The sequence below is a fragment of the Salmo trutta genome, chromosome 21 (assembly GCF_901001165.1).
Source record: "Salmo trutta chromosome 21, fSalTru1.1, whole genome shotgun sequence".
Lineage (NCBI taxonomy): Eukaryota > Metazoa > Chordata > Actinopteri > Salmoniformes > Salmonidae > Salmo > Salmo trutta.
Window position 1 is genome coordinate 5926363 of NC_042977.1, and position 101756 is coordinate 6028118.

At 42.8% G+C, this 101756-nt stretch overlaps 3 protein-coding genes across 4 annotated transcripts; 1 reads left to right on the forward strand and 2 right to left on the reverse strand.

The window, feature by feature from the left end:
* The first annotated feature begins 1554 nt into the window (after positions 1 to 1554).
* LOC115156566 (chromodomain Y-like protein) lies at positions 1555 to 27835 on the forward strand. The gene is made up of 7 exons (XM_029704025.1): positions 1555 to 1902; positions 13272 to 14070; positions 22198 to 22463; positions 22807 to 22979; positions 25083 to 25293; positions 25596 to 25739; positions 27447 to 27835. The coding sequence occupies exons 1-7, from the start codon at positions 1879 to 1881 to the stop codon at positions 27603 to 27605; spliced, it is 1776 nt and encodes a 591-aa protein (XP_029559885.1). The 5' UTR covers positions 1555 to 1878; the 3' UTR covers positions 27606 to 27835.
* Positions 27836 to 40083: 12248 nt separating this feature from the next.
* nebl (nebulette) lies at positions 40084 to 52720 on the reverse strand. Of its 2 annotated transcripts, none has more exons than XM_029704027.1 (7): positions 52359 to 52720; positions 52139 to 52233; positions 51475 to 51559; positions 45240 to 45347; positions 41356 to 41530; positions 40805 to 40899; positions 40084 to 40340 (listed from the first exon to the last, which is right to left on the reverse strand). In XM_029704027.1, the coding sequence occupies exons 1-7, from the start codon at positions 52425 to 52427 to the stop codon at positions 40164 to 40166; spliced, it is 804 nt and encodes a 267-aa protein (XP_029559887.1). In that variant the 5' UTR covers positions 52428 to 52720; the 3' UTR covers positions 40084 to 40163. The 2 variants fall into 2 exon arrangements, with proteins under 2 accessions (XP_029559887.1, XP_029559888.1); XM_029704028.1 differs by having other exon boundaries at positions 40084 to 40373.
* Positions 52721 to 52896: 176 nt separating this feature from the next.
* On the reverse strand, positions 52897 to 60600 carry LOC115156567 (dnaJ homolog subfamily C member 1). The gene is made up of 12 exons (XM_029704026.1): positions 60276 to 60600; positions 59379 to 59480; positions 58512 to 58558; positions 58058 to 58223; positions 57476 to 57573; positions 57108 to 57201; positions 56809 to 56908; positions 56339 to 56511; positions 55847 to 55966; positions 55613 to 55661; positions 53682 to 54178; positions 52897 to 53392 (listed from the first exon to the last, which is right to left on the reverse strand). The coding sequence occupies exons 1-12, from the start codon at positions 60429 to 60431 to the stop codon at positions 53324 to 53326; spliced, it is 1671 nt and encodes a 556-aa protein (XP_029559886.1). The 5' UTR covers positions 60432 to 60600; the 3' UTR covers positions 52897 to 53323.
* Positions 60601 to 101756: the final 41156 nt, after the last annotated feature.

The following is a 101756-nucleotide window of genomic DNA, read 5'->3' on the forward strand; positions in this document are numbered from 1 at the left end:
CAAAAAGCTCTGACGAAGGCCGTGAGGCCGATACGTAAGCTTATTAAAGATCAGTGATATCAAGAGCAGTGAGCGGTTTCCTTTTTCATTCATCTTGTTCAACTGTTGCCATGCACCTGCAAAATGTTTGCTCAGATGTGCGAGTGCCTTTTGAATTTTAAGATAAATGTTTTAAAATGAAACATGTATGGAAACAGGTGAATTAACACTCCTCAGTTAGCAGGCTCAAGCAAGCTAAAACCCACATGGTAGCAAACACTAACTAGCAGAAATTGTTAACAAGTTAGAAATGATTTAAACACACTTTGCTGTAGGCTACTATTTACTAGTTAACAAGTCATGTATGTCATATAAAATATATTCACCCCACCCAGTATTGTAATCAAAACTTACCAGAAAGCATGTAGTCCTTGGCTCAGACAGTGTAGTAGTGTGGCGTCAATAGCATCTCATTAGTGTGCAAGATCTTGAGAATCAGCTGTACATGTGATGGAAGAGTGCACTGCACATGTGATGGAAGAATGCACTGTGCATGCAGAGGGTTGCAATTCCATTGAATTGGGGATAGTTTAACCAAAATATGCCACAAGACCTAGAATTGCCTTATGTGTGTCTCACAAAAAAAAGGTTCACTGTTATAAGCTAACTTTTTTGATGAATTTTAGCAAAATTACTAAAATTCCAGGGCTTAACTTCCCATTATCTTCCCAAAATTCTGGAAATTTACCGGAAAGTTTCCGACCCTTTGCAACCCTAAGTGCAACTTTAGTAATGATGGTGTTGGGAAACAGATCCTTCTACATTTGTTCAAATTGTAGTTTTATTTGTGAGCTATGTTGAATTTATTACACATCATAGATTTATTTGTGATTTATGGTGGTTTTATCGCAGTCAGATGGAAAAGAGTAAATGGTCATTTTAGGGTCATAGATTTAGCTGGCGGTAACTTCTAGTTTAGAAACTGTGTGGTTCGAGCCCTGAATGCTGATTGGCTGATAGCCGTGGTATATCAGACCGTATACCATGGGTATGATAAAACATCTATTTGTACTGCTCTAATTACGTTGGTAACCAGTTTATAATAGCAATAAGCCACCTCGGAGGTTTGTGGTATATGGCCTATATACCACGGCTATGGGCTGTATCCAGGCACTCAGCGTAGGGTCATGCTTAAGAATAGCCCGTAGCCTTATATTGGCCATATACCACACCACTCCTGCCTTATTGCTTAAATAGACACACCGCTGGAATAAGGTGTTAACCAATCAACATTCAGGATTAGACCCACTCCTTGTATAAATGGTGGATATTTGTGAAATATTTGTACATATTCATGGTTTATGGTTTAATTTGTGAAATATCTTTTTTAATATTTATGTTGATTGTTCTATTTACTAAATATGTCAATATATTCATAGATCATAGTTTTATTTGTGAGTTATGTTGAATATATACGCACGGATCGCGGTACACATATTTACAGAATAAAGAAACAAATCTCACTCCATACTTATCAAACAGTGGATTACTGAAAAAACACTGACTCCATATCAATACAGAAGCGTAAAAAAGACTGACTATGCACCACTGAGCTACCAGCAGTCTGGCTTTCAGTCTAGGGCTAGGCTACAAAACCGCATTCTTATGCGCAAAACATGCGCAGCTGTGAGCGCAAAATAAATAGTTCCGCACACAGACCCAGAGAAAAAAAGTTCTCATGCTGGGCTGGACAGAAAACCACCCCGAGTACCTAGCTAACGTTACGAGGATTGGGAGCACGCCAAAGACAGCTAACGTAAACTGGGCTTCATCAAATCTGGAGGTCCTTTAACCCAATAAGATTTGCTAGCCAAGCGGCGAGAGAAATTGCAACTTATAATGGCCTCGGAAGAGCTTTATGAGGTGAGTTAGCTACTATCTACTGCTAGCTAGCTGAAATGTTTTTTGTTTGTTCGTGTAGCTAGCCAAATTAGCTTCTTAGCCAGCCACCTGGCTTGAAAGACACCTCATATTAGCTTGAGCTTCATAAACATTTCAGCCCAGGAATTTGCCTACTAAATCGAAATCGGGCCACCTTAAAGATAGCTAGCTTGCTGACTGTTCGTTAGCCAACGTTAGTTAGCAGTGATACCGACGATGCATGTCATGTGTACTTGGCTATTTTACCCGACCAACTTGCCTAAGCTAGGCGAGTGAGCTAGCTAGCTAGCTATTGGGTACTACAGTCTCTGCAGCAAGAGGGGTTTGCCTCACCTCTAACTTAGGTCTTGTGGCCAGGTTTTTAAACAAATCAATGTAGCTAACACTGTAGGCGTATGCTTTCACAGAGGTACTATTCTATATGTAATTATGTGAATGCTTTCCAGTTATTAACGTCGTTGTAGTCCAGGCAGATATGTGCCACATTTTAGGTGATGCGAACTTTTTCATAAAAGCATGAAACTTGGTACAATTGTATAGTTTGGGGCCCTGAACATTTTCAGATATAAAACGCCTCCTGGTGGTTGTTGTCCGTTCCGAGGAGTAACAAGTAGAGGTAGACTTACCAATTAGTTTGTTTTTATGGTTAACAATTTTGAGTTATTAAGCGATTAAAATGCATCACTCTGTAACCAAATTGGTAACAGTGACGGAAACATCTGTAACAGAATGACTGCAATTGAATTGGCCACAAGGGGAAATCAGTCACAAACCACAGTTACAGTAGAAAGGGAAGTAGAGTATAGTTCATTACAGTAGAGCACACCAGGGATGTGACAAATGGAAAAATTGTCATAATGTTTAAACAGGAAAAAAAATAAGTTAAAACGATACAAAATAATTATAGACTATAGCTAGCTACATTTCCTAATGTTTTGCTTGAAGTTAATCTTGCATTTTTAACTTGCTACCGGAGGAAAAACCACCCTGGAGGAAAGTACCAGAGAGAAGTAGCCTACACATCAGTCAGCGCTGTCTGGTGATCCAATGACAAGAGCAAAGATACTTCATCTGAGTAGAGATGTGCAACTGAAGCACGAAATTAGGTCTTTTACATTCATGATTTGGAGCGAACCCTGACTGAAGTGGTGCAGAATTTACAAAAGGAAGCCTTTTAGATCTGCGCTTTCAAATCACAGCGAGATATTTTTTCAGCGTTCTCTTTCCTTTTCTGCGTGAAAAATGTGAAATCCTGCGTTAACGCGACCCCTGACTATTAACATCTCTCTGCTTGCCTCTTCCTCCTCCTGCATTGCAGACTGCTTCAGCCTTACCGCTGTCTGCCTCACTACTCTGTTTTAAAAATAGATTTTTTTATATACATGAGAATAATATTAAATTGTCTTTATACTGTATTTCACTCAATTTTATGAATATTTTTTATTTAATTTACAATGACGGCCTACCAAAAGGCCTCCTGCGGGGACTGGCCCTGGGATTAAAAAAATAAATATAGGACAAAACACACATCACAACAAGAGACAACACTACATAAAGAGAGACCTAAGACAACAACAGAGCAAGGCAGCAACACATGACAGCACCCCATGGTAGAGCAACATAACAACAACATGGTAGCAGCACAAAACATGGCACAAACAATATTGGGCACAGACAACAGCACCACAAAGGGCAAGAAGGTAGAGACAACAATACATCACACAAAGCAGCAGCAACTGTCAGTAAGAGTGTCCATGATTTAGTCTTTGAATGAAGAAAAACTGTCCCTTTTGAGTGTTACCAGTCGCTAGCTGCAGCGAATTGAATAGAGGAGCGACCCAGGAATGTGTGTGCTTTGGGGTCCTTTAACAGAATGTGACTGGCAGAATGGGTGTTGGATGTGGGCCGCAGTAAATATCTCAGATGGGGGGAGTGAGGCCTAAGAGGGTTTTATAAATAAGCAACCAGTGGGTCTTGCAACGAGTATACAGAGATGACCAGTTTACAGAGGAGTGTAGAGTGCAGTGATGTGTCCTATAAGGATCTTTGGTGGCAAATCTGATGGCCGAATGGTAAAGAACATCTAGCCGCTCGAGAGCACCCTTACCTGCCGTTCTATAAATTATGTCTCTGTAATCTGGCATGGGTAGGATGGTCATCTGATTCAGGGTTATTTTGGCAGCTGGGGTGAAAGAGGAGCGATTACGATATAGGAAACCAAGTCTAGATTTAACTTTAGCCTACAGCTTTGATATGTGCTGAGAGGACAGTGCACCATCTAGCCGTACTCCTAGGTACTTGTGACTACCTCAAGCTCAAACCCTCAGAGGTAGTAATCACACCTGTGGGAGGAGGGGCATTCTTCTTACTAAACCACATTATCTTTGTTTTGGAGATGCTCAGAACAAGGTTAAGGGTAGAGAAAGCTTGTTGGGACACTAAGAAAGCTTTGTTGTAGAGCATTTAACACATCTGGGGAGGGGCCAGCTGAGTATAGGACTGTATCATCTGCATATAAATGGATGAGAGAGCTTCCTACTGCCTGAGCTATGTTGTTGATCTAAATTGAGAGCGTGGGGCTTAGGATCAAGCCTTGGGGTACTCCCTTGGTGACAGGCAGTGGCTGAGACAGCAGATTTTCTGACTTTATACACTGCACTCTTTGAGAGAGATAGTTAGCAAACCAGCCTAAAGACCCCTCAGACACCAATACTCCTTAGCTGGCCCACAAGAATGGAATGACCTATCGTATCAAAAGCTTTGGCCAAGTCAATAAAAATAGCAGCACAATATTGCTTAGAATCAAGGGCAATGGTGACATCATTGAGGACCTTTAAGGTTGCAGTGACACGTCCATAACCTGAGAGGAATCCAGGTGGATTGCATACCCGAGAGAATACTATAGACATCAAGAAAGCCATTCAGTTGATTATTGACAAGTTTTTCCAACACTTTTGATGAACAGGGCAAAATAGAAATAGGCCTATAACAGTTAGGATCAGCTTGATCTCCCCCTTTTTAAATAAAGGATGAACCGTGGCTGCCTTCCAAGCAATGGTAACCTCCCCATAAAGGAGAGACAGGCTTGGCGATGATAGGGGTAGCAACCTTAAAGAAAGGGTCTAAACCATCTGACCCAGATATTTTTTGGGGGTGAAGTTTAAGGAGCTCCTTTAGCACCTCGGACTCAGTGACTGCCTGCAGGGAGAAACTTTGTAGCGGGGCAGAGGAAGAAGTATCAGGGATAGTCGCATTAGAAGGGGTGGGAGATGAGGAAGTGTTGGAAGGGCAAGGAGGCATGGCTGAGTCAAATAGGAATCCTGACTTAATGAAGTGGTGATTAACCTGTCTGGGATAGGGGACAGTATTTTCACGGCCGGATAAAAAACGTACCCGATTTAAACTGGTTACTACTCTTGCCCAGAAACTAGAATATGCATATAATTATTAGCTTTGGATCGAAAACACTCCAAAGTTTCTAAAATTGTTTGAATGGTGTCTGTGAGTATAACAGAACTCATATGGCAGGCAAAAACCTGAGTGCTGCATTTAGCTGTGGTTTGGGTTTTTATGACATATATGCTTGCTTTGAAAATGGCTGTGTGATTATTTTTGGCTGGGTATTCTCCTGACATAATCTAATGTTTTGCTTTCTCTGTAAAGCCTTTTTGAAATCGGACAATGTGGTTGGATTAACGAGAGTCTTATCTTTCAAATGGTGTAAAATAGTAATACGTTTGAGAAATTGAAGTTATAGCTTGTTTAAGGTTTTTGTATTTCGCGCCACGCTCTACCATTGGATATTGGTGAGGCCTTCCGCTAGCGGAACGTTAGATTAATGTTGATGTGGTTGTTACTGACAAGAAGCACATGGCTGAGCTCTTTAACCTCTCTTGGGTAGGTGGCACCAAATCGTCCCACCTACGTAACAGCCAGTTGAATCCTGTGGCGCGATATTCAAATACCTTAGAAATGCTATTACTTCAATTTCTCAAACATATGACTATTTTACAGCATTTTAAAGACAAGACTCTCGTTAATCTAACCACATTGTCCGATTTCAAAAAGGCTTTACAACAAAAGCAAAACATTAGATTATGTCAGCAGAGTACCCAGCCAGAAATAATCAGACACCCATTTTTCAAGCTAGCATATAATGTCACAAAAACCCAGAAGACAGCTAAATGCAGCACTAACCTTTGATGATCTTCATCAGATGACACACCTAGGACATTATGTTATACAATACATGCATGTTTTGTTCAATCAAGTTCATATTTATATCAAAAACCAGCTTTTTACATTAGCATGTGACGTTCAGAACTAGCATACCCCCCGCAAACTTCCGGCGAATTTACTAACAATTTACTAAATTACTCACGATAAACGTTCACAAAAAGCATAACAATTATTTTAAGAATTATAGATACAGAACTCCTCTATGCACTCGATATGTCCGATTTTAAAATAGCTTTTTGGATGAAGCACATTTTGCAATATTCTAAGTACATAGCCCAGCCATCACGGGCTAGCTATTTAGCCACCCACCCAGTTTAGCCTTCACCAAAATCATATTTCCTATAAGAAAAATGGTCTTACCTTTCCTGTTCTTCGTCAGAATGCACTCCCAGGACTTCTACTTCAATAACAAATGTAGGTTTGGTCCCAAATAATCCATCGTTATGTTCCATCAGCGATGTTTTGTTCGTGAGTTCTAGACACTATCAGAATGGTAAATCACGGTCGAGCGCATGGCGCATAACGTGACAAAATATTTCTAAATATTCCATTACCGTACTTCGAAGCATGTCAACCGCTGTTTAAAATAAATTTTTATGCAATTTATCTCGTAGAAAAGCGATAATATTCCGACCGGGAATCTGCCTGTCTGTAAACAGAGGGAAAAACAGAAAGGCGGGGGCGGGCAGTGCACGCGCCTAAGTCTTTTGTCTGCTGATAGACCACTTAGCAAAATCTCTCGTGTGTTTCAGCCAGGGCTTTGAATTACGTCATTCAGGTTTTTCCCGGGCTCTGAGAGCCCATTGGAGACGTGGGAAGTGTCACGTAACAGCAGAGATCCCTTGTAATAGATAGAGAGAATCAACAAGGGGAAGAAATGGTCAGACAGGGTACTTCCTGAACAGAATCTTCTCAGGTTTTTGCCTGCCAAATGAGTTCTGTTATACTCACAGACACCATTCAAACAGTTTTAGAAACTTTGGAGTGTTTTCTATCCAAAGCTAATAATTATATGCATATTCTAGTTTCTGGGCAGGACTAATAATCAGATTAAATCGGGTACGTTTTTTATCCAGCCGTGAAAATACTGCCCCCTAGCCATAAGAGGTTAAGGGACATGGGCAGCTGTGAGGAGGAGGGTTTGTTCTCTAGGTCTTTAACTGTTTTCCAGAACTTCTTGGGATTAGACCAATGGAGAGAGAACTGTTCCTTAAAGTAACTAACTTTGGCCTTCCGGATATCCTGAGTGCACTTATTTCTCATTTGCCTGAACGATTGCAAGCGTCTATGACAAATCAGGACAGGTCGTTTCACTGAGCAGCCATTACAAACACCGGCTGTAAAACAGTGATCACTAAGGTCATTACAGAAAACACCAGACTGATACCTATCAGGATTATTTATGGGGAATAACATTAAGGGGAGTAGCCTTTTCTGGGTGTTTGGAGTCATACCTTGTGAGATTTGTAATAATCTGAGAAAGATTTAGAGAGTCCCATTGCTTTAGAACTTGGTCAGGTTGTTTAAGCGTGTCCCAGTTTAGGTCACCAGCAGGACAAATTCAGACTTAGTGTAAGGGGCCAGGAGAGAGCTTAGGGTAGGTAGGGTACAGGCTGGTGCAGATGGAGGACGAAAAAGGTTATAACCAGAAAGGTTAATGTCAGTATTCAAAACACTCTTCCTTAACCACGTCTCAGTAATGAACAACACATCTGGATTGGAGCTGTGAACCCACACTTTCAATTGATCCATTTGGGGTAATAAGCTTCTAGTGTTAACGTGTAGAAAACCCAGGCTTTTACGAGAGCAGAAATCAGTGAAGCAGAGTCAGAATTGGCGCTAGCAACAGTAGATGGGCCAGGGTGTACATGCCCATTTCCAGATATCATCAGCAGTAATACAATCAGGGCACGGCAGAGGACAGGAAGAGCTCTGCAGTGCTGATTTATGACATCTGAATGTGCATCAGATGACAACAAGATCATATTGTAACAGCAATTTCATCAGTTACCATGAATACAAAGCCGGCGAGAGGTGGTTAGAATAGGACGGGAGGCCAAAAGTCTGTGTAACCAATAGTCAGAGTCCCGAGTGTGGGAACAAACAGTCTGTCCCACGGTTGGGTAAAGAAAGTTTGTAGTCAACAAAGTATGCAGGAGTAATGGGGCAAAACGCACAACGACTTGGGGCTAGCCATTCTAAGTGCAGAGTAATTCGCCCCAACAGGCTGTCCCAACACATAATGACATGACAGTGCGTTCTAACACTGTAAAAGGCCCTTAGTTGGCTCTAAAATTGTTTATTTTATGACAATTTGAAGAGAAGGAAGTTATTAATGTGTTTGATAAGATTAAAGATTCTCTCATGGGACCCTATTTCAATTTCAGGGGATCCAAGTTTTGGAACCACTGTACTACTAACCTCTCTCTCGGCTTGCTTCCTCTCTGTCTCCTTCACCTCCTGCATTGCAGCCTGCCTCAGCTTCACCACTGTCTGCCTCACCACTGGTACGCAATATAATATTATTTATGTTGATTTGAAAATTGGATTACACTTTTTAAATGTTATATGATGCTTGAAAATGAAGCTCAGGTTAGGGGTAATGCAGAATCAATAATTTCTGCTTTACTGAAAATGTATGAATGGAGTCAGCTTGGTATCAATGGTTAAGGAAGAAGCAACTGCACACTGCTAACCCCAAGAACGACATAAGAAGGATGAAGTCTTTCAGCAGTGGATGTCGCAACAGAATCTGCTGTATCTTCTGGCCGAATAAAATGCACTACAGTAAGCTATACAGGAAGACAAAATGTCGCACAGCATATCACGAGACGGATTCTGATGACTTGGCCACATTCTCAGAATGCCCAGATATAGACTCATTATAGAATTATGTCCACATGGGGATGAAGTGGATTGAAGCATAGTATATTAGATCTTTGTCGGCCTATGTGGACAGCTCTCTGGCTAGAGAGTTGTATACTCTGATCTTCTATGACCCTGTTGGTCATCCATGCCATGAATCCTTGTCCCATACTCTCTTGCCTAAATTGACAATTTGTCTGGCCTAGATGGTCATATGCACTCCAACCTTCTACTTGGTACAGCTGAAGGAGGTTCCTTCCATCTTTTCTTTATTTCCTTTGCTGCTGCTTGGTCTTTGGGAGTCTAGGCCGGGGTGTTGATAATCGTTGTTGTGAAAAGGGCTATATAAAGAACATTAGTATTCATTGAGTTTGAAGTGCTGCACCACTGCATAATTTGTGGGAGGATTTGCTCATTTTCTGTTTTTTCTTCATGAACATTTCAACATGAGCTTGATTGATGTTATCTTGACTGAGTCCATAAAGGAAAATTGTGAATTGCTCCAAAATGGACATGTTCTCTTCTGAAATATAATTTGGCGAGTGGCATTTGGGATCCACAAACACTTGAGGTACATATACTGTATGTGCCCATGAAATCAAAGTCCATGAGTCAAGACAATTTCAAAGGCCCTTCTGTGCTCCATGAATTTACAGTGTAACACAGTAGCCACATTTACAGCCAGGGAAAAGACAACCGCAGAAGACGACTGTTTGGCTCTGTATGTCACAGAAATAATATTCTATTGCATCAGAAACTATTTGAATTTGCTTTCTTACCCTGGCAGTCCATTGTTTTTATATAATAATCTGAACAGTTTGTGATTGTAATCCTTGACCATCGAAACAGAGGTAGATATGACATTTCCCATGTTTGGTACAGGAGATATGGCATATATATATATATATATTACCTTTATTTAACTAGGCAAGTCAGTTAAGAACAAATTCTTATTTTCAATGACGGCATAGGAACAGTGGTTTAACTGCCTTGTTCAGGGGCAGAACAACAGATTTTTACCTTGTCAGCTCGGGGATTCGATCTTGCAACCTTTCGGTTACTAGTCCAACGCTCTAACCACTAGGCTACCTACTGAACAAAATATAAACGCAACGTGAAGTCTTGGTCCCATGTTTCATGAGCTGAAATAAAAGATCCCAGAAATGTTCCAGACGCACAAAAAGCTTATTTCTCAAAAATCTTGTGCACAAATTTGTTAACCTCTCTGGGAAATGTGGGACACACTATTTAACAGCCAGTGAAATAGCAGGGCGCCAAATTCAAAACATCTCATAATTCAAATTTCTCAAACATACAACTATTTTACACCATTTTAAAGATGAACTTCTCATTAATCCAACCACATTGTCCAATTTCAAAAAGGCTTTACGGCGAAAGCATAACATTAGATATGTTAGGACAGCACCTAGACAAGAAAAACCACACAGACATTTTCCAAGCAAGGAGAGGCGTCACAAAAACCAGAAATACAGCTAAAATGAATTGCTAACCTTTGATCTTCATCAGATGGCACTCATAGGACTTCGTTACACAATACATGTATGTTTTGCTCGATAAAGTTCATATTTATATCCAAAAACCCCATTTTACATTGGTGTGTAATGTTCAGAAATGTTTTGCCTCCCAAAACCTCCGGTGAATGAGCACATCAATTTACAGAAATACTCATCATAAATGTTGATTAAAATATTAAACTGTTATTCAAAGAATTATAGATACACTACTCCTTAATGCAACCGCTGTGTCAGATTTCAAAAAAACTTTACAGCGAAAGCACACTTTGCAATAATCTGAGTACAGCACTCAGAGACGAAACCAAACCCGCCATTTTGTGGAGTCAACAAAACTCAGAAATAACATTATAAATATTCACTTACCTTTGATCTTCATCGGAATGCACTCCCAGGAATCCCAGTTCCCCAATAAATGTTCATTTGTTTCGATAAAGTCCATATATATGTCCAAATACCTCCTTTTTGTTCGCACGTTCGGTAGAGTACTCCAAATGCACTGTGCTTGCGCAGTTAAGTTCAGACAAAAAGTCAAAAAAGTTATATTACAGTTCGTAGAAACATGTCAAACGATGTATAGAATCAATCTTTAGGATGTTTTTATCATAAATCTTCCATAATATTCCAACCGGACAATTCCTTTGTCTTCAAAAAAGAAAAAGGAACACAGCTAACTCTCACGGGAGCGCGTGCCACTGAGCTCATGTCATTTTCTCAGTCATCTGACTCCAGGACCTCTTATTCTCTCCCCATTCACAGTAGAAGCATGAAACAATGTTCTAAAGACTGACATCTAGTGGAAGCCTTAGGAAGTGCTAAATGACCCCTCAGACACTGTATTCTGGATAGGGAATCACTTGAAAAACTACAAACCTCAGATTTCCACACTTGCTGGTTGGATTTTTCTCAGGTTTCTGCCTGCCATATGAGTTCTGTTATACTCACAGACATCATTCAAACCGTTTTAGAAACTTCAGTGTTTTCTAACCAAATCTACTAATAATATGCATATCCTACCTTCTGGGCCCGAGTAGCAGGTCGTTTAATTTGGGCACGTTATTCATCTGAATTTCCGAATACTGCCCCGTCACTAAAAAGTTAATATCCCTTTTGGTGAGCATTTCTCCTTTGCCAAGATAATCCAGTCATCTGACAGGTGTGGCAAATTAAATGGCATGATTATTACACAAGTGCACCTTGTGCTGGGGGCAATAAAAGGCCACAAAAATTTGCAGTTTTGTCACACAATGCCACCGATGGTTTGAGGAGCATGGCATGCTGACTGCAGGAATGTCCACCAGGGCTGTTGCCAGAGAATTAAATGTTCATTCTACCATAAGCCACCTCCACCGTCGTTTTAGAGAATTTGGCAGTATGTCCAACCGGCCTCACAACTGCAGACCACGTGTAACCACGCCAGCCCAGGACCTCCACATCCAACTTGTTCACCTGCGGGATCATCTGAGACCAGCCAACCGGACAGCTGATGAAACTGAGGAGTATTTCTGTCTTTTAATAAAGCCATTTTATGGGGGGAAATCATTCTGATTGGCTGGGCCTGGCTCCTAGTGACTGCGCCCCTGCCCAGTCTTGTGATATCCATAGATTAGGGCCTAATGAATTTATTTCAATTGACTGATTTCCTTATAGGAACTGTAACTGCTGCATTTTATATTTTTGTTCAGTATACATTTTTGTAATGGGAAATGGCAGCCATGAGCTGTTTTTGGGATGGCTCCGTGTCTGAAAGTTTTTCATGCTTTTATGAAAAGGTGAACATTAATTTTCACATATGGCCTGGACGATAGGATGGGCTGGCTACTTGTAACAGTTCACCTATCTATACTATATGAGGTAATTGAGTAAAGTTACATTGAACATTTTAGTTTCAAACTCAACATGCTGATGTTGTCTTTTGTTCAAGTTTGCCTTTTACCTGTAGTTAAATTGCCTACATTGACAACCTTACACACAGACAGTTCGGGTTAAACACACAAATAACTACACTAATCAGCAATATATCTATGAAATTAAAGCTTATCGGAGGAATATCATAAAGTAGGCCAATACAAAAAAACTGGCCCAATTTGTAAGTCGCTCTGGATAAGGGCGTCTGCTAAATGACTTAAATGTAAATGTTAAATGTAGCCAAGAAATCTTCTATTCATTAGTCACACTACTGCCTGTGGGTAGAAACAGCCTTTTTGGAGCTGGTGGTCTAGGTCTAATACTATGGCTAGACCATTGGGATGAAAACAGTTCATGACTGATGTGGCTGGGGTCCTTGATTATACAGAGGGCAGCAGTGGTTAATGAAAATGTCCTTGATAGATGGCAACTCTGTTCCTAGGTGCCTCCTAGGCTAGGTCAATATATGTGGGGTTGCTCTACCCCGAGTTAGAAACATCCTACTGGAGATCTGAGGGTGTTAGAAGAAGAATTCATTAGTGTAAACGGATAACAAAAACAAGCATTTCTTATTGGACAAGTTTAGGGAGTCCTGCCCTGTTTGTCCTTTTTCGTCCATTTGGGTGTCTGGTGAATACGACCCTGGAATATCACAGATGATTTCACCATATGGCTGATTGTTTCTCACGACACGTAGCCCATTGTTTGCTATAGCCGTTACGTTTTAGTCTCATGATTTTGTGACTTAGTGACTGCCCTAAATCCAGTCATTGCCACTGCCAACTATTTTTAAAAATTCTGTTTCAGGTTGAGAGAATTGTGGACAAACGGAAGAACAAGAAGGGAAAGATTGAGTACCTGGTGCGCTGGAGGGGCTATGGCTACGAGGGGGACACCTGGGAGCCCGAGACACACCTCTCTGCCTGTGTGGAGTTCATCCACGATTTTAATCGGCAACACGGCGAAAGACAGAGAGACAGTACTTTGCTGCGCTCCACTCGAAGCACTCCCAGCACGACCCACAGCCACAGTTCGAGAAACAATGCCCGAAAACAGATCTGCAGGCCTCAGCCACACAGTGGAGCAGGAAGCCATGCTCTAGTAAAACCCGGGAATGCCTCTTCGCCCACCACAGCAGCTACGGCAATCTCGAAACAGTTGCCACCACTTGACCCTGGCGTGGCACACACTAGAACGAACATGCAGCTTAACTTGAGCCAAAAGTACAGTGTTTCGGCCACCGGTGACATTTGTAGACCTGGCTTCACAAGCGGGCCTGCGGCTTCTCCGGTAGGCACAGTGCGTCGGAGCATGGACCTGGCGAAGTCCGGGATCAAAATCCTGGTACCCAAAAGCCCCATGAGCAGCCGGGCGGACTCTGAGTCTTCACCTAGCGAGGCGGCCCACTGTCTGGAGCAAGGGGGTCAGGAGCAGGACTCTGTGCCCCCAGAGGTGGCCCTTTTGGAAAAGCCTCCAGGGTTGTTGCTGGGGCCTGGGGAAGAAAGAGCGCGCATGGGGACCCGGCCCAGGACTCAAAGCCAAAGCCCATTAATTCCTCAGCAAGTCCCCATAACACCCGCATCCATACGCACACTCAATGGGAAAGGTAAGGCTCTAGGGCGATTCCACGCCAGCGGAAAATAGTTTTGGGTATCTCAGATCTTTCTGGCAATTCTCACTTCACTAGGAGGAAAGATGTTTGAAATGTTTTTTTTTTACATTTATCATGATGAAAGTGGCTATTTTAGGCCCTTTTTAGACCTATACATGCCTCCTATAAGACCCTATGATCTGTAAACTGTACATGATACAGACATCTTAGTGTCATTATACTCCTAATAGTGTGCTCTAACATATGGAGTATGTCTAGATTCTGAAATACAAATTTTCACATTAATTTATTCAACATTAGAACTATTTAATGGATATCAAATCTACCCTTTTTGATTTAGCTTATTTTTAGACATTGTTTGGAACAATATACTCTTCAAATGCATCACATTTCCAGAGTGGGCTCTCTTGGTACTTGTAACGATATGACCCATTTTATATATAGAAATTAACATTATAGGTCATTAACCAATCTCAGCCCTCCTTTAGGATTGCACATTCAGCAAGTCACTAGCAGAGGGCATTCCTTATAATCAATTTACCATTCGCTGTGTTGGTGGTGCCCATAAAATTGATCAGAACTTCAGAATTAGCGGAGAGCCCACTCTGGAAAAGTGATGTACTTGTAGAGTATATCGTTCCAAATGATATGTCTTTAAAATGAACAAAATCAAAAAGGGTAGTTGAGAGATTAATATTTGTAATGTTAAATAAATGAATGTGTATTTCAGAATCGAACATACTCCATATGTTAGAGCACACTATAAGGAGTATATGTACAGTTCACAGATCATAAGGTCTTACAAGAGGCATGTATTCATACGCCCTGACTTATTCCACATTTTGTGTTACAGCCTGAATTCCAAATGGATTAAATAAATACATCTCACCCATCTACACACACAGCCCCATAATGACAAACTGAAAACATGTTTTTAGAAACGTTAGCTAATTTATTGAAAACGAAATACAGAAATATCTAATTTACATAAGAATTCACACCCCCGAGTCATGTTAGAATCACCTTTGGCAGTGATTACAGCTGGGAGTCTTTCTGGGTAAGTCTCTAAGAGCTTTGCACACCTGGATTGTATAATATTTGCACATTATTCTTTAAAAAAAATATTCAAACTCTGTCAAGTTGTTTGTTGATCATTGCTAGACAGACATTTCCAAGTCTTGGCATATTTTTTGTATTTATTATGGATCCCCATTAGCAGCTACTCTTACTGGGGTCCAGCAAAATTAAGGCAGTTTATACAATTTTAAAACATTACAATACATTCACAGATTTCACAACACACTGTGTGCCCTCAGGCCCCTTCTCCACCACTACCACATATCTACAGTACTAAATCCATGTGTATGTACAGTGTGTATGTTATCATGTGTCTATGCATGAGTCTGTGCCAATGTTTGTGTTGCTTCACAGTCTGAGCTGTTCCATAAGGTGTTTTTTTTAAATCTTTTTTTTAATTTAATCTAATTTTACTGCTTGTGTCAGTTACTTGATGTGGAATAGAGTTCCATGTAGTCATGGCTCTATGTAGTACTGTGTGCCTCCCATAGTCTGTTCTGGACTTGGGGACTGTGAAGAGACCTCTGGTGGCATGTCTTGTGGGGTATGCATGGGTGTCTGAGCTGTGTGACAGTAGTTTAGACAGACAGCTCGGTGCATTCACCATGTAAATACCTCACTACACAAGTAGTGATGAAATCAATCTCTCCTCCACTTTCAGCCAGGAGAGATTGACATGCATATTATTAATATTAGCTCTCTGTGTACATCCAAGGCCCAGCCATGCTGCCCTGTTCTGAGCCAATTGCAATTTTCCTAAGTCCTTTTTTGTGGCACCTGACCACACGACTGAACAGTAATCAAATCAAATCAAATTTATTTATATAGCCCTTCGTATATCAGCTGAAATCTCAAAGTGCTGTACAGAAACCCAGCCTAAAACCCCAAACAGCAAGCAATGCATGTGAAAGAGGCACGGTGGCTAGGAAAAACTCCCTAGGAAAAACTCCCTAGAAAGGCCAAAAACCTAGGAAGAAACCTAGAGAGGAACCAGGCTATGAGGGGTGGCCAGTCCTCTTCTGGCTGTGCCGGGTGGATATTATAACAGAACATGGTCAAGATGTTAAAATGTTCATAAATGACCAGCATGGTCAAATAATAATAATCATTGTAGTTGTCGAGGGTGCAACAAGCACGTCCGGTGAACAGGTCAGGGTTCCGTAGCCGCAGGCAGAACAGTTGAAACTGGAGCAGCAGCATGGCCAAGTGGACTGGGGACAGCAAGGAGTCATCATGCCAGGTAGTCCCGAGGCATGGTCCTAGGGCTCAGGTCCTCCGAGAGAAAGAAAGAAAGAGAGAAAGAGAGAATTAGAGAGAGCATATTTAAATTCACACAGGACACCGGATAAGACAAGAGAATACTCCAGATGAAACAGACTGACCCTAGCCCCCCGGCACATAAACTACTGCAGCATAAATACTGGAGGCTGAGACAGGAGGGATCAGAAGACACTGTGGCCCCATCCGATGATACCCCCGGACAGGGGTCAAGGTGTGACAAAACTAGGGCCTGTAGGACCTGCCTTGTTGATAGTGTTGTTTAGAAGGCAGAGCATCGCTTTATTATAGACAGACTTCTCCCCATCCTAGCTACTACTGCATCAATATGTTTTGACAATGACGGTTTACAATCTAGAGTTACTCCAAGCAGTTTAGTCATCTCAACTTGCTCAATTTCCACATTATTTATTACAAGATTTAGTTGAGGTTTAGTGAGTGTTTTGTTCCAAATACAATGCTTTTAGTTTTAGAAATATTTAGGGCTAACTTATTCCTTGCCACCCACTCTGAAACTTACTGCAGCTCTTTGAGTGTTGCAGTCATTTCAGTCGCTGTATATTTTCAAACTGATTTTAAAGGTCAAAACTGTCCACTCATGAACATTCATTGTCCGTAGAGCTCCGAGACAGGATTGCGTCGAGGCACAGATATGGCGAAAAGAACCAAAAAATGTCTGCAGCATTGAAGGTCCCCAAGAACGCATTGGCCTCCATCACTCTTAAATGGAAGAAGTTAGGAGCAACCAAGACTCTTTCTAGAGCTGGCCGCCCGGCCAAACTGAGCAATCGGGGGAGAAGGGCCTTGGTCAGGGAGGTGACCAAGAACCCGATGCCGTCGAGGATATGCTAAGTACAAATGTGATTCACATTTTCAAACAGTCCATTTAGATTTTCCAACGGGGCTATACATTTGGGTGAGTTTTTTTCTCTCTCGCCTGATTAGCCTCATTTCACGGCCAAAAAATTCAACCATCTAGTGTTCAGCGAGATAACAACACATTGTCAAATCCAAGTAGCCTATTCAAATAATTAACATCCAGTCACATTAACCGTTACTCTTGCGGGAATTCCACTAACGGTCCGTATGTAGCCAAATGTAGCTGCTGCTCATTCCTTTTGCTCGAAAATGGACTAATGGTTAAAAGAAAGTAAGGCTGCGTCCATAGACGCATACCAGCTCTACTGGTAGTACTGCTACTACCAGCAGTACTACACCTGCACCTGTCGATGACACAAGTTGTTCTGCTTCCACGAGCACATCCAATTCTAGCATCAGTAATTCTACATTTGTTGTTAGCCCAGCTAGCATGGACACTGACAGTTGTGAAATTGATGCTGCCGAAGAGCTACTGCCCCCCTTACCCGGGAAAGCACCAAACAACAGACAGGGGCGTTGGACCATCAAAGAGTTGCAAATATGATAACTACATTGATTTGGGGTTCACTTATATTGGGAGTAGTGCCTTTCCTCAGCCACAGTGTATTATATGTGCAGAAGTATGATCTCGACTCGATGAAACCTTCACTCTTGCACAGACATTTAGAAACAAAACATGCCACTGGAGTTTTTTCAGTGAGAGTTAAGACTACTTTCGAGTAGTATTTGACCCCCTCTCAATCATAAAGATGTCTGGCTCCCAGGTGTCTTTTATACAGGTAACGAGCTGAGATTAGGAGCACACTCTTAAAGGGAGTGCTCCTAATCTGTTTGTTACCTGTATAAAAGACACCTGTCCACAGAAGCAATCAATCAATCAGATTCCAAACTCTCCACCATGGCCAAGACCAAAGAGCTCTCCAAGGATGTCAGGGACAAGATTGTAGACCTACACAAGGCTGGAATGGGCTACAAGACCATTGCCAAGCAGCTTGGTGAGAAGGTGACAACAGTTGGTGCGATTATTCGCAAATGGAAGAAACACAAAAGAACTGTCAATTTCCCTCGGCCTGGGGCTCCATGCAAGATCTCACCTCGTGGAGTTGCAATGATCATGAGAACGGTGAGGAATCAGCCCAGAACTACACGGGAGGATCTTGTCAATGATCTCAAGGCACCTGGGACCATAGTCACCAAGAAAACAATTGGTAACACACTATGCCGTGAAGGACTGAAATCCTGCAGGGTCCCCCTGCTCAAGAAAGCACAAGTACATGCCCGTCTGAAGTTTGCCAATGAACATCTGAATGATTCAGAGGACAACTGGTGAAAGTGCTGTGGTCAGATGAGACCAAAATGGAGCTCTTTGACATCAACTCAACTCGCCGTGTCTGGGGTAGGAGGAATGCTGCCTATGACCCCAAGAGAACCATCCCCACCGTCAAACATGGAGGTGGAAACATTATGCTTTGGGGGTGTTTTTCTGCTAAGGGGACAGGACAACTTCACCGCATCAAAGGGACGATGGACGGGGCCATGTACCGTCAAATCTTGGGTGAGAACCTCCTTCCCTCAGCCAGGGCATTGAAAATGGGTCGTGGATGGGTATTCTAGCATGACAATGACCCAAAACACACGGCCAAGGCAACAAAGGAGTGGCTCGAGAAGAAGCACATTAAGCTCCTGGAGTGGCCTAGCCAGTCTCCAGACCTTAATCCCATAGAAAATCTGTGGAGGGAGCTGAAGGTTCGAGTTGCCTCTGCAAAGAGGAGTGGGACAAAATCCCTCATGAAATGTGTGCAAACCTGGTGGCCAACTACAAGAAACGTCTGACCTCTGATTGCCAACAAGGGTTTTGCCACCAAGTACTAAGTCATGTTTTGCAGAGGGGGTCAAATACTTATTTCCCTCATTAAAATTCAAATCATTTTATAACATTTTTGACATGTGTTTTTCTGGATGTTTTTGTTGTTATTCTGTCTCTCATTGTTCAAATAAACCTACCATTAAAATTATAGACTGATTTATTTCTTTGTCAGTGGGCAAATGTACAAAATCAGCAGGGGATCAAATACTTTTTTCCCTCACTGTATAAAAGCAACATAACATTAATAAGAAGGGGCTAGAAGCGTTTTATATGGCGAGCTACCGAGTGGCTAATTATTCCTGTTGCCGCGGAAATGGCTGGGACAATGCTGGGGGAAAGGCCAAAAAACTATACAGACAATGACTTCATCAAACGACACTGTTTCACGACGCATCAGTGACATGGCAGGAGATGTTCACAAGCCAGTGAATTATACTCGTTAAAGGTGGATGAGTCAACAGACGTGGCGGGCTTGGCACAGCTCCTGGTATATGTCCGGTACGTTCATGGGGGGGGTCAATTAAAGAAGACATCCTCTTCTGCAAACCACTGGAAACCAGGACAACATGAGAGGATATTTTTAAAGTACTGGACAGCTTTGTGACGTCAAATGGACTTTGGTGGTCAAGATGTGTTGGTGTCTGTACTGATGGCGCAAAAGCCATGACAGGGAGACATAGTGGAGTGGTAACGCGCGTGCAAGCAGTTTCTCCCGACACCACTTGGGTACACTGCAGCATCCACTGAGAGGCTCTTGCTGCCAAAGGAATCCCGGACAGCTTGAAAGACATTTTGGACACTACAGTGAAAACGGCTAACTTCGTTAAAACAAGGCACCTGAACTCTCGTATTTTCTGCACTATGCAATGATATGGGCAGTGACCAGGTAACGCTTTTACAACATACAGAAGTGTGCTGGTTATCAAGGGGAACACAGTTTTTTTTATTGAGAGAAAAGCTTAAAGTTTACTGACCTTAATTTTCACTTGTCTGACCGCTTGCATGATGATGAGTTTCTCACACAACTGTCCTATCTGGGTGATGTTTTTTCTTGCCTGAATGATCTGAATCTAGGTTTACAGTGACTCTCCAACTATGTGCTGGACAAAATTGAGGCTATGATTAAGAAGTTGGGGCTCTTAGCTGTCTGCATTAACAAGGACAACACACAGGTCTTTCTATCATTGTATGATTTTCTTTTGTGTGCAAATGAACTCAAGCTTACGGACAATGTCTAATGTGATATAGCAAAGCACCTGAGTGAGTTGGGTGTGCAATTACGCAGGTACTTTCCCATAACGGATAACACAAAGAACTGGATTCGTTATCCCTTTCATGCCCTGCCTCCAGTCCACTTACGGATATCTGAACAAGAGAGCCTCATTGAAATTGCAACAAGCGGTTCTGTGAAAATTTTATCCGAATTTACTGCCAGATATGGCTGCGCTCAGAGTACCCTGCTTTGGCAAATCTCGCTGTTAAAACACTGATCCCCCTTTGCAACCACGTACCTGTATGATAGTGGATTCTTGGCACTCACTAGCATGAAAATGAAAAACAGGCACAGACTGTGTGGAAAATTATTTAAGTTTAATGTGTGCTTGTTTTTTAAAAATGGTTTAATTGGGCCTCTCTAGTGGCACCACAGTCTAAGGCTCTGCATCGCAGTGCTTGAGGCGTCACCACAAACCCAGTTTTGATCTCGGGCTGTGTCACAACCGGCCGTAACCGGGAGTCCCATAGGGCGGCGCACAATTGGCCCAGCGTCATTTGGGGAGGGTTTGGCCCGGGGGGGCTTTACTTGGCTCATTGCGCTCTAGCAACTCCTTGTGGCGGGCCGGGCGCCTGCAGGCTGGCTTCCGGGTTAAGCAGGCGGTGTTAAGGACCGTGGTTTGGTGGGTCATGACTCGATCTTCACCTCTTCCGAGCCCATTGGGGAGTTGCAGCGACGAGACAAGATCATAATTGAAATTGGATTATTTAAAAAAATATACATAATAATAATTTATGGTTGAATTAATAAACTAGCCAAGAGGACTCGAGGCTGTAATCACTGCCAAAGGTGCTTCAAAGTACTGAGTAAAGGGTCTGAATACTTGTGTAAATGTGATCCTTTTTTTTTTATATATATATATTTTTTTAAAGTGCTTTTTCATTATGGGGTATTGTTTGTAGATTGGGGGGAAAACATTTTAATCCATTTTATTTATATATATATATTTATATTTGCAAACAAATCTAAAAACCTGTTTTTGCTTTGTCATTATGGGGTATTGTTGCCATAAGGGTTTGAATACTTATTGACTCAAGACATTTCAGCATTTCCTTTTTTAGGATTGTTTTACAAATTAATTAAAAACATAATTCCACTTTTGATATTATGGGATATTGTGTGTGTAGGCCAGTGAAAACATGTCAATTGATTCCATTTAGAATTCTGGCTCTAATGCAAGACAATGTGGAAGTCTTGTGTAAATGTGAATACTTTTCTGAAGGCACTGTAGGTCTGGAAAGGGCCTAAAATGGCCACTTTCATCATGATTTCATAGAATAATTTTTTTTACAAAAATGTTAAAAGCATGTGTAACATCCTTCCTCCCAATGAAGTTTCTATGTGAGAATTGCCAGAACAATCTGAGATGCCAAAAGTATTTTCTGCTCCCGCTGGTGTGTAATCGTCCTCTAGGCTTTTTCAATAGACTTCAATAACTGTTGTTGTGATGTATACTGTCTCGGTGAATTAAGATGTTATTTTTTTTTATGTAGCCTACAACTTCTCGCTCTGGTCTAAGTAGACCACAATGCCAGAGGGGAGTGATTGGGGACACTGCCATGCAAACTGAGTTCTTTACAATCTCCACAAACGAATGAGTACACAGTTATGTCAGTTGGTGGACTGTTCATCTGCTGTTGAGTAGAACCTAAGTAAACCATTCAGGCACTACCAAAGATTTAATTTACCTGGTTATTTAAACAGACAATATTACGAAAGGCTGTGTCACCATTTTTTTATCCACCAGGTACGTCAACACTCATGGAGGCTCTGGCGGCCAATGGGACAGCTAGCCTGCAGAGTGCAGTGGCAGGAGTCACTGCAGTCTCCGGGGTGGCGGGGAAACGGCGCTTCGAGGAGCAGCGCTCAGTCTTCGACAAGCGCCTTCGGTTCAGTGTCCGGCAGACTGAGAGTGCCTACCGCTACAGGGACCTTGTCGTCAAGAAGCAGGATGGCTTCACCCACATCCTGCTCTCCACCAAGTCCTCGGAGAACAACTCACTTAACCCCGATGTGAGTCATATGCCTGTCTTGTCTTTGCCCTAACAAAACAATTGTTATACTGCATGACAATTGGCGTGACAGGCCAAAAATAGTAGTACTTCATCGTTTAATTATGCCAACTTTTCCAAACAGTTGGTAGTCAAATATAAATGTAAGCAAAATATCTGAAACAAGTCAAATACTGGTCCTATAAAAATATTGGGTTGGTTTCCTGGATTAAGCCTAGTACTGTACTAAAATGTATTTCCAATGTTAACTCTCCATCTAAAGTGCTTCTTAATCTAAGATTAGGCTTCATCTGTGTCTAGGTAACTGGCCCGTAATAATTGTCTCCCTCTCATGGCTGCCTCAGGTGATGAAGGAGATGCAGAGTGCCATGGCCACGGCGGCGGCAGACGACAGCAAGCTGGTCCTGCTGAGCGCCGTGGGTAGCAGCTTCTGCTTCGGCCTGGACTTCATCTACTTCATTAGACGGCTCACTGACGACCGCAAGAAAGAGAGCATCAAGATGGCTGAGACCATTAGGTAGGCCAGAAGGGTGGACTTTTGGTTTCTATTTTGTATGTGGATTGTTTTCAGAGAGAAAAAACAAATGTTGAAAACAAAAAAAACAAATGTCAGAAAGAAGGCTCACCTTTGTCGATTGTCCAAAAATGTGTCCTCTCCTTCTTGTCCCTCTTACGTCATCTGCACTGATTGGAGAAAACAAAATGGTGGAATGGTTGATTTCATCTCTGGTCAGTTCTTTCAGATCAGTGCAAGTGACAAATTTGTAGACAATTGTCTCGAATCATCGGTTATTTTGAACAGGTGGAACAAATGAGTAGAACGTAAGCTGTGTGTTGTAGTGGCAGTCTTTGTAATGAAAAACATAAGAAGGCACTGTGATGCCGAAAGAAATTACTGTGAGTTTATACAGTTGAAGTCGGAAGTTTACATACACTTAGGTTGCAGTCATTAACTCGTTTTTCAACCACTCCACAAATTTCTTGTAAACAAACTATAGTTTTGGCAAGTCGGTTAGGACTACTTTGTGCATGACACAAGTAATTTTTCCAACAATTGTTTACAGACAGATTATTTCACTTATAATTCACTGTATCACAATTCCAGTGTGTCAGAAGTTTACATGCACTAAGTTGACTGTGTTTTTAAACAGCTTGGCGAATTCCAGAAAATTATGTCATGGCTTTAGAAGCTTCTGATAGGCTAATTGACATCATTTGAGTCAATTGGAGGTGTATCTGTGGATGTATTTCAAGGCCTACCTTCAAACTCAGTGCCTCGTTGCTTGACATCATGGGAAAATCAAAAGAAGTCAGCCAAAAATTGTAGACTTCCACAAGTCTGGTTCATCCTTGGGAGCAATTTCCAAATGCCTGAAGGTACCACGCTCATCTGTACAAACAATAGTACGCAAGTATAAACACCATGGGACCACGCAGCCGTCATACTGCTCAGGAAGGAGATGCGTTCTGTCTCCTAGAGATGAACGTACTTTGGTACGAAAAGTGAAAATCAATCCCAGAACAACAGCAAAGGACCTTGTGAAGATGCTGGAGGAAACGGGTACAAAAGTATCTATATCCACTGTAAAACGAGTCCTATAATGACATAACCTGAAAGGCCGCCCAGCAAGGAAGAAGCCACTGCTCCAAAACCGACATAAAAAAGACAGACTACAGTTTGCAACTGCACATGGGGACAAAGATCGTACTTTTTGGAGAAATGTCCTCTGGTTTGATGAAACAAAAATAGAACTGTTTGGCCATAATGACCATCGTCATGTTTGGAGGAAAAAGGGGGAGGCTTGCAAGCCGAAGAACACCATCCCAACCGTGAAGTACGGGGGTGGCAGCATCATGTTGTGGGGTTGCTTTGCTGCAGGAGGGACTGGTGCACTTCACAAAATAGATGGCATCATGAGGTAGGAAAATTATGTGGATATATTGAAGCAACATCTCAAGACATCAGTAAGGAAGTTAAAGCTTGGTCGCAAATGGGTCTTCCAAATGGACAATGACCACAAGCATACTTCCAAAGTTATGGCAAAATGGCTTAAGGACAACAAAGTCAAGGTATTGGAGTGGCCATCACAAAGCCCTGACCTCAATCCTATAGAAAATTTGTGGGCAGAACTGAAAAAGCGTGTGCGAGAAAGGAGGCCTACAAACCTGACCCAGTTACACCAGCTCTGTCAGGAGGTATGGGCCAAAATTCACCCAACTTATTGTGGGAAGCATGTGGAAGGCTACCTGACACGTTTGACCCAAGCTAAACAATTTAATGGCAATGCTACCAAATACTAATTGCGCGTATGTGAACTTCTGACCCACTGGGAATGTGATGAAAGAAATAAAAGCTGAATAAATCATTCTCTCTCCTTTTATTCTGACATTTCACATTCTTAAAAGAAAGTGGTGATCCTAACTGACCTAAGACAGGGAATTTTTACTAGGATTAAATGTCAGGAATTGTGAAACTGAGTTTAAATGTATTTGGCTAAGGTGTATGTAAACTTCCGACTTCAACTGTATATGGAGTGTGCGCCTCTTTATTTAGTTTATAGTCTTTGTAATGATGCCACAGAAGACGGTGATGCAGACAGTCTGTCATCCCCATCCTCAGGACATTCGTGAACACGTTCATCCAATTCAAGAAGCCCATCATCGTAGCCGTGAATGGACCGGCAGTGGGCCTCGGAGCCTCTATCCTCCCGCTGTGTGACGTTGTCTGGGCCAACGAGAAATCCTGGTTTCAGACGCCCTATACCACCTACGGACAGACACCCGACGCTTGCGCCTCCCTCACCTTCCCTCGCATCATGGGCGTGGCCTCGGTGAGTTCATACGGCATTGTCTGAAAATCCTCCTCCGAGGGGGGAGTAGTCCAGCACAGCAATACAGATGTAGTGTGGGGAACTGGTTAAGTGTATCACTCACTGGGCTGGTTTTCCTGCGATGGGGAATATCCTGAACAATACAAAAAATAAGAATGGAGTGGGACAGCCACACTCCTTTTTAAATGTTTTTTTTTATTAAAAAAGACTTATTAATACTATTCCAGTCCTTTTGCCTGCTTAACCTCACCCCCTCCTCTCCCCAACTCTTGTCTTCTCTCTCCCTCCCCCTCTTCTCCCAGGCCAATGAGATGTTGCTGAGTGGGCGGAAGCTGACAGCCCAGGAGGCCTGCGCTAAAGGCCTCGTGTCCCAGGTGCTGTGGCCCGGGACTTTCACTCAGGAGGTGATGGTTCGCATTAGGGAGCTAGTCACTTGTAATTCAGTTGTAAGTCATCCTTTTCATTTGATTTTGAATTGTTTTTATATTTTGTGGCGTCTCTTTTCCACACAGTACGACCCTGCCCCTCTCCCTCACTTTGGTCTTTTGTTCTCTCGCTTTTTTATGTCTCATCAAAAACATTTTCCCACCGACACTCATTTACAGTGCCTTCGGAAAGTATTCAGACCCCACATTGTTACGTTAGTTTTATTCTAAAATGGATAAAAATGTTTTTTTCCCCTTGCAACCTACAAACAATACCCCATAATGAAAAGCAGTTTTTTTTTTTTTTATGATCACATTTCCATATGTATTCAGACCCTTTACTCAGTACTTTGTTGAAGCACCTTTGTCAGCGATTACAGCCTCAAGCCTTCTTGGGTATGATGCTACAAGCTTGGCCACCTGTATTTGGGGAGTTTCTCCCATTTTTCTCTGCAGATTCTCTCAAGCTGTGTCAGGTTGGATGGGGATCGTCGACGCACAGCTATTTTCAGGTCTCTCAAGAGATGTTAGATCGGGTTCAAGTTCGGGCTCTGGCTGGGCCACTCAAGGACATTCAGAGACTTGTCCCGAAGCCACTCCTGCGTTGTCTTGACTGTGTGCTTAGGGTGTTTGTCCTGTTGGAAGGCGAACCTTCGCCCCAGTCTGAGGACCTGAGCAGGATTTCATCAAGGATCTCTGTACTTTGCTCCATTCATCTCCCAGTCCCTGCCGCTGAAAAACATCCCCACAGCATGATGCTGCCACCACCATGCTTCACAGTAGGGATGGTGCCAGGTTTCCTCCAGACGTGACGCTTGGCAATCAAAAAGTTCAATCTTGGTTTCATCAGACCAGAAAATCTAGTTTCTCATGGTCAGTCTTTAGGTGCCTTTTGGTAAACTGTCATGTGTCTTTTACTGAGGAGTGGTTTCCGTCTGGCCACTCTACCATAAAGGCCTGATTGGTGGAGTGCTGCAGAGATGGTTGTCCTTCTGGAAGGTTCTCCCATCTCCAAAGAGGAACTCTGGAGCTCTGTCAGAGTGACCATCAGGTTCTTGGTCAACTCCCTGACCAAGGCCCTTCTCTCCCAATTGCTCAGTTTGGCCGTGCGGCCAGCTCTAGAACGAAGGGGTCTGAATACTTTCCAAATGCACTACACACACACACACACTCCTAGCCGTAGTGTCCGCTTGAATTGTTATATTTTTAATGTCTCCCGGGATACCAGTATCACAATATTTTTTTCCGTGGCAAAAAAAATCAACACAAAGCAGTCCAAACTCTTTGGTCCTTTTTAAAAACCTTCCATATGTAAAATATTGTGTGCAATAACTTGGAAAATAAAGAAATGTGACTGGATGACAGCATAATGATTTGTTTCCAACATTAGGGCTGTTTTCCTAAAGAAGTTAAATATGCTTTGTGTTTTGTTTCCTTGCCACGATACGAATGAGTATCGCGATACTGGTATCGTCCTGGCCCTAACCAAGAGTGTGTTTTTAAGTTCATATAATGCTTTTAGCAATACATTGAATTGAGATCATTTCACAGTATCTGGATGTTGTGGAATTTCTCCTGAATCCTTTTCATTGTTGACAAAAAAGGGGATCTCATGTCATGTCCCAGAGTTAAATGTTAAACAAATCTATGCCAATAACCATAAGTCATATTCCTTTCCTTTTGCTTTTTTTTTTGGCGGGTGGGTGGACTCTGTTTGCTGCACTGTAGGTCCTGCGGGAGTCCAAAGCACTGGTGCGAAACGCAAACCGGGCCGCCCTGGAGCAGGCCAATGAACGTGAGTGCGAGGCGCTGAAGAGAGTGTGGGGCTCTTCGCAGGGGGTGGACTCCATCCTCAAATACCTGCAGAAGAAGATTGATGAGTTTTAAGGAAAGCACGTATCCCCCCCCCGTTACCCCTCTAACCCCTCCAGTCCCAAGGAACCAGGAAAACATGGCACTGGCAGTGCATGGCGTTCAATCTGCAGCCTCTCAATATCCCACCATCCCTCTTGCATGTATGAGAGTACAGTGCATTTGGAAAGTATTCAGACCCCTTGACCTTTTCCACGTTTTTGTTGCATTACAACCTTATTCTAAAATATATAGATTTTTTTTTATCCTCAATCTACAAACAATACTCCATAATGACAAAGCAAAAACTAGTTTAGACATTTTTGCACATTTATTACAAATAAACAACTGAAATATCACATTTACATAAGTATTCAGACCCTTTACTCAGTACTTTGTTGAAGCACGTTTGGCAGCGATTACAGCCTTCAGTCTTCTCTGGAGCAAGTTTTCATTGAGGATCTCTCTCTACTTTGCTCTGTTCATATTTCCCTCGATCCTGACTGATCTCCCAGGCCCTGCCACGGAAAAACATCCCCACAGCATGATGCTGCCACCACCATGCTTCACCGTAGGGATGGTGCCAGGTTTCCTCCAGATGTGATGCTTGGCATTCAGGCCAAAGTGTTCAATCTTGGTTTCATCAGACCAGAGAATCTTGTTTCTCATGGTCTGAGAGTCTAGGTGCATTTTAGCAAACTCCAAGCAGGCTGTCATGTGCCTTTTACTGAGGAGTGGTTTCTGTCTGGCCACTCTACCATAAAGGCCTGATTGGTGGAGTACTGCAGAGATGGATGTCCATCTGGAAGGTTCTCCCAGCTTCACAGAGGAACTGTGGAGCTCTGTCTGTGACCATTGTGTTCTTGGTCACCTCCCTGACCACGGCCCTTCTCTCCTGATTGCTCAGGTTGGCCGGGCGGCCAGCTCTAGGAAGAGTATTGGTGGTTCCAAACTTCTTCCATTTAAGAATGATGGCGGCCACTGTGTTCTTGGGGACCTTCAATGGGCTCCCGAGTGGTGCAGCGGTCTAAGGCACTGCTTCTCTGAGCTAGAGGCGTCACTACAGACCCTGGTTCGATTCCAGGCTGTATCACAACCGGCTGTGATTGGGAGTCCCATAGGGCAGCGCACAATTGGCCCAGCATCGTCCAGGTTTGGCCGGGGTAGCCAGTCATTGTAAATAAGAATTTATTCTTAACTGACTTGCCTAGTTAAATAAAAAATGCTGCAGAAATGTTTTGGTACCCTTCCCCAGATCTGTGCCTAGACACAATCCTGACTCTGAGCTCTACGGACAATTCCTTCGGCCTCATGGCTTGGCTTTTGCTCTGACATGCACTGTAGGACCTTTTTATATAGACAGGTGTGCCTTTCCAAATCATGTCCAATCGAGTGAATTTGCAACCGGTGGACTCCAAGTTGTAGAAACATCTCAAGGATTATCAATGGGAACAGGATGGACCTGAGCTCAATTTTGAGTCTCATAGCAATGGGTCTGAATACTTATGTAAATAATATCGGATTTTTATTTTCAATAAATTTACAAACATTTCTAAAAACCTGTTTTTGCTTCGTCATTATGGGGTATTGTGTGTAGATTGCTGAGGAAAACATTTTATTTAATCAATTTTTAGAATAAGGCTGTAACAAAATGTCAAGGGGTCTGAATACTTTCAGAAGAAACTGTATGTAATGAATTGTATGTGTGAGTGCACACATTGAAGGGGGCCAGCTAAAAATAACATTTTGTAGACGTTCCTGCTAGACATTTAAATCCCGCCTTCCTAGCATCCTGATAACCTTGTGTTGACCCTTTACCCAATAACCCTGACTTCCGAAATACAATATCCCATGCTGCATTACAGGTTCAACTAAATTGAAGGGATTGGAGGAGGAGAAGACATTGATGAATACACAATGTGTCTTACATAGCAGGGTGTCTGTCCTACTCGGCTCGGGATTGATTTGGGTTGGATGTTGTGTCAACATGGATCAGCATTTATTTATGACGTAACGAAAACCCAAGCAACTTCCATTGTGGAGCTTTGCACTAAGATGTGATGCTCTGAACTCTTAACTGTGTTGGAACTAACTCTTGGGAAAACAGTGCAGCCCAGTGGATTGGCAGCTTATTGGATTCTCTACATTAACTTTTTTCTTTAGACTCCTGTAAGACTTTCCATACAAAACGGGACTTATTGCTATTAAGTTGAATAGCACCTAGGATTCAATCAAAGGCCCGTTGTTGATAAGCATAGAGCACTTTACTTTTGAAGGTAATTTACGCTTGAGTTGCGCTCTGTAGCCTCCACCATGAATGCGATCTTCGAAGGTCAGGGAAGTTACCTTTAAAAGACTTTGTCAACAGTGTAGTGCCTTAACAATGCGCCTTTAACTGAATCCGGTCCAAAGTCTGTCTCAGACCAACTTTTAAAAAGCTCTTGACTGTATTTAGGTTTGTCTAACTGATATAGTCTCTGTAGATATTTCACCCAGGTAGTCTTTTTATTTATCATCTTATTTGGCTTTGGGGACAGTATGTGCTACCAAACAGTTTCTATGATAAATTATTTTTGTTTTAAGTTAAGACTTATTAGAATATTATAATTAAATATTCTGCAACTTTTCAATTATTCCTTCCATGAAACATGCCCGCAAGGGAGAGACAATTACAAGATTCTAATGCAATATTTGTATGTAGTTGTGATGAGGCTAGGCTACACATTAAGGCTCTAGCTAAGTTCCACAGCAGTGCCTTGTCCTTTACTTCTTTTTCCACGACTTCACAAATTGTGGGTTCTGATCATCAGTGAGAATAGTCTGTAATGTTATTGCAGTGAAATCGGGCCAATGCAGTGTGATGTGATAGTTTTATGAAAACTATCCAAAAAAGGCACACATGCCAAGACATGTTTAATAAATACATCAGGGAAAACATGTCATTTTTCTCAGTACCGTGAATATAGTACCATAAATACATCAGGCACATGCTTACCCTGATGTATTTGTTAAACATGTCTTGGCATGTGCCTTTTGGATAGTTAATATTCATGGTACTGATTTTAAAATAGTGGAAAATGTAATTATTTATATTGTCAAGTGTATATGAAGTATTTAAATATTTAAAGTGAAGCTGGTTTGGACACAGTAGTTTGTTTTTGAGTCATTCCTTATGGTTTGTATCGCTGTTATTTTTTTTACATGTGAAGTATCTTCTTGGGTCAGTCTACTCATCACTTTCGGCTCTAGTCTATTACAACACTGTCTTTTCACTATCCACGTCAGAATTCAGTTTTGGCCTTCATATATACTGTGCATTCCGAAAGTATTCAGATCTTGACTTTTTCCACATTTGTTACATTACAGCCTTATTCTAAAATGTATTAAATAGTCCCCCCCAATCTACACACTACCCCATAATGAAAAAGCAAAAACAGGTTTAGAATTTCTTAATTTATTACAAATAAAAATAATTCACATTTACATAAGTATTCAGACTCAGTACATTTGTTGAAGCACCTTTGGCAGCGTTTACAGCCTAGAGTCTTCTTGGGTATGACGCTACAAGCTTGGCACACCTGTATTTGGGGAGTTTCTCCCATTCTTCTCTGCAGATCCTCAAGCTCTGTCAGGTTGGATGGGGAGTGCCGATGCACAGCCATTTTCAGGCCTCTCTCTAGAGATGTTCGATCGGGTTCAAATCCGGGCCACTCAAGGACATTGAGACCACTCCTGCGTTGTCTTGGCTGTGTGCTTAAGGTGTTTGTCCTGTTGGAAGGTGAACCTGCTGAGCAATCAGGGGAGAAGGGCCTTGGACAGGGAGGTGATCAAGAACCTGATGGTCACTGACAGCTCCAGAGTTCCTCTGTGGAGATGGGAGGATCTTCCAGAATGACAACCATCTCAGCAGCACTCCACCAATAAGGCCTTTATGGTAGAGTGGCCCGGCGGAAGCCACTCCTCAGTAAAAGGCACGACAGCCCACTTGGTGTTTTGCAAAAAGGCACCTAAAGGACTCTGACCATGATGAATATCAGATTCTCTGGTCTGATGAAAACAAGCGTCACGTCTGGAGGAAACCTGGCACCATCCCTACGGTGAAGCATAGTGGTGGCAGCATCATGCTGTGGGTATGTTGTTCAGCTCTAGGAAGAGTCTTGGTGGTTCCAAACTCCTTCCATTTAAGAATGATCGAGGCCACTGTGTTCTTGTGGACCTTCAATGCTGCAGACATTTTTTGGTATCCTTCCCCAGACCTATGCCTCGACACAATCCTGTCTCTGGCCTCTACGGACCATTCCTTTAACCTCATGGCTTGGTTTTTGCTCTGACATGCACTGTCAACTGTGGGACCTTATATAGACAGGTGTGTGCCTTTCCAAATCATGTCCAATCAATTGAATTTACCACATGTGGACACCAATCAAGTTGTAGAAACATCTCAAGGATGATCAATGGAAACAGGATGCACCTGTGCTCAATTTCGTGTCTCGTAGCAAAGGGTCTGAATATTTGTCCTTTACTCCTTTTAATACATTTGCAAACATTTCTAAAAAACTGTTTTTGCTTTGTCTCATTATGGGGTATTGTGTGTAGATTGAGGAAAAACAATATTTCATCAATTTGAGAATAAGGCTGTAAAGTAATAAAATGTGGAAAAAGTCAAGGGGTCTGAATACTTTCCGAATGCACTGTTGAGGTATCAAATTGTTAACATCACTGCACATTTAATTCACGCTACAGATTAAGGGCTGGATAACATTTAAAGAGACTTGTTTTTTGCATTTTTGCCTTTGACCTATTCCCTCTCCAGGAAATGGATGCAATCTGCCCCCAAATATTGTGCCTGATAAGCATGTCATAGCTCCTTGTTTTATCTTTACATGTTTCATTAAACATTTGTATCACTGAAGGCTGATTTTAGAAATATTAGCCATTTAACACTTGGACCAGAGTAGCTTAGTTACTGTAATGTATACATAAGATCACCCATACTGCACCTCCGCAACCCAATGTTTCAAGCATTTTTCTTGTTGACAAAAAGTGCAAGAGATTATATAAATAATGTGTCTTATGTTAACACAGCATGATGCCAAGAGGCTTGTCTAGTCACACAGAATTCACTCATTCTGTTGAAAGATTCCAAGAAGCATTGTTGAAATTGACCCTATTTTGGTACAGCAGCAAAATATTTTACTAAATCTGAATTGTATAACCCTCACCCTTGCAATTTTTTCAGGCTGAAGAACTACAGTATGTACTGTGTGAACTGCCTTTAGACTGAAATCCTGGTACAGTATTTTTGCATACAGTACATGGGACCTATTTTGTTGAACAGTAAGTAGAATATTTACTATCTGTAAAGTTTTTTTCAAATGTGTTTTTATATAGATGCTGAAATCTATACTCGCTATTAAAATAAACTGTTAGAACTTGTTAATCCTTTTTATTGTGTGTTAGTCGGAGTTGGGGTCAATCCGTTTCAATTCAGTCCTTTCAGGACATATCTACCATAAACATAACAAGCAATTCTCCACTCCTTAATTTAATCCCTTAATTTACTCTAGTGTTGGTGTCTGCAGTGGTCTTGTTTCCTAAAATGTATATTATACTATGAGTACTTCAGTGGGACTCAATTGTTTTATTCAAGATGAGAGGGAAAAAAGATTATGCAAATAAGTCTTTAAATAAATAAAAAAATAACTCCATTTTGGGAACTGTTTTGTACAATACCTTTTCCAAACGTATAAAATGAATCTGAAAAACAATGAACTAAAAAAAGTCATCATGGGAGCCTTTGCCCATGTGCAGCAGGTTTTTGAAGAGGATGACATTATAAAAGTTATTGCCTCCCTTCTGGAACCTGTGTTCTGTGTCTATAGGAAACGAGACTGTCCCTGAAGCTGTGTGCAGTCAGAGACAGTCAGCATGTGAATTTGGGCTCGTCAAAGTACTGCCAAAGTTTAAGAAGACCAGAGTAAATAAGTATATATTTAAGACTTGATTTTTTGAAGTGAATTTCCAACACTGAACAAAACCAAAGGAGAGCAATTTTTGGTGCAATACAGTTGACAAGCTTAATTCAGAGTCCACAAATGTTATCAAGTCGTAGACTGCTGTCCCTAGACTGTGGCTTTGCAGGTGCGAACTCTGTAGGACGCTGTCAATGATGACCTGGGAATTTGCTAAATGCCTTCACTAAATCAGATAATTAAGATGGTGTTTTAGGAGTCAACTGTATAAATCTGCACTCTCATTGTACTATCTGTACTGTTCTCCCTTTTGGACAACTTTTTTGTCTCACCAATATTGAATTACAAATACTGCCTTTTGTTTGACCGATACATTCGGATATGTTGCAGAAGGTGAACTTACCTCAGTTCCTTCAGTATGTCTTCTAGCAGCAGGGCTTGGCTCACTGGTGTTTGGGGCTCTGGACAGACATATGTCGAAAGGTAGCTAGCTGGCTGCTGTATTGTGACTGTAAACCATGAACAACAACAAACATCACCACCAGCTTTCTGCATGTGGGTGCTATGAGAGAAACATTAAACAAGGGAGAAGTTGCTGACACCAAGACAGATTTTCCTCTCTCATACAAGTACCCAGAGCCATATTTAGATAATCATAACTATAGGGTTCTGCACGTACCAACTGAGTTCAGCGCTCACTGTTCTAAGCCACTCCAGGAAGCAGTGGGGGTCACAAGCGCTGGTCCCTGCACAGGTTTGAGGAGTGAAGGGATGGACATGGGAAGTCCTCTAGGGTGTGGGTAATGATCACTGACCTGTGCTCTTTCCATTGGTAACAGGACAGGAGACTCTGCAGCACTCTATCCCCATCTGCCCCTGAGGTTGACACACATACACCAATTTTAGAATGTGTTGAAGAAAAACATCTGCTCACTGAAGTCCAGGGTCATATTCATTTGTACACAATGTAGCAAACGGAAACCAGAGTTTCGTATTGGACAAGTTCAGTTAGTCCCTTCCTGTTGCAGTACATTTTCTTCCGTTTAGTCTAGTCCAACTCTTTTGGCCCCAAAAAAAATCGTAAAACCACCATGTCAAAAAAAGTTATGTGATCAATGGCAAATGTTTACATTTTTAATTGAGGCTCTGACAGTACTTTTGACAGTATTTCAATCTGAAGGAAGTAGGGTTTGAAGAGACTTATGCATGCGAATCCCGCATTTTAACAATTTTCCCACCAGAGATATGTTTCCATATAAAAGGCCGTGCGTGATGACGTAGTGCATATAATACATTTTGCGGTTAAATTCCTATGTAACGAATTACAAAATACAAGTTAAATGGGTTTCCATCGCATTTTCAACTCCACTGATGATTTTGTCACAAACTGTTCTGTTGCGTTATATTGCTAGTGTGCCTACTCTGGTATTGGCATGTGCGCTCTAGCCAACAGCTCGCAGATACAGTACAGGTTTATCCTACATTATGAGATTATGGACAAAATAGAGAGATTATTTTTATTTGTCAAACTGCAGCCAAGCATTGATAATCATGTCACCAGAAATAAGACCCTCGACATTTATTGGAAAGGAGCATGAAGTTTATTTTATTTGTAGGCTAATGAACTGCATGCTTTCCCGACGAGACATAATGGGAGGACCACACAACATGTTATCGCATGACTCCCAAAGTTTGTTCAATATGATGGTAATTTAAGCAATAAGGCCCGAGGAGGTGTGGTATACGGCCAATATAATACCGCTAAAACCTGTTATGGAACGACGCACAACCACATCGAACACCATTGGGGTGAATTTGAAAGCCGACTGCGAGCCTGGACTATAAAATCACTACATATCCCATCCAGCCAAGCGGGGAGAGGCGGCCCGTTTTCACTGTTCCTAAACCAGTTAGAAACGTCCAGCTAACCATACGCCAGTGACACCGGTGGATCTCAAAACTGAACTTGGATCCGCGTTAAGTAGCAACGATACCCTTCGCCACCGTTTTATGCCACTACATATGGCTAGAACCAGACATGACTTCGCAACAAAACAATAACTAATTTCCAAGTTTGTTTCCAGTGAATTTCTTAGTTACATGATTGTATAACAAGCAAACGAGTTTTGAAGTTGAGGGTGCAGTATTTAAGAAGTTTGGCAATGAGGATGAAAACTAGCATAGTTCCGCTAGCCCTTTAGCCAGGGAAAACCAAGCTCGGGACAGGATATAGCTGGGCCCACATGAACCCTAGACTAATTCAGGACAAATTGTAGTTTTTATGCTCTGATATCAGGAGCTTGTGGCGAAAAGTTCCATTTAAACAAGTCAGAGACAAACGAATGCATAAGATAAGAACTATTTAAGGAGAGCGAATCCATATACAATCCCGAAATCAGCTGTAACTGTCAAGAGTAAAAAATAAAGATGTTTGAGTGAACCTGGGTCTTTAAAACTCTATTACAGTTATTTACTGTTCTCAGTCTGAGTGGAAACGTTGTTCGCAGAGTTCACAACTCGCTACACTTGTGAAAAACAAGTTTTGGTTTATTTCATAACCATCATTTATGAGTTATGACAGGTGCATACACCACCACCTACAGTACTGGTGTGTGAGGCCATTCACGGCCTATCTGTATTACGTTATTTGATACGATACTCGTCTAAATTCTAACATAACCTCTACCCACATCTCAACATTCTTCAACCCACCTCTCAATAGACTAAAACCAACCTCAGCCTGTCAGTGACTTGGATGAAACGGAAACCTTCGAGCATGTCAGGTTTCTCTGTCTTGTTAATGTTGAGGGAGCTTGTGCGCCTGAGCATGCATAGAAGTACCTGGCCTGCTGCGCTCGTGGGACATTTAAGCCATGAACAATGCCTGACAGGCAACCCCCGTCTCCCAGGCTGCATGCTGCCCTCAAGACCAGAGCCAATCGCTTGCAAGGAACGAGCAGATAGCCAAGAAGGTACGTTTCCATTGGGGCTGTGACTGTTAACGACAAGAATGGGTTTGTCAAGTAATCTTTCGATATTTAACAGACCTTTTATGTTATTGCATTGGAGGGATGTGTATGACTGGATGAAATTGAAATACAAAATTGACCTCCAGTGGTTATTGTAACCCTGTAACTGTAATCGGAATACATTTTAATAGGACTGGCCTCTACTTTCTTAGGTTATAACATGGTCTATATGAAATTAAACTAATTTGAGACATGTTCAAATTAGTCCCAAAATATTTGGATTTCTTCCAGGCTGAACTTGGGTCACCTTAAATCACACACATCTTTAATCTAATATTCTAGCTCTATCCAAACTTGTTTAGGCATTTTAGGAAAATAAGAAAATGGCAACAGAGGAAAAAACAAAGTACCAAAACACATGAAGAAGTGAAAGGAAAGGGTTTCAAAGGTGAAGAAAGGCAAATGAGTGGATCCAGAAATCAGGAATACTCTGGATACTATCCCTAAACATGAACTTTAACCCAGTAACTCTGAACTGATGGACTTGGAAGATAATGGACATTCTCTGTGCGTAAACCTCAGTGTTGCTCAACACACAGGCCCTCAGTAACAGTGTAGCCAAACTGGTGAACAGAAGTACAATATTAGGCCACACTAAACCTTCCAATGGAAAAACTGACATTTCAGTGGAAACTGTATGTTTCTGTATGAGAGATGTTGGAAAAATATTGTGGACAATGCCCTTAGCCGTGGTATATTGGCCATGCACCACAAAACCCCTAAAGTTCCTTATTGCTATTATAATCTGTTTACCATTCCACTGTACAGTAACATGCTATTTTGGGCTCCCTTGTGGCTCGGGGGTCTAAGATACTGCATCTCAGTGCAAGAGGCGTCATTGCAGTACTTGATTCGAATCCAGGTTGCATCACATCCGGCTGTGATTGGGAGTCCCATAGGGCGGCGCACAATTGGCCCAGCGTTGTCCGGGTTTGGCCAGGGTAGGCCGTCATTGTAAATAAGAATTTGTTCTTAACTGACTTGCCTAGTTAAATAAAGATTACATTTTTAAATATACATGACGTCAGAGCTCTGACTCTGCGCCTTATAGCGCTGTATGAGTTTTGATTTACAGACGTTCTGAACTTGAGCAACTCGCGTGACAAGTTGCCCCCCATCCTTCTCGCTAATTGGGCAATTGTCTGAGTGAGGGAAACGCTATAAATTAAAAGGACTCTATGTATTTTGAAAGCTGAGACTTATGTCATACAAGCAAGCCAAACACCCCTGAATGCACTTCACAGTTCCATATAAAACTCATGTCACATTTATGATCACTATGTTTGATGTACAGTTGTAAGATTACATGGTGCCATGCCCTGGGTTGTTCTGAACACAGCACGCGCACTCATGACTCATTTCTATGCACACCAAAATTGTTTCCCAGAATTGCATTATGGAAGCCTAACACTGTAATATTGTATTTTATGACGTTGTTGGTAATGTTGGCAATAGAACAAGCTTTCATATGATGCCCACCTGTCCCAGACTGCGATTTATAATGCATCGTTTTTCGATTGCGAATACAACACTAATTGTGTGATGACGGGGTTGCCGGGTTGTTGCCCAAACAAAACAACTGCAAGTGTGCTTGCTCTATTTCCTCAACGGCACAGCTAGGAGAGTTCAAAAAAGCCTTATTCTTTTGTTGCACCTGCCTGACATTTTACAGGAATATTCTTATCATGTTACTGAATGTATCCGGAGTATTTTCTGATTTCGTTATCAACGAATGTGAACAAATGTGAACTGTTGTCCTCATTTTTGGTCTAATAATTTTCCCATAATCTCCAAACTGTTCCCTTTCAATTGCTACCATGGTTATACATTTTCATATTCATTTTTGTAAGAATACATTTAAATGTAGCCCTATCCATATAGGCCCATTCCCACGGGTGTAAAGAGGTTAAGGGCTCTTCTATGTACAGTTACTGCAACAGCTTGCTGGCAGGTGCTCCTGATGTCCTGTGCTAAAATTAGCTGTATGTACACCAAAATAACCACATGGAAATTGTGTATTGCAGCCAGTCATCTTTCATTTATTTTAAGGTATGGAAACTATTAAACAAGAAAATGTACTTCTTCATGTTAATACATTTATTAAACTTTTTTTTTTTTTTTTTTTACATTATCTGCAAACCTATTGCCTGCATTTCAATCGAAGACATGGAATCGAAGACATTTGACATGAAATCGAAGACGTGCAAGTGACAGGTTGCATACAGTAGCTTGACATTACATACTGGAATTTTGTCATGTATACAACTTTAGATTTGAAGATGGAACACTCAAATTGTTAACATTCCTTGTAGTGCACACACTGCTGTGAATATAACATTTTATATACTATAAGCACACAAAAATGACAGTTACATTCATTTTTAAACATGTACAGAATTTTAATCTTTACTTTTTCATATTTCTATAAGCATTTTATTTCAATTGCTATTACCACTTGTCTATTCTGATGTAAATCCTCACCATACAGAGGCATTGAGTGTCATGGTGCATCTTATCTACATATTGCTCTCAGTTAGACCCGGTATACACTCAAGTTGTACAACTGCTGTTGAGCTAGATTCTATCATTAGCGAAACCAACATCCGCATAGCGGTCATTTTGGTGGTGTCGGAGCGGTGGTGTGGCGTTAGAGCTGTCAAACCCACAAGCGGCTCCTTGTGTTACCTTATCGCGGAAGGTGACATTTTTTTAATTTTATTTTTACCCCGTTTTCTCCCCAATTTCGTGGTATCCAATTGGTAGTTACAGTCTTGTCTCATCGCTGCAACTCCCGTACGGATTCGGGAGAGGCGAAGGTCGAGAGCCATGCGTCCTCCGAAACACAACCCAGCCAAGTCGCACTGCTTCTTGACACAATGCTCACTTAACCCAGAAGCCAGCCACACCAATGTGTCGGAGGAAACACCGTACACCTGGTGACCGTGTCAGCGTGCACTGCGCCCAGCCAACCACAGGAGTCGCTAGTGCGCGATGGTACAAGGGCATTCCTGCCGGCTAAACCCTCCCCTAATCCGGACGACGCTGGGCCAATTGTGCACCGCCCCATGGGTCTCCCAGAATCGAACCCAGAATCTCTAGTGGCACAGCTAGCACTGCGATGCAGTGGCTTAGACCACTGCGCCGGTCGGGAAGCCCTGGACACTGACATTTGATGCAATGAAACTTTATATCACGTTACAAGTTCAAACACTTGAATGTGTGATGTTCTACTGTCTACACCTTGACTAGACTGATAGGCTATAAATCCCCCCATCAAAATGAACATGAAAACATGCATTAGCCCCTGTCAATATTTCTATAAATCGATAGAGCCTACATTTTCTATCACCGTTTTGAACTTTAACGCGGTAGGGATAATAAGAAAGGGAGTGGTTGGTGACACAAAAGCAGCCGCTCACCGATTTGTCATCTCATACCGCAGTTATACACTATGCGGATGTTGGCCAACGAGGGTTTACGCTCGATCTGATTGAATTGAGGTCTTTGTAATTCTTTTTGTGCAGACAAATTGTTGTATCAAAACAGTTGTACAACTTGAATGTGTTCCAGGCCTTGAGTTAGTTTGGTAAGCCTTAGTGGAGACCCTCTATGTAGTTACCAGGGAGCATCCCAGACCTGCCAGTCCTTTGCACCGTGCCGTACACCCAACCCCCATCAATGGGCTGCACGCTGTGGATGATGTCACCGTCCCGAAACGACACCTCATCCGTGTCTTGGCTCACGTAATCGTAGAGGGCTCTATACACACTCTGTGGCAAGATAGCACCAAGGTGAGACAACAGCTACATCCCAAATGGCACTTTATTCCCTAATCTTGCACTACTTTTGACCAAAGTAGTGCACTAAATAGGGAAAAGGGTGCCAATTGGGGACCCCACCTACCCAGTCGGGGTGCAAAAACACATCAACTGAAACAGTAGGCTACATTTGATCGGACTCACACTATTGGGGCCAACCCGACCTGTACTGGGCTGGCTTGGATATTTTCTTTTCATATGAACCTTTCCAGCGTGGTTCCAGCAACTATTGTTTATGATTAACCATGCTTGCCCAGTACAGTTTGGTCTGGCTCATCAAGTGTGAAAGGGTATTTATTAGGATGCATGATGCTGATTTCTATTGTCGAGCAAACACAATGTTTGTATCCCTGATGCTTGTCACAGACTTGATTGATTGATAAATGACTACTATATTAATAGATAGATTAATTCACCTGCAGGGACCGTAAGGAGTGCATACTGGTCTGGTGCATGTAGCTGTGCCCCTGGACGTGTCCACTGGGGTAGTACGCGCCTGGCAGCACAGGAGCTGCAGAGACACACCACAGACAGTCTGTTACAGTATAGACACTATTGGATCAGTTGTTGCCTAAACACGGGGCTGACTCCATTATCCAGCAGCATGCTAAGATATTGATGGCAATATTGATGGCTATCTAACCGTTGGCTGCTGCTGTGGCTACAAATAAAGGAAACTTGAATATGTTGTTTGTTTGTTACTTGGGTTCATGATGAATCACAGTAAGACAACTTAAAAAGGTGGTATGGTTGAAGGGCTCCCTTGTAAAAGAGACCTTGGACTCAATGGGATTCCACCCTGCCTGAATAAAGATGAAATATAAAGTTAGACTCAGGAATATGACCTCATCATAAATAGCAGGCCAACTTCCTGCTTACAGAAATAAAAAACAAAACCCAGACCGGGACCAAATCTCTCAAGACCCAGACATCAAAAATAAAATGTCTATACAATATTAAGACCCACCTACGATGACACCAGGCCTCCGGGCCATCTCCACTATGTACTGGTGCACACCCTTGTGCTCTGTATTTTCTGTTTGGACGTTTTGACGCAGCTGGCCACGCACAAGGTAAGGTGCATGAACACCATGTGTGACTCCTTGTGGGCCCATCACCTCAAAGTCCTTGTGGTATTTCACCTGCAAGAGACAGACAAGTTTACATGCTATCAGTGTATTCTGAGGATAAGAATTTTTAACCAGGGTTAATTAAAAACAATTTTAAATTATAATTGGAAACTATTTCAATTACTATGTGAAACAGTCAGCTTATGCATCATCTAAATATGCACACTTTATTTCAGGGTAAGTTTTCTTTTTTAGGAAACACTGACAAATGTGTGTATGCAGACAACATATATCGTAAGTAAACTGTTTCAAACTACTTTTGTGCATGTTGGTTCAAAAAACACCCCAGCCTACATACAGCGCCTCCAGAAAGCATTCATACCCCTTGACCTTTTAAACATTTTGTTGTGTTTCTGGTGATTTTTTTGTCACTGGCCTACACACAATACCCCATAATGTTAAAGTGGAATTGTGTTTTTGTCACTGGCCTACACACAATACCCCATAATGTTAAAGTGGAATTGTGTTTGACATTTTTACAAATTAATTAAAAATGAAAAGCTGAAATGTCTTGAGTCAATACAATAAGTATTCAAACCCTTTTATGGCAAGCGTAAATAAATTCAGGATGAAACATTTGCTTAACAAGTCACAGAAGTTGCATGGACTCACTCTGTGTGCAATAATAGTGTTTACCATGATTTTTGAATGACTACCTAATCTCTGTACCCCACACATACAATTATCTGTAAGGTCCCTCAGTTGAGCAGTGAATTTCAAACACAGATTCGACCAGAGAGGGTTTCCAATGCCTTGCAAAGAAGGGAAACTATTGGGAGATGGGTTAACAAAAAAGGAGACTTTGAATATCCCTTTGAGCATGGTGAGGTTATTAATTGCACTTTGGATGGTGTATCAATACACAATCACTACAAAGATACTTGTGTTCTTCCTAACTCAGTTGCAGGAGAGCAAGGAAACAGAGTTTAATGGCTGGGATAGGAGAAAATGGAGGATGAATGAAAAACATTGAGTTACTCCACAATACTAACCTAAATGACAGAGTGAAAAGAAGGAAGCCTGTACAGAATAAAACATATTCCAAAACATGCATCCTGTTTGCAATAAGGCACTAATGTAAAACAGCAAAAAATGTGGCAAAGAAATTAACTTCATGTCCTGAATAAAAAGTGTTATGTTTGGAGCAAATCCAACATAACACATCACTGAGTACCACTCTTCATATTTTCAAGCATGGTGGTGGCTGCATCATGTTATGGGTATGCTTGTCATCGGCAAGGACTAGGGAGTTTCTTTTTTATAAAAAGAAACAGAATAGAGCTAAGCAAAGGCAAAATCCTAGAGTAAACCTGGTTCAGTCAGCTTTCCAAAAGACACTGGGAGACAAATTCACTTTTCAGCAGGACAATATACAGTGGGGGGAAAAAGTATTTGATCCCCTGCTGATTTTGTACGTTTGCCCACTGATAAAGAAAGGATCAGTCTATAATTTTAATGGTAGGTTTATTTGAACAGTGAGAAACAGAATAACAACATAAATATCCAGAAAAACGCATGTCAAAAATGTTATAAATTGATTTGCATTTTAATGAGGAAAATAAGTATTTGACCCCCTCTCAATCAGAAAGATTTCTGGCTCCCAGGTGTCTTTTATACAGGTAATGAGCTGAGATTAGGAGCACACTCTTAAAGGGAGTGCTCCTAACCGCAGCTTGTTACCTGTAAAAAAGACACCTGTCCACAGAAGCAATCAATCAATCAGATTCCAAACTCTCCACCATGGCCAAGACCAAAGAGCTCTCCAAGGATGTCAGGGACAAGATTGTAGAGCTACACAAGGCTGGAATGGGCTACAAGACCATCCCAAGCAGCTTGGTGAGAAGGTGACAACATTTGGTGTGATTATTCGCAAATGGAAGAAACACAAAAGAACTGTCAATATCCCTCGACCTGGGGCTCCATGCAAGATCTCACCTCGTGGGGTTGCAATGGTCATGAGAACGGTGAGGAATCAGCCCAGAACTACACGGGAGGATCTTGTCAATGATCTCAAGGGAGCTAGGACCATAGTCACCAAGAAAACAATTGGTAACACACTACGCCATGAAGGACTGAAATCCTGCAGCGCCCGCAAGGTCCCCCTGATGAAGAATACATGTACATGCCCGTCTGAAGTTTGCCATTGAACATCTGAATGATTCAGAGGACAACTGGGTGAAAGTGTTGTGGTCAGATGAGACCAAAATGGAGCTCTTTGGCATCAACTCAACTCGCCGTGTTTGGAGGAGGAGGAATGCTGCCTATGACCCCAAGAACACCATCTCCACCGTCAAACATGGAGGTGGAAACATTATGCTTTGGGGGTGTTTTTCTGCTAAGGGGACAGGACAACTTCACCGCATCAAAGGGACGATGGACGGGGCCATGTACCGTCAAATCTTGGGTGAGAACCTCCTTCCCTCAGCCAGGGCATTGAAAATGGGTCGTGGATGGGTATTCCAGTATGACAATGACGCAAAACACACAGCCAAGGCAACAAAGGAGTGGCTCAAGAAGAAGCACATTAAGGTCCTGGAGTGGCCTAGCCAGTCTCCAGACCTTAATCCCATAGAAAATCTGTGGAGGCAGCTGAAGGTTCGAGTTGCCAAACGTCAGCCTCGAAACCTTAATGACTTGGAGAAGATCTGCAAAGAGGAGTGGGACAAAATCCCTCCTGAGATGTGTGCAAACCTGGTGGCCAACTACAAGAAACGTCTGACCTCTGTGATTGCCAACAAGGGTTTTGCCACCAAGTACTAAGTCATGTTTTGCAGAGGGGGTCAAATACTTATTTCCCTCATTAAAATGCAAATCAATTTATAACATTTTTGACATGCGTTTTTCTGGATTTTTTTGTTGTTATTCTGTCTCTCACTGTTCAAATAAACCTACCATTAAAATTATAGGCTGATCATTTCTTTGTAAGTGTGCAAACGTACAAAATCAGCAAGGGCCCAAATACTTTTTTACCCCCACTGTATTTGTTATTTATTTAACTAGGCAAGTGAGTTAAGAACAAATTCTTATTTACAACGACGGCCTAACCCGGACAACGCTGGGCCAATTGTGAGCCGCCCTATGGGACTCCCAATCACAGCCGGTTGTGATACAGCCTGGAATTGAACCAGGGTCTGTAGTGATGCCACTAGCACTGAGATGCAGTGCTTTAGACCGCTGTGCCACTCAGAAGCCCAATAACCTAAAACACAAGGCCAAATATACACTGGAGTTGCTTACCAAGACGACATTGAATGTTCCTGAGTGGCCTCGTTACAATTTTGGCTTGAAAATCTATGGCAAGACTTGGAAATGGATGTCTAGCAATGACCAACAACCATCTTGACAGATCTTGAATAATTTTAAGAATAATGTGCAAATTTACAGGTGTGCAAAGCTCTGAATTACCCAGAAAATGACAAAGCCGTAATCGTTGCCAAAGGTGATTCTAACGTATTGACTCAGGGGTGTGAATTCTTATGTAAATGAGATATTTATTTATTGCAAAAATCCTTAAATGCATGTTTTCACTTAGTCATTATAGGGTATTGTGTGTAGATGGGAGGGAAAAATGTATAAATGTAAACCATTTTGAAATCTGGCTGTGACACAACAACATGTGGAATAAGTCAAGGGGTATGAATACTTTCTGAAGGCACTGTACGTATAGCTCCCAACTGATTTCCTCCCTCCAGTGGATGGGCAAAGAGACACTTGAACCTACATTACTGATCTGATCCTGGGCTCGTCGTAGTCTCTGCAGCTCAGGAGTGTCCAGCACAAATTTGAAGCCTCGTCCTTTGCTCTCCTCAAAGTCTTTCTTGTACTTCACCTGCAGATTGGGGAGCGCTTGAGCGGTTAACCGTAAAATGTATGCAACCAAGCAGTATACAGTTACTATATTCTTAGATGGAAAGTCAATTATAAGGTATTTTATCAAACAATGACAGTGCAACAACCCTTGTGTGTCTCTAACTACAGTATCCCAGTCCATAGGCACACTTGCTAACAAGTAAGTATTTTCCAAAATCTTTGGGTTAACCCACTTCAGTAGATTGTAACAAGCCTGGGCAAGGGCCATTAATTATACTATTATTCAACCAAGCAGTCTCCAAAATCAATGGCAAGAAAGACAATGGCCGTAATTCAACCCGAACACACTTTGTTGTTCTAAATCTAGAAAAGCACAAATCCATGCTGTCCATTTACTGTAATTTATGTACATTTCTGTAGCCCTTTATACTCGCACACAGGTTGAAAATGGCAGATTTGGGCACCCATAAGCGCCTAAATTGGAACACAGTGGCTGTCCTAAGTAACACCCTATAAATTACTTCAGAGCTTAGGCTCTGCCCTTCACAGCGCTGTATGGGTTTTGACTGACAGCTGTAAACAACAATAATAATCTTGTGATTGGTGGGGATGCAGGGTTGTGTTTGAAACTAAACAACTAGGCTAAAAGTTTGTTCCTGTAGTTCCTCAATGGCACAGCTAGGAGGTCTCCAAAAAGCACCTTATAAACTCAGGACCCTGTCTTTCAAAGATAATTCGTAAAAATCCAAATAACTTCACAGATCTTCATTGTAAAGGGTTTAAACACTGTTTCCCATGCTTGTTCAATGAACCATAAACAATTAATGAACACGCACCTGTGGAACGGTCATTAAGACACTAACAGCTTACAGACGGTAGGCAATTAAAGGTCACAGTTATGAAAACTTAGGACACTAAAGAGGCCTTTCTACTGACTCTGGAAAAACACCAAAAGAAAGATACCCAGGGTCCCTGCTCATCTGCGTGAACGTGCCTTAGCATGCTGCAAGGAGGCATGAGGACTGCAGATGTGGCCAGGGCAATAAATTGCAATGTCCGTAATGTGAGATGCTTAAGACAGCTCTACAGGGAGACAGGATGGACAGCTGATCGTCCACGCAGTGGCAGACCACGTGTAACAACACCTGCACAGGATCAGTACATCCGAACATCACACCTGCAGGACAGGTACAAGTTGGCAACAACTGCCCGAGTTACACCAAAAATGCACAATCCCTCCATCAGTGCTCAGACTGCCCGCAATAGGCTGAGAGAGGCTGGACTGAGGGCTTGTAGGCCTGTTGTAAGGCAGGTCCTCACCAGACATCACCAGCAACGTCGCCTATGGGCACAAACCCACCGTTGCTGGACCAGACAGGACTGGCAAAAAGTGCTCTTCCCTGACGAGTCGCGGTTTTGTCTCACCAGGGGTGATGGTCGGATTTGCGTTTATCGTCGAAGGAATGAGAGTTACACCGAGGCCTGTACTCTGGAGGGGGATCAATTTGTAGGTGGACTGTCCGTCATGGTCTTGGGCGGTGTGACACAGCATCATCGGAGTAAGCTTGTTGTCATTGCAGGCAATCTCAATGCTGTGCGTTACAGGGAAGACATCCTCCTCCCTCATGTGGTACCCTTCCTGCAGGCTCATCCTGACATGACCCTCCAGCATGACAATGCCACCAGCCATACTGCTCGTTCTGTGCGTGATTTCCTGTAAGACAGGAATGTCAGTGTTCTGCCATGGCCAGCGAAGAGCCCGGATCTCAATCCCATTGAGCACGTCTGGGACCTGTTGGATCGGAGGGCAATGAGAGGACGTTTCTTTTTTTGCTGAGTTTAGTAGAAGACTCTTGTGCATTGAAATGGCTTAGGAACTGTGCACACTTTGGAGAGGTGTGTGGCCACTTTGAGACACCAGTTTGTCCTCTCACCCAAACCCTTGTCATTTTTTGTCTTATGTTGCACCTACCCCACATTTCCAGGAATATTCTTATGTTACCGAATGTAAACAGAGTATTTTCAGATTTTGTTATGCTCAGATGTGTCAAAAAGTACAGTAAATGTCAAATGCACATAAAATCAACAGTGAAATGTTTGGATTCAGTCTTGTGTCAGGTTAACTGTTGTGTCCTCAACAATCTCCAAAGTGTTCCCTTTCAATTGCTACCATGCGTACGCATTTCATATTTCTTCTGTAAACAAACATTTTAATTCAGCCCTAGGCCAATTCCCACAAGGGTAAAGGGTTGAATGAGAATTATTATATCAAAGTACATCTCCAGAGAAAAGGCTCCATCAGAGCATGCCTTCTCCCTGCGCAGCTCACCATGCCCCAGTCTCCCAGCTCACCATGCCCCAGTACATGGAAACAAATGTCAAAACTGCAATTGGCATTTTTGGACTTTTAAATTAATTATATACTGAACAAAAATATAAATGCAACATGTAGAGTGTTGGTCCCATGTTTCATGAGCTGAAATAAAACATCCCATTAATGTTCCATACGCACAAAAAGCTTATTTCTCAAAAAATGTTATGCACAAATGTGTTTACATCCATGTTAGTGAGCATTTCTCCTTTGCCAAGATAATCTATCCACTTGACAGGTGTGGCATATCAAGAAGCTGATTAAACAGAATGATCATTATACAGGTGCACCTTGTGCTGGAGACAATAAAAGCCTACTCTAAAATGTGCAGTTTTGTCACACAACATATTGCCACGTCTGAAGTTTTGAAGGAGCGTGCAATTGGCTTGCTGACTGCAGGAATGTCCACCACCGCTGCTGTCAGAGAATTGAATGTTAAATTCTCTACCATAAGCAGCCTCCAACGTCGTTTTAGAAAATTTGGCAGTACGTTTAACTGGCCTCACAACCGCAGACCACGTGTAATCCACGCCAGCCCCGGACCTCCACATCCGGCTTCTTCGCCTGCGGGATCGTCTGAGGGCAGCCACTCGGACAGCTGATGAAATTTCTGTCTGTAATATAACCCCTTTGTGGGGAAAAAACTCATTCTGATTAGCTGGGCCTGGCTCCCCAGTGGGTGGGCCTATGCCCTTCTAGGCCCACCCATGGCTGCGGCCCTGCCCAATGATGTGAAATCCATAGATTAGAGTCTATTGAATTTATTTCCATTGACTGATTTCGTTATATGAACTGTAACTCAGTAAAATCGTTGACATTTTTGCATTTATATTTTTGTTCAGTATATACAGTGCATTCGGAAAGTATTCAGACCCCTTGACCTTTTCCACATTACAGCCTTACTCTAAAATTGATTAAATTGTTTTTTTCCTCTCATCAATCTACACACAATACCCCATAATGACAAAGTAAAAACATGTTTTTAAACTTTTAAGCAAATTTATAAAACTGAAACATCACATATACATAAGTATTCAGACCCTTTACTTAGTACTTTGTTGAAGCACCTTTGGCAGTGATTACAGCTTGGAGTATTCTTCGGTATGACGCTGCAAGCTTGGCACACCTGTATTTGGGGAGTTTCTCCCATTCTTCTCTACAGATCCTCTCAAACTCTGTCAGCCAGTAAAATATGCTGAGAAGGATTATCACCACAGCAAGCAAGGTACTTGGAGTCAAACAGACAGGCTTGGATGGGATCTTTCAGGTCAGGGCCCTCAGCAAGGCTCACAAAATTATTTTAGACCCAAGCCTTCCCCTGTACCGGGACTTTGAACTACTCCCCTCTGGGTGCAGGCATAGTGCACCCCCGGCATGAAAAACAGAACTAGACAATTTGTGCCAGATGTGATATCCCTCCTTAACAGCTCAGGCTAATGTTCCTATCGACCCAGTAAGAACAGCAGGCGAGTCTCTTTCTATTGGTATGTAACTGTTATGAAATGTTGTATTGTAAATTTGTTTTCTGTGGTATTTAAACAGCACTTTAAACATATGATACTGCAACAAAATTTCCCCATGGGGACAATAAAGTCAGTAAGTAAGTAAAGTCGGATAGAGAGCGTCATGGCACAGCTATTTTCAGGTCTCTCCAGAGACGTTTGATCGGGTTCAAGTCCGGACTCTGGCTGGGCCACTTAAGGGCATTCGGAGACTTGTCCCGAAGCCACTCCTGCGTTGTCTTGGCTGTGTGCTTAGGGTCATTGTCCTGTTGAAAGGTGAACCTTTTCCCTAGTCTGAGGTCCTGAGCAGGTTTTCATCAAGGATCTCTCTGTAATTTGCTCCGTTAATCTTTCCCTCGATCCTGACTAGTCTCCCATTCCCTGCCGCTGAAAAACATCCCCACAGCATGATGTGCCATCACCATGCTTCACTGTAGGGATGGTGCCAGGTTTCCTCCAGAAGTGATGCTTGGCATTCAGGCCAAAGAGTTCAATCTTGGTTTCATCAGACCCGAGAATCTAGTTTCTCATGGTCAGAGTCTTTAGGTGCCTTTTGGTAAACTGTCATGTGTCTTTTACTGAGGAGTGGTTTCCGTCTGGCCACTCTACCATAAAGGCCTGATTGGTGGAGTGCTGCAGAGATGGTTGTCCTTCTGGAAGGTTCTCCCATCTCCAGAGGAACTCTGGAGCTCTGTCAGAGTGACCATCAGGTTCTCGGTCACCTCCCTGACCAAGGCCCTTCTCCCCCAATTACTGAATTTGGCCGGGCTGCCAGCTCTAGGAAGAGTCTTGGTGGTTTCAAACTTCTTCCATTTAATGGAGGTCACTGTGTTCTTGGAGACCTTCAATGCTGCAGAAATGTTTTGGTACCCTTCCCCAGATCTGTGCCTCGACACAATCCTGTCTCAGAGCTCTACGGACAATTCCTTTGACCTCATGGCTTGGTTTTTGTTCTGACATGCACTGTCAACTGTGGGACCTTATATAGACAGGTGTGTGCCTTTCCAAATCATATCCAATCAATTGAATTTACCACAGGTGGACTCCAAGTTGTAGAAACATCTTGAGGATGATCAATGGAAACAGGATGCACCTGAGCTCAATTTCCAGTCTTATAGCAACGGGTCTGAATACTTATGTAAGTAAAGTATTACTATTTTTTTTAAACATTTCTAAAAACCTGGTTTTCACTTTGTCATTATGGGGTATTGTCTGTAGTTTTCATCCATTTTAGAATAAGGCTGTAACGTAACAAAATGTGGAAAAAGACAAGGGGTCTGAATACTTTCCCAAAGTACTATATATACCATTTATTCTGGAAGATTATAACTTAAAACTGCCTCATGAGCTTAGTTCAATTGTCATACCCCATCAAAACCCGAAAATATAAGCTTGTTTTAAGCCATTCTTTGTAAACAATGTATTTGTAAACAAATACTGTATAGCCTCAAAACATTGTTAAAACTATAATGTTGATGTCATTGATGGTCAGTCTGAGCATCCATAGCTCTGTCTATACATTTGAGAGTGGTTACATTGCTCCAGGCCCACCACTTTGTTTTTTAAACTGCAGATTGCACCTTTAACCTGAGGGTATTTAAAGGGCATTGTCCCAGAGACAGATTCAATAGATGCATAAGTCAACCTTATTGATCAAATTCTCTGTTAGTCAGAAGCCAGCACCCAATGCTAAAATGTTTCTTGACACTGTTACATAAAGCGCTGTCTCCATAGAAGGGACGGGAAACCTTCCATGTAAAATATCTAGAGGTCAGCTTTTGTCAGGCATAGTGGAAGTGAGTCTTGAGTAGGGAATAGTGCCAGGAACCCTCAAGAGTGAGATGGCAGCACAAAGTGCATGGGCAGGTGGAGAAGCCAGGGGGATCCTTCAGCAGCCAGCAGAGTTGAGCGCTAGCTCATTCCCCCTCATCCTGGGCTGTTTTCAATTGGAAGCAAACGGAGCAGGACCTACCTGCATTTTTCCAATAAGAAATGCTTGTTTACCTTTTGTTGCAAACCATTAAGCTACAGTGTGCACCAATGAATACACCCCCATAACGTCACACCTTGTTACATGTGCAGGCAAATTAAACTGCGTAGTTTCACTCTCCCCTCCATTCAATCCACTCCACGACTATATTGAATTAATATATTGATTGAAAAACAACTATGGTCATAAGAGTTTTTGATCTTCATATTTTTGGCAAACTAAGATTTTAAATGTAAAAGGGAATAATGATGGTTCAAAAGGCAAAGGTGTGTATACTGCATACCTGACTCTGAAGCTCACTTTGCTGTCTCAGTCGCAGGTTCTCAGGAGTATCTGCAACAATGGTGAATGACTGCTTTGGATAGTGCCTGCAAGGATGTTAGAAATATTTCTTATATGTTTACTATATCTTTCAATATTATCCGAGTTGCCACAACTGAATTTACTTCAAAATGAAAGTGATTCGATTGTATTTTATTCAATAAGGACAGTGGGAGTGAGTGAATCAGTGCACTGTTTTCTGCTCCCACACAAGTGATCTTTAGCCTAACAAAGCGACAGAGGAAGACCATGTTGGTTGAAACATTGTTTGCCATTTATCATTAAAAGCTCTGTAAAGTTTCACTTGTGGGAGCAACAAACCGTTTGCAGACAACACTAGTTCCTTAATCTGGGTCTGGGAAACCGACTTTAGGGTAAACCAATTACACCTGTAATATTTACCACCAACATTATTCAAATGACCTGAATAGAACACATCTATTCAAACTACAATACAGCACAAAAGTATGCAAAGGGTTTCTCACAAAGACAGCAATTAGCCATTGCAATTACATCGTTCAGTAAATTATATCCATTTAGAAGTGATTTGGTGCCTGGTTTAAGAGTCGAGGTAAAAATTCAGTAGGGAAATCCCATTTGGAGGCTAGGTGAACAACACGACTCACGAATTACAGTAGGGCTTCTTTTCATAGCCTTTGTAGTTCTTCATGTTGAGAGTCATCCTGCAGACCTCACAGTGGAAGCATCCTTTGTGCCAATACTGCATAAGAGTGTCGATACAAAAGGCAAAACCATCAGTTATCTCCAAAAAAATAAGACACCCATCAGTAAGTTCATCAGAGGTAGTCCTAAATGAAAAACAACAACACAATAGACAGGTCTCACCTTATCCAGGCAGTTGACTTTCTCTGTGGCATAAACAATTTTCCCACAGCGCGCACAATGAGGATTCATATTCACCAAATTAGTCTGACTTCAAAACTCAAAAGATAACAAGGAGCAGTAACACAGTAAACACAGGCTGTGTAGCAGTGTGGGTGTTGACTCTTGGAGGACTATCAAAGCACTGCCTCGGTTGGAAGGGAGGTGGACATAAAAAACATTTCCCCCCTGCCTAGACTACCCCTGAATCACACTTGAAACCTGCCCAATTTCATGATGTACATCGATTCAGGTCGGACTACATACCTATACATTAAAAAAAAATACAAAAAAAAAGATAAATAGTATACTGTAAAAATTAAAATACCCCAATAAAAATGGGCTATTCTGTACTTTCGCCTCCTTCATATGTACTTACTCACTCAGGCCCATATTCATATTTGCCTTCGAAAAATGTATACATTTTCATATCTTACTTTTCGTTCAAACATAGTACATGACGCATTACACTAAAATGGGTCTCAAAGACATGTCATCCATGTAAATAAATAAAACAGTTTATTTCCTCATCTCAAAGAAGTTATATTCAGTACATGTGTGATTTCAAATGACAGCGCAAAGCAGAAGTCAAAACATATTGAAGTACAAAAAAAAGTAGACGTTTTTTTGTTGGTGCTTTGAACCCCCACATAGCAGTTCATAGAGGCTGGATGGCATGCTTTGGGTGGAGCTAAGGCACATGACAGACATGAGGATGGCCCTTCCCCCTGCTCCTCTCCCTGTCCTGTTCACAGATCTGAAGGAACTGGACAGGTAAAAGCAATATGGCCCAACAATATGCAATGTGGATTTTTTCACTATATTGCCTTCATCTATCCAGGCCTTTCAGATCACATTGAAGGGGATAGTAGCTAGGAAAAGGGACTAGGAGCCAGAAAGTGATTTCAAGATGGCCGTCCTTGGCGGAGTCAGCTCTTGGCCTGCTTCCTTTTCAGCACCAGCTCAGCCAAAAGTTTGTAACGTATCATACACTCCTCCTGAAAAATAAGTAGGGGAAAAGGTTATAGGTCCGTCACCATCCAAAATTACATCATGTTTACCATCTCAACTATTCATGACAATTTAAGTTTGGCTCTTTCCATGTTATTCTACCTACCTACAGCTAACAAATTATCTCATCGAAATTCGTCTGGAAATTAGACATAACACCACAAACAATATAGATTATACAGATAAACTGTGTACACATACACACGACAAAAACTGGGGTCGACCAAATGTTTTGACACACCCTGCAATGTTGGATTGTGGGGGACCAGCTCTCACCTTGCTCTTCCCGGGCACCACCTTGGCAATCCTGTCCCAGCGTTCCGTGGTGCCTCGCGGGTACTGCTGCAGGGCCAGCTCCAGAAGCTTCTGCTGGTTCTGTGTCCAGACGTCGTCAGCCGCCGCAGTGGCCTTCTCCTTGGAGGGCTGTGGGACCGAGGAGGTGGGCGGACTCTGCTCCTCCTCGCTGTCCTCGGTGGCAGCTGTGGGGTCGAAGTCCCTCTGTCTGCGCCCCTTGGCTTTCTCCTCGCCCCCCACCCCTCCACCCCCAGTCTTTCTGCCTCTCCTCCTGACACCTCCTGCTTGGATGCCCTCTCCTTCATCCCCTCCTCCGCTGGGCTCCATCCACTCTGCCGTGGCTGCTGCCGGAGGCTGGGGTTGCGGGTGTTCTCGCTGGGTCATGACGCTGTCGGGTACAGCTCCGGCCCCAGCTTTGGATCCCTTTCCTGAGAGTGCTGCGCTGCCCTGGGCCTTGAGCTCCGAGAGCTTCACCAGCCCTGCATCAGAGAGGTAGAAGTTAAGATGCTGCCCGTCTGGAGATAAAGTTGGTTACAGTATTTGGATAGTCCCATATACACTTTTGAACACCTGCTCTTTCCATGACAGTCTGATCAGGTAAAAGCTATGATCCTTATTGATGTCAGTTGTTAAATCCACTTCAATCAGTGTAGATGAAGGGGAGGTGGCAGGGTAAAGAAGGATTTTTAGCCTGGAGACAATTGAGACATGGATTGTGTATGTGTACCAAGACAAAAGATTTAAGTGCCTTTGAACGGGGTATGGTAGTAGGTGCCAGGCGCACCGGATTGTGTCAAGAATTGCAACGCTGCTGGGTTTTTCATGCTCAACTGTTTCCTGTGTGTATCAAGAATGGTCCACCGCCCAAAGGCCATCCAGTCAACTTGGCAAAACTGTAGAAAGCATTAGAGTCAACATCGGCCAGCATCCCTGTGGAACGCTTTCGATACCTTATATAGTCCACTCCCTGATGAATTAAGGCTGTTCTGAGGGCAAAAGGGGTGTGCAACGTAATATTAGGAAGGTGTTCTTAATGTTTTCTACATGTGTAGATGATCATACTAACAACAAACTATCTGTTGATAAGCAACTACTTGGAATGGTTAGGTTTAGAATAAAGGTTAGGATAATGCAAAGCGTCACGTCTGGAGGAAACCTGGCACCATCCCTACGGCGAAGCATGGTTGTGGCAGCATTGTGCTGTGGGGATGTGTTTCAACGGCAGGGACCTGGAGACTTGTCAGGATCGAGGGAATGAACAGAGCAAATTACAGAGAGATCCTTGATGAAAACCTGCTCCAGAGCTCCCAGGACCTCAGACTGGGGCGAAGGTTCACCTTCCAACAGGTCAACGACCCTAAGCACACAGTCAAGACAACGCAGGAGTGGCTTTGGGACAAGTCTCGGAATGTCCTTGAGTGGCCCAGGCAGGGCCCAGACTTGAATCCGATCGAACATCTCTGGAGACACCTGAAAATGTTATTCAATTCAAAAAGGGGATTTGATTTGAAAATAGCTGTGCAGCGTTGCTCCCCATCCAACATGACAGAGCTTGAGAGGATCTGCAGAGAAGAATGGGAAAAACTCCCCAAATACAGGTGTGCCAAGCTTATAGCATCATACCCAAGAAGACTCAAGGCTGTAATCGCTGCCAAAGGTGCTTCAACAAAGTACTGAGTAAAGGGTCTGAATACTTATGTAAATGTGATATTTCAGTTTTAAAACCTAAAAACCTGTTTTTGCTTTGTCATTATGGGGTATTGTGTGTAGCTTGATGAGAAAAAAAAAACTATTTAACCCATTTTAGAATGTAGCTGTAACGTAACAAAATGTGGAAAAAGTCAAGGTGTCTGAATACTTTCTGAATGCACTGTTTATACTGTGAAAAATCAAGTAAAAATAAGCTGACTTACCTGATGTGTTGGTCTGACCGTCTTTAACTTGTTTGACTTTTGCAGTAACCTGCAAAGGATCACAATATTTAGCATATTTCATTGATACTCTATGATGAGCGTAAGCTAGTTGTCTCCTAAATTTCCAAACACAAATGTTACTTTTGCCATATATTTGTCTAGGACTGACAAAACATTCACATCCATCTGAGTTCAGAGTTTTCCATGCACCACCCATTCCCAATGTAGACTGACATCTGTCACCGATCTTCCTAGTTCGTGTGCGATCTTCTCCCAGCGACCAGGTGTTCCCCCAGGGAACTTGGCCATACTCCTTGTCAGAAGAGTGATGTCCTCTTCTGACCACTCAGGTGCCTGAGGAAACAACAAACAAGACTAGATCACATAAATTCAAAATAAGGCCATTGTGGCTTATGGTGGTCTAGGGCTGAAAAACTCCAGAAACATTCCTAAATTTCACAGGTTTTTCAGCAATCCCTGTTGGAGGAAAACCCATTTTTGTTGAACATTCTGCAACAATGACCATCTAAAATCTATTCCATTTGGCATGTTGCCTCATGCAATTTGTCTATTTGACATATCAAACTATGGTAACTTCCCAGTTACACCTACAAATGGCAAATAAAACTTGAACTTTATAATCCATTTTGCCCGAATTAAAAGTGCAGTGCTTTAGTAATGTCGTGGAACAAACCCTTTCACAGCAGGAAAATATTGCGGACCCACCTTTTTCTTCTGAGACTTCTTATCCTCCAGCCAGTCATCCATCTGGTCTTCGATCTCCTCGATGGACGTTCCCTGGTCGTATACTGGTGAGTACGCGCTGTCTGCGACCTTGAGCGAAGGCTCATAAACGGGGAACTCAAACTTCGGCTTCTTCACTTTGGGTCGTTTCTCTTCTGTGGGATGACAAGTGAGGAATGGGATAAGATGAGCACATCTACAAAACATGGCTGGGGGGAATGCAACCGATGTATTGTAGTTCCTGAATGATTTCAGGAAAATATTTTCGCTATAGAAATTAAATGTCCTTATTTCATTTGATTCATCTAACCTTTATTTTACCAGGCAGGTTAATAAATGTAAAAAAAAAAAAAAATATACTTTTCAATAAAGACCAGGCAAAAGTGAACAATTAAAGTCACAATTTAGCAGAAATGGTCTGCTGGTTGCAATAAAATACTACAAGTCCTTACTTATTGTTGTAGCTTCCTGTTCTTCCAGTGCCATGGCTTCCGCTTCCTCTTTCTCTCTGATTTTCATCTCCTTATAATCTTCGTAATACTGTTTGGCATCCTGTAACACAGACAAAATGGATGACAATTGTCACTGGTGATATTGATAAGATCTTATGAAATGGCATTATTTATTTTACATTAATAAAGTAATTGAAACTATGCAAGGGAAGGGAATACTTTCACTAGGCACTGTATATTTCAGGTCAAACTCAACATCCAAAGGTTAAGTAGTTTGGGTAAATGAGTTGGAGGATTACCTGTATGACATGGGGCAGGGACTTGACAGAGAGATACAGCCAGATGCTCAGCTTGAGTGGCAGAATATCCTGCCAATGAGGTTTGTCATGTGACCTGACAGAAAAAGGACATATTAGGAACTGTGACCATGTTTATTATTACATACAAACACATGAACAGGATAAATTACCAACCTTCCAATGTGTTTCCCATGATATTTTCACATGTAAATAGCACTGGATTTCTACAATATTCAGTTCCGCTGCTTCAAAAGTTAGGCCTTCATTGGAGCAGCAAATGTTCCGTTCTCCCCTTCGACAGCCCACATTCATAAATTTTCTATTTACTTGTGAAATTAGAAATGTGTAGTGACAAAAGCTCAACTCACTTCTCAATTTTATCCTGTCCAACAAACCGTGATTCTTCAGCACTCTTGCTACTCATCTTTTTTTTCTTCTCCTTTTTCTTCTTGCTCAGAAGTTCATCCTGGTAAGAGAAGCACCATATGGGATAAAGAGGTCAAGCACGTTATTAGTAGCCTATGGGCTCCCCTTTGCTCACTCAAAAACACACAGTTTTGTTTGCAGTGTACTTGATTGAAGGAAACCATTTTACTGCAAATAACTTAATTTATTCTATGGCAGATAAAGAGAAATATGGCACCTCTTACATATTCAGTTTGAATAATTCAGTAAGTTACATTTTGGACTATTTAAATGAGCATTGTTAATAGGACTAATTAGTTATGCAGTGGCCGAAGCTAAGAAACCCTGTCCTAAATTGCACCTGTAAATTTCTACTTTATTACACAGAAAAAGGCTTTTTATCCCCAGCAATAACTGCCCCATGCGGGAAAAAATAAGTTAATTGACTTGAATGAAAGTTGTGGAATGGATAACAACCACCTTTAATAACAGCTAGGCAGTAAAGAACTAAGAGAAGGGTCAAAGGTCAAGCACGTTCCCCTCACCAGCTGCTTCTCCAGGTAGATGGACCAGATGACTGCGTAGTGGCACACAGTGAGGATGAGGAAGAGCAGGAAGCCCAGCTCCCCATTGCTCATCTTCCTCACCCGCCTGTAGTAGAACACTGGCTGCCTCCAGTCCGGTAGCCCGTTGACCAGGACATCATTATACCTGTGGTTGGGAGGACCCAAAGCGATAGATGGTGAGTGGTTTGAGGATTTCCCTGATAGCACATTTTAGGGGTGGTTGACACTACCGTGCCGACCCAAACACAGGAAATACATACAAAAAGTGGACTACGGGGAATAACATGGTGAGAATATAGTATACATAATAAAAACAGAATACTGTAATGTTCTCACAACAAAATTGTGTATGATAATGTGAATTTGACAGAAGAAATAAGTGCGAGGTCAACGGCAGGGACAACCCAAAGCAGGAAGTAGTTGTTAAACGGACCTCTCTCTCCTCTCTTCATCTTTCAGTACTTCATAGATGGCCACCAACTATGGGAGAACATATGATCAGTAAGGCAATAGACAAATGACAAATCAACTAATCAATTCGTTTAAAATTGCAGTGTATGAAAAGGTCTATACCTCACCAACTCATTTTACTTCCATGAAACACTGCACACAACAGTGTTTCACTTAAATACCTTTTCTAATTGCTGCTAGAATCTCTCTAAGGTGTCCATAGCTTACTTGTAAGATGTAGATCGAACAAGTTAAAGTTGGGCTTAAACTCTAGCGGATTAAACTCCACTCCATGGTTTAGGATGTTTCTGATGACTACACCAGCGGAGCAGAGGCTGTGTGGAAACAAGCTCCGTCTACATTGATTCTCCCGAGGTCAATATTTCAAAAGATGCAAATTATGAAACACCTACCTTCTAACCATGTTATTCCTCTGTAGTTGCGGGCCTTTGGTTGCTGTAATCCACACTTCTTCAATAAACTTTAATCAAATACAACCACCGAGAGTGTTACACTGTTGAGATCTAACTGGCGCATGGCGCAGAGTTGCCAGAGCAACAGCAACGAGTAAACAGTCGGTGGTCGTATTTAATTAACTTTTATTGAAGAAGTATGGATTTCAGCAAACAAAGAAAGGCATGCAACTACAGAGGACAAACATAGGTACACAACAGGCGTTTCATCATTGACATTTTTTTAAAGTATTGACCTAGATTCCACAAAGCCTGGTCTCTGCTTCACTCCGTTGGTGGAGTCTTCAGAGACTTCCTTCACCACGGAGTGGAGTTTAGTCCGCCTCAAAAAACATGGGGGAGTAGGGAGTGTGAACATGGCGAGTGATTGGGCTGACCTGTCTGAATTGGGTTTCGGCGTTCTCGTCTTTGTTCTTGTCGGGATGCAAAGTGAGCGACAGCCTGCGATAGGCCTTTCTGATGTCCGCTGACGAGGCATCCTGGAGTCAGGAGAGATGAACAGTAAAACTACACATGTACATGACACCTTTCAGAGGGTATTTGTGTGGTGATATATCACACAATCACTGGATTATGGCAATAAATCAGTATGTATGCTCTCGTTCTGCCTCCAATGTGGTGACTGACAACCCCCACGGCACCCAATCCTATCCAGTGGACAGTAACCACCCCAGGGCTAACACTTCCCACAAGGACATGGCATTCTGATGGGTCTGACTGGAGCGTTGAAGGATGTCCATATGGTTGCCAACCCTCTGCCTCGAGAGATGCTGGGCATACAGACTTTTGTTCCAGCCCTGCTACAACACACCTCGTTCAGCTCATCAAGGTGCTGATGCGCAGCTGAAACGGAGTAGTTCAATCGGATACGTTAGAGTAGGGCTGGACCAAAAACATGCTCCAGTCCTGCACACTTTAGCTGGTGAAGCAACAGAGTCCCTGCAAGTGTTCCTCGCAAGATGGAAGAACTACCGATATTTACCCATTTTTAATCAGTACCTCACTTGAGTGGAGGGAGGAATGGACAACTGAAAATGTGAAAAGAAACAAGCAACCTGACACGTCATGGTTTGCTCGTCTCCCGGTACACGTAACTAGTAAACGTTAGCAAAAAAAAACTACAGCAGGCCCCGATATCGAAACAGATCCCTGAGTGTGGCACAATGGCAAGTCAGCAAGCTACCCATTTAGCCCTTCAGGTTAGACAAACATTTACTAGTTAGCCAACGTTTATAGGTTACAAAATAACTAACTTAACGATGCCTTAACGTTACCTGTTCAACAGATAGGAATTCGTAAAAGTTTTGTTGAATTTCCTCCACCAGATCGTACAGCTCAAGGTCTGAGTCCCAGGCATGAGAGGGACTTGGGTATGCAATAAGAATACTGACGGCCAGAATAAACGAGAGGCCCCATGAAGCTGAGGTCATTATGAGGCTTTCACAATGTTGGCGGTAATGTTGCACCGCGAAATATATAGAAATAAATCAATTCTGCTGTGATACGGCTAACGTGTCTAGATACTACTCTTACAGCTGGCTGCTGCATATGCTAAGGATTTGCAACAATTTGCTACATCTCCCACAATCCTCTGTTCTTTACCGTTTCCGGTTTTCTTCTTCTATGGTATAATGGCGATCCGCAGACATTCGTTAGAGGTCCATGCCGCTGTCTACTGTATGGGCTGTGTCCGCCTACGGTTCTGGAGTGTGAATTTACTACACTAGGCATCGTTGTAAATAACAATTTGTTCTTAACTGACTTGCCTAGTTAAATAAAATATGTTGTGTGGTCCTCCTACTATGACTAGGGAAAGCATGCCGTTTATTAGGCTACAGATTAAATGTCATTATTTTATTTTTCTTGGGGGTGGGGGGTGTTCTCAGATGGTTGAGGGGCAGCTCTTGGGGAACTGTGGGGGGGATCTTAGAGGGCTGGTGGCCTGGCGGTTGGGAGCTTGGGCTGGTGGCTGCTGGTTCGATTCCCCGTTTTTGACCTTGTGGGAGATCTGTCGATGTTCCCTTGAGCAGGTCGTTGACCCTGGTTGCTTCTGTGGGTCTCTCTGGATGGGAGTCTGTTAGATGACTGAATGTGATGTAGATGTTGAGCGGCTTCACTGCAAGTAGATTGTATGTTTTAATATTCAATAAAATAAAAAACAATAAAAGAAGGATGTGGAAAAGTGAAAGAAATTGCCCTATACCAACTAATCCTACACCAGCGTTTCCCAAACTCGGTTCTGGGGACCCCAATGGCTGCATGTTTAGTTTTTTGCCTTACCACTACACAGCTGATTCAAAGAATGAACTCATCATCAAGCTTTGATTGTTTGAATTAGCGATGTAGTGCTAGGGAAGAAAAAAAAGTGCACCCCTTGGGGTCCCCAGGACCGAGTTTGGGAAACGCTGCGCTACACCCATTAAAACCTCACCACTAGTCCACTACTTGGCCCTATCTGATCCTACACCAAGCCGGAAGCCAGGGAGGGCGGGACATTATCATTCAACACAACTTGTAACTCTTCTGCAGTAAAATATCATATACCCAAGTACTTCTCTGCAGCTGCCACCACAACATCTATTTTCTGTGATTTATGTTCCCTTTCTGAACGAAGCCAACCTTACTGAAGCACATGTTATTCCTATCATTCTCTATTGGCCTTGGCCTACTCACAGGAAGCCTCTTAGGATCCCTTGCCCTGGGCCCATCTTCCAGTACTCTGTCTTCACTGCCTCAGACAACACCTTCGTACTACTCTGACCCTGGCAAACTCGACCTGCCTTTCTCTCACCGGACACTTCTGATCTCCAACAACACGGGTACCCCTACAGTTAACACACACAGCTTTTCCCACAGATACTACACATACTCTCATGCCCTCCTGCACACTTCTCTCATCTAGGAATCTCCCTCCTACACACTGCTACAACATGACCATCGGCTTGGCACCTAAAACACCATAATGGAACCGGACAAAAGCTCTCATGGGATAACTGACACATCCTAACTGGACTTTGTCGGGTAAAGTCTGCATTAAAACTCAGCAGGACACACAGTGTCTTTTCTGTTTCAACATGTTTCCAGTTGTCACTCATTTCAATTGCGCCCTGCTCCGGAGAGCAAAGAAAATCACAATTCTTGTCCCGAGGCATGTGGTGTTGAGCATCCGCTATTTCTGAATGGCTGAAACACAAAAAAAATCATCACTAGTCCACTTCGAGTTACTTTCACTGATTCAACAGTCCTCAACCTCTTCTCCACCCAGCCGGACACCACATATAGATCAGCCAGAAGGCAAGGATCCATTCTCTCCAAAAATCTCACTCCCATTGGGTCAGAATCATCTTTGTCTTCATCGGGTGCCATCGTCCTTGCGTCCATCCACCTTCCATAGGCTTCTATTCTGGAAACCCCCTCATCATCATCCACTCTACACGTTCCAATTCTGTTGCCTGTCAATCTGCGTCAACTGAGTTCGCACACCCATCCTGTGTTTGCACTTTGATTCCACAACTTTGTTTTGACAGAGTTACTGCTTTATCGACAAGCGCCTCCTCCCGTTTCCATACACATCACACCGGTTTTTAGAGGTTTGTGGCCTTCAAAATAAAAGCGCCAAATCCAACTTGTCCCCGATTTGAACATAGCAACATTTTCTTGATGAGGTGTTTATTTTTTACATTAATAGACTATTTTCTCCTGAACCATATGGTCTATCCAATAGAAACTCATGGACAACATTTGACACAGATATAAAGAATCTGAACAAATAACTAAGTAAGTAAGTATAAATTCCCAAAGTTTCCATAAGTTTCCAAAAGTGCGTGTTAAATACCAGTTTCTGAAAACCCTTGCAACTTTGCTAAATTACAGGAAATAGAGAAAAGCATATGACACTTCAACAATCACATTTTTGGAATGTGAACTTCTGTGATTCTGTCATACTGATCTTGATGGCTTTTGGAAAACAGAGGGACATTTAACGGCAAGTTTAATGGAATCATTTTTATTTGTATCTCCTCAAGATATCCACTTTGGAGTAAACCATGAGTAGGATGTTGGCTAAGATTTTTAAAGGAGATTTAAAAGTAAATTATATCCGTGTTGTATGCCTCATGTACATAGAATGTTAAATGTCACGTAACAAAATGTATTGTAGTTTTTTAAACGTAGATTACATTATTGCTACAAAGAAACACAAATAAATAAATGAAGTACCACAATAGTCATATCATTTTTGGATTTTAGATTGTATGTCCTAAGCCCCACCAAACAAAAGGCCGGTAGAGCGTGATGGTTTACGATTGTCATCTTCTGGGACTAACGCATTTTACTCAAAAGGCACTTTTATGTGTAGGCCTACTTCTTACTATTGTGAACATTCCTTACAGTGACTGGGAAATCTGTGCAATTTTAGGACCTGTGTAGTGTTATAGCATTTTACACATACTGGGTACGTGTATGATTCCACCCCTGTGTGAACCCTCATATGTGAGGTTAGGTTTTCCTTCCAGCTGAAGCATTTCTCACATTCTTTGCATTGGTACGATTTCTCCCCTGTGTGAATCCTCATATGCGTATTCAGGTGTCCCTTATGAATGAAACATTTCCCACATTCTTTTCATTGATATCGTTTCTCCCCTGTGTGAGTCTTATGTATTTTCAAATTAGAATATGTGTGAATCGCCATATGTCTGTACAGGTTATGCTTACTAGGGAAACATTTCTCCCATTCTTTGCACTGATACAATTTCTCCCTTGTGTGAATCTTCATATGTGTATTCAGGTGTCCCATATGGATGAAGCATTTGCCACATTTTTTGCATTGATATCACCTCTGTTGTTTTAGATGAGACTCAAAGGAGAAGTGTTTACTACAAACATTACAATAATATATTTCTGCAGTGTGACTTTGCAGGTGATTGATCAGGTGTTCTGTGGACTCAAAGTCTTCTCCACACTTCTCTCACATGATTGATATAACATAATGCCCCATAAAAACAAAAGTCTTTCCACACACCTGGTATGGGAGTTTTAACCTTTTTTTGCCCATGACTTTGATTTAAGTAGTGTAGATCCTAGAAATAGTTCTCCACTTTCCACCCCATTGAGCTGCAGAACAGCACAGATTGACTGCAGATAGGGGATGAGAGTCATTGGTTTGTTCTGTTACTCTATAGCCCTGTCCATCATGTTCTGTTTTGACCTCTTCAGTTGTGTTTGTGGGTAGACAGTCCCGCTCTCTGTTCTCCACAGTATGTGTGTGGTAAGGATGTGAGAGATGAGGTGGGTCCTGATCATTACAGTCACTTTGAGTAAATGTGGAGTCTCAAGTATCAGGCTCCAGCCCTTGAAGCTGCTCTTTCACCTTACTGGTCCCGAACTCCTCATATTCCTCTTTAATCTGTGTGGGCTCTGGGTCCTCCTGCCTTAGACTAAGACTACATTCCTGCTCACAGTGCTCCTGCTCAGAGGGAACATCCTTTTTAGATACAGGGAGAGTGAGTTGCTGGGGGTCTGAAAGTAAAACAAACAGGAAATATTGCAGTATATCTCCAGAAATATTTGACACATTTGAATGTATAAAAAAAAGTATAGCATACAGTTCCCTATGCATTGCAGAGATAGTTCAACCAGAAAATGCCTACTGCTAGCGCATTGTCTGCAGCTAGCTGTAAGATTCAATAGAACTAGCTAGCTAATGAACTAGTAGCCCATTCATTGACGCTAACTATTTGCTATTGTATTTGGATCCCCATTAGCTGTTGCGAAAGCAGCAATTACTCTTCCTGGGGCCCACACAAAACATGAAACATAGAACATTAATAGACAAAAACAACTCAAAGACAGAACTACTCTCTACATACATTTTAAAAAGGCACACGTAGCTTACATATCAATACATACACACAAATCTCAATCAAATAGGGGAGAAGAGTTGTGCCGTGAGGTATTACTTTATATATATTTTTTAAACCAGGTATGCTGTTCATTTGAGAAATATGAGAGAGAGGTTCCATGCAATAATGGCTCTATGTAATACTGTACACTTTCTTGAATTTGTTCTGGATTTGGGGACTGTGAAAAGACCCCTGGTGGCATGTCTGGTGGGGTAAATGTGTGCGTCAGAGCTGTGTGTAAGTTGACTATGCAAAAATTCTGAATTTTCAACACGTTTCTTATAAAAAATGATGCAGCCAGTCTCTCCTCAACTCTTAGCCAAGAGAGACTGGCATGCATAGTATTTGTATTAGCCCTCGGCTTGCTTTTCATTGTAATAAGTGTCGCTCTGTTCTGGGCCAGCAGCAGCTTAACTAGGCATTTCCTTGCAGCACTCGACCACATGACTGGACAAATAATCAAGATAAAACAAAACTAGAACCTGCAGGACTTGCTTTTTGGAGTGTGGTGTCAAAAAAGCAGAGCATCTCTTTATTACGGACAGACCTCTCCCCGTCTTTACAACCATTGAATCTATATGTTTTGACCATGACAGGATACAATCTAAGGTAACACCAAGTCATTTAGTCTCCTCAACTTGTTCAACAGCCACACCATTCATTACCAGATTCTTAGGGAATGATTTTTACCAAATACAATACTCTTAGTTTTAGAGATGTTCAGGACCAGTTTATTACAAGATTCTCTGGTCTGATGAAACCAATATTGAATTATTTGACCTGAATGCCAAAACAGACTGCAACTCTTTGTTAAGGGTTTAAATGACTCCATTAGCTGTGGTTGCTAATGTGTATATGGTTGAATCTCAGCATACATGGACACACATGCTTTGTTTAATGCCAGTGGCAGGCAGGTCATTGGTAAAAATAGAAAAGAGTATAGGGCCTAGAGAGCTGCCCTGCGGTACACACACTTTCCATGTTTGACATTAGAGAAGCTTCCATTAAAGAAAACCATCTGAGTTCTATTAGATAGATAGCTCTGAAAGGCCATAACACATTCATTTTCTAAACAACAGGTTATGGTCAATATTGTAAAAGGCTGCACTGAAATCTAATCTTCTTATTATAATTTTCTTTCAACAATTCATCAGTCATTTGTGTCAGTACTGTACATGTTGAGTGCCCTTCTCCATAAGCATGCTGAAAGTCTGTTGTTAATTTGTTTAAAAATAAATAGTATTGTATTTGGTCAAACACCATTTTTTCCAACATTTTGCTAAGAGCTGGCAGTAAGTTGATAGGTCTGCTGTTAGAACCAGTAAAGGCTGCTTTACCACTCTTAGGTAGCAGAATTACTTTGGCCTACCTCAAGGCCTGAGGACAAACACTTTCCTCTAGGCTCAGATTAAAGATATGGCAGATAGGAGTGGCTATAGAGTCAGGTACCATCCTCAGTAGCTTTCCATCTCAGTTGTCAATGCCAGGTTTGTCATTATTGATCGATAACAATACATTTTCCACCTCTCCCGCACTAACTTTACAAAATTCTAACTTGCAATGCTTTTCTTTCATTATTAGTTTTTTATGCATGAGTACGATGGCTCATTGTTCGTTGTTGGCATTTCCTGCGTAAGTTTGCCCACTTTGCCAATAAAGTAATCATTCAAATATTTGGCAACATCAAATGGTTTTGTGAGTTGAATTTGTCTTTCTGCCCATAATTGAATTTAAAGTAATCCAAAGTTGTTTTTTCATCACTCTTCATGTCACCGATCTTGGCTTCATAATACGGTTTCTTCTTATTTTTGTTGAGTTTAGTCACATCATTTCTCAATTTGCAGTAAGAAAGCCAGTCAGATGTGCAGCCAGACTTATTAGCCACTCCTTTAGACCCATCTCTTTCAACCATACAGTTTTTCAATTCCTCATCAATCCATGGAGCCTTAACAGTTCTAACAGTCAGTTTCTTAACAGGTGCATGTTTATCAAAAATGTGAAGAAAGAATTTCATAAATTCATCAAGTGTAGCGTCTGGATGCTCCTTTTTAATCACATCAGACCAACAAATATTTTTAACATCATCCAAGTAAGAGTCACAGCAAAATCTGTTGTATGATCTCCTATACACTATTTTAGGCCCAGCTTTGGAACTTTTGCTTTCCTTGATATAGCCACTTCATTGTGATCACTCCATCCAATGGGTACGAATACAGCTTTAGAACAAAGATCTACAGTATTATTAAAAATGTAATCAATACATGTGGATGATCTTGTTCCTATACAATGCATTTGGAAAGTATTCAGACCCCTTGACTTTTTCCACATTTTGTTACGTTACAGCCTTATTCTAAAATTGATTAAATTGTTGCTTTTTCATCAATCTACACACAATATCCCTATAAAGAAAAGTAAAATCAGGTTTTTAGACATTTTGTAAAAAACAGAAATATTACATTTACATAAGTATTCAGACCAGCTGATTGCTGAAGCGCGTAGAGTGTAAAAATTGTCTGTCCTTGGTTGCAACACTCACTGCCGAGTTCAGCACAAGTTCAGCACAAGAACTGTTCGTCGGGATCTTCATGAAATGGGCTTCCATGGCTGAGCAGCCGTACAAGTCTAAGATCACCATGCGCAATGCCAAGCATTGGCTAGAGTGGTGTAAAGCAAGCCGCTATTGGATTCTGGAGCAGTGGAAATGCGTTCTCTAGTGATGAATCACACTTCACCATCTGGCAGTCCGATGGACGAATTTGGGTTTGGTGGATGCCAGGAGAACGCTACCTGCCCGAATGCTAGTGCCAACTGTAAAGTTTGGTGGAAGAGGAATAATGGTCTGGAGCTGTTTTTCATGGTTTGGGCTAGGCCCCTTAGTTTCAGTGACGGGAAATTGTAACGCTACGTTGTTCAATGACATTCTAGACGATTCTGTGCTTCCAACTTTGTGGCAACTATTTGGGGAAGGCCGTTTCCTGTTTCAGCATGGCAATGCCCCTGTGCACAAAGCGAGGTCCATACAGAAAGCAGGTGTCCACATACTTTTGGTCATGTAGTGCCTCTCTTTTGTTTCAAGCCCTTTTGGCTACCTGGTCTACTTTTTCATTCCCACCCACTCCCAAGTGGGCTTGGACCAAGCAGAATATCACTACTAGACCCAGTCGCTCTAGTCTCCATAATAACATAACACTTGGGTGGCTGGAGTCTTTATTTCTTATTTATTGAATAAACCAAGTTAATTTTAACCATTCATCATCCAGGCAATACCAGAGCTACAATGTCAATTGCACCAATTTGCTCTGAATCCTGATTGTTCAAAAAGCCACTCAATTAACCAGCCAAAGGTTTGGTCCCTCTGACCTAATTGTTGAAAGAACTGCTTTTAACAGCAGGTGTCAGTAGCCATGTTTCCATTAACTTGTCCAGTGATTTTTTGTTTTTGTCGACATTTAGAAAGTTTGCATAGAAAATAGATGTGACAATTGCTTGCTAGGATGCATTTCCATGCAACTATTTTGTGTCAAAAACAGCTGGCTGTAATGACATAACACTTAAGCAAAAAACGGCGAGTAGTGTGGACGAAATGGAGGAAATGGAGAAAAAGTTGGTGAAGCAACCAACAGCTGTGCTGGAATGAGAACAATATGGGTGTCAGTTCTCATGGTATGGAGCGTGAGAATGAGGGTCAAGGACCGGAATGGTCGGTAGTGGAAAGATAAAGATAAAGTAAAGAAAGCATAAAGAGGGCCAAGGTAGGATGCAAGAGTAATGATGTGTTGGAGTGGAAAGTGGTGATAGTGTTTGATGAGACCCCAGGGCCTCACTTACACCCTATCCGACTAACTAATGCTGTAGAGAAAGAGGTAGGTGAAGTGAAATTAGCTTGGTTCATTGGAAATGGTAGATTGTTAATATTGTGTGGTAGCCAGGCTCAGCAAGAGAAGATTCTGAAAATGGAAAAACTTAATAAGAAGAAGATTAAAAGGCATGTCCCTGGTGCTTACGCTAGATTGAGAGGAGTCATCACTGGGGTCCCAATATCTATGTCCACTAAATATTAAAGAAAATGTGAAGGGAGGCAGAGTGATTGAGGCCAAAAGGTTGATCAGCAGGAAAGAGGGACAAAGAAGTGAAAGCTTATCAGTGATGCTGAGGTTTGAGAAAGTCTTGCCGGGAAAAGTACAGATAGAATTCCTTAGTTTCAATGTTAGAGAATTTGTCCCCTATGCGCTGCAGTGTTTTAAAAGGGACATGTAGCTGCTCAGTGTAAAGGAAAGAAAAGATGTGCCAAGTGTGGACGGGCACATGATTACGGTGAATGTGGAAGCAATGGGAAGGTTAAGTGTTGCAATTGTTGGGGAGAACACAGTGTAGCATTTGGTAGATGCCAGATACAGAGTATAGAGAGGCTAAGAGATATAGGATCAGTCATGATGGATCGTATGCAGAGGCCGTAAAATAGATTGGTAGAACTACAGCACGGATTGATGGAGCTTACATGGATGTACCTGTAGTAAGTGGACCTACTTTCAGACTGAAGGATCTGACATGGATGTACCTGTAGTAAGTGGACCTACTGTCAGACTGATGGATCTGACATGTATGTACCTGTAGTAAGTGGACCTACTGTCAGACTGAAGGATCTGACATGGATGTACCTGTAGAAAGTGGACCTACTCTCAGACTGAAGGATCTGACATGGATGTACCTGTAGTAAGTGGACCTACTGTCAGACTGATGGATCTGACATGGATGTACCTGTAGAAAGTGGACCTACTGTCAGACTGAAGGATCTTACATGGATGTACCTGTAGTAAGTGGACCTACTGTCAGACTGAAGGATCTGACATGGATGTACCTGTAGTAAGTGGACCTACTGTCAGACTGATGGATCTTACATGGATGTACCTGTAGTTAGTAGACCTACTGTCAGACTGATGGATCTGACATGGAGGATGTACCTGTAGTAAGTGGATCTACTGTCAGACTGAAGGATCTGACATGGATGTACCTGTAGTAAGGACCTACTGTCAGACTGAAGTATCTTACATGGATGTACCTGTAGTAAGGACCTACTGTCAGACTGATGGATCTGACATGGATGTACCTGTAGTAAGTGGACCTACTGTCAGACTGAAGGATCTGACATGGATGTACCTGTAGTAAGTGGACCTACAGTCAGACTGAAGGATCTGACATGGATGTACCTGTAGTAAGTGGACCTACTGTCAGACTGATGGATCTTACATGGATGTGCCTGCAGTAAGGACCTAATGTCAGACTGATGGATCTGACATGGATGTACCTGTAGTAAGTGGACCTACTGTCAGACTGATGGATCTGACATGGATGTACCTGTAGTGAGTGGACCTACTGTCAGACTGATGGATCTGACATGGATGTACCTGTAGTAAGTGGACCTACTGTCAGACTGATGGATTTGACTTGGATATACCTGTAGTAAGTAGACCTACTGTCAGACTGAAGGATATGACATGGATGTATCTGTAGTAAGTAGACCTACTGTCAGACCGATGGATCTGACGTGGATGTATCTGTAGTTAGGACCTACTGTCAGACTGAAGGATCTTACATGGATGTACCTGTAGTAAGGACCTACTTTCAGACTGATGGATCTGACATGGATGTACCTGTAGTAAGGACCTACTGTCAGACTGATGGATCTGACATGGATGTACCTGTAGTAAGGACCTACTGTCAGACTGATGGATCTGACATGGATGTACCTGTAGTAAGGACCTACTGTCAGACTGATGGATCTGACATGGATGTACCTGTAGTAAGTGGACCTACTGTCAGACTGATGGATCTGACATGGATGTATCTGTAGTAAGGACCTACTGTCAGACTGATGGATCTGACATGGATGTATCTGTAGTAAGTAGACCTACTGTCAGACTGATGGATCTGACATGGATGTACCTGCAGTAAGTGGACCTACTTTCAGACTGAAGGATCTGACATGGATGTACCTGTAGTAAGTGGACCTACTGTCAGACTGAAGGATCTGACATGGATGTACCTGTAGTAAGTAGACCTACTGTCAGACTGATGGATCTTACATGGATGTACCTGTAGTAAGGACCTACTGTCAGACTGATGGATCTGACATAGATGTACCTGTAGTAAGTGGACCTACTGTCAGACTCAAGGATCTGGCATGGATGTACCTGTAGTAAGTGGACCTACTGTCAGACTGAAGGATATGACATGGATGTACCTGTAGTAAGGACCTACTGTCAGACTGAAGGATCTGACATGGATGTATCTGTAGTAAGTAGACCTACTGTCAGACTGATGGATCTGACATGGATGTACCTGCAGTAAGTGGACCTACTTTCAGACTGAAGGATCTGACATGGATGTACCTGTAGTAAGTGGACCTACTGTCAGACTGAAGGATATGACATGGATGTACCTGTAGTAAGTAGACTTACTGTCAGACTGATGGATCTGACATGGATGTACCTGCAGTAAGTGGACCTACTGTCAGACTGAAGGATCTGACATGGATGTACCTGTAGTAAGTAGACCTACTGTCAGACTGATGGAACTGGCATGGATGTACCTGTAGTAAGTAGACCTACTGTCAGACTGATGGAACTGGCATGGATGTACCTGTAGTAAGTAGACCTACTGTCAGACTGAAGGATCTTACATGGATGTACCTGTAGTAAGTAGACCTACTGTCAAACTGATGGATCTTACATGGATGTACCTGTAGTAAGTGGACCTACTGTCAGACTGAAGGATCTGACATGGATGTACCTGTAGTAAGTAGACCTACTGTCAGACTGATGGATCTTACATGGATGTACCTGTAGTAAGTAGACCTACTGTCAGACTGATGGATCTGACTTGGATGTACCTGTAGTAAGTAGACCTACTGTCAGACTGAAGGATATGACATGGATGTATCTGTAGTAAGTAGACCTACTGTCAGACTGATGGATCTTACATGGATGTATCTGTAGTAAGGACCTACTGTCAGACTGATGGATCTTACATGGATGTACCTGTAGTAAGGACCTACTGTCAGACTGATGGATCTGACATGGATGTACCTGTAGTAAGGACCTACTGTCAGACTGATGGATCTGACATGGATGTACCTGTAGTAAGTGGACCTACTGTCAGACTGATGGATCTGACATGGATGTATCTGTAGTAAGGACCTACTGTCAGACTGATGGATCTGACATGGATGTACCTGTAGTAAGGACCTACTGTCAGACTGAAGGATCTGACATGGATGTACCTGTAGTAAGGACCTACTCTCAGACTGATGGATCTGACATGGATGTACCTGCAGTAAGTGGACCTACTGTCAGACTGAAGGATCTGACATGGATGTACCTGTAGTAAGGACCTACTGTCAGACTGATGGATCTTACATGGATGTACCTGTAGTAATTATATCTACTGTCAGACTGATGGATCTTACATGGATGTACCTGTTGTAAGGACCTACTGTCAGACTGATGGATCTGACATGGATGTACCTGTAGTAAGTGGACCTACTGTCAGACTGAAGGATCTGACATGGATGTACCTGTAGTAAGGACCTACTGTCAGACTGAAGTATCTTACATGGATGTACCTGTAGTAAGGACCTACTGTCAGACTGATGGATCTGACATGGATGTACCTGTAGTAAGTGGACCTACTGTCAGACTGATGGATCTGACATGGATGTACCTGTAGTGAGTGGACCTACTGTCAGACTGATGGATCTGACATGGATGTACCTGTAGTAAGTGGACCTACTGTCAGACTGATGGATTTGACTTGGATATACCTGTAGTAAGTAGACCTACTGTCAGACTGAAGGATATGACATGGATGTATCTGTAGTAAGTAGACCTACTGTCAGACCGATGGATCTGACGTGGATGTATCTGTAGTTAGGACCTACTGTCAGACTGAAGGATCTTACATGGATGTACCTGTAGTAAGGACCTACTGTCAGACTGATGGATCTGACATGGATGTACCTGTAGTAAGGACCTACTGTCAGACTGATGGATCTGACATGGATGTACCTGTAGTAAGGACCTACTGTCAGACTGATGGATCTGACATGGATGTACCTGTAGTAAGGACCTACTGTCAGACTGATGGATCTGACATGGATGTACCTGTAGTAAGTGGACCTACTGTCAGACTGATGGATCTGACATGGATGTATCTGTAGTAAGGACCTACTGTCAGACTGATGGATCTGACATGGATGTATCTGTAGTAAGTAGACCTACTGTCAGACTGATGGAACTGGCATGGATGTACCTGTAGTAAGTAGACCTACTGTCAGACTGAAGGATCTTACATGGATGTACCTGTAGTAAGTAGACCTACTGTCAGACTGAAGGATCTGACATGGATGTACCTGTAGTAAGTAGACCTACTGTCAAACTGATGGATCTTACATGGATGTACCTGTAGTAAGTGGCTCTACTGTCAGACTGAAGGATCTGACATGGATGTACCTGTAGTAAGTAGACCTACTGTCAGACTGATGGATCTTACATGGATGTACCTGTAGTAAGTAGACCTACTGTCAGACTGATGGATCTGACTTGGATGTACCTGTAGTAAGTAGACCTACTGTCAGACTGAAGGATATGACATGGATGTATCTGTAGTAAGTAGACCTACTGTCAGACTGATGGATCTTACATGGATGTACCTGTAGTAAGGACCTACTGTCAGACTGATGGATCTGACATGGATGTACCTGTAGTAAGGACCTACTGTCAGACTGATGGATCTGACATGGATGTACCTGTAGTAAGTGGACCTACTGTCAGACTGATGGATCTGACATGGATGTATCTGTAGTAAGGACCTACTGTCAGACTGATGGATCTGACATGGATGTACCTGTAGCAAGGACCTACTGTCAGACTGAAGGATCTGACATGGATGTACCTGTAGTAAGGACCTACTCTCAGACTGATGGATCTGACATGGATGTACCTGCAGTAAGTGGACCTACTGTCAGACTGAAGGATCTGACATGGATGTACCTGTAGTAAGGACCTACTGTCAGACTGATGGATCTTACATGGATGTACCTGTAGTAATTATATCTACTGTCAGACTGATGGATCTTACATGGATGTACCTGTTGTAAGGACCTACTGTCAGACTGATGGATCTGACATGGATGTACCTGTAGTAAGTGGACCTACTGTCAGACTGATGGATCTGACATGGATGTACCTGTGGTAAGTAGACCTACTGTCAGACTGATGGATCTGACATGGATGTACCAGTAGTAAGTGGACCTACTGTCAGACTGAAGGATCTGACATGGATGTATCTGTAGTAAGTAGACCTACTGTCAGACTGATGGATCTGACATGGATGTACCTGTAGTAAGTGGACCTACTGTCAGACTGAAGGATCTGACTTGGATATACCTGTAGTAAGTAGACCTACTGTCAGAATGATGGATCTGACATGGATGTACCTGTAGTAAGTAGAGCTACTGTCAGACTGAAGGATCTGACATGGATGTACCTGTAGTAAGTAGACCTACTGTCAGAATGATAGATCTGACATGGATGTATCTGTAGTAAGTAGACCTACTGTCAGACTGATGGATCTGACATGGATGTACCAGTAGTAAGTGGACCTACTGTCAGACTGAAGGATCTGACATGGATGTATCTGTAGTAAGTAGACCTACTGTCAGACTGATGGATCTGACATGCATGTACATGCAGTAAGTGAACCTACTGTCAGACTGAAGGATCTGACATGAATGTACCTGTAGTAAGTAGACCTACTGTCAGACTGATGGATCTGACATGGATGTACCTGTAGTAAGTAGACCTACTGTCAGAATGATGGATCTGACATGAATGTATCTGTAGTAAGTAGACCTACTGTCAAACTGATGGATCTGACATGGATGTACCTGTAGTAAGTGGACCTACTGTCAGACTGAAGGATCTGACATGGATGTACCAGTACTAAGTAGACCTACTGTCAGACTGATGGATCTGACATGGATGTACCTGCAGTAAGTGGACCTACTGTCAGACTGAAGGATCTGACATGGATATACCTGCAGTAAGTAGACCTACTGTCAGACTGATGGATCTTACATGGATATACCTGCAGTAAGTAGACCTACTGTCAGACTGATGGATCAGACATGGAGGATGTACCTGTAGTAAGGACCTACTGTCAGACTGAAGGATCTGACATGGATGTACCCGTAGTTAGTGGACCTACTGTCAGAATGATGGATCTGACATGGATGTACCTGTAGTAAGGACCAACTGTAAGCCTGAAGGATCTAACATGGATGTACCTGTAGTAAGTGTACCTACTGTCAGACTTAAGGATCTGACATGGATGTACCTGTAGTAAGTGGACCTACTGTCAGACTTAAGGATCTGACATAGATGTACCTGTAGTAAGGACCTAATGTCAGACTGATGGATCTTACATGGATATACCTGCAGTAAGTAGATCTACTGTCAGACTGATGGATCTGACATGGATGTACCTGCAGTAAGTGGACCTACTGTCAGACTGAAGGATCTTACATGGATGTACCTGTAGTAAGTGGACCTACTGTCAGACTGAAGGATCTGACATGGATGTACCTGTAGTAAGGACCTACTGTCAGACTGAAGGATCTTACATGGATGTACCTGTAGTAAGGACATAATGTCAGACTGATGGATCTGACATGGATGTACCTGTAGTAAGTGGACCTACTGTCAGACTGAAGGATCTGACTTGGATGTACCTGCAGTAAGTAGACCTACTGTCAGAATGATGGATCTGAAATGGATGTACCTGTAGTAAGTGGACCTACTGTCAGACTGATGGATCTGACATGGATGTACCTGTAGTGAGTGGACCTACTGTCAGACTGATGGATCTGACATGGATGTACCTGCAGTAAGTGGACCTACTGTCAGACTGAAGGATCTGACATGGATGTACCTTTAGTAAGTGGACCTACTGTCAGACTGAAGGATCTTACATGGATGTACCTGTAGTAAGTGGACCTACTGTCAGACTGAAGGATCTGACATGGATGAACCTGTAGTAAGTGGACCTACTGTCAGACTGATGGATCTTACATGGATGTACCTGTAGTTAGTAGACCTACTGTCAGACTGATGGATCTGACATGGATGTACCTGTAGTAAGTGGACCTACTGTCAGACTGATGGATCTGACATGGATGTACCTGTAGTAAGTGGACCTACTGTCAGACTGAAGGATCTTACATGGATGTACCTGTAGTAAGGACCTAATGTCAGACTGATGGATCTGACATGGATGTACCTGTAGTAAGTGGACCTACTGTCAGACTGAAGGATCTGACTTGGATGTACCTGCAGTAAGTAGACCTACTGTCAGAATGATGGATCTGAAATGGATGTACCTGTAGTAAGTGGACCTACTGTCAGACTGATGGATCTGACATGGATGTACCTGTAGTGAGTGGACCTACTGTCAGACTGATGGATCTGACATGGATGTACCTGTAGTAAGGACCTACTGTCAGACTGATGGATCTGACATGGATGTACCTGTAGTAAGTGGACCTACTGTCAGACTGATGGATCTGACATGGATGTATCTGTAGTAAGGACCTACTGTCAGACTGATGGATCTGACATGGATGTACCTGTAGTAAGTGGACTTACTGTCAGACGGAAGGATCTGACATGGATGTACCTGTAGTAAGTAGACCTACTGTCAGACTGATGGATCTGACATGGATGTACCTGTAGTAAGTGGACCTACTGTCAGACTGAAGAATCTGACATGGATGTATCTGCAGTAAGTAGACCTACTGTCATACTGATGGATCTGACATGGATGTACCTGTAGTAAGTGGACCTACTTTCAGACTGAAGGATCTGACATGGATGTACCTGTAGTAAGTAGACCTACTGTCAGACTGATGGATCTGACATGGATGTACCTGTAGTAAGTGGACCTACTGTCAGACTGAAGGATCTGACATGGATGTACCTGTAGTAAGTGGACCTACTGTCAGACTGAAGGATCTGACATGGATGTACCTGTAGTAAGTGGACCTACTGTCAGACTGAAGGATCTGACTTGGATGTATCTGTAGTAAGTAGACCTACTGTCAGAATGATGGATCTGACATGGATGTACCTGTAGTAAGTAGACCTACTGTCAGACTGAAGGATCTGACATGGATGTATCTGTCGTAAGTAGACCTACTGTCAGACTGAAGGATCTGACATGCATGTACCTGCAGTAAGTGGACCTACTGTCAGACTGAAGGATCTGACATGAATGTACCTGTAGTAAGTAGACCTACTGTCAGACTGATGGATCTGACATGGATGTACCTGTAGTAAGTAGACCTACTGTCAGAATGATGGATCTGACATGGATGTATCTGTAGTAAGTAGACCTACTGTCAGACTGATGGATCTGACATGGAGGATGTACCTGTAGTAAGGACCTACTGTCAGACTGAAGGATCTGACATGGATGTACCCGTAGTTAGTGGACCTACTGTCAGACTGATGGATCTGACATGGATGTACCTGTAGTAAGGACCAACTGTAAGCCTGAAGGATCTAACATGGATGTACCTGTAGTAAGTGGACCTACTGTCAGACTTAAGGATCTGACATGGATGTACCTGTAGTAAGTGGACCTACTGTCAGACTTAAGGATCTGACATAGATGTACCTGTAGTAAGGATCTACTGTCAGACTGATGGATCTTACATGGATATACCTGCAGTAAGTAGATCTACTGTCAGACTGATGGATCTGACATGGAGGATGTACCTGTAGTAAGGACCTACTGTCAGACTGAAGGATCTGACATGGATGTACCTGTAGTGAGTGGACCTACTGTCAGACTGATGGATCTGACATGGATGTACCTGCAGTAAGTGGACCTACTGTCAGACTGAAGGATCTGACATGGATGTACCTGTAGTAAGTGGACCTACTGTCAGACTGATGGATCTTACATGGATGTACCTGTAGTTAGTAGACCTACTGTCAGACTGATGGATCTGACATGGATGTACCTGTAGTAAGTGGACCTACTGTCAGACTGAAGGATCTGACATGGATGTACCTGTAGTAAGGACCTACTGTCAGACTGAAGGATCTTACATGGATGTACCTTTAGTAAGGACCTAATGTCAGACTGATGGATCTGACATGGATGTACCTGTAGTAAGTGGACCTACTGTCAGACTGAAGGATCTGACTTGGATGTACCTGCAGTAAGTAGACCTACTGTCAGACTGATGGATCTGAAATGGATGTACCTGTAGTAAGTGGACCTACTGTCAGACTGATGGATCTGACATGGATGTACCTGTAGTGAGTGGACCTACTGTCAGACTGATGGATCTGACATGGATGTACCTGTAGTAAGTGGACCTACTGTCAGACTGAAGGATTTGACTTGGATATACCTGTAGTAAGTAGACCTACTGTCAGACTGATGGATATGACATGGATGTATCTGTAGTAAGTAGACCTACTGTCAGACCGATGGATCTGACATGGATGTATCTGTAGAAAGGACCTACTGTCAGACTGAAGGATCTTACATGGATGTACCTGCAGTAAGTAGATCTACTGTCAGACTGATGGATCTGACATGGATGTACCTGCAGTAAGTGGACCTACTGTCAGACTGAAGGATCTTACATGGATGTACCTGTAGTAAGTGGACCTACTGTCAGACTGAAGGATCTGACATGGATGTACCTGTAGTAAGGACCTACTGTCAGACTGAAGGATCTTACATGGATGTACCTGTAGTAAGGACATAATGTCAGACTGATGGATCTGACATGGATGTACCTGTAGTAAGTGGACCTACTGTCAGACTGAAGGATCTGACTTGGATGTACCTGCAGTAAGTAGACCTACTGTCAGAATGATGGATCTGAAATGGATGTACCTGTAGTAAGTGGACCTACTGTCAGACTGATGGATCTGACATGGATGTACCTGTAGTGAGTGGACCTACTGTCAGACTGATGGATCTGACATGGATGTACCTGCAGTAAGTGGACCTACTGTCAGACTGAAGGATCTGACATGGATGTACCTTTAGTAAGTGGACCTACTGTCAGACTGAAGGATCTTACATGGATGTACCTGTAGTAAGTGGACCTACTGTCAGACTGAAGGATCTGACATGGATGAACCTGTAGTAAGTGGACCTACTGTCAGACTGATGGATCTTACATGGATGTACCTGTAGTTAGTAGACCTACTGTCAGACTGATGGATCTGACATGGATGTACCTGTAGTAAGTGGACCTACTGTCAGACTGATGGATCTGACATGGATGTACCTGTAGTAAGTGGACCTACTGTCAGACTGAAGGATCTTACATGGATGTACCTGTAGTAAGGACCTAATGTCAGACTGATGGATCTGACATGGATGTACCTGTAGTAAGTGGACCTACTGTCAGACTGAAGGATCTGACTTGGATGTACCTGCAGTAAGTAGACCTACTGTCAGAATGATGGATCTGAAATGGATGTACCTGTAGTAAGTGGACCTACTGTCAGACTGATGGATCTGACATGGATGTACCTGTAGTGAGTGGACCTACTGTCAGACTGATGGATCTGACATGGATGTACCTGTAGTAAGGACCTACTGTCAGACTGATGGATCTGACATGGATGTACCTGTAGTAAGTGGACCTACTGTCAGACTGATGGATCTGACATGGATGTATCTGTAGTAAGGACCTACTGTCAGACTGATGGATCTGACATGGATGTACCTGTAGTAAGTGGACTTACTGTCAGACGGAAGGATCTGACATGGATGTACCTGTAGTAAGTAGACCTACTGTCAGACTGATGGATCTGACATGGATGTACCTGTAGTAAGTGGACCTACTGTCAGACTGAAGAATCTGACATGGATGTATCTGCAGTAAGTAGACCTACTGTCATACTGATGGATCTGACATGGATGTACCTGTAGTAAGTGGACCTACTTTCAGACTGAAGGATCTGACATGGATGTACCTGTAGTAAGTAGACCTACTGTCAGACTGATGGATCTGACATGGATGTACCTGTAGTAAGTGGACCTACTGTCAGACTGAAGGATCTGACATGGATGTACCTGTAGTAAGTGGACCTACTGTCAGACTGAAGGATCTGACATGGATGTACCTGTAGTAAGTGGACCTACTGTCAGACTGAAGGATCTGACATGGATGTATCTGTAGTAAGTAGACCTACTGTCAGAATGATGGATCTGACATGGATGTACCTGTAGTAAGTAGACCTACTGTCAGACTGAAGGATCTGACATGGATGTATCTGTAGTAAGTAGACCTACTGTCAGACTGATGCATCTGACATGCATGTACCTGCAGTAAGTGGACCTACTGTCAGACTGAAGGATCTGACATGAATGTACCTGTAGTAAGTAGACCTACTGTCAGACTGATGGATCTGACATGGATGTACCTGTAGTAAGTAGACCTACTGTCAGAATGATGGATCTGACATGGATGTATCTGTAGTAAGTAGACCTACTGTCAGACTGATGGATCTGACATGGAGGATGTACCTGTAGTAAGGACCTACTGTCAGACTGAAGGATCTGACATGGATGTACCCGTAGTTAGTGGACCTACTGTCAGACTGATGGATCTGACATGGATGTACCTGTAGTAAGGACCAACTGTAAGCCTGAAGGATCTAACATGGATGTACCTGTAGTAAGTGGACCTACTGTCAGACTTAAGGATCTGACATGGATGTACCTGTAGTAAGTGGACCTACTGTCAGACTTAAGGATCTGACATAGATGTACCTGTAGTAAGGATCTACTGTCAGACTGATGGATCTTACATGGATATACCTGCAGTAAGTAGATCTACTGTCAGACTGATGGATCTGACATGGAGGATGTACCTGTAGTAAGGACCTACTGTCAGACTGAAGGATCTGACATGGATGTACCTGTAGTGAGTGGACCTACTGTCAGACTGATGGATCTGACATGGATATACCTGCAGTAAGTGGACCTACTGTCAGACTGAAGGATCTGACATGGATGTACCTGTAGTAAGTGGACCTACTGTCAGACTGATGGATCTTACATGGATGTACCTGTAGTTAGTAGACCTACTGTCAGACTGATGGATCTGACATGGATGTACCTGTAGTAAGTGGACCTACTGTCAGACTGAAGGATCTGACATGGATGTACCTGTAGTAAGGACCTACTGTCAGACTGAAGGATCTTACATGGATGTACCTTTAGTAAGGACCTAATGTCAGACTGATGGATCTGACATGGATGTACCTGTAGTAAGTGGACCTACTGTCAGACTGAAGGATCTGACTTGGATGTACCTGCAGTAAGTAGACCTACTGTCAGACTGATGGATCTGAAATGGATGTACCTGTAGTAAGTGGACCTACTGTCAGACTGATGGATCTGACATGGATGTACCTGTAGTGAGTGGACCTACTGTCAGACTGATGGATCTGACATGGATGTACCTGTAGTAAGTGGACCTACTGTCAGACTGAAGGATTTGACTTGGATATACCTGTAGTAAGTAGACCTACTGTCAGACTGATGGATATGACATGGATGTATCTGTAGTAAGTAGACCTACTGTCAGACCGATGGATCTGACATGGATGTATCTGTAGAAAGGACCTACTGTCAGACTGAAGGATCTTACATGGATGTACCTGTAGTAAGGACCTACTGTCAGACTGATGGATCTGACATGGAGTAGGACCTACTGTCAGACTTAAGGATCTGACATAGATGTACCTGTAGTAAGGACCTACTGTCATACTGATGGATCTTACATGGATATACCTGCAGTAAGTATATCTACTGTCAGACTGATGGATCTGACATGGATGTACCTGTAGTAAGTAGACCTACTGTCAGACTGAAGGATCTGACATGGATGTACCTGTAGTGAGTGGACCTACTGTCAGACTGATGGATCTGACATGGATGTACCTGCAGTAAGTGGACCTACTGTCAGACTGAAGGATCTTACATGGATGTGCCTGTAGTAAGTAGACCCACTGTCAGACTGAAGGATCTGACATGGATGTACCTGTAGTAAGTAGACCTACTGTCAAACTGATGGATCTTACATGGATGTACCTGTAGTAAGTGGACCTACTGTCAGACTGAAGGATCTGACATGGATGTACCTGTAGTAAGTAGACCTACTGTCAGACTGATGGATCTTACATGGATGTACCTGTAGTAAGTAGACCTACTGTCAGACTGATGGATCTGACATGGATGTACCTGCAGTAAGTGGACCTACTTTCAGACTGAAGGATCTGACATGGATGTACCAGTAGTAAGTAGACCTACTGTCAGACTGATGGATCTTACATGGATGTACCTGTAGTAAGGACCTACTGTCAGACTGATGGATCTTACATGGATGTACCTGTAGTAAGGACCTACTGTCAGACTGATGGATCTGACATGGATGTACCTGTAGTAAGTGGACCTAATGTCAGACTGATGGATCTGACATGGATGTATCTGTAGTAAGGACCTACTGTCAGACAGATGGATCTGACATGGATGTACCTGTAGTAAGGACCTACTGTCAGACTGAAGGATCTGACATGGATGTACCTGTAGTAAGGACCTACTCTCAGACTGATGGATCTGACATGGATGTACCTGCAGTAAGTGGACCTACTGTCAGACTGAAGGATCTGACATGGATGTACCTGTAGTAAGTAGACCTACTGTCAGACTGATGGATCTGACATGGATGTACCAGTAGTAAGTGGACCTGCTGTCAGACTGAAGGATCTGACATGGATGTATCTGTAGTAAGTAGACCTACTGTCAGACTGATGGATCTGATATGGATATACCTGCAGTAAGTGGACCTACTGTCAGACTGAAGGATCTGACATGGATGTATCTGTAGTAAGGACCTACTGTCAGACTGATGGATCTTACATGGATGTACCTTTAGTAATTATACCTACTGTCAGACTGATGGATCTGACATGGATGTACCTGTAGAAAGTAGACCTACTGTCAGACTGATGGATCTGACATGGATGTATATGTAGTAAGTAGACCTACTGTCAGCCTGATGGATCTGACATGGATGTACCTGTAGTAAGTAGACGTACTGTCAGAATGATGGATCTGACATGGATGTATCTGTAGTAAGTAGACCTACTGTCAAACTGATGGATCTGACATGGATGTACCTGCAGTAAGTAGACCTACTGTCAGACTGATGGATCTGACATGGAGGATGTACCTGTAGTAAGGACCTACTGTCAGACTGAAGGATCTGACATGGATGTATCTGTAGTAAGGACCTACTGTCAGACTGATGGATCTTACATGGATGTACCTTTAGTAATTATACCTACTGTCAGACTGATGGATCTGACATGGATGTACCTGTAGAAAGTAGACCTACTGTCAGACTGATGGATCTGACATGGATGTATATGTAGTAAGTAGACCTACTGTCAGCCTGATGGATCTGACATGGATGTACCTGTAGTAAGTAGACGTACTGTCAGAATGATGGATCTGACATGGATGTATCTGTAGTAAGTAGACCTACTGTCAAACTGATGGATCTGACATGGATGTACCTGCAGTAAGTAGACCTACTGTCAGACTGATGGATCTGACATGGAGGATGTACCTGTAGTAAGGACCTACTGTCAGACTTAAGGATCTGACATAGATGTACCTATAGTAAGGACCTACTGTCAGACTGATGGATCTTACATGGATATACCTGCAGTAAGTATATCTATTGTCAGACTGATGGATCTGACATGGATGTACCTGTAGTAAGTAGACCTACTGTCAGACTGAAGGATCTGACATGGATGTACCTGTAGTGAGTGGACCTACTGTCAGACTGATGGATCTGACATGGATGTACCTGCAGTAAGTGGACCTACTGTCAGACTGAAGGATCTTACATGGATGTGCCTGTAGTAAGTAGACCCACTGTCAGACTGAAGGATCTGACATGGATGTACCTGTAGTAAGTAGACCTACTGTCAGACTGATGGATCTTACATGGATGTACCTGTAGTAAGTAGACCTACTGTCAGACTGATGGATCTGACATGGATGTACCTGTAGTAAGGACCTACTGTCAGACTGATGGATCTTACATGGATGTACCTGTAGTAAGGACCTACTGTCAGACTGATGGATCTGACATGGATGTACCTGTAGTAAGTGGACCTAATGTCAGACTGATGGATCTGACATGGATGTATCTGTAGTAAGGACCTACTGTCAGACAGATGGATCTGACATGGATGTACCTGTAGTAAGGACCTACTGTCAGACTGAAGGATCTGACATGGATGTACCTGTAGTAAGGACCTACTCTCAGACTGATGGATCTGACATGGATGTACCTGCAGTAAGTGGACCTACTGTCAGACTGAAGGATCTGACATGGATGTACCTGTAGTAAGTAGACCTACTGTCAGACTGATGGATCTGACATGGATGTACCAGTAGTAAGTGGACCTGCTGTCAGACTGAAGGATCTGACATGGATGTATCTGTAGTAAGTAGACCTACTGTCAGACTGATGGATCTGACATGGATATACCTGCAGTAAGTGGACCTACTGTCAGACTGAAGGATCTGACATGGATGTACCTGTAGTAAGGACCTACTGTCAGACTGATGGATCTTACATGGATGTACCTGTAGTAATTATACCTACTGTCAGACTGATGGATCTGACATGGATGTACCTGTAGAAAGTAGACCTACTGTCAGACTGATGGATCTGACATGGATGTACCTGCAGTAAGTGGACCTACTGTCAGACTGAAGGATCTGACATGGATGTACCTGTAGTAAGTAGACCTACTGTCAGACTGATGGATCTGACATGGATGTACCTGTAGTAAGTGGACCTACTGTCAGACTGTAGGATCTGACTTGGATGTACCTGTAGTAAGTAGACCTACTGTCAGACTGAAGGATATGACATGGATGTATCTGTAGTAAGTAGACCTACTGTCAGACTGATGGATCTTACATGGATGTATCTGTAGTAAGGACCTACTGTCAGAAATATGGATCTTACATGGATGTACCTGTAGTAAGGACCTACTGTCAGACTGATGGATCTGACATGGATGTACCTGTAGTAAGGACCTTCTGTCAGACTGATCGATCTGACATGGATGTACCTGTAGTAAGTGGACCTACTGTCAGACTGATGGATCTGACATGGATGTATCTGTAGTAAGGACCTACTGTCAGACAGATGGATCTGACATGGATGTACCTGTAGTAAGGACCTACTGTCAGACTGAAGGATCTGACATGGATGTACCTGTAGTAAGGACCTACTCTCAGACTGATGGATCTGACATGGATGTACCAGTAGTAAGTGGACCTGCTGTCAGACTGAAGGATCTGACATGGATGTATCTGTAGTAAGTAGACCTACTGTCAGACTGATGGATCTGACATGGATATACCTGCAGTAAGTGGACCAACTGTCAGACTGAAGGATCTGACATGGATGTACCTGTAGTAAGGACCTACTGTCAGACTGATGGATCTTACATGGATGTACCTGTAGTAATTATACCTACTGTCAGACTGATGGATCTGACATGGATGTACCTGCAGAAAGTAGACCTACTGTCAGACTGATGGATCTGACATGGATGTACCTGCAGTAAGTGGACCTACTGTCAGACTGAAGGATCTGACATGGATGTACCTGTAGTAAGTAGACCTACTGTCAGACTGATGGATCTGACATGGATGTACCAGTAGTAAGGACCTACTGTCAGACTGAAGGACCTTACATGGATGTACCTGTAGGAAGTGGACCTACTGTCAGACTGATAGATATTTCATGGATGTACCTGTAGGAAGTAGACCTACTGTCAGACTGATGGATCTTACATGGATGTACCTGTAGTAAGGACCTACTGTCAGACTGAAGGATCTTACATGGATGTACCTGTAGGAAGTGGACCTACTGTCAGACTGATGGATCTTACATGGATGTACCTGTAGTAAGTAGACCTACTGTCAGAATGAAGGATCTGACATGGATGTATCTGTAGTAAGTATACCTACTGTCAGACTGATGGATCTGACATGGATGTACCTGTAGTGAGTAGACCTACTGTCAGAATGATGGATCTGACATGGATGTATCTGTAGTAAGTAGACCTACTGTCAAACTGATGGATCTGACATGGATGTACCTGCAGTAAGTGGACCTACTGTCAGACTGAAGGATCTGACATGGATGTACCTGCAGTAAGTGGACCTACTGTCAGACTGAAGGATCTGACATGGATGTACCAGTAGTAAGTAGACCTACTGTCAGAATGATGGATCTGACATGGATGTACCTGCAGTAAGTGGACCTACTGTCAGACTGAAGGATCTGACATGGATGTACCTGTAGTAAGTAGACCTACTGTCAGACTGATGGATCTTACATGGATATACCTGCAGTAAGTAGACCTACTGTCAGACTGATGGATCTGACATGGAGGATGTACCTGTAGTAAGGACCTACTGTCAGACTGTAGGATCTGACATGGATGTAACCGTAGTTAGTGGACCTACTGTCAGACTGATGGATCTTACATGGATGTACCTGTAGTAAGTAGACCTACTGTCAGACTGAAGGATCTGACATGGATGTACCTGTAGTAAGTAGACCTACTGTCAAACTGATGGATCTTACATGGATGTACCTGTAGTAAGTAGGCCTACTGTCAGACTGATGGATCTGACATGGATGTACCTGCAGTAAGTGGACCTACTTTCAGACTGAAGGATCTGACTTGGTTGTACCTGTAGTAAATAGACCTACTGTCAGACTGAAGGATATGACATGGATGTATCTGTAGTAAGTAGACCTACTGTCAGACTGATGGATCTTACATGGATGTACCTGTAGTAAGGACCTACTGTCAGACTGATGGATCTGACATGGATGTACCTGTAGTAAGGACCTACTGTCATACTGATGGATTTGACATGGATGTACCTGTAGTAAGTGGACCTACTGTCAGACTACTGGATCTGACATGGATGTATCTGTAGTAAGGACCTACTGTCAGACTGATGGATCTGACATGGATGTACCTGTAGTAAGGACCTACTGTCAGACTGAAGGATCTGACATGGATGTACCTGTAGTAAGGACCTACTCTCAGACTGATGGATCTGACATGGATGTACCTGTAGTAAGTAGACCTACTGTCAGACTGATGGATCTGACATGGATGTACCAGTAGTAAGTGGACCTGCTGTCAGACTGATGGATCTGACATGGATGTATCTGTAGTAAGTAGACCTATTGTCAGACTGATGGATCTGACATGGAGGATGTACCTGTAGTAAGGACCTACTGTCAGACTGAAGGATCTGACATGGATGTACCCGTAGTTAGTGGACCTACTGTCAGACTGATGGATCTGACATGGATGTACCTGTAGTAAGGACCAACTGTAAGCCTGAAGGATCTGACATGGATTTACCTGTAGTAAGTGGACCTACTGTCAGACTTAAGGATCTGACATGGATGTACCTGTAGTAAGTGGACCTACTGTCAGACTTAAGGATCTGACATAGATGTACCTGTAGTAAGGACCTACTGTCAGACTGATGGATCTTACATGGATATACCTGCAGTAAGTATATCTACTGTCAGACTGATGGATCTGACATGGATGTACCTGTAGTAAGTGGACCTACTGTCAGACTGAAGGATATGACATGGATGTATCTGTAGTAAGTAGACCTACTGTCAGACTGATGGATCTTACATGGATGTATCTGTAGTAAGGACCTACTGTCAGACTGATGGATCTTACATGGATGTACCTGTAGTAAGGACCTACTGTCAGAATGATGGATCTGACATGGATGTACCTGTAGTAAGGACCTACTGTCAGACTGATGGATCTGACATGGATGTACCTGTAGTAAGTGGACCTACTGTCAGACTGATGGATCTGACATGGATGTATCTGTAGTAAGGACCTACTGTCAGACAGATGGATCTGACATGGATGTACCTGTAGTAAGGACCTACTGTCAGACTGAAGGATCTGACATGGATGTACCTGTAGTAAGGACCTACTCTCAGACTGATGGATCTGACATGGATGTACCTGCAGTAAGTGGACCTACTGTCAGACTGAAGGATCTGACATGGAAGTACCTGTAGTAAGTAGACCTACTGTCAGACTGATGGATCTTACATGGATGTACCTGTAGTAAGAAGACCTACTGTCAGAATGATGGATCTGACATGGATGTATCTGTAGTAAGTAGACCTACTGTCAGCCTGATGGATCTGACATGGATGTACCTGTAGTAAGTAGACGTACTGTCAGAATGATGGATCTGACATGGATGTATCTGTAGTAAGTAGACCTACTGTCAAACTGATGGATCTGACATGGATGTACCTGCAGTAAGTAGACCTACTGTCAGACTGATTGATCTGACATGGAGGATGTACCTGTAGTAAGGACCTACTGTCAGACTGAAGGATCTGACATGGATGTACCCGTAGTTAGTGGACCTACTGTCAGACTGATGGATCTGACATGGATGTACCTGTAGTAAGGACCAACTGTAAACCTGAAGGATCTGACATGGATTTACCTGTAGTAAGTGGACCTACTGTCAGACTTAAGGATCTGACATAGATGTACCTGTAGTAAGGACCTACTGTCAGACTGATGGATCTTACATGGATATACCTGCAGGAAGTATATCTACTGTCAGACTGATGGATCTGACATGGATGTACCTGTAGTAAGTAGACCTACTGTCAGACTGAAGGATCTGACATGGATGTACCTGTAGTGAGTGGACCTACTGTCAGACTGATGGATCTGACATGGATGTACCTGCAGTAAGTGGACCTACTGTCAGACTGAAGGATCTTACATGGATGTGCCTGTAGTAAGTAGACCCACTGTCAGACTGAAGGATCTGACATGGATGTACCTGTAGTAAGTAGACCTACTGTCAGACTGATGGATCTGACATGGATGTACCTGTAGTCAGTAGACCTACTGTCAGACTGATGGATCTGACATGGATGTACCTGCAGTAAGTGGAACTACTTTCAGACTGAAGGATCTGACATGGATGTACCAGTAGTAAGTAGACCTACTGTCAGACTGATGGATCTTACATGGATGTATCTGTAGGAAGGACCTACTGTCAGACTGATAGTTCTTACATGGATGTATCTGTAGTAAGGACCTACTGTCAGACTGATGGATCTTACATGGATGTACCTGTAGTAAGGACCTACTGTCAGACTGATGGATCTTACATGGATGTACCTGTAGTAAGGACCTACTGTCAGACTGATGGATCTGACATGGATGTACCTGTAGTAAGTGGACCTAATGTCAGACTGATGGATCTGACATGGATGTATCTGTAGTAAGGACCTACTGTCAGACAGATGGATCTGACATGGATGTACCTGTAGTAAGGACCTACTGTCAGACTGAAGGATCTGACATGGATGTACCTGTAGTAAGGACCTACTCTCAGACTGATGGATCTGACATGGATGTACCTGCAGTAAGTGGACCTACTGTCAGACTGAAGGATCTGACATGGATGTACCTGTAGTAAGTAGACCTACTGTCAGACTGATGGATCTGACATGGATGTACCAGTAGTAAGTGGACCTGCTGTCAGACTGAAGGATCTGACATGGATGTATCTGTAGTAAGTAGACCTACTGTCAGACTGATGGATCTGATATGGATATACCTGCAGTAAGTGGACCTACTGTCAGACTGAAGGATCTGACATGGATGTATCTGTAGTAAGGACCTTCTGTCAGACTGATGGATCTTACATGGATGTACCTGTAGTAATTTTACCTACTGTCAGACTGATGGATCTGACATGGATGTACCTGTAGAAAGTAGACCTACTGTCAGACTGATGGATCTGACATGGATGTACCTGCAGTAAGTGGACCTACTGTCAGACTGAAGGATCTGACATGGATGTACCTGTAGTAAGTAGACCTACTGTCAGACTGATGGATCTGACATGGATGTACCTGTAGTAAGTAGACCTACTGTCAGAATGATGGATCTGACATGGATGTATCTGTAGTAAGTATACCTACTGTCAGACTGATGGATCTGACATGGATGTACCTGTAGTAAGTAGACCTACTGTCAGAATGATGGATCTGACATGGATGTATCTGTAGTAAGTAGACCTACTGTCAAACTGATGGATCTGACATGGATGTACCTGCAGTAAGTGGACCTACTGTCAGACTGAAGGATCTGACATGGATGTACCTGCAGTAAGTGGACCTACTGTCAGACTGAAGGATCTGACATGGATGTACCAGTAGTAAGTAGACCTACTGTCAGAATGATGGATCTGACATGGATGTACCTGCAGTAAGTGGACCTAATGTCAGACTGAAGGATCTGACATGGATGTACCTGTAGTAAGTAGACCTACTGTCAGACTGATGGATCTTACATGGATATACCTGCAGTAAGTAGACCTACTGTCAGACTGATAGATCTGACATGGAGGATGTACCTGTAGTAAGGACCTACTGTCAGACTGAAGGATCTGACATGGATGTACCCGTAGTTAGTGGACCTACTGTCAGACTGATGGATCTGACATGGATGTACCTGTAGTAAGGACCTACTGTCAGACTGAAGGATCTGACATGGATGTACCTGTAGTAAGGACCTACTGTCAGACTGATGGATCTGACATGGATGTACCTGTAGTAAGTGGACCTACTGTCAGACTGATGGATCTGACATGGATGTATCTGTAGTAAGGACCTACTGTCAGACAGATGGATCTGACATGGATGTACCTGTAGTAAGGACCTACTGTCAGACTGAAGGATCTGACATGGATGTACCTGTAGTAAGGACCTACTCTCAGACTGATGGATCTGACATGGATGTACCTGCAGTAAGTGGACCTACTGTCAGACTGAAGGATCTGACATGGAAGTACCTGTAGTAAGTAGACCTACTGTCAGACTGATGGATCTTACATGGATGTACCTGTAGTAAGAAGACCTACTGTCAGAATGATGGATCTGACATGGATGTATCTGTAGTAAGTAGACCTACTGTCAAACTGATGGATCTGACATGGATGTACCTGCAGTAAGTAGACCTACTGTCAGACTGATGGATCTGACATGGAGGATGTATCTGTAGTAAGGACCTACTGTCAGACTGAAGGATCTTACATGGATGTGCCTGTAGTAAGTAGACCCACTGTCAGACTGAAGGATCTGACATGGATGTACCTGTAGTAAGTAGACCTACTGTCAAACTGATGGATCTTACATGGATGTACCTGTAGTAAGTGGACCTACTGTCAGACTGAAGGATCTGACATGGATGTACCTGTACTAAGTAGACCTACTGTCAGACTGATGGATCTTACATGGATGTACCTGTAGTAAGTAGACCTACTGTCAGACTGATGGATCTGACATGGATGTACCTGCAGTAAGTGGACCTACTTTCAGACTGAAGGATCTGACATGGATGTACCAGTAGTAAGTAGACCTACTGTCAGACTGATGGATCTTACATGGATGTATCTGTAGGAAGGACCTACTGTCAGACTGATAGTTCTTACATGGATGTATCTGTAGTAAGGACCTACTGTCAGACTGATGGATCTTACATGGATGTACCTGTAGTAAGGACCTACTGTCAGACTGATGGATCTTACATGGATGTACCTGTAGTAAGGACCTACTGTCAGACTGATGGATCTGACATGGATGTACCTGTAGTAAGTGGACCTAATGTCAGACTGATGGATCTGACATGGATGTATCTGTAGTAAGGACCTACTGTCAGACAGATGGATCTGACATGGATGTACCTGTAGTAAGGACCTACTGTCAGACTGAAGGATCTGACATGGATGTACCTGTAGTAAGGACCTACTCTCAGACTGATGGATCTGACATGGATGTACCTGCAGTAAGTGGACCTACTGTCAGACTGAAGGATCTGACATGGATGTACCTGTAGTAAGTAGACCTACTGTCAGACTGATGGATCTGACATGGATGTACCAGTAGTAAGTGGACCTGCTGTCAGACTGAAGGATCTGACATGGATGTATCTGTAGTAAGTAGACCTACCGTCAGATTGATGGATCTGACATGGATATACCTGCAGTAAGTGGACCTACTGTCAGACTGAAGGATCTTACATGGATGTACCTGTAGTAAGGACCTACTGTCAGACTGAAGGATCTTACATGGATGTACCTGTAGGAAGTGGACCTACTGTCAGACTGATGGATCTTACATGGATGTACCTGTAGTAAGTAGACCTACTGTCAGAATGATGGATCTGACATGGATGTATCTGTAGTAAGTATACCTACTGTCAGACTGATGGATCTGACATGGATGTACCTGTAGTAAGTAGACCTACTGTCAGAATGATGGATCTGACATGGATGTATCTGTAGTAAGTAGACCTACTGTCAAACTGATGGATCTGACATGGATGTACCTGCAGTAAGTGGACCTACTGTCAGACTGAAGGATCTGACATGGATGTACCTGCAGTAAGTGGACCTACTGTCAGACTGAAGGATCTGACATGGATGTACCTGTAGTAAGTAGACCTACTGTCAGAATGATGGATCTGACATGGATGTACCTGCAGTAAGTGGACCTAATGTCAGACTGAAGGATCTGACATGGATGTACCTGTAGTAAGTAGACCTACTGTCAGACTGATGGATCTTACATGGATATACCTGCAGTAAGTAGACCTACTGTCAGACTGATGGATCTGACATGGAGGATGTACCTGTAGTAAGGACCTACTGTCAGACTGAAGGATCTGACATGGATGTACCCGTAGTTAGTGGACCTACTGTCAGACTGATGGATCTGACATGGATGTACCTGTAGTAAGGACCAAATGTAAGCCTGAAGGATCTGACATGGATGTACCTGTAGTAAGTGGACCTACTGTCAGACTTAAGGATCTGACATGGATGTACCTGTAGTAAGTGGACCTACTGTCAGACTTAAGGATCTGACATAGATGTGCCTGTAGTAAGGACCTACTGTCAGAATGATGGATCTTACATGGATATACCTGCAGTAAGTATATCTACTGTCAGACTGATGGATCTGACATGGAGGATGTACCTGTAGTAAGGACCTACTGTCAGACTGAAGGATCTGACATGGATGTACCTGTAGTGAGTGGACCTACTGTCAGACTGATGGATCTGACATGGATGTACCTGCAGTAAGTGGACCTACTGTCAGACTGATGGATCTTACATGGATGTAGCTGTAGTAATTATACCTACTGTCAGACTGATGGATCTGACATGGATGTACCTGTAGAAAGTAGACCTACTGTCAGACTGATGGATCTGACATGGATGTACCTGCAGTAAGTGGACCTACTGTCAGACTGAAGGATCTGACATGGATGTACCAGTAGTAAGGACCTACTGTCAGACTGAAGGATCTTACATGGATGTACCTGTAGGAAGTGGACCTACTGTCAGACTGATAGATCTTACATGGATGTACCTGTAGGAAGTAGACCTACTGTCAGACTGATGGATCTTACATGGATGTACCTGTAGTAAGGACCTACTGTCAGACTGAAGGATCTTACATGGATGTACCTGTAGGAAGTGGACCTACTGTCAGACTGATGGATCTTACATGGATGTACCTGTAGTAAGTAGACCTACTGTCAGAATGATGGATCTGACATGGATGTATCTGTAGTAAGTAGACCTACTGTCAGCCTGATGGATCTGACATGGATGTACCTGTAGTAAGTAGACCTACTGTCAGAATGATGGATCTGACATGGATGTATCTGTAGTAAGTAGACCTACTGTCAAACTGATGGATCTGACATGGATGTACCTGCAGTAAGTGGACCTACTGTCAGACTGAAGGATCTGACATGGATGTACCAGTAGTAAGTAGACCTACTGTCAGACTGATGGATCTGACATGGATGTACCTGCAGTAAGTGGACCTACTGTCAGACTGAAGGATCTGACATGGATGTACCTGTAGTAAGTAGACCTACTGTCAGACTGATGGATCTTACATGGATATACCTGCAGTAAGTAGACCTACTGTCAGACTGATGGATCTGACATGGAGGATGTACCTGTAGTAAGGACCTACTGTCAGACTGAAGGATCTGACATGGATGTACCCGTAGTTAGTGGACCTACTGTCAGACTGATGGATCTGACATGGATGTACCTGTAGTAAGGACCAACTGTAAGCCTGAAGGATCTGACATGGATTTACCTGTAGTAAGTGGACCTACTGTCAGACTTAAGGATCTGACATGGATGTACCTGTAGTAAGTGGACCTACTGTCAGACTTAAGGATCTGACATAGATGTACCTGTAGTAAGGACCTACTGTCAGACTGATGGATCTTACATGGATATACCTGCAGTAAGTATATCTACTGTCAGACTGATGGATCTGACATGGAGGATGTACCTGTAGTAAGGACCTACTGTCAGACTGAAGGATCTGACATGGATGTACCTGTAGTGAGTGGACCTACAGTCAGACTGATGGATCTGACATGGATGTACCTGCAGTAAGTGGACCTACTGTCAGACTGAAGGATCTGACATGGATGTACCTGTAGTAAGTAGACCTACTGTCAGACTGAAGGATCTTACATGGATGTACCTGTAGGAAGTAGACCTACTGTCAGACTGAAGGATCTGACATGGATGTACCTGTAGTAAGTAGACCTACTGTCAGACTGATGGATCTTACATGGATGTACCTGTAGTAAGTAGACCTACTGTCAGACTGATGGATCTGACATGGATGTACCTGCAGTAAGTGGACCTACTTTCAGACCGAAGGATCTGACATGGATGTACCAGTAGTAAGTAGACCTACTGTCAGACTGATGGATCTTACATGGATGTATCTGTAGGAAGGACCTACTGTCAGACTGATAGTTCTTACATGTATGTATCTGTAGTAAGGACCTACTGTCAGACTGATGGATCTTACATGGATGTACCTGTAGTAAGGACCTACTGTCAGACTGATGGATCTTACATGGATGTACCTGTAGTAAGGACCTACTGTCAGACTGATGGATCTGACATGGATGTACCTGTAGTAAGTGGACCTAATGTCAGACTGATGGATCTGACATGGATGTATCTGTAGTAAGGACCTACTGTCAGACAGATGGATCTGACATGGATGTACCTGTAGTAAGGACCTACTGTCAGACTGAAGGATCTGACATGGATGTACCTGTAGTAAGGACCTACTCTCAGACTGATGGATCTGACATGGATGTACCTGCAGTAAGTGGACCTACTGTCAGACTGAAGGATCTGACATGGATGTACCTGTAGTAAGTAGACCTACTGTCAGACTGATGGATCTGACATGGATGTACCAGTAGTAAGTGGACCTGCTGTCAGACTGAAGGATCTGACATGGATGTATCTGTAGTAAGTAGACCTACTGTCAGAATGATGGATCTGACATGGATGTACCAGTAGTAAGTGGACCTGCTGTCAGACTGAAGGATCTGACATGGATGTATCTGTAGTAAGTAGACCTACTGTCAGACTGATGGATCTGACATGGATATACCTGCAGTAAGTGGACCTACTGTCAGACTGAAGGATCTTACATGGATGTAACTGAAGTAAGGACCTACTGTCAGACTGAAGGATCTTACATGGATGTACCTGTAGGAAGTGGACCTACTGTCAGACTGATGGATCTTACATGGATGTACCTGTAGTAAGTAGACCTACTGTCAGAATGATGGATCTGACATGGATGTATCTGTAGTAAGTATACCTACTGTCAGACTGATGGATCTGACATGGATGTACCTGTAGTAAGTAGACCTACTGTCAGAATGATGGATCTGACATGGATGTATCTGTAGTAAGTAGACCTACTGTCAGACTGAAGGATCTGACATGGATGTACCTGCAGTAAGTGGACCTACTGTCAGACTGAAGGATCTGACATGGATGTACCTGCAGTAAGTGGACCTAATGTCAGACTGAAGGATCTGACATGGATGTACCTGTAGTAAGTAGACCTACTGTCAGACTGATGGATCTTACATGGATATACCTGCAGTAAGTAGACCTACTGTCAGACTGATGGATCTGACATGGAGGATGTACCTGTAGTAAGGACCTACTGTCAGACTGAAGGATCTGACATGGATGTACCCGTAGTTAGTGGACCTACTGTCAGACTGATGGATCTGACATGGATGTACCTGTAGTAAGGACCAACTGTAAGCCTGAAGGATCTGACATGGATGTACCTGTAGTAAGTGGACCTACTGTCAGACTTAAGGATCTGACATGGATGTACCTGTAGTAAGTGGACCTACTGTCAGACTTAAGGATCTGACATAGATGTGCCTGTAGTAAGGACCTACTGTCAGAATGATGGATCTTACATGGATATACCTGCAGTAAGTATATCTACTGTCAGACTGATGGATCTGACATGGAGGATGTACCTGTAGTAAGGACCTACTGTCAGACTGAAGGATCTGACATGGATGTACCTGTAGTGAGTGGACCTACTGTCAGACTGATGGATCTGACATGGATGTACCTGCAGTAAGTGGACCTACTGTCAGACTGATGGATCTTACATGGATGTAGCTGTAGTAATTATACCTACTGTCAGACTGATGGATCTGACATGGATGTACCTGTAGAAAGTAGACCTACTGTCAGACTGATGGATCTGACATGGATGTACCTGCAGTAAGTGGACCTACTGTCAGACTGAAGGATCTGACATGGATGTACCAGTAGTAAGGACCTACTGTCAGACTGAAGGATCTTACATGGATGTACCTGTAGGAAGTGGACCTACTGTCAGACTGATAGATCTTACATGGATGTACCTGTAGGAAGTAGACCTACTGTCAGACTGATGGATCTTACATGGATGTACCTGTAGTAAGGACCTACTGTCAGACTGAAGGATCTTACATGGATGTACCTGTAGGAAGTGGACCTACTGTCAGACTGATGGATCTTACATGGATGTACCTGTAGTAAGTAGACCTACTGTCAGAATGATGGATCTGACATGGATGTATCTGTAGTAAGTAGACCTACTGTCAGACTGATGGATCTGACATGGATGTACCTGTAGTAAGTAGACCTACTGTCAGAATGATGGATCTGACATGGATGTATCTGTAGTAAGTAGACCTACTGTCAAACTGATGGATCTGACATGGATGTACCTGCAGTAAGTGGACCTACTGTCAGACTGAAGGATCTGACATGGATGTACCAGTAGTAAGTAGACCTACTGTCAGACTGATGGATCTGACATGGATGTACCTGCAGTAAGTGGACCTACTGTCAGACTGAAGGATCTGACATGGATGTACCTGTAGTAAGTAGACCTACTGTCAGACTGATGGATCTTACATGGATATACCTGCAGTAAGTAGACCTACTGTCAGACTGATGGATCTGACATGGAGGATGTACCTGTAGTAAGGACCTACTGTCAGACTGAAGGATCTGACATGGATGTACCCGTAGTTAGTGGACCTACTGTCAGACTGATGGATCTGACATGGATGTACCTGTAGTAAGGACCAACTGTAAGCCTGAAGGATCTGACATGGATGTACCTGTAGTAAGGACCTACTGTCAGACTGATGGATCTTACATGGATATACCTGCAGTAAGTATATCTACTGTCAGACTGATGGATCTGACATGGAGGATGTACCTGTAGTAAGGACCTACTGTCAGACTGAAGGATCTGACATGGATGTACCTGTAGTGAGTGGACCTACAGTCAGACTGATGGATCTGACATGGATGTACCTGCAGTAAGTGGACCTACTGTCAGACTGAAGGATCTGACATGGATGTACCTGTAGTAAGTAGACCTACTGTCAGACTGAAGGATCTTACATGGATGTACCTGTAGGAAGTAGACCTACTGTCAGACTGAAGGATCTGACATGGATGTACCTGTAGTAAGTAGACCTACTGTCAGACTGATGGATCTTACATGGATGTACCTGTAGTAAGTAGACCTACTGTCAGACTGATGGATCTGACATGGATGTACCTGCAGTAAGTGGACCTACTTTCAGACTGAAGGATCTGACATGGATGTACCAGTAGTAAGTGGACCTACTGTCAGACTGATGGATCTTACATGGATGTATCTGTAGGAAGGACCTACTGTCAGACTGATAGTTCTTACATGGATGTATCTGTAGTAAGGACCTACTGTCAGACTGATGGATCTTACATGGATGTACCTGTAGTAAGGACCTACTGTCAGACTGATGGATCTTACATGGATGTACCTGTAGTAAGGACCTACTGTCAGACTGATGGATCTGACATGGATGTACCTGTAGTAAGTGGACCTAATGTCAGACTGATGGATCTGACATGGATGTATCTGTAGTAAGGACCTACTGTCAGACAGATGGATCTGACATGGATGTACCTGTAGTAAGGACCTACTGTCAGACTGAAGGATCTGACATGGATGTACCTGTAGTAAGTAGACCTACTGTCAGACTGATGGATCTGACATGGATGTACCAGTAGTAAGTGGACCTGCTGTCAGACTGAAGGATCTGACATGGATGTATCTGTAGTAAGTAGACCTACTGTCAGACTGATGGATCTGACATGGATATACCTGCAGTAAGTGGACCTACTGTCAGACTGAAGGATCTTACATGGATGTACCTGTAGTAAGGACCTACTGTCAGACTGATAGTTCTTACATGGATGTATCTGTAGTAAGGACCTACTGTCAGACTGATGGATCTTACATGGATGTACCTGTAGTAAGGACCTACTGTCAGACTGATGGATCTTACATGGATGTACCTGTAGTAAGGACCTACTGTCAGACTGATGGATCTGACATGGATGTACCTGTAGTAAGTGGACCTAATGTCAGACTGATGGATCTGACATGGATGTATCTGTAGTAAGGACCTACTGTCAGACAGATGGATCTGACATGGATGTACCTGTAGTAAGGACCTACTGTCAGACTGAAGGATCTGACATGGATGTACCTGTAGTAAGGACCTACTCTCAGACTGATGGATCTGACATGGATGTACCTGCAGTAAGTGGACCTACTGTCAGACTGATGGATCTGACATGGATGTACCAGTAGTAAGTGGACCTGCTGTCAGACTGAAGGATCTGACATGGATGTATCTGTAGTAAGTAGACCTACTGTCAGACTGATGGATCTGACATGGATATACCTGCAGTAAGTGGACCTACTGTCAGACTGAAGGATCTTACATGGATGTACCTGTAGTAAGGACCTACTGTCAGACTGAAGGATCTTACATGGATGTACCTGTAGGAAGTGGACCTACTGTCAGACTGATGGATCTTACATGGATGTACCTGTAGTAAGTAGACCTACTGTCAGAATGATGGATCTGACATGGATGTATCTGTAGTAAGTAGACCTACTGTCAAACTGATGGATCTGACATGGATGTACCTGCAGTAAGTGGACCTACTGTCAGACTGAAGGATCTGACATGGATGTACCTGCAGTAAGTGGACCTACTGTCAGACTGAAGGATCTGACATGGATGTACCAGTAGTAAGTAGACCTACTGTCAGAATGATGGATCTGACATGGATGTACCTGCAGTAAGTGGACCTAATGTCAGCCTGAAGGATCTGACATGGATGTACCTGTAGTAAGTAGACCTACTGTCAGACTGATGGATCTTACATGGATATACCTGCAGTAAGTAGACCTACTGTCAGACTGATGGATCTGACATGGAGGATGTACCTGTAGTAAGGACCTACTGTCAGACTGAAGGATCTGACATGGATGTACCCGTAGTTAGTGGACCTACTGTCAGACTGATGGATCTGACATGGATGTACCTGTAGTAAGGACCAACTGTAAGCCTGAAGGATCTGACATGGATGTACCTGTAGTAAGTGGACCTACTGTCAGACTTAAGGATCTGACATGGATGTACCTGTAGTAAGTGGACCTACTGTCAGACTTAAGGATCTGACATAGATGTGCCTGTAGTAAGGACCTACTGTCAGAATGATGGATCTTACATGGATATACCTGCAGTAAGTATATCTACTGTCAGACTGATGGATCTGACATGGAGGATGTACCTGTAGTAAGGACCTACTGTCAGACTGAAGGATCTGACATGGATGTACCTGTAGTGAGTGGACCTACTGTCAGACTGATGGATCTGACATGGATGTACCTGCAGTAAGTGGACCTACTGTCAGACTGATGGATCTTACATGGATGTAGCTGTAGTAATTATACCTACTGTCAGACTGATGGATCTGACATGGATGTACCTGTAGAAAGTAGACCTACTGTCAGACTGATGGATCTGACATGGATGTACCTGCAGTAAGTGGACCTACTGTCAGACTGAAGGATCTGACATGGATGTACCAGTAGTAAGGACCTACTGTCAGACTGAAGGATCTTACATGAATGTACCTGTAGGAAGTGGACCTACTGTCAGACTGATAGATCTTACATGGATGTACCTGTAGGAAGTAGACCTACTGTCAGACTGATGGATCTTACATGGATGTACCTGTAGTAAGGACCTACTGTCAGACTGAAGGATCTTACATGGATGTACCTGTAGGAAGTGGACCTACTGTCAGACTGATGGATCTTACATGGATGTACCTGTAGTAAGTAGACCTACTGTCAGAATGATGGATCTGACATGGATGTATCTGTAGTAAGTAGACCTACTGTCAGACTGATGGATCTGACATGGATGTACCTGTAGTAAGTAGACCTACTGTCAGAATGATGGATCTGACATGGATGTATCTGTAGTAAGTAGACCTACTGTCAGAATGATGGATCTGACATGGATGTATCTGTAGTAAGTAGACCTACTGTCAAACTGATGGATCTGACATGGATGTACCTGCAGTAAGTGGACCTACTGTCAGACTGAAGGATCTGACATGGATGTACCAGTAGTAAGTAGACCTACTGTCAGAATGATGGATCTGACATGGATGTACCTGCAGTAAGTGGACCTACTGTCAGACTGATGGATCTGACATGGAGGATGTACCTGTAGTAAGGACCTACTGTCAGACTGAAGGATCTGACATGGATGTACCCGTAGTTAGTGGACCTACTGTCAGACTGATGGATCTGACATGGATGTACCTGTAGTAAGGACCAACTGTAAGCCTGAAGGATCTGACATGGATGTACCTGTAGTAAGTGGACCTACTGTCAGACTTAAGGATCTGACATGGATGTACCTGTAGTAAGTGGACCTACTGTCAGACTTAAGGATCTGATATAGATGTACCTGTAGTAAGGACCTACTGTCAGACTGATGGATCTTACATGGATATACCTGCAGTAAGTATATCTACTGTCAGACTGATGGATCTGACATGGAGGATGTACCTGTAGTAAGGACCTACTGTCAGACTGAAGGATCTGACATGGATGTACCTGTAGTGAGTGGACCTACAGTCAGACTGATGGATCTGACATGGATGTACCTGCAGTAAGTGGACCTACAGTCAGACTGATGGATCTGACATGGATGTACCTGCAGTAAGTGGACCTACTGTCAGACTGAAGGATCTGACATGGATGTACCTGTAGTAAGTAGACCTACTGTCAGACTGAAGGATCTTACATGGATG

Excerpts from the sequence above, each read along its gene's own strand:
- LOC115156567 (XM_029704026.1), bottom strand. The coding sequence starts at position 60,431 with ATGACCTCAGCTTCATGGGGCCTCTCGTTTATTCTGGCCGTCAGTATT. Across the intron at positions 58,559-59,378 it reads CCGAAACCCAATTCAGACAG|TTGGTGGCCATCTATGAAGT; the intron begins GTCAGCCCAATC and ends GTTCTCCCATAG. Across the intron at positions 57,574-58,057 it reads TCTACCTGGAGAAGCAGCTG|GATGAACTTCTGAGCAAGAA; the intron begins GTGAGGGGAACG and ends TTCTCTTACCAG.
- nebl (XM_029704028.1), bottom strand. The coding sequence starts at position 52,427 with ATGAATCCTCATTGTGCGCGCTGTGGGAAAATTGTTTATGCCACAGAG. Across the intron at positions 41,531-45,239 it reads CCCAGGATCAGATCAGTAAT|GTGAAATACCACAAGGACTT; the intron begins GTAGGTTCAAGT and ends TGTCTCTTGCAG. Across the intron at positions 40,900-41,355 it reads GAGGCCTGGTGTCATCGTAG|CTCCTGTGCTGCCAGGCGCG; the intron begins GTGGGTCTTAAT and ends GTGTCTCTGCAG.
- LOC115156566 (XM_029704025.1), top strand. The coding sequence starts at position 1,879 with ATGGCCTCGGAAGAGCTTTATGAG. Across the intron at positions 25,294-25,595 it reads GCATCATGGGCGTGGCCTCG|GCCAATGAGATGTTGCTGAG; the intron begins GTGAGTTCATAC and ends CTCTTCTCCCAG. Across the intron at positions 25,740-27,446 it reads TAGTCACTTGTAATTCAGTT|GTCCTGCGGGAGTCCAAAGC; the intron begins GTAAGTCATCCT and ends GCTGCACTGTAG.